The 144,179-nt window shown below is 37.0% G+C and overlaps 2 protein-coding genes and 1 non-coding gene across 4 annotated transcripts; 1 reads left to right on the forward strand and 2 right to left on the reverse strand.

Annotated features, from left to right (window-relative positions):
* Nucleotides 1-7,624: 7,624 nt before the first annotated feature.
* On the reverse strand, nt 7,625-58,287 carry Zbtb10 (zinc finger and BTB domain containing 10). Of its 2 annotated transcripts, none has more exons than XM_005336013.5 (6): nt 58,042-58,287; nt 44,726-45,614; nt 30,246-30,344; nt 25,922-26,098; nt 25,550-25,722; nt 7,625-25,285 (listed from the first exon to the last, which is right to left on the reverse strand). In XM_005336013.5, exons 1-6 carry the CDS (start codon nt 58,135-58,137, stop codon nt 24,980-24,982), a joined length of 1,740 nt encoding a protein of 579 aa, XP_005336070.1. In that variant the 5' UTR covers nt 58,138-58,287; the 3' UTR covers nt 7,625-24,979. The 2 variants fall into 2 exon arrangements, with proteins under 2 accessions (XP_005336070.1, XP_005336068.2); XM_005336011.4 differs by lacking the exon at nt 58,042-58,287 and adding an exon at nt 56,152-57,126.
* Nucleotides 57,125-58,391, forward strand: LOC144365464 (uncharacterized). Its single transcript, XM_078016981.1, has 2 exons — nt 57,125-57,728; nt 58,196-58,391. Exon 1 carries the CDS (start codon nt 57,125-57,127, stop codon nt 57,695-57,697), a length of 573 nt encoding a protein of 190 aa, XP_077873107.1. The 3' UTR covers nt 57,698-57,728; nt 58,196-58,391.
* Nucleotides 58,392-71,261: 12,870 nt separating this feature from the next.
* Nucleotides 71,262-71,368, reverse strand: LOC120883864 (U6 spliceosomal RNA). The gene has a single exon (XR_005726043.1). It is a non-coding gene; the product is annotated as a U6 spliceosomal RNA (small nuclear RNA).
* Nucleotides 71,369-144,179: the final 72,811 nt, after the last annotated feature.

Below are 144,179 nucleotides of genomic sequence, written 5' to 3' on the forward strand. Positions count from 1 at the left end.
AATGCACTTTGATTCATTATACACAATTACAGCACAACTTTACATTTCTATGGTTGTACACAATGGAGCGTCACACCATTATGTGCAGTCATACATGTACCTAGGATAATGATGTCCATCTCATTTCACCATCTTTCCTGCCCCCATGCACCATCCCTCCCCACCCTTCCCTTTGCCCAAATTTCCTCCATTTTCCCCATCACTCCGTCCTCCCCATTCCATAATCAGCATCCACTTATTAGAGAGAACATTCAGCCTTTGTTTTTTTTTTTGGAATTGGCTTACTTCGCTTAGCATGATAATCTCCAACTCCATCTATTTGCCTGCAAATGCCATAACTTTATTCTCTTTTAATGCTGAGTAATATTCCCAGATTGTTTAATTTTTTAAAAAATATTTTTATTAGGGCTGGGGATGTGGCTCAAGTGGTAGCCCGCTCAACTGGCATGTGCGAGGCACTGGGTTTGATCCTCAGCACTACATAAAAATAAAATATTGTGTCTACCTAAAACTAAAAAATATTAAAAAATATTTTTATTAGTTGTTGGCAGACCTTTCTTTTATTTATTTTTTATATGTGGTGCTGACAATGGAACCCAGTGCCTCACACATGTTAGGCAAGTGCTCTACCACTGAGCCACAACCCCAGCCCCCAGATTGTTTAATTTTTAAATAGCCAGATTTTTAAAAATTATATACTGTAATTAATACACTAACACCAATTCTACCACTTTTTTTTCTGGGGGTACCAGGGATTAAACTCAGGGACACTCAACCACTGAGCCACATTCCAGCCCTATTTTGTAGAAACAAGGTCTCATTGAGTTGCTTAGAGCCTCACTTTTACTGAGGCTGGTTTTGAACTTGGGATCCTCTTGCCTCAGACTGCTGAGCCACTGGGATTAAAGGCATGCCAATTCCACTACTTCTGACACCTGCTGTCACTCAGGCCCTCCTCCCCTCCACACACACTTGAAAGGGCCCAGGGAAGGATACATATTGTCTTTGTCTGAGGCATACACTCGCCAGTCACTGAATCCAGGAGAGGGACTATGATAGGCCAGACCTGGATTTTGGCCAGGGAAGAAATGTTCTGAAGAACCAAACACAGTAGTTGCCACTGTGCATTGCAGAAAGACAGAAAGAAAACCATGGTGAATTTTTCTTTTCTTTTTAAAACAAATTTCAAATACTGAGTTTGATGAATGTTTACAAAGTGAATTCACCCATATAACTGTCATAAAATTCATGAAATAAAACATGTTTGGGATTTTTGAAAGTACACTTGGTCTAGACTGGCTTCATTTGATCCCTTTTCAGAGCAGCTATCAATATGTGCCAACTCATTGCTACCAAATAGATAAAATCAATTAATAGTGATTATTATTAATCATTAACTCATGACTAATGAGTTAATACTGTTTTATAAATAATTAATATTTTGGTTTGGAATTGGTTTTCATGACTTCTCTCATTCTAAGACATCACATTCTTTTAAAGAAGAAAAAGGATGTGAATGGTCCTTAGACTCTGTGTCCCACCATTTTTAAATTACCAGTCAGCTTTCTATTACCTCCTTCTGGGGTCTTCTCCATCTCCTATTTATTTTATAGTGCTATGGAATAAGCCAATGCCTTGACATTATCTTTAATATTTTTCTGTCATTTCATTATTATATATTTGTACTCAGAAATAAAATTATTGTAAGTCTGCTAAATAATGTCCATTCAAGTTGGGGGTCTATCTCAGTGGTAGAGTGCTTGCCTACCATGAGGGAGGCCCTGGGTTCTATCCCCTTGAAAGAAAGATGGAAAGAAGGAAGGAAGGAAGGAAGGAAGGAAGGAAGGAAGGAAGGAAGGAAGGAAGGAAGGAAGGAAGGGAGGGAGGGAGGGAGGGAGGAAGGAATAAGTTCAATGCAATAAGTTTTAGTAAAAGGGAATAGGTGACTGTTTTCTCCAAAAAATTTTACTTTCTTTTTCCTCTTTATTGGTAGTGGGGATTGAACTTAGGGCCTCATGCATGTTAGGAAAGTGATCTATCATCGAGTTTTACCCCTAACCCGTTTTAAGATTTTTAAAATTTTGACACAGGGTCTTGCTAAATTGCCCAGACTGATATTGAATTTGTGATCCTTCTGCCTCAACCTCCTGAGTAGATGGAATTACAAACATGCATCACCATGCCTGGCTCCAAATGATTATTTTCTAGTATGAAAGTAATATATGCTTATTGTTTAAAATTTGAAAATAGCCAAGGAGAAGGAAATGGAAAATCATCCATAATCTCACCACTCATGAATAACCAGTTTCCCATTGCATGTATACTTTTCCAATAATTCATAACCTCTGTCAGTTGTGTACACTAATTTTTCCTTACTTTCCTTTAAAAATCTTATGTCTGCATTTCTAACAAAAATATAAGTGAAATTAAATTTATAAGCTGCACAGTAGTATTTTACCTTGAGAAAAAAAAAACAGGCCAAAGTATCTCTTTGGAATCAGAAAACAAAAAATTTTCAAAGCTATTCTGAAGTTCTAATGGCCAACTCCAACAGAGCCCATTTGGTGAACTATAAACCTCAATTACTTGAACAGATAAAGAATTTAGTGGATCTTTCAGAAAGATTGAAATTTGTGCCAATTGCTTTACAAGGCAGCATATGGATCATCCATTTCTGGGTCACAAGTGCATGGACAGGCTTTGCAACTGGAAATTTCTGAATTAGATTATTTCTCTCTTGAGGCATTAATAAGAGACCATTTAAGAAATCATTCATGATGTGAGCTAGTTATTTAGATAGTAATCTGAGCTTAATCTCTTTGAATAGGATCTCTCTCATACAGTTCATGGGTTTCTCTGCAATTAATAAACATGAAACAGTTTCCCAGGTAACTGAATCTGTTGAAAAGTAGAGTTAAATTTGAACATGATAAATTCAGATATCAAGACTTGTAATGGAGAAGAGAATGTCATAGCAAAATTGTTATCTAACTTTTAAGTACTGATATCAAGGCAAAAGCATATTGAATATGGATTCTCTGACATGGGTTACTCCTAAATATATTGCCAAACAATATTACAAGCTTGGTTTGCTTTAAGGAAAGTATTGAAAGGAAAAATCAAAGAATAATCTGATAATTTTGGATGGGAGAAGTCTTCTTTATACCAGACATCAAAAGCATAAAGCCATAACAAAGCAAAAAAGATTTGACTGTATAAAATATGTACAGAAAAAATAGATTATCAAAGACAATAGGATGAACAGGACATAACTTCCCTATGTTCATGCATGAATATACCACCAGTGAAATTCCACATCATGTAACAACCACAAGAATGTGATCATAATTAGAATAAGTTATACTCCATGTATGCATACTGTGTCAAAATACGCTCTACTGTCATGTATATCTAAAATGAACAAATAAAAGAAAGAAAAAAATTGATTATCAAATAGATCAATGCTAAAATGTTTTTGTGTATGTATTGTTTCACAGGAAAACATACCTCTGGCTAATACAAGGGATTTTTTTTCCTTAACATAGTTTGTTGGGCTTAATTCATTCTGAGCCTCTTCCGTGCTGGCCACACAACTTATAATTTGCTTTGGATGGGATATAAGCATTGTAGAGACAAGCCTTTGCAATTACATCAAAATAATCTCTAACAAGGTTTTTATTGCATACCAAAAAGTTAAATTAATCAGGAAGGCAAATAAATGACAAGGAGGGAAGTGCACTAAAGTCTTAGAAAGCTAACAAATTCAGGTTTAAATGTCCTGCATTTGCTAGCTGAATGACCTCGGGCAGGTTATTTACCTTTCTGACTCTAAACTTTTTAATCTGTGCAATGGATCCAAATACCTACCAAATATGAGATAATTAATGTATGTTTAGGTCTTTAAAGAGTTTTTGACACTTGATACTCAATATTGGTGGCAACTAAGAAAAAAAAAGCCAGCAATACTTAAACAGTACAAATTATTTAAAAAGTATATATAATGAAGTTTGGGAGTATGGGTTCCACAGGGAAAGTTGTCCTTTTTCAATATCAAGTTTTGTTGTGGTAAAAGTATAAAATAATGGAAAAATTTTTTAAGAAAATATTTATTTTTTAGGTGTAGATGGACACAACACAATACCTTTATTTATTTTTTTAATGTGGTGCTGAGGATCCAACCCGGTTCCCACCTGTGCTAGGTGAGCGTTCTACCGCTGAGCCCCAATCCCAGTCTGGAAAAATTTTTTAAGAAAGAAAAAAAACCACCAAATTTATAAAATATGCCAGAGAACACAGCTTTCCCAAAGAAGTGTAATGACTGGATTTCTAAAACAGAAAAGAAAGTTTTTCTCCCAACTTCTGAATTTTCTGGTTTTAGGGGTTGGACTGGAAACTTGTGACAACAGCAGGCCAAGTGAGAGGTGTGATTTTTTTTTTTTTTCTTCAAAACTCCAGCACTTTGCTGTACCATCACAAGAATGTTTTCCGAGGAGGTTGCATCTAACCAAAGGAAACTCAGGTGCTATACAGCTGCTCTATGCAGATGACAGCTTCCAAGAGCAGCACTGAGCTGAGTAGTCAGCAAACAGCAGCCCCAGGGCCAAGTGCCACCTGCCACCTGATCTGGTAAGACCAATGAGCTAAGAAAAGATAGAAAGGTTTTGTACTCTTTAAATGGTAGAAAAAATTTATTTTTCACATTTGGTGACATGTAAAAATTATATGAAATCCAAATTTCACTGTGCATAAAATTTTAGCAGACAATAGTCACACCCATTTGTTTTAAATATTGGCTGTCTATGGCTGCTTCCTACTATAATTCAGAGTTGGGTAGTTGCAACAGAAATTATGGTTCACACAAAGTCAAAAACATATACTACCTGGCTCTCTACAGAAAAAGTTTGCTGATTGCTGAGTTAGAGATAAGCTTGCCTGAAAATTAATAAAGATGACCAATAATTCTGGACAAGGCTTTCCTAAGCACACAAACTCAATGAAGTTTTAAAAATGAAGCAGACCCAAGTTTTCATTATCATAGAAAAGATATTACTATATCACTAAGTGAAAAAAAGGGGCAGATTTTAAACAGAACACCTACTGATCACATTGTAAACTACATAAAAACAGATCATTCTAATAATTAATAAAAAGGAAAAGGTGATAATTGGCATATTTTACCACCAGTAGGCAAGGACACTGAACAACCAGAACATTTGATGGTTGTAAATACGGTAATTTATTGATATATTCCCCTGAAAACCAGAGCTGGATATGGAAACAGGTGCATAAAAATTATTTGAGAAGAGATAAAACAAAATGTTAATGAATGTCTCAGTGGTAAGATTTTCTTTTCTTATGCTTATACTTTTCCATATTTTCATATTTTTAAACTAATAGCATTATTATTATTCTTACAATCAGAAAAAAAGACATATCTAATTGGAAAATGAAAGAAAGCAAAAGAGAAAGATCTGGTCAACTCACCAGCCAAATAACATCCATGAATTATGAAATGAAAATTATGTTTGCTTCTTCAAATAAGAAATGCTCTGATTCTTATTTTTCTGATTAAAATAAATGTTTATTGTACATAATTTGGAAAATATAGTAAAGAATAACAAAAACAAATCAACATTTAAAATAATATTTGATGTGTTCTTTTATTTTTTCATGCCAAATCGGAAGTATGTTATAGCTTTTGATTTTTTCTCAATTATTTAGACAACATAGTATACTAAATAATCATTCTTTGAAAATATTATTCTTAATATGTACCTAATATAAGGATCTACCATCATTTACTAATTCTCATATTATTGGAAATGTAGGTTTTTATTTTCTCTCTTGATAAATACTCCTTTGAAAAACATTCTTGTATAAAACATCACCTGCCTTGGGACAGCTTTTTAGGAGTGGCATTTTGGAGTCATGAACATGTTTTGACTCTTGAAATGTATTACCTAAGTACTTATCAGAAAGCCTCACCCAATTGTCTCAATAGCCTAAACTCATCTTACAATTGCCACTTTAGATTATTGTAACTTTAAAAAAAATTACATCATCCATTTCTAGTTTAATTTATATTTAAGAACTAGTCACTGAATTATTTTTTGTTTATTTGCATATAAATAGCATTTTAATGGTAGGTGCCATAGTATTGCTACGTTGATAACTGCTAACTAATACCTGATGGGCCAGAAATTGTAATGAAAGTTTAAATTTTTTTTTTTGTAAAAAATAGGTTTTTACAGAAGAATTTCATCTATGGTTTTTATTTTCAAGAAAAATATTTCTCTTCAAAAATAGAAGTTTTGAGGGAGGAGGAGAGAAAAGGGGAAAGTACTGAGAAATGAAATTTACCAAATTATACTATTATATTGTATACATGTACAAATATGAAACAAGTCTCACTGTTGTAATTAAAATACACAACAAAAAGGGACAATGATAATCTTTATCAATCTACAAGATGAGAGTATTCTGATCATATAGTATTTTAATTTCAGTTGCTGAAAGTGGTAGTTTTAGTATTCATATTAAGTTTATAATAGTTCCATTCTGCTGAATTGCTAAGAAAAAAGAGCCGTATTCAGAGGCTGGGGATGTGGCTCAAGCAGTAGCGCGCTTTCCTGGCATGCGTGGGGCGCTGGGTTCGATCCTCAGCACCTCATAAAAACAAAATGAAGACGTTGTGTCCACTGAAAGCTAAAAAATAAATATTAAAAAATTATCTCTTAAAAAAACCTGTATTCAATTTATAGCTCATGATATTTGCCATTGATATGGTAGTTTAGAAATTCATATCCAAAAGGACTTTTTATTTCTATGGATATTTTTCATGCAATTAATATGTGGTGGCATATGGTAACTGCAGTGTATGCTTATTTTCCTAAAAAAATGAAGTTTTAATGTTTAGCCTTAGATACTTTAAGAAACAGTGATTTAGAGGCTGTGGTTGTGGCTCAGTTGATAGAATGCTTGCCTAGCATGTTCGAGGCACTGTGTTAGATCTTGGTACTACATAAAAATGAATAATTAAAATAAAGGTATAAAAATGTTGATTTTATCTGTGATTTAGAAATATTAAGGGCAGTAAGTTTTTGAAAGAAACAGATGTAACCAGACCTTTCTTATCAGACCTTAATTGCCATCAATCACCATTTAATATAAGCTTGGTCTCATCTTCAGTGTTCTTTTCCTGGGTTTCTGTAAATCTTATCTTGGGATCTCTTGGTTGACCTTTTTTATCTTTGCTTCATGTGGGCTACTAATCCTGATTAAAACTCATGTGTAGTTTAATCAATGGCTTTGATTGTTTTCTTCAGCAAGACCAGATTGGCTAGGAATAAGACAGTTTACAACTGGTGACCTGTTTTTTCTTAGGCAACAAAAACAAAATCTAGGAGAAAAGAGGCATGTGGAGCTTATTTTACATTGCAACCACAAGACTTGCCAAAATACTCCTCAGCAGGAGAAGACGGTTCTTTAAACTCTCTTAAAAGAACTTTGGAGTTAGTAGCACTATCCAAATGTCACTGGCTCCAATCACTATGATTCATTCCCTCTAGGACTGTCCAGAAATTTCTAATTTTACAAAACAAATGAAAAGAGAATGCATCAGAAATAGCTTTTAGGAAGAACCTTTTTATTCATATAGAGAAAATTTTAAGACATAATCAAATGTTTGCATGAACAAGGAAGGATTTAAAGGATTCCATGACAATGGTCAATGTGGATTATTCCAATATGGTAATTCGTATCTGATGACATCATTTTACAGAAGGAGGAAGTCTAGGTTGCAATACCGGTTTACAACAACAAAATAACATTTTAAAAAATGTATTTAAAATTATAAATTACTTGTTAACAAGGGAAAATTTGGTTGGAACAGACAGGCAATTTCATCATAAGTTCCTAAATATAGCCTTGGGCTTCTTTGACATGTCTTGAGTTGGAACTACTGAGTCACGTGAAGAGCTTTACCTAACAGGGAAAACTTTCCTGGGTTAAGAATGGGCCCCACACAGGAACTGGTTACCTTCTGGCAAAGGCAGTTGAAAAATCAGCTGGGGGTTGGGTGTGTGTGTTCCTTTTTTAACCGTTTGGGCATTCACCCAGCCCTGTGGCTACGCCATTCCTGGACACAGCATGCTGGTAGTGGAAACAGTGAAGATTATTCAAACCACTAAGTTTTGACTATATGGAAACTGACTGACCCTAAGCAGAACTTCTCCACCCTCTCCCTCACTACCTCCACCCCAGGCCTAAAATATTAGATCTCAGCATATAAATTACTTTAGGCCTTTATTCCATTAGGCTCTCAAAGAGAAGCTTAAAAAATCCTAACCTAATTATGAAAATTGTATGATATTTATAATTATTGGTGCACACATTCATATAAATTATCAATATGTAAATTCAAAAATAAAACTCCTCTATTAAAAGTTGGCCAGAATGAGGAAGATACAATTTTTAGTTCATAGAATAATGATTAACTTCACCATGAAAAATTACATCTAGGATCAAAGATAGTTTGATGTTTTTCTACTACCAGTATCAAAACAACAAATTGGCAACAGTGGTAGAATTGAGGAATACTTTTTTGGTTATACTGGGGATGGAACCCAAGGAGCTTTACCACTGAGCCCTTGCCAGCCCTTTTTATTGTTTATTTTGAAATAAGTTCTAAGTTGCTGATGCCGGCCTCAAACTTGTGATCCTCCTGCCACAGCCCCTGTGTCAATGGGATTACAGTCATTTGTCACCATGTCTGATGAGGGCCACTTCCTAATGAGAAGTTTGGGATCACAAATATCTTAGAGTAAGGGAAGTAAATAGGTCTCCTCTTAATACAAACATAGTACCTGTTCTGAAGGAGTCTAATGCTGTTGGTAGTTAGTGTAAAATACTGTTTTCATCTATTAGCTATGTCTGCCTCCAGTGTGAAGTTACAGAAGGGGGACACACTTACCTTGCACTTGCCCTTCCTGGTTTAAACTAAGATGTTAATGTACATACACAGATTTCAATCCAAAAATCCATCACTTAATAGCTGTGACCTGGTAGGCAAATTACTTAATCTTAAATAGCAGTTTCCTGTGAAACAGTTGTGAAACAGGAATAATAAAACTACTTAATTTTATAGGGGTTTTAAGGATTAATGGATTAATGTTCAAAAGTAAAGCAGTCTTGGGCATGATAAGTGCTCTATAAATAAAAGTCACTATCATCATCATCATCCATGAATTTTTTAAAATTAAGTCAGAGATTAAAAAAGAATTTTTAAAGCACGGAACCCTGAAAAAAGCATAGGAAGTCAGATAAAAGTGAAGCTGTGGTGCTTGAGGTTTGGCTGAAGCCCAGGGCCCCACCTACTCTGCTCCCACTAACCCCACACCCCACAGGCCCGGAGGCATCTTCAAAGAACCCCTTGGACCCCAGAGCACACACAGTTTGAAAATCCCTGAAGAAGGTTATTTAGAAGTGAAAACAATGCTGCTCTTTTGAGGTTTGCTCTGCATTTGTTAGCTAGTTAGGCTTAAATAAGAAAGGTCATAGACAGGTTAAAATGGCCAAATTTTAAGGCAGAGAAAAATTCACCACAAAGAAACTGTCCTTGGCAGTGAAATATTCAAAATCAGGCAGTTACATGGTTAACATTAGGGTAAAAATATAAAGATCAAGATTTTTTTTTTTTTTTTTTTTTGGTACTGGAGATTGAACCCAGGGCTTTGTGCATGCAAGGCAAGCACTCTACCAACTGGGCTATATCCCCAGCCCCATAGATCAAGATTATTTTGGACAAATAAAATAGAATGAAAATTTATTTTAGGTTAGCATGAGGATTCAGTGAATCCTTACCTTTATCTCTATATCTAAAATATTGCAAGATATGTTTAAAATAATTTAGCCAGAAAAATCCCCCAGAGTTAACCAAAGGTCAAATGAAGGTAAGCAAGGGGCTTGAGTAGAAACTGGAGGTGAAGGCAGAGATGTATAGAGTAGTGTGGTTAAGTCCAAACACAAAGAAGGAAAATGTTTAAACAAAGCATTCACTTTTAATATTCGTTATAAATAATTTAACTACATTATTTACAAAACTAAATAGCATTACTAGAAATTATTCCATAAATATATATTTTTAAGAAAAGTTTATAAAATGGAAATGCCTTGGTGTGTTTGAATAGCTTATCCTCATTAGTCACTGCAGAATACAACTGCAGAGACATCAATTTAGATCAATATTTACTAAAGAAAAAAATACAGGGTTTCTAACAGAACTAAAGAAATATACTTGGTAACAACAGTGATCTCATAGTATACCAAATGATCTGCACACATTAAAGAAAAACACTCTTTATTCAGCAAATTTACCTACTCAGGGGCTGGGATTGTGGCTCAGTGGGAGAGCACTTGCCTAGCATGCATGAGGCACTGGGTTCTATCCTCAGCACCACATAAAAATAAACAAATAAAATAAAGGTATTGTGTCTATATACAACTAAAAAATATTAAAACAAAAATTTACCTGCTCAAACAAGTAAAGCCAGTTCATATGAAACTAGCTTATTCTGAAATTTTTCTAAATCACATCTAAAAATCACAGAAACTTGCTTGAATCCTTTTTATATTGTGCTTCAAGAGACTTTCAAAATTCCCTCTCCAACATCATGAATGAGGGCACATTCATGAGTTATAACTATTACTTCTTAAAAACCTTGAAAGCTTTAATCTCTAAAACTGAAAGATAAAGGTCTTAAATCATGCTATATTGTAATTACTAATCCTATAATGAAAATACTTTAAACATATTTAAATTATTATGAGACTCAGTAATATAGTATTAATCCTTAGTTTAAATTCCTTAAGATTTTTCTTTAATAGTATGATTAAACTTTGGTTTCTATTAAAGTATGTGACTAAAAAGTAAAACAGGGGGGTCTCTGGCCCAGTGCAGTGGAACATGCCCATAGTTCCAGCTAATCAGGAGGCTGAGGTAGGAGATCACTTGAGACCTGGAGTTCAAACCTGGCCTTGGTTAATGTAGTGAGACTCTGTTTTCAAAAAAACAAAACTCATGATCTATCTTTTAAGATATCCCAAAGGCTAGATTCTGTCTATGCTGTTGCCTCATTAATCATCTCAAAAAATGAGGTGTTAATAAAGGTGGTAATAAATATAAAAGGATATTATAAAAAAGCAGGACATTAATGATAGTACAATATACTGGAAACATTCTTAAATTTGATTTTTCAAGTTACTTCCATAACACAGGCAGAGAACACTTTCATAGTGATAATCCAGCTAATGAATATTTATTCATTTTTTTGCTTGCAAAAAATAAAATGTTTGTATAATTTGCACTTGTTTCCCAACAATGGCCATTTTGAAGTCTAGAGTCACAATGAGTTACAATGCTACTACAGGCTGGGGGTGTATGTAGCTCAGTATTAGAGAGCACTTGCCTACTATGAGTGAGGCCATGGGTTCGGTCCCAGCACTGAAAAATACAAATCAAACAAACAAACAAAAACAAGACGATGACACTAAAAGAAGCTTACATTAAACGTAAAAATGACAACAAATTGTTATGCCAGTGATTAATAAATACTTAAGAGTAAAAAATCTCGTTTTCCTCTCATATCCATAAATGGTTGACATTGACAATGAAATTCATTACAAAGGCAAAATGTCCTAGGTTTTGAAATACTCATATTCTTGGATTTTGTGCCAAAAGAACAATGAAGACTGTGGAGGTAACTTTAAAATAGCATACAATCACCCTTAAAAAATACATTTTGGGTGGCTTTTGTTACTGGATTTCTTGACTTACATTTTTAAAGCTCAAACACTGAGAACAAAATACACTAATGAGCATTCAATAATTTTTAGGACTTAAACTGGCTATCTATTGGGGACAAAATTTCCATTCTTCCACCTTAGTAACATTAATGTACAAGCCCTACACTCCTAATCTTTTTCAAAATAAGTATAAAAATAACAAAAGCAGCCACAATTAAAAATCTATACTGGTGCTTAAAAAGGGAAATGATTTGGGCCTTAGGGACTTGAAGTTTTACAAAAATTTAATAATAAAAATTAAAATAATTCTCATTACTTTTAGAATGTGCTCTGAAATGCATAAAAGCAAACCCTTTTATCTTTAATGTAATACATTTTCTAAGAGACACTGAATCATTAAATTTATAAATGTTAAAATTATGCAGCATTAAGTCAATTATGAAATTCTTGAAAGTCTAGAATCAAGCAATGTTAAATTTTAATATCAACCTGCAAACTTGATCTTAAGCTTAAACTTGCTTCTCCAAGTTAAGTGCTATACCAGTGCCAGCAAATTTACATTGCACTTTACAAGAAATATTTTTCTCTAAAATCTCTTTGAGGGCACCAACTTCCATATTAAATATTCAATTCATTGCCTTAAAATGACCAGAAAAAACATTAAACCGGACAAGAATATACAGCATGGGTTTCTCACATTATAATTTCAGGAATGAGAGTACAGAGAACTGTTTCCTAGGCATGGAAAATGTTAAGGTCCTAAGCACACCTCCAGTGTAGCATGTCTCCCTCCCTCCCTCCAACTGCCTCTGCGACATAAATAAGCATGTGAAAGTTTTGATCATATGTGTGTGGCTTAAGAGTTGGGAATAAGGATTACCAGTGGGAATGTAAGGAGGCAAGTTTCCACTTGACCCAGTCTATGGAGGAACTACTAAAAAGATCCTTGGCTAATGTCTTTTAGTGTAAAGTAATGAGTAAGAGGACACAATAACTAAACTCAAGCCAGTGAACAGTTTCGAATGTTCTTTCAGCTCTAAGATTGTTCTTGTCTGTTATAGCTAAGAAACACGTACATGTTGCAGTGACATGAAGTAAGCGAGATGCCACTTAATCAAATATAGTGTTAACATGACTTGTATGCATTAAATATATTTTGAAGTGTCAAAGTTATAGTTTTGCTAACGGTGACTCTATTAAGCAACATCAACCTATGGTGAAACTATACAGTGAAATGTAAATCGTAAGATCTTTGAGAACATGGAAGAGAAACTAAGGGACTGTGACCCAGAGGAGGGCTGTAATTGGAAATCCTTTGTGCATCAAATAACAATGCATTTTGTCATTTAAATATATGTGAGCTCTAAAGAGAGGTGAGGGACAAATGTCACCAGTTTAAGCCAATGTGATAACTGGAACCAAAGAGGACCACTAAGGGAAAGAACACTAGGGAAGGGTTCACAGTGAAGAACCAAGGGAAGACCTTTCCTCCCCCCCCCCCAAGTTTTATTGTTTTTGAGGACAGGGTCTCCTGGTGTTGCCCCACATTGGCCTCATATTCTTGAGCTCAAGTGACCCTCCTACCTCAGCCTCCCAGGTAGCAAGGATTATAGGTGTCCAGCCTGTTGGGAAAGTCAATCACGTGGGGTCAAATGAAGAGATGTATTATCTGAAAGATATCATTAATAATGCCAAATGCTGCATGCAAAGTGGGACAGTTTCAAATATTAGAGAACCCAGATTGCAGTGGGTCAAGCAAAGCCTGGGATGCCTTCATAGTAATCTGCTGTATTCCTCAGTGATTATGTTTATCTCAGGGTATGTCCCTTCTGATTATATTTGACAATCCTGGTGGAACACTATCTATCTCAAGACAGGAAGAGCAACAGAAATTGTGGAAATCAAAACCAAAACCAATCCTTTTAGGATCAAACTATCTGTTCTGATTAATTTTAGCCTTAAAATTAAGGGATAACTCTTGAAACAATTTTAGATCAATACTGAAACTGTTTTAGATAGAAGTTTCCTGTATATAAAGAATTTGGCAAGCACTTATACTGAGAGGCCAACACAATGACTGCAGGAATGTTTTTAGTGGGGTTTACAATGGGGAATCAGTGTCTGAAACAGATTTTGATGGGATTTACTTCTTCTGGGACTTGATGCAAAGTGTTTTTTGGGTCACATTTTGACTCACAAGTTTACATTTTCATGTTACACCCAAGATGACTGACAAATATTACTGACACTTTTAATGAATATATTTAATGAAAGCATCCCAAGTACTTTACATTCCAAAGGCTATGGAAAGTCAATGTTACAGAACTCAATTAGGATGAAACCACATCTAAAAAAGACCTTCTGACACAGGATAATGTGGAAATAAAAGGTCTAGAGTAGAAAGGTATTTATTTTTATCAGTCTCCCTTCATGAAGTTCTTTATTTATCTTTTAAGAATCAGGGTATCCCAGTATGCATGGCACATGCATGTAATCCCACCAACTCAAGAGGCTGAAGCAGGAGGATCATAAGTTTGAGGCCAGCCTCAGTAATTTACAGTCTCAAAACAAAATGAGGGCTGGGGATGTAGCTCAGTGGCAGAGCACTCCCAAGTTCAATTCCCAATACTCTCCCTCCCAAAGAATAAGGGTATCAGAGAATGTGAGTACTGGGATATACTATTACTGGATTCCTATTAAGATCTACTTGTCTGATCAGAGTTGAGATGGTAAAGTGCTTATGCTCCTGGGCTAAAATGGTGCCAACAGGGTTAAATCTCTTTGCTACTACATATTTGTTAACTCTGGAAATAATGCATTGATATAAAGAAGGCACATAAGTCTTCAATGTTTGTACTAAAATAACAAAAGTGGGGGATTGGGAGAACCTGCAGATCAGGTGTTAACTGTGGTCTGTTGCCTAACTTGGTAAACAAATATCAGAAAGTAGCCACACTCACACTGTTCACTTTCAAGTTACCTAAGGATGCTTTCGTGGTTCTACAGAGTTGTAATGGAGATCCCATGATCCACAAGGCCAAAAAGATGCATTATCTAGGTCATTTATGAAAGTTTGCCGATTCCTACAAAGATCAGAATCCTGACTAAAAGGCAACACACACCCCCCCACACAGAGATGAATGAGACAATTGGAAACTTGAACAACTGACTAAATTATCTGACATCAAGAGATTAACTGCGGGAGTTGCACAAAACACACATCATAATTAAATAGACACTTAGCTTTCCTTGGGAATAACCTTAAAAAAAAAAAAAACTTAGAGAAACTAGTGATTTCATCCTCAGAAAAGGTGATTTTTTTCCCCTACCAAAAAACAGAACAAAATAAAAACAATGCAGAATAAAAATTAACCCTAAGTCCTCAATTTTACCAAACTGCTTTAAGAGATGGGAAAACTCCTTTATGTCAAAGCCCCTTCATCCTAGAGGCTCCAAAAATAGAAGGCAAACTTTCAATAAAGTGTCATTTCCCTGAGTACATGCAGAGTCTTCTGAGAAAAAGAGCCTTTTCTAGGGCCTGGGGATATAGCTCATTGGTAGAATGCTTGCCCAGCACATGGTTAAGGCCCTGGGTTCAATTTCCGTTAATACACACACACACACACACACACACACACACACACACACACACACACACACACACACAAATAGCCCTTTTCAATTAAGCTGACAGAAATGAGAGAAAATTTCCTGCTATAGAAAGAGATAAACTGGCTAACATTAGCTTTATAGCTTTTTAGGCTTGCCAGTTTAGACATGACACAATGAGTAAACCTAAAAATCACTGGTATTTTCAAAATGAAAGCAATCTTTTCCTTTTATGTTGAAGGGAAACAAGTAAAGTGCTATATATACACATACTACCTTTTTTTTTTTAATATTTTATTTTTTAGTTTTCGGCAGACACAACATCTTTGTTTGTATGTGGTGCTGAGGATCGAACCCAGGCCGCACCCATGCCAGGCGAGCGCGCTACTGCTTGAGCCACATCCCCAGCCCTACTACCTTAACTTGATATGCATCATTTTTTTACTTATCCTACTATCCACCTTTCACACTCCTTTAAAAAAAAAATAGCTAAGGTTTTTTTTTTTTTTTTGGGGGGGGGTGCCAGGGATTGAACACAGAAGTGACTCAGCAGAGTCACATCCCCAGCCTATTATAGTTTTGAGACAGGGCCTTGCTAAGTTGCTACGGTTGGCTTTGAACTTGCAATTATCTTGCCTCAGCCTCCTGAGCTTCTGGGATTACAGGTGTATACCATTGCAGTTGGCAATGAAGGGCCTTTTTGATGTAACTCTGCTTGTCTAATTTTCTATCTTTTCCCACACCAACCAGCTCTCAATAATATGAACAATGTATACACACCAGAATGCACTATACACAAAAAAGGCCAAAACACTTTGTATAAATGGGCATTTTAAAATATGCATTTGTATATATATGTGCACATATAATATAGAATATACATGCATAATCAAAAGATGAGGCCATAGACTGAAGCAGGAGCCCACCTCTGAATGTAGTTTAAGTTACCAGCAAAATCGAACAAGGGCCAGCAAATATAGACTAGGGTGCTAAAGAGAAAACTACTTTTCACAGGGCAAGAAAAAGGCAAAAATTTAGGATGATTACTGGCTCCAAAATACTACCATCAGTCTCATTTAAGACTTAAAAAAAAAAACATCTTTAAGTCTATGAAACAATAAAATTCTAAAAAGGAAGCAAATTAAGACTACCAAGTCATAACTACATATGTAAATACTAGACTTCAGGTAAAATCTTAATTTAAAATCTTCTTTGCTATAAATGAGGACCTTATACTGAGCTAATACTCTCGGGGATTGATCTGATTTTTACATTTGCTCATCTTTGGAATGAGCAAACTCTTATTTAAAAATTTATAGATGCTGGGTATCATGGCACATGACTGTAATCCTAGGGGCTCAGGAGACTGGGGCAGGAGGATAGAAAGTTGGAAGCCAACCTCAGCAATTTTGAGACTCTGTCTCAAAATAAAAACATAAAAAGGGCTGAGGATGTGGCTCAGTGATTTAGCATCCCTGATTCAATTCCTGGTACCAAAAAAAGGGCGATGATGTCTCCACAAATTGGTTCCAAGACTCCTGATGGATGCCCAAACTGGAGGATGCATATTTGCATATAAGCTACATACATCTTCCTGTACAGTTTAAATCATTCCGAGATTTACTTACAATACCTAATACAATGCAAACACCGAGTAAATAGTTGTTACACTGCATTTTTAAAAGAATGACAAGAGTCTCTAATTACACATGCAATCCCCCCACCCAACAATTTTTAATCTGAAGTTGGTTCAATCTACAGACATGAAAACTGTGGATACACAGGAGCAAGTGTCCTTAAAAAATTAGTGTGGCAAATCCTGTTCTGGAGAATTACCCAGGTTTCTAAGTAAATGCCCATATCCCAATTTGGAGGATGAGAAAAATAATCCAAGTGGATGACTTAAGAATGGGGGACAAGTTGATGAAGTACTAAGCACCACACAATCTTTTATGTAAATACAGTTTCCTTTTATATGGCAAAATAGAAATGCCAACACCTAATATACCCCTTCATAAATAAATCATAATGAAAACTAAAACATTGTAAATCTTTATTGATGTACCATCAGAATTCAAATAGGGATTTTTTTTCTAGTTTTTCACATATATATCCATGCTCAGCATTTAGGTGCTCTGGTAGCTATGCCAGTCATCATTTTAAAACAGCTATTTTGCAGCATGACTAATACTTTAAAGTATTCTGTTATGGAGAGTTATAGGTAATAATCAATCACAATTTTTTTTTTTTGAGATCTCTAAGGCAATATTTGCTGTAAGTTGGGTTTGGTCATCACAGTGTAGAATAGTGTGATCTAGGTATGGGGGAAGAGTCCCAAAAGTGCAGTATGATTCCCATATAGGTTTGGCAACACTTGTTTCCTACATGTCACTTGATAAAAACTACCAAAATCTTTAAAAGTTGCTATATCTTTAGTCATTCACTAGTAAATACTTTGGGGCACAGACTATGTGCCAGGTACTTTGAGTATACTTGGCAAAGTTTTAATTTCAGTTTTCTTTGATTTCAAATTATTAACTGAGTTTGATACAGAGAAAAATACTGAAATGGAAGCGGATTCCCATGTCCTAAAATTGACTGCAAAGTCATTATAGTAACCTCTGTGGATAATCTTCATTAGATAGTATTTTAAAGTCCCTTTCAACCTAAGTAACTCTGCAATTATCTTGAAACCATTTTATTTATTGTACTCTCACCAATAAGTCAGACAGTAGCCAGGCACAGTGGCCCACACCTGTAATCCCAGCAGCTAGGGAGACGGAGTCAGGAAGACTGAGAGTTCAAAGCCAGCCTCACCAAAAGCATGGCACTAAGCAACTCAGCGAAACCCTGTCTCTAAATAAAATACAAAAAAGGCTGGGGATATGGCTCAGTGGTTGAGTGCAGAGGCACTCAATCGCCGGTAATACCACCTCCACCTCCCCAAAAAAGCCATTTTTGTACCTTTCACTAAGATTCTAGCCCATTTACTATTCCCAAATTTAAGAATGAGTCATGTTTTGAAAAACTAAATTGGTTGACAGTTAGAAGGCAGTATTAGTAGCTGGTAAGGCACCATGCAGTTATGGAGCCTACTTGTTATTAACAGGATATAATTTTCTATAGTTCATTTTTAAGATTTCCTCCTTTGGCTCAAACTTTGGAAAGATAATTATAACAAAGACTAAGTTCTAAAGTATTTTTAATTTTCATATCTAACCATAAATTCAGTAATTCAGTTTTCTAAGCCAGCTCCAAAATCTGGTCTGTGACAATCTAGTCTGTATTGAAAAAAGAGAAAAAAAGCTAATGTAGCATTTTTTCCCCATAAAGCTAAATTTGACTTCTACATTCTTTTTATACATTTACTTATTTTTATGTGGTGAGGAGGATTGAACCCAGAGCCTCACATGTGCTAAGCAAGTGCTCTAAGTTATAGCTCTAACCCAACTTCTAAATTATCAATTCTAAAATTTTCCAAATTTGTGTGAAAATATTCATGAAATATTTATATATACACACAATACACAAGCCAATTATTTTGTTTACTAATTTAAACAAAAAGCTAAGAATGATGATGGTCCCAACACTTTTAAAAAACCGACTCTGAAACAAAAATGTTTGGTCAATACTGCCTTAGCTAAAGTGATTGTCAGGTAATCTTTAACTTTACTTTGACCATCTGTAGTAGTAGATTGCCTTATTCCTCCTCCCAAACAACCCAAATTTTTCATCTTTCGATAATCTTAAAAAACTGCTTGGGGCTGGGTTGTGGCTAAAGTGGTGGAGCGTGTACCTAGCACACATGAGGCACTGAGTTCGACCTTAGCAAGACATAAAAATAAAGATTGTGTCCACCTAAAACTAAAAAAAAAAATATTTAAAAAAAAACTGCTTAATGCTGGGCATGGGGGTATATGACTAATTCTGACTGGGGAGGTTGAGTGAGGCAGGACCACCAAATTTGAGGCCATCCTAATCAAGCTAGTAAAGCCCTGTCTCAAAACAAAAAAGACTGATGATATACCTGAAATCAGCAACCTGGGTTCAATCTCCAGTACTACAACTAAGAATAAATAATAAAAACTACTTCTTAATCTTGAGCCATGCTATCCTAATCATTAATTTTTGGAACCACACAGAATGTGTTTTGACACACATCCCACCCCATACTTTTATCATTAACCTAAATCCCTACCATTTTCTATTTTAAGATAGGTTGGCCTTGAACTTGGAATCCTCCTGCCTCAGCCTCCTTAGTAACTGATTACAAGCTTGTGCTAGCATGTCTGGCTCACTACAATAAATCTTAATAATTCTGTTACACAACAGTTTTTTAGATGTTTAAAGATAACTTGCTATTATATGCTATGTACCACCCCAACCTCCTGTTTACTTTGCCCTTCTCCAAACTAAACTGAAGTTCACTTTAATAAAATCAGAGTATCTAACCATTCTATGATTTACTTTGCTCTGCTATTAAAAAAAACTAAGAAAATTATTTAAGTATATTCTCTCTACATTAACAATGTTTTAAAGGCTTGATATTTATATTATATATTTACTTGTAATCCATTGGTCCAATATTCAGTAAATATGGAATAAAGCAGCTCATTTTTGCTTTTTAACCCATTTCCCCCAAGTTTATGCACAAATTATAAGGTAATTATATTTTTTAGATATTTACTAAAACCTGTAGCTAGTCCTTAAATAAAGATGAGACATATACTTAATACACAAATAACTGCTATTAATTAATTAAAGCAACTCTCTGAGGACTAGGAGGTAGTTTGAGTCATTTATGTACTTTCATATAAAAACATACAAATAAATAAACCCCTCATAATATTCTACAATTCAAATTTGTAAAACTTAAAAACAAGAGATTTCCAAATTACACATAAGTCAAAGTTTCCAAAAGTGTTCCCCTTGTCCCAATTAGTCTAAATTTATACAAAGAAATTCGAATTAAATGCCAGAGTCAATAAAATTCACAAAGCCAGATGCAGTTTAGTGCTCACAAGTTTATATTTTTAGGTTTGATAAAGATTCTTGTGTATTTTCTAAATACACAAACAAAACAGTCTTGGAAGTTACATACATGTCTTAGGACACTTATATTAGGTAGGTAAATTACATTTTTAAAAAATTGGTCTTCGTAAAAGATCTTCCCAGAGAGCTTTTACAAACAGCAGGCAGAAGAAAGTGTTCTATGTTTACAGTGTTTAAAATGCTGATTCTCCCATTTGATAATGGCCTCAACCATCTCTCTCCTCAACCCAGAATCTTGTTCTCACTGGCTAGTGTACTCTAACTTTAAAGTACACAATGTCATAAAATTCAGGGCTAGAAAACATCTTTACGTGTGCTTATCCCTAACACATTTCATACTACTTAGGATTGTTCAACTTCACTTGAACGCAGGGATACAGCAGGAAAACAAAAAACTTTATCCTAAAGTGACTAAGAAAATGCCTGTTTGTAGTTCTAAGTGTGTATATTATGTACCATAGTTAAGTTTAAGGATCCGGGTGACTGAACGGCACAAAAACTGGGGCTCAAATCTAGTTTGTCAGATTAAAAAATCATTTTTTTTTAAAAATGAAAATGCCACAGCCCACTAATAATATATGCTACACTGAGGTTGTGTGTCTTATTTAAGTCATAGTGACTAAACAATTGCTTTATCAGGAGGAAAGAGTAGTAAGGATGCTTATTGGCGGGAGGAGGGATACTCACAAAATTCCTAACATAGCTATTTTGTAGGGAAAATATAAATCTCCATAGACTCCATTAAAGAGCTGGAATTCTACAAATAAGTTGTTTAATGAGGCAGCAATAGAGCCTCCCAGAAAGAGCTTGGGCTTCAGAATCAGACCTGATCAAATCCCAGCTCTTATTATAGCTGCGTTAAATTTCTGAATTTCTGAGCCTTTCCTTATCTATAAAATGGAGACAATAGCACCTACTTTATAGGGATTACACAAAATAATGTATACAGAACAATGGCAAGTGTGGGCACTCAAAAGAAACTGGTAGCTTTTGGAATCTTATTCAGAAAAATGAATTTAAACCTTTCATGCTATGTTCACAAAACCCTACAAACAAAAGCTTATTAAAGCTTTAAATTTTAAGATTTGTTTTTAAAATCTATTTTTCATCACACTATTCCCCATATTATACTACTCCAGTCATCTTCAGGCCTTTTATACTAAATCATACTAATGAATTTCCAAATCCTAATCCTTTATTTTCCTCCTTTCTACCATATTTTATTTCTATTTTTCCTCTTGGTTCACATCTATTGTTAAACTGAAATGTATTATGTACTAGTAAGTTCCAGTGTTCTAAAAACTTTAAATGAATTAACTCATTCAGCTCACTATTCTCCATTAGGATGACTCAACTTTGACCAGCTAGAGCTCCCTCTATCACAAATTTCAAAGATACTCCTTTACTGTCCAGTTTCCTCTTCCTACTATGTTTCTTTTTTAAACTCAATTGCTTACTAAAATTCAGAAAATTATCTAGTGAATTAAAAAAAAAAAAAAAACCAAGGGCCAAGAACCATGACAAAGAGGAGACCATATGGAAGTAACTGTCTCAGAATCCTAAGAAATATAAGATCTTGACTTGAGAGGGCCTGTTACTAAAGTAAATATGAAAGTTTAAACTCTTCCCCTTCATTAAAATTAAAAGCTCTAAAATATTTTTTATTTAAAATATAAATTACGAGAAAACTTCACCAAATGTTTAACATATAATTCTGCCAGAGTTCCAGACAAAATTATGAGTATTCATTTCATTGTTACCTCAAGACCAATCATAAGTTCTTAGTATCTATTAACTTCCTGAAATTGTTGTACTGTAAGTCAGAAAAAGAATATACTTAAAAAAATAGAAACGTCCAGTAGTATACCTTAGTACTAAAACTATTTTTTAAAAAAGATCTAGAAGGGAAAAAGGCAGTCCCTCGAGATCATGAAACATAATAAGTTAGGCAGACGGCAAGTAGAAAAATCTGTCAATTTTGTTTCTGGTAAAATGTTTACTTCAAAGAAATTTTTATATAGGCTGAGGCTAATATATTCAAGAGTATAAACATTTTTCCTTTGGATTACCTAAAAACAAACTTTTAAAGTATCATATTTCAGATGACTAAAAATATAGCCAAATCTGGCACAACACAACATTGAAGGAAATGGACAATTAGAATATTTTAAATTAACATTAACAAACCATCTACATCAAACCTTGTTTCCAACTAAAACCAAAACAAATGCACAACAATCCCGTAGTGTACCACATATGTATTTCAATTTACTGTATGCAATCTAACAAAAAATTTGGTCATAATTTACCAGATATACATAAATGATTTAAGTAATAAAAGAAAATTCAGTTTCAAGAGAATAAGTTCATATCTTGAGGAAAAGTAAAAGTACATTAAGAATGTAAAGCCAAGTCCAGTTTCTATGCAATAAGTGAACTATAGTCTAATAAAGCAGACTTAGGTGATTTTTTTTTAGATATATATCTTTGCTCTTTAATATATATTTATATATAGACAGATCTACCAATTGTAAACTATGGTTTATTTTAAAGGAAGGGGATAAATGGGATGAAAGAAATCTTTATACTATACTTACATTATTCACAAAGCAGAACATTTTACGCTTAAAATACTTTTTCATTCATAGTATCTTTGCCCAACTAATTTCTACTTTGGACCTCACTAGAATTACATTTTACTTATTTGTCTAGAACACTGAGAATAAGATGTACTCTTCAGTTTTAAACAAACAAACAAAAAATCAAACCAAAACTGTTCATTTGTCAGGCTTATAATTATGTAGAAACTATAATAAAGTTTAGATGACAAAAAGTTAGTTACCATGTAACTAACCTTTTATTTCTGATTTACCCAAGCAGAAACATCACTAACATTAAACCATTATTCTACTGAAATCAGAGACAATGAGAAAGCTTGTCTCTTAAAAAAAAAAAAAATCAATTTTTCAACTTTGATTAGATGGAGCACCAAAAGAATTTATCTGTCAAAGCATCTTTGCAAAAATTTTCATACAGCTAACATAATTTAGTTACCTGATATAAAATAGGAAAATATACTCAATTTTTATTTAAAAGAAAGCTGAAAATGATGTCACTCAATCTTATATATTATGCTCCTGATAAATGTCCACATTAATAATAGGTGAAATGTTTCTGAGACTTCCACATATAGCAATTCATTCATCACCAGGCTAAATAATCTAATAATTACAACTTAATATATCACCTCCTTTGTACCCTAAAGATCTTAATAAAGCCTCTCAACATTTTATTTATAAAATAAAGACATTTGTAGATTGTTGAATCATGGTGACTAGTAAGACTATATTCAAGGTGTATGGAAAAATAAATTAATCATAATTTCGAAACACTCAATATCCGGTAAGTATGAAACAAAAGAGAATGAACATTTTGCGTTAATTTTAATGATAAAGAGGGCACAGGAGTAAAAACCTGATATTTCACTTATATTGCATAACAAGCTAACCAAACTGGACATGGAGGATAAATTATAAAACAAATCATTTTACTTATTGTTTCTATGACTTTTTTTGATCAGATTTCTGTCTTTCAAATAAGGCTGAGGTATAGTACACTGGCAAAAATAATAAGAGGCAAACAAGAATAGTGCCAAAGTAACAGATACCCAAAACCAAATACCATGTCAGAAAACGTCATATAGTAACCATTTATCAGATTAGAGCAGCAGGAGAAAGTTACTTATAAATCATAATCATTTTAGTGGTATTTGTCAACTTCACCATGGTAACTCTGCAACATCATTCTTCATTTGTGAAGTAGTAAAATTCATGTCAAAAAAAGGAAAGAAGGGTTGGGGGAAGTCAGTTCATTCCAAATAAATTACCTCTCCAGTTCTTATAAACATGCCCATCAGCACAAAATTGAGAAATACCTAAGACTAGAAGAGACTTGGTTTAAGTTATGAAGCAAATTAAAATGGAAAAATACAAGAAAATAGAACCATTGGGGTTGAAAAAGCCCCTCACTGAAAATCTGTATTAAAAAAAATAAAATTAATAAAAATAAAAATAGAAACAAAACTCTACTAGTACAAACTAGCCTGAGTGGTTTGATGGACAAAGTGATTGGGTCAACTGTCACTGTATTTCCATAAATGGATTTTCTTCACTCATGTTAAAGTGGCACATGAATGTAAGCTCTATTAAGGATAGGTACTATATTTTCATAGTACCCAAATAGTTACTGTATATCCTATAAATAAAAAATATTTTACTTTGTTAACTGAATATGTGGGGACTCCATGTAATCCAACCACATGGTTGTTTGCTGTATAGTCCTGTGCAAATATAATTTTTTTTTTTTTTTGCTATAAGGCTTTGACCCTACAGTTTTCACAGCAACATAACTACCATCCAGCATGTACCATATTTTGCAAGCCTTCAAGTTCAACAATCCAAATTGTCGATTCATATGTCCAAATGCAGCATCCTTGAGGAGTATAGTAGCAGGTCAGTTAATTATCCAGAGACATACAGACATCTCCTGATTCATCCCATCTAGATGGATCATTCTGATCTTCTCCATCATCAACCAGCTCTTCATCAGCTTCTCCTACTTCATTCTCCTCATACTCTTCATCCCGAGGGAATTCTGTATCCTGCCCCTGATCTACACCTTCTTGCCCTCCTGGTTGTGATTTATCTGCACAGTCTACACAAACACCATAGCGTCGAGATCCATGTCTTATTCCAACACTGGCTGCTAACATGAAGATCTTCTTACACACCATACATTTGTATTTTTTATCCTTTTTATGCACCTAATTAAAGGGGGGGAAAAATCCAATATAAGGATAGTATAGAAATAGAAAGCATTTGAACCACTCAAATCATGCATTTAATAATGAGTGAATATACCAATGTTTTTCTGTATGAAGATGAGCATCAGTTCACATAAATTGCTTTAAAGAAAGAAATGATTTAAAAATCATCCTTAAATTTGTAAGTAACTGTTAAAATACTTTAAATATCACTGACATAACTATATTTTATCTCAAAGATCAGTTGTATTTAAAATTACTTACCAGGGAATGTCTTTTTACATGTTCTCTCCGTGTAAACAGCTTTCCACAAATGTCACAGCTAAATGATCTCACTCCCGTATGAATGAGCAAGTGCCTTTTTAGTGTTCGTCTGTATTTGGCTACATAGCTACAATGAGGGCATTTTAATTTGTTCATGATTAGAGATGATTCACCTTTAAGAATTAAGAAAAAAAATTTAAAGAGCACTCATTATATATTATTAAACAGAAGACTTGCTATCAAAATTTCTTCTATCTGTATCTCTAAAACAGTAAATGATATAGGGCTATTGCTAAAGCCTAGAATATGGAAGATTTTAATGTTTAAAAATTCTTTAGGAATTCTGAATTTGTTTGATTGACCAATACTTGCCATTTTCCCAAGTTTCTTGTTTTGGCCACGATTCTGGCAATAATCCATACTTGAAATCATTTGAAGCACCTGGTAGCAATCCATACTTGAAATCATTTGAAGTACCTGGTATTAATCCATACTTGAAATCACTTGATGGACCAGGCATCAAACCATACTTGAAATCATGTGAAGTACCTAATACAATAGAAAAGTGAGCTTGAAGTAATGATGGCAGTAAAGATCTCTTTCATCAGTCAGAAAATGAAATACAATCTATAGCCTATGAGCAGTGATAGAACATCTTAATATAAACTAGCTGACTAAAAATACCCAAGTCCCCAGAACTGTGAGCTAACTAAATCTTTTCTTTATAAAATACCCCAATCTCTGGTGCTTTGTTATAGGAACTGAAAATGGATTAACACGGGCAGGAATTACCTTCTTCTAGATTTAATTCCATCAGGAATTTGTATGTAACTCCTTGAATCCAAGAATCTTTGAACAACAGAAATATATCCAGAATCCTCCAGTTATTGCCACTCAGGTCCAATCAACCATCAATTCTAGCCTCTGGAGTTATTTTCTTTTTTTAATAAATTTTATTTGTCTGGGGTTATTTTCAATGACTGCCAACTTGTCTCCTGGCTTCCACTATTACCATTCCAGAGAGTTTACTCTGCCTGGTAATCACAGATTCTTTTAAAACCTGTCACCAGTCTACTCAAAAGCCTTCAAGGGCTATACACCTCAATTCATGTTAAAAAGTCAAAAAGGACCTCCACTATTCTTCAAAGTCTTATCCCTGCACCATGCCCTTTATCATAAATTTCAACCATACCAGCCTCAGTGTTCCTCCGTGGCAAACAGGCTCCTACTTAAGGCATTTACACTTTCATCTTCTAAGATATATATATGCATAGCTCATTCATGCAGCAACACAGGATGAGTATCCCTAATCTGAAAACCTGTCCTATCAGAAATGTTCCCAAACCCAAAATCTTGAGCACCAACATAATGCTCAAAAGTTTCAGATTTGGGAGCATTTTGGATTTTCAGATTAAAGTTGATAACCAGTAAAGTCTAAGCAAATACTCAAAAACTCCAACATCTTAAACATTGATTCCAATCATTCAGTTTAAGGGATATTCAGTATGCAATAAAATTTTCTATAATGAATGCCACATGGTTTTGACTAAAAAAAAAGAAGAAAGAAATGCTACCATATTATAACCAGACACGTCACCTCTCTTAAAATGTCTCTTTGGTGAAACAATCAATACCAAAAGAAGTAAAAAGGTCTCTAAAATATTGTTAAATATACTTCGTTACTACCAAATGTTTTTTTTTCCTTGGATATAGTTCACCCACTTTTTAAAAATATATTTTTTAGTTGTAGATGAACACAATACCTTTATTTTGTTTCTTTATTTTTATGTGGTGCTGAGGAGAGAACCTAGTGCCTCCCCCTATTTCACCCATTTTTTGATGTCAAGAAAGCCCTCCAGGGGGTCTGGGGCTGTGGTTCAGTGGTAGTGCACTTGCCTTGCATGTGTGAGGCACTGGGTTAGATTTCCAGCACTATGTATAAATAAATAAAATAAAGGTCTACTAACAACTAAAAAAAATTAAAAAGAAAGCCCTCCAAGGGGAACACTTACTTGCCTCACATTTTTAAGATACTGGGTTCAAACCTTAGCACCACATTAAAAAAATAAAATAAAAACAAAATAAAGGTATTTTGTCTAAAACTATTAAATATAAATAAAGGTATTGTGTCTACAACTAAAAATATAAAGAAAGAAAGAAAGATCTCTAAGAGATCGGAGGAAAAGAACAAGAGGGAGGGAAAGAGAAAATATTGGGAAACAATAGTGGTCAAATTACAGCATGTGCATATATGAATGTGCAACAATAAATCCCACCCTTAAATAATTATAACCAACCAATTAAAAAATATGGAAAAAGAAAGGCCCCACTTTTGAGCTGCATTGAGGCCACAGATGACACAAGCATATGCTCCCTTTTAAGCTACAAAGGCAAAGAGGTTATGAGGGGAAATTTTTTTTTTTAAAAAAAAGGCCTCTGAAACTATAATTATATATAATTTAACTTTAATGTACTACTATTAGGGAGAAAGTTTTCAGAATTTTGAAGTGAGGCAGCAGTGAGAGCACAATCAATTTTAAGTTCCATGTTTCTAAATAAAATTGGGGCTCCAGGAAGTTTTTCTCTCCTTTATATATCTAATGTGCAAAATATATGCTCTCCAATTATTTGTTGAAAAGTTAATATATTTAGCATTTTTGACTCCTCCAAAATACCTGGAAAACTACTGTCAGAAATCTTAGCTTTTTAGAATTCTGAATCAAGAAAGCAAGTGCAATAAAATACTCTTGATAAATATTAACTATTGTCTATACAAGTAAAGAAAATCTTTAAAAAAGTAATATCACTAACTCCCATATTACTAATTTCAAAACTTTTAAAATACTTTTCAACAATCAGGGGAAACCACCTTGAGAAAATGTCTTCAAAACCACTGACTTAATTTTGTACAGTGTATACTGTGTGTAGAGCCTCCTAACTACTTTGTTTATAGATTTCCCTTAGATGTCCTCTCATTCCCATCAACTTTGAAAAGGATTCCAAAAATACAGAAGTTGAATAATTAAAGTTGAATAATTAAACATCCATAACCCTTTATACCTTTAATAATTTTAACTTTGCCATGTTTTTTGTGTGTATACAGACATTTTTATACACTTTTAAAACTTGTACTTTGTTATGGTTTAGATAAGAGGTGTCCCCCCACCAAAAGGTCACATGTGAGACAATGCAAGAAAGTTTAGAGGTGAAATGACTGGGTTATATGAGACTTTTAACCTAACCAGTGCATTAATCCCCTGATACAGACTAAATGGGGGTAAATGCAGGCAGACAGGGTATGGATGGAGGAGGTAAGGCATTGGGGTATTCCTTTGGGGTATATATTTTGTCCTTGATGAAAGAAGTTTCTCTCTTGCTTCCTGGTGCCAGGCTCCCAGCTGCTTTCCTCCACCATACACCTCCACCACAATGTTCTGCCTCACCTTAGACCTCAAAGGGTAAAGTTGGCTATCTATCAACTGAGATCTCTGATCTGAGAGACCCAAATAAATGTTTCTTCCTCCAAAATTATTGTTTTCAGGATTTTTAGTCACAGTGGTCAAAAAGCTCATGAAAACATACTTTAAATATAGACTATTTACACTATTCCCCTGCAAAACCATAGCACATCCAAGAAATTTAAAACTGAATATTGTTAACACATACCACATAGCCCACATTTCCAACTGTTCCCCAAATGCCATCCCCTTTAAATCCTATTTGATCCTAATCTATCCAAGACACATACTGCATATTTAGCTGGTCTCCTTTAATCTAGTGATTCCTCAGCTTGTATTTCATGACATGATAGAGTTTGGGCCACCTGCTATGTGGCTGGATTTACTTAGATTTTTCTGACTATTTCCTTCACAATTATATTCAGGATAAATACATTTCAAGACTACTACACAGGTTATGTTGTGTGACAGCTAGTGCAATGCATCAGCTCAATTTGTTTGTTCCATTGTTAACAGTATTAATAATAGTTTTAATAGTTGCTTTTATTATTCTGTTCCCTGGATCTCTCTTCTCCTTTGAAATTAGAAGAAATATGTGGGATGAGTTTGAGATGATGTGAATATGTTGTTTCCTAACAATCTTTCACCCAATCATAGTGGGACAAGCCCATTAATAGTGGCTTAACATCCACTGATGATCTTAAATCATTTCTATTGGAATCAATAAACAGGTATTTCTCTAACTTGATCATTCTTCTACTAGCTTTACTAGTTAACAGAGAAACCCATTTATTTTAATTCTATTTTACTAGTAACATAATCATGGAATCTTTGTATGCATTAAGTATCCCAAGTATTCCCAATACAAATATTGCTACTTAGAATTAATCAACATTTTCTATAACCATCAACAATCATACTATTACATTTGCATCAAAAAGAATTAAAATACATTAGAGTACCAGTCTGGTAATTATTATTCCATTTATTCACTAGCAGGAAGCCATATTTTCTTTGATATTTGCGTTTTAAAAACTCTAAATGAGCCCCCCAAACAAAACCAGAAACATCAATTTGTATTACCAAATTTCCAAAGTCCTCATAAGCAATATTACCACAGACTGAAAGTAATTTTACACTTAGGGGAAAGAAACTGTAGTAGACCCCAGTAAACACAAACACAAACACTTCCCATACCCTCCTAAATGCACTCTTGCTAAAAATTTAACTGTACCTACCAGCATCACCTCCATCTTGACCAGAGCAGGCTTCAGCCAATAAATTTGCATTCATATTCCTATCACCATCAGGCCCTGAGAGTAGAGCACCATCCAAATCTGAAAATAACATGTAGGATATTACTGACAAGTCACACCATAGCCTCTATCCAAAATACCACTTTCTTAGAAATGATTTTTATGCAGACTAAATAAAAGGATCATCTGCAAGTATTGGTTATGTACTATGTACTGAACACAATAAGGCACAGAAGACAAATCGGAAGAAAACAAAGTTAAGTTCCAGGACAGCGAGAACTGTTCATTTCTTATTGCTGTCTTTCTAAATGCTCTCCAAATCACTTGTTCAACAAATGCTAACATGTTCCTGATATTTTTTACTTAAAGTACTTGGAAAACTATGTGAAAAATCATGTTAGATGTACTAAATTTAATTAAATATTACTCAATATGAATGAGGAAATAGAATAATATACCTGAATAATTTATGAACTGATAATTTTTAAGATTTAGATGTGGTTCTCAACCACAAGAACACGCAAATAGTAAGTACAGAATACTGATTAGGAATAGCTTTAGAGTCAAGGTCAATTAGGTGCCAATCCTAACTGTTATTGCCTACCTGACCACTTGCCTCAGTTTCCTCATTTAAATCCACAGTATCATAAATTTTATATAGGAATTTAACTGGATAATAATGCAAGCCAAATATTATTATAATAGTGCCTGACATCCAAAAAGATACCTGTTATTGCTTATACCAAGAAGTAAAAAATATGAAGACAGACTGGTGTTTCTCTAATGGTTCAAAAGTGGAAGAGGTAAATTAAAGCTAGAATGGTAGATAATGACTTCTTTTTTGAAGTATTCTTAAGAACTAATCTTAATATATGGAAAGGATTTGTTATAGGATTGTAAAGGAAAAAAAGGGATGTTAATGAAATGAATACTTCTGGTTGCAAATCTATGAAATTTCCTGCAAATCTGTTCAATTCCACTACCTTCAGTACTTTGCTGGTTTAGTCAACTAGTGAAATGAGTTTCTGGCTTCCTTTCTTCCAAATTATAAATGTTCACACTTCTTCTAATTTCCTAATATTTCTTGTTCTAAAACATTTTTGATGGCTCACCAGAGATTTTAGGATGAACTTCAGACTTTTTAGTGTGGATTAATATTTAGTTTTCTGATTCTGCTCTAGCATCATACCAACTATCCCAAACTCTCCTCTATTTTTAAAAATGCTTAGATGTGGGAAGACATTTTTAAAATGTCCCTGTGAACGATCTCCCCTATACTTCCCAATAAAGATTCATTTATCTTTGTTATCAACCATCCTTGATGGTCTGCATGCAAGTTTAAACAATGAAACGAATATTTGAAAAACCTCTTACCTAAGTAGGTACTTATTCAAAAATATTTACAGTGGGCAAATAAATTACTGCATATTCTTACAATGAAGCACTACACAGCAATGGTTCTAGTGTATAATTATGAAGTCCAAAATCACCAAATTTCATTCTGAAATACTGAGAGGTTAGTAGGATTGCATGATTGTAAAAAAAAAAAAAAAAAAAAAAAAGCATAAAATGATGGTCAAGCATGTGTAACTGATTGTATAGATCCTTACAGTCTACGGTAAGCATTTTAAAAAATTTTTAAATAGGAAGTTAACTCATTTGCCTTAAAAAAAATGAGTTAACAGCACAAGTCCATAGCTCCTATGCCTCAGAAGGCTGAGGCAGGAGAACATTAAGTTTAAAGACAGCATGGGCATCTTAGACTCTGTCTCAAAACAAAACAAAAGGGTTGGGAGTTAACTCAGTGGTAGAGTACAGCTTGGGTCAACCCAAGCATTGCAGGGGTGGGGAGTATAACTCAGTGGTACAGTGCTTGCCTAGCACATAGGAGATCATAGTTTGGATCCTCTGGCAACACGCAACACACACAGTGCATGTAATATGACTTGTTACAAATTAAAGGAGGGCAAATACATTAAAAGGAGATCAGTAAGGAAGCTATTTTAGCAACCCAGGTGAGAGATGAGAATGGTAAAGGAAAAAAGTGGATGAATTTGACACTTGTATAGGTAATACTGGGCTTGGCAGCAGACTGAATATTGGGGTGAGAGGTCAGTTCCAGGGAAATTTCGAGTATATACCAATGGTAGCCAAGGAACCCTAGGAGGGGGAGGGGAAGATAATCAATGTTAACCATGAACATATTAAAATCTGACATACCTACAAAGTGGAATTATGTTTGGGATAAGGGTGGTGAATTAAAGGGGTAAGCCTGGGATTGGATCCCAACTGTGAAAGAACTCATTTCTCTAACTCAGTGGTTCTCAAAGTCTCTAAATCAGCATCATCAGAAATCTGCTGGAAGTACAATTTATAATTTAGGCCTCATTCTAGACCTACTAAAATCACATACTTTAGAGGTGAGGCCCAGCAATCTTAAATACACAGTCTGATTCTAATAGTTACTAAAGGTTAAGAACAGTACATGTCAATAGTTCCTATGCCTCAGAAGGCCGAGGCAGGGGAATCCTAACTTTAAGGACAGGCTGGGCATCTTAGACCCCGACTCAAAACAAAACAAAAAGGCTGGGAGTTAACTCAGAGTACAGCCTGGGTCAACCCAAGTACTGCTAAATAAAATAAAACTGAAGATCTGGTACTTAAGCTGGAAATCAAAACGTCTGCCAGGCACCTGTAATCCCAGTGGCTAGGGAAGATGAGGCAGAAGGACCATCTCAGGTTCAAAGGCAGCCTCAGCAACTTAGTGAGTCCCTAAGCATCTTGGCAAGACCCTGTCTCAAAATAAAAAATAAGAAGGACTAGGCTAGAGAGATGGCTCTGGTTAAGCACCCCTGAGTTCAAGCCCCAGTACTAAAAAAAAATTAAAAAAAAAATCTTTTGAGTTGTCAGAATACAGATGGGAAGTAAAACTGAGAAACAAATAGATAAAACCATGAAAGAAACTCTGACCAAGTATATTGAAAAATCTTAGCATTTAATGAGTTAGAAAAAGAAAAAGCTTTCAGGAAAATGTAATCTACTTTGTCAGAATTTGTGCCTAAATTCAAGATGAGGTCTAAAAAGGCACATTACTTTCATTTTAAAGTCACTAGTAATCTTAAGAGTGATTCTGGTAGGTCAGTGGGGCAAATGGAAGGAGTAAGAAATGGCCAGGGTTATGAATAGAATACGACAAATTAATAGATAAAATAGACAGTCTTTTGGAAAATTTAGCTATAAAAGAAAAGAGGGAGAAACAGAATTGGTTTTTACAGCTGGATGTGGTGAAGCACATCTATAATAGCAATGACTTGGGAGGCTGAGGCAAAAAGATGGCAAGCTCCAGAAAGCCTCCAACACTTAGTGAGATGCTACCTCACAATAAAAAAAATAAGAAGGACTGGTGATATAGCTTGGTGGTAAAGTGCCCTGGGGTTCCACTCCCAGTACCAGAAGGGGAGAAAAAATAGAAAAAAAAATTTTTTTTAAGGTGGAAGCAAACATTTAAATGCTGACAGGAATCACTAAGAAAGGGAGAAGTTAAAGACACTGAAGTTATTAGAAGAAATTATTAATTGTGTAAGATTACTAAGAAGTCTGGGATCCAGAAGCACAAGCCTGGGTGGGTACTTGAAAGTAGAAAATATCAAGACTAAATATATATGTCTATATATATAGATAGACACAGGTATGAAGCTGTATAACTTAAGGATATTTTTTCAAGACTATTAGCATCTATTTTCTCTGTAAGGTATAATGCGAGATTATTACCTAGAATAAATGGGCTGGAAGTCAGAAGAATGAATAAGTAGTTCACGTGGAATGCAGAAATAATAAATACAGACTGCTTTCCATACTCCTTAAGAGCAGGGATACCGCTTAGGTTTATTTCCCCAGTATTTATCACAATGCATGGCAAATAAAAGACCTTCAAAAATACCAAATATTGACTTCAACATCCTGTCTTTTGCAAATTGCACTGCTAAAATAAGTTCGTTTAACAGTACCTTGAATAATTTCTCAACTTCTTGGTCTATAATTACATTGAAACATATCCATAAGCTCAAAATATTTAATGGAAATTTAGTGGCTTAGTTTTTCTACAAAGTTAAATGTATTTCACTAATTAAAAAAAAATTATCATTATCTTAAATATTACATTTCTCAATCTTTGGGGGAGAAACTCATTATTCTAAAGTTATGTTCAGAGGCCATTTCTTACAGTTCTGTCAGGGAGTTTAAATACAGAGTGCTTTTATTCATGTAACACTATAGTGATTTGCTGAGGCTTTTCTTCAACTACTTCTTAACAGAGGCATTTTTTAAATCTCCTACCCTAAAGTAGTAGTATTTGCGTTCTTTAATCCTACAAGGAAAGTAAGTATAAAACTCCTCAGCAAATGTAGTCTTCCTATGTACAAAATTCCCTTTCAAAAACAAAACACTACAAAATACTACAGATATTCAATTATATCTTTTGAAATAGTTTCAACTACTTGACATCAAAAACAAATCTCAAAATAGGTGAGCTCTTACAAGTTGAAAAGCTTTTGTCAACAGGGGTGCTTGACTTTAGGAATCAATATATCAGATGCCTGTTGTAACTTAAAACCAGCCAAAGCATCAAGCAAATTATTACTAGTAATGCCGACACAAGTGGGTTCAAAGTCAGGAAACCAATGACTCCTTTGACACAGGAATAAGAAGTTTCATTAGGAAGCATGACAGTAACTCTCAGTCATCACTTTTTTCTTCAAAATTACAGAATTACAAAATAAACTCATAAATATGTGAGGTTTTAGAATGTTAAAAACCCTGCTATAGAAATGCTTCACTTTATTTAACTTAGTTTTTTTTTTTAAAGGCCAATGTTTCTTTGGAAACAGATTTTCTGAAGATTTATTAAAACATTAATTTCAGGGCTGGAGTTGTGGCTCAGCGGTAGAGCACTATCTAGCACCTTCAAGGCCCTCAACATTACATTAAAAAAAAGGTATTGTGTCCAACTACAAAAAACAAAATATTAAACAAAAAAACATTACTTTCATCACATGTTGCCAGTTATTTTCAGATTGGGAACAGGTCTATGAATGGAATGTAATATCCAAATGACCAGAGTTAAATAAACTGAGTGTAATTTCTTCTGTTTTTGTCAGAGTAGAAGAAAGTCTTTCCCCAGTGGATAGATAACAGCAGCCCCCTCAAAACTAAATAAAAACATATTTTTTTTACATTCAGCAGTATGTAAGAAATGCAGTCTTTACATATAGTATCTCATTTAAATTTCATTATGTATATTTAATATTAAGGATATTTTATCTTCTACTGGCACACGTGGTGCACACCTGTAATCCTAGTGAATAGGGAGGTTGAGTCAAGATAAGTTTAAAGCCAGCCTCAGCAACTTAGCAAGGTTTTAAACAATTTAGTAAGACTCTGTTTCAAAATAAAACTGGGGATGTGGCTCAGTAGTTAAGCATCCCTGTATTCAATTCCTGGTATTAGAAAATAAAAATTCTATCTTCTACTTTACTAATGAGGACTCCAAAACCAAATAAGGTCAAGTAACAAGTTGGTAGCAGAGCTCTACCATTAATTAACTTCATTACACTGCTTCTGGTTTATTAGAAGTATCAAGTCTTAGGGCCTAGAACACAGCAGGGATTCAAAAAAAAAAAAAAAACCTGGGAGTGAGACTGAAAAGTATATTCAAATAGCTTTGTTAGTGGTTATGTTAACAGCATTCACTTTGAGTGCCTTCCCTCTAGTTAAGTAACAAAACCATCCCAAAATCTTAAGGGTGTCAAGCTATTGGTTATCATTGTTCTTTACAATCATCTTTTTACAATCATCTTCAGAATTTAAATATTTTATATTTCCAATTATGCAAGTATTATAATTATTAAATATTATGGGTTTAAAAATGTGACTAATAAGCAATGAAAATAGAACAAGAGGGAAATAGAAGACGTATAAATTTCAGCCTACCAAAACATGTTTATATAACTTTCCTTCACACAGAAAACAGTAGCAATATTTACCTACATCACAAAGTTGCAACAAAAAGTGATATTAGCAAATGCAAATACTAAGTAAATAATTATATGAAATGCAATAAAGCAAAGTACCATTATTAAGTGAGGTTAATCTTGGTGGCTGTGGTCACAGTAGGCATCCTTGCCTACTGTGGACCATTGGACCACTGGACCAATGGGCTAGCAACCCTTCTGACTATGGGAAGCAAATGGTGCAGCATCTGCTTATAGTGCTAAATTAAATAAGACTGGGATGGAAAGAAGGTCTGCCTGACCATTTGCTTCTGGTTCTCAGCATTCAATATTGCAAGCATGACACACATGCAAACTAATCCCGATTTTCTTAGAACACAAATACTATTGAAAAGAACGAGATATAAGAAGAAATCAGAAATGGAAGTTTTAGATAAAGCTGAACTCCATTGTATAAAAGCTCTTTTTTTTTTAAAGAGTCTCGTTGTGATCTAGTAAACTTTCATTTTCATATAAATATACATCAGAAACCAAGTTCTCTGCAGACAAGATTCAGAACTGTCTTTATTCATAAAAATATATAGATTTCTCTTCATTTTTTCTCCTTTCAAGAAATTCAGCTGCAAATGGATATGTATATATACCTCACCCTTGACACTTCCTATAGCACTGAGTTTCTCCTTTGTATTACCCAAAAAGACTTGTTTCTGCTACAAATCATCCCTAACAGGTCTTCTCACGTACTACCCAAATTTATGAACAATTCTCTTCAAAATTTCAGTCTTAAATGCAAATATAAACAGATCCTTTCATCATTGCTGGGGATACATGTCTAATGAAGAATGCTTTCCTAGTATGCAATAGGCCCTGGGTTTAATCCTAGCAACACAAACAAAATTCCTGTCTCAATCTGTAAAACAAAATTTATAATTTATTAATACTGCATACAAGATAGTTTCTCAGGTTGCTATAGTCCTCCTTCTGTTCTTTTGCCTGGCAAACTCCTATGCAATACAAGATCCATTAAAGTTTTCTCTGTGAGGCTTTCTCCAACTCTTAAGCAGCTAGGGGCCTCCGACTGACTCTTTGCCATAATTCTATTTTAACATTTTCACACTATACCAGAGTTGTTCTTTTTCCATGCCCCCTTTCCCTATAGAACTAGGAATTGAATAAACCTTTGGGCACTCTACCCCCAAAGCCACATTACCCAGCCCTTTTATTTATTTTTAATGACTTTATTTATTTTGTGATGCTGTGGATCAAAACCAGAGCCTCACACATGCTATGTGAACACTCCACCATTGCTACATCTCCAACACCTCTCCCTGCCTCTTTGTATTATTTTTATTTTGAGACAGGGTCAAGTTGCTCAGGCTTGCCTCAAATTGCAATCCTCCTGCCTCAGCCTCCTTAGAATCACAAACATGTAGCCCACCATGATCAGCTGCACCAGACATATATCTACCCCATAACCACACTGTTGTGAATTAGTTCCAGGTAAGAGACTCCTCAATCTTGACATTATCTGGCCCTAGTTTCTTAGAATTAAAAAAAAAAAAAAAAAGTTTGTTTTCAAATTTCTTATGACCTAAAAAGATATTTTGGAATTTCCTAGGAAACTAATATTTGGTTATAACATACATTTTTTTTTTTGAAGAGTAAAGCTGAGAATAAAATTTTTATCTAATTACCTTACTGTATTTAAAGCCAAAATTTATAAAAACCCTCAGGAATTGACATTTATAAAGGTTAGACAATTTAAGTCACAAAAATGCTCTTATAACTGGGCTGGGGATGTGGCTCAAGCTCGGTAGAGTGCTTGCCTGGCATGCGTGCGGCCTGGGTTCGATCCTCAGCACCACATACAAACAAAGATGCTGTGTCCACCGAAATATTAAAAACAATTCTCTCGCTCTCTCTCTCTCTTAAAAAAAAAAAAGCTCTTATAACTGATTCATATAAGTCTTCTTCAGCTCCCAGATTCAGTATTGGGATTTCAAATTTATGAGCAATGATTACCAATAAAGGCATCTCTTAGGCCAAAAGAGGCATTCAGGAAAGAAAAGCAATAGGAAACAGAATAAAAGTAGAGGAGAAAAAAGATGGCAAATTATTTCTACTATTACTACCACCATGACCCTTTTTAAAATTAAATATTGAAGATTCTTATTTAGAATATCTTATAGCCCAATAACTACTGGACATTTCTTTTTAAAAAGGAGCAATAGGTCTTCAAACTTTCAATAAGTTTCCAATGAAAAGTAATTTAACATTTGACTTGTAGCTCATCTTTTACAACTTAGACCATACAGAAAGGATACCTGAAAGGTTTAGCTGAACATCTGGATTATCCTGAGGAAAAAAATGGATTCAAGTCCATAAACCTACTATATATGTGAAAACCTCATGTAAAAATAGAGAATACAAAGCATTTCCACATTTTGTAAAAGTGATAACTACAAGAAGCCCAGTGGGGTCACATGGGTAGCATCCTGTAACCAAAACATTTATATTTATGCAATAAAACAAGAATATTAACATTTAAGAAAATACGTTTAAAAATACCTAAGTAACTAGGTTTTATTGCCAAAATGAATAAGAAAAAGCTTAGAAGCCTTTGATTTCAGAACTATGAAGTATTAGTTTTACTACTTCTTTCCCAATAAATATGTTGTTTGAGATACACTCAAGACTAGTTAGTGGCAGAACTCATCCTAAACCCACTTCACTGACCAAAGCCAAATTCCACATATATTTTGAACCATATTTAAAGTAGTTTGTACACTAAATTTATTTGGCAGTTAGGATAGTGGGAGGTGTCAAATCAGATAGTTTATGCTGGGAGTGGTCAAAAACATCTGTAATCCCAGAGACTCAGGGATGCTGACACGGGAGGACCACAAATTCAGCACCCACCCCAACAACTTAGCTATAAATGCTTGAAACTATGTCATTAGTGAATCTAATGATGTAAAAATTTCAAATATTTCTCATTAGAAGTCTAGGTGAGTGCGAGAGAGGAACTTTCAGACTTAAAATAACTCTGTTACCTTTTGATCAAGTAAAACTGCCTTATATTTGAATTCCTATATGGCATTGAGGGAGGAATCAACCATCTATGTGGAACTATATCAACTTCTGTCAAAAATAAAAGTCAATTACTGTATATAAATAAATCTACTGGTGGGGCTGGGGTTGAGTGCTTGCCTCACACATGTGAGGTCCTAGGTTTGAACCTCAGCACCACATAAAAATGAGTAGGTGAAATGAAAGTATTGTGTCCAACTACAACTAAGAAATATTTTTTAAAAAATAAAGCTATTGGTGCACTTACTAGAAAACACTTGACGAAACTGTCCTACTTGGTGTCAACTTTCTAAAACCCCAATAGAGAAATTCCTTTCAGAAGTCAGTTCTAAGAAAGTTTGTCATCCTGAAAAACTGTTATACCTCTTCCTTTTGAGAAAGAATGTTTAGTGTCTTAGAATCCATTAAAAAGTTAAGGGCTATCATACCTTTACCAGGACTAGCATTCATTTAACTTTTTTGCTAATATTTACTTATACTTTGCTAATTTGCTTCTGTCGTTTCAAAAATCTTTATTCAAAATGAGGTGAGTCAGCACCCTACAGAGTATAATTATTTACAATAGGTGGAAACTCATAGTATGACTGGTATAAATACAAAAATCTAGACCTAGAAAACCAAATTACATACTAGGAATCAAGATCAAAAATGGGATTAATACCTAATTTACTCTGATTATATACAACTACTTGCATGAATATACTAGGTAAAACAATTCAAGCATTCATTTCCACAAATTAATTTCTAATTGTATATTTTTATCTACTTTATTTGGCTAAAATATAATGTTTTCTGTTGCAAAAAGACAAATATTTGAAATTTTTACATTATTAGATTCACTAATAATATCTCTCCCGCCCTTTTTAAATTTTTTTAATTGTAGACAGACACAATGCCTTTATTTTATTTACTTATTTTTATTTGGTGCTGAGGATTGCCTCACATATGCTGGGCAAGTGCTCTACCACTGAGCTATAACTCCAGCCATCTTTCCCCCCATTTGATTACCCAGATTTTAGTTTTTGCTGACAATTATTCGACAACCTAATAAAAGAGAAGTTTCTAATCTTCCTGAGTTCACGTATAAGTGAATCTCAGTAGTGAATTACAAAACATATACTAGCTTCTTCTTCTTTAAAAAAAAAAAAAATCTGAATAAGATCCCTCCTGGTAGCTTCTGGTACACCTTATCTTAAACTCGATGAGGCATGCAAATAGCAGCTTCAAGATTATATATCAAGAAGATGACACTGTTATTAGAGCTATGGCTTACAAACTAACTAAAAGACTTAAGGCCCTAAGAAAGTCACAGTTCCTCCCCCAAGGTACCACAAAAACCCACTTGTGTCATGCTTTGTTTATACACTGAATAATTCACTATGATTTTTCAGATGTTTTCAGTAGAATTTTAAATTCATTTAAAAGCATTTTTTTAAACCATAACCAATGGTGTGTGTGGGGGTTCATAACAATGTTTTAAAGTTAAAAGGGACCAATTATTTAAAAAGGCAGGGATCTATCACTTCACTGGTTAATAACAAGGTTTTAATGTGAGATGGTCCTAAATATGACACCTGCCTCTATTTTTACTAATAGAAATGACCTTGGGAAAAGCCTTAACTATGGTAAATACAGATCCACTGTGCTCTACATTGGTCAGAACTTTCCTGGAAACCTAAGTCAATTTCCTGTATTCACAAGGTGGGAGGAATAGAACTTGGCCTAGGACTTCTGGGGGAATTTTTAAAATGTCTAACATTTGGGGGGTTATCGGGTAGATTAGAGGGATTAGAGGTTGGGTTCAAATTACACTACTGAAAAATGGCAGAATTAAGAAGTTAAGGAGAAGCAAACTTTGGCTACATTTTAGAGGACTTCCTAATCACAATCATCCTATACTCCAATAGGCTGATTAGGAAGGTAATCATAAGTATTCAAACACAACGACTAAAGCTATAAGACCACCTACCTAGCATTTGGTAGAAAGCACACAACATAGGAAAACATACAACTTCTTTCCCAACTTTAAGACATTGAGGTGACCATAATAGTTCTTGTGCTTTTATAGTTGCCATTTAATTATCATAATAATCCTATAAAATAAGCACCATTTTTAAAAGAGGACAACAGTGAGAACAACTAACTTAAGTTGATCATGGTAACATAATGTGTAAATGGCAAAGCTGACTTTCAAGCCCAATACATCTGACTCATTTTGGGCTCCTTTTCACTGTCTCAGCAGATCTCAACCTTGACTCACAGTAGAATCACCTCTTGAACTTAAAAGAGGAATAACGGTCAATTTAGAAGCACTAGTAAGTTCAAATGGTTGGAAGGTAGCACATTGCTAATACAAACAAATTTGTGAGTTTAAGTGCAGATACAAAGTTCTATCAATGACATAAGAATACAATTATCTTTTATAAGATGGTAAAAATTAAAATTGAAGACATGGTTGACTAACAGCAGCTAGTTTAAAACAGACCTGCTGGGCATAGTAGTGTATGTAATCTAAGCATCTCAGGAGGCTGAAGCAGGAGGATCGAGTTCAGAGCCAGCCTCAGCAATTTAGTGAGGCCCTAAGCTGTTTAGAAAGACCCTAAGCAGTTGAGGAAGTCCCTGTCTTTAAATTAAAATATAAAAAAGGGATGGGGATATGGCTTTATAGTTAACCATCCCTGGCTTCAATTTCTAGTAAAACAAAACAAAACAAAACAAAATAAGACATAATCCTAAATTTAATATAGAACTAATCTTAATCCTATACAAGGATGGTGAGAAGAAGCTAGGTAACAATTGCTAATAGTATTCCTATTTTTGAAAGTATGCATTGGGATTCAGTATTTGTGCTTTTCTTTAAGTCCAATCATATAGTTTTGCCATCAATCAACTATTGATATTACTCAAAAGAACAGCTTATTCTTTAAAGGAAATGCATTGCACATATTTGCAAGGGCTCAAGTATATATATATATATATACATGTGTGTATTTTAAAATATTATAAGGTCCCACCATACTGGAACAATCCATGTAGCAGTAAGTCAATGTGGCCCTAATGTGGCAACTCCATCTAGATCTTCTATATTAATAATTAAGTCCAAACAAAGTACCCTTAATATTTTATTTATCAAAAAAGCCTCAGAGATCTTATTTCTAAAAACTTGATATAAAGTAATAGAAAAAACAATAGCAAATACTATTCACTAACATATATACTAATTTTCACATAACTAAAATTTCTACTAAAAAAATAATCCACATCCAATAATTAAGAAAAACCCATTTCACAAGTTTACTATGGCATTTTGACCCCTGGGAGATAAAATAATAATAATTCTTTTTAATAGAAAGTATTTCATCATCAGCCAGGTGCAGGGGCTTAGGCCTGTACTCTCCAATGACTTGGGAGGCTGAAGCAGGAGGATTGCAAATTCAAGGTCAGTCTCAAAAATTAGCAAAGCCCTAGCAACTTAGTGAGACCCTGTCTCAAACTAAAAAAATAAAACAGGCTGGGGATGTGGCTCAGTGCACTTCTGGGTTCAAACCCTAGTACCAAATAAGAAAGTATTCCATCATCAGATGATGATCATCATCTAAAAATCAGTCAATGAATAGACACAATGTTCTGAGATACAAGCACTTGATAGTAGTGCACAAGCCTAAGAGGTATGTGTAGGAAGAAACCTCAAACTCACTGAGCTCCTTCTTCAAATAAAATTAGGCATAGCCAGATTAAACTAAAGATAAAAATCTCTACTCTTTCTATTCATACTCTTAACAGTGGTCTTCCATCTCATTCTATAAGAAATCCCCATCATCAAGGTGATATGCTAAGATTCTCGAATACATTCTTTTAGGAATATACTGAAGAAAAGGTTTTCAGTGGCCTCTCTTCTAACTAATGCAAAGGAGAAAGAAAATTAGATGGTGTAATTGGATAAGCTTAAAATATTTCAGTTTCTATAAAATCTGTAATGGAAACAGAACAGTAGCTCTAAACAAATTAGAATAATTTAGTTGGGCACAGTAGTGCATGCCTATAATCTCAGCAGCTCAGGAGACTGAGGCAGGAGGCTTTTGAGTTCAAAGACAGCTTCAGTAATTTATCAAGGCCCGAAGCAACTCAGCAAGACCCTGTCTCTCTAAATAAAATATAAAGAAGAGCTGGGGTTGTGGTACAGTGGTTAAGTGCCCCTGGTACCAAAAAACAAACAGAAGTTAGAATAATTTCATTAATTATTTAAATTGTATAAAATAAACATTTTTAAATACAGCTGGGCACAGGGGCACACACCTGTAATCCCAGCAACTTGGGAGGGTGAGGCAGGAGGATCCAAGTTTGAGGCCAGCCTCAGTATTTAGTGAGACTCTGTCTCAAAACAAATAAAAAGGGTTAGGGATGTGGCTCAGTTGTAAAGTGCTTCTGGGTCCAATCCCTAGTACAAAAAAAAAAAATTAAATGCAAAAAAGACAAAGTGTTAACTAGGTCTTACAAATGTTCCAGAATGAGCCAGGCATGGTGGCACGTGCCTTACCCCCAGCTACTCAGGAGGCTGAGGCAATTGATCACAAGTTGGAAACCTGTGTAGGCAAACACTTAGCTATATCTGCCTAAAAATAAAATAAAAGGAACTGGAATATGTACTGTGTACCGTGGTAGAACACTTGTAGAGTATGTACAAGGCCCTGGTACTGCCAAAAAAACAAAAGGTTCCAAAATGACACCATGATTGTATATAATGAAAAAGACTATCTTTTCTAGTACTAATAAAATAATTACTACAGAGGTTAAAGATGAGAAAAGTGAAAGAAGTGCACACAGAGTTCACATTCCTTAATAATACAGGCAGTCCCCAATTTTAGTTCAGCTTAAAAATTCCCAACTTATGGTGTACAAGTGCACCCACACAACCATTCTTTTTCACTCTTAGTACTTAGCACTTATTATAAAATAGGCTTTGTGTTAGATAAGTTTGCCCAACTGTAGCCTAAGTGTTCTCAGCATATTTAAAATAGGCTAAGCTAAGCTATGATGTTCAGGGTGCTAAGTATATAGCATGTTTATATGACCTGGTAGTTTTTCTTTTCTTAGTTCATGAAGCTATAACTTCATCTTAAATCAAGGAGCATCTGTGTATATGATGCCTGGTTATTAATACCAACTTGAGAAACTCACATATACATGTTTGAGAAAAGATAAAAATAAACCAAAAATTTTTACGTTTGAATGATTTCTCCCTTACTCTATTACAGACATTCAATTAGTACTATTATTTTTATAATAAAACTTCAATTAAAAATGCTTGAAGATTATAGCCCATTAGAATGAAAACTGACTTATCTTTGTATATATAATATTTACCTGGTTCCTCCTTAATGATTAGGGTCTTATTTTCTTCTGGATAGGCAACAGGTGGCTGCATCGCTGAGCAATCTTCTAAATTTGTTTCATTATTAGGTGGTATATTATAAATAAATCTCTTTGTAGTTTGGTTTTTCCTCCTTGTTTTGCCAGTGTCTTGAATTCCCTGGGAGACCATGTTATTCCAAATAAATACTTTTGTTTGACCTTGAGATTCATTTTCAGCCAATTCAGGAGAACCATCCTGGACCCAATTACTGTCATTCATTTGGTAGTTTTCTATTTGGCCCTCGTCGACATTACAACCATCATTTTCAATTTTTATATTACTTGCCAAATTGGTAAGATTCCGTGTTGCCCAAAAGCTGGCAATTTTTTGATCCCGTGAAGACAGACCATCTCTATTAACTGGTTTTCTGTTATTGTAGTCCACAACTACAGACTCCGGAGCTTCTGATTTAATGCTTATATTTAAGGCATCTTTAATGAAATTTCGGCAAGTTTGAACAACTTCACTCATTTGAAGGTAGCTGGCCACTGTCATCACTTCAATGGCATTTTGGCTTGTGAGCACCAGGTTACCAGAATACAAGAAGTCCAAGATGACTGAAAAACCTTGAACTGCAGCAATATCTAAATGGGTAGTATTGTTTTGGTTAGGGCTTTCTTTGTTTGAAACGCAATATAAAGTCTTAAAGAAACGGCTGCCTGCAACCAGGATGTTCTTATGAGCTTTAAAGATTTTCCCGCTCACCACAATGCTGACATCACAAAGAATGTCTTTCTTTCTCTGTTCATCTAGTTGTCGAAGAAGTTGATAACAGTAAGAGTTCTCATTTGGCCTACTATTAAAGTCACAGTACCCCTCCTCTGATGGAATTTCTGATTCCTGTAATTGAATAAAAAACATTAATATTACATTTTAAAGTCCTTAACACAAGGAAAACATTTTCATTACCAATGTAAGTTTTTAAAATGTACTAATCAAACAATCTTGTGAGTGATCATCATCCCAAATATTAAAAGGAATGGAGTGAATAGTATGGTGCAACCCATTGATATTAAAAGATAAATGGAACATATCTGAGAGGATCAGCAAGATTTCATTGATTTTTCTTTTCAAATATAAAATAGACATGATTTGAGAATTATTTAAAATTAGAATCAAAACAGCAATTATTTTCTTAAGAAACTTTCATTTATGGAAATCAAAATAGTTTGCTTAATCTCTTAATAGGAAAGCAGCAATCTCCTCTATGACAGAACATAAAACATCCAAGTTATAATACAATGGAAATATCACCTAAGGTCATAAAACTATAAACTGCAAGGTAAGTTAACATTTCTGAATTTAAAAATCTTATAATTTTGCTTATCGATCATATAGGTATTCACTACTGTTCAATTTTGCATTGCTCTAGGTAAATTCCTATACAATAATTAAAATTGTGTGGTTCATTATAAAATATGATCTAATTTCAGAATGCTATTTGTACTATAGTTATTAATCATGTGATCTTGGAAAAGTCACTATCCCTGAGTTGTCTTCTTAAATAACAAAGCAGAACTACAAATGTTAGTTTTAACAACCTTATGACTTTCTTCATTCAATGACTAGGCTGGTAAACTTTCTCCAAGCAGAGCTATAATATCCCTATAATCCTACATAGTGCTTTGCAGTTATTAAACTTTGCTAAATAACTAATCATTTTTTTCCCAAGAAAAAAACTGCTAAGACATTTCTAGTAGAAAGGATGACAGAAGCTGGGCATAATGGTGCATGCCTATAATCCCAACAGCTCAGGAGGCTGAGGCAAGAGGATACAAAGTTCCAAGCCAGCCTCAGCAACTTAGGGAGGCTCTAAGTAACCTATGGACCCAGTCTCAAAAAATAAAAAGGACATGCTGGATATGTGGCTCAGTGGTTAGGCACCCCTGGTTCAATCCCGGGGTGGAGAATAAGGATGACTGAAAAGGCTGACCTTGAGTGTTAAAAATTTTTAAGTGCTAAAATTAAGTGCACAATAAATGAAGCTACACACACAAAATCTATTTTATGAGAATAGAGTAGCCTTACCAATTTCAGGAGACCCTGCCTCAAAAATAAATAATAAAAAGGACTAGAAATGCAGCTAAATGATAAAGCACCCATGGGTTCAATTCCTCATACCACAAACAAAAACAAAAAACAAACTTCATTTAACCCAACTGCAGGTGTGGCAAATATATAGCTTTATGTCTGAAACCTGGTCAAAGGAAGCTATACACAAAATAATAGCAATTCTCTGAAACTAAAACATAGCCCATTTGAGAATTTCTATGCTATTTCCAGGCTTGGGTGGCCAACCAAAAGAAACAAAATATTAGAATTCCAGAACACTTCAATGTTCCATAGGGATAATGGAACTATAAGACTGCTACAAAATGAAGCAATCAGAGTAGAGAATTTCTTTTCATTTTCACTTGACTTTTAGCAGTCTCCCTAACCCCTCTTCATGTCTCAGGTGCATAATGCCATTCTATCACAGCAAATCTCCCCTCTCCCCATGTCCCCCAACATCATACCAAAATGTTCCATGCTCTCAATTAGTATTTCTCTCTCCTACCCTCTCAATCCTCTGTAAAAATAAATAATAAATCAAAAAAATCCATTCATGAGCAAACTTCCAAATTTTTCATTTTTGGGGGGCAGATGAGGGAAAAGAAATGAAGTTAAAGGGTTTTTTTTGTTTGTTTATTTTTGGTGGTGTTGAGGATCAAACCAACAGTCTCATACATACACACAGGCTCCAAGGGGTTGCTTTACTTAACTTAGATCATGTATATAAACTAGTATGGTGTAAAATAGCAAAACATTAAGCAAATAGTAATGAAAATATTTAGTGCTCATGAATATAAAGAACTAAGACAATACTAAAATGCCTATAATAATTACAATTACAGCATAATTTTCAATAAAGCCTCATACTGTTTACTTAATCTCCCCTTTGAGACTATTTGAATGAAATTTTATTAATTTGTCTATGCTCTTTACAGAAAATTCTGAACATGAATAGGAATCTTCTTTTAGTGTAAGCCTGACACTAAACTTTATTATACATGCTGTACCTAGTCAGCAAGCTCATTTGGTTCAAAGTTCTAATAGATATTTCAGTAAAAGCATCAATATTTGAAAGAAACAAAAATTTTAAACACTGAATAAAAATTTGGCAGCACATCCATAAAGTGTTTGTGGAAGCAGCAAATTAACATTTACAAATCAAGTACCACTTAATGTTTAAATAACAAGCAGTTGGAAGCCCTTTGGGAAGTGGTTACATCTAATTGTAACCATCTCCTAGGTTATAGTCAACATGTCCTGTATTTTCTGGATGGGTCCCATCAATTTGTATAAGAGTCTCTGCCTTCATCACACCACAATGTCCTAATTTTTAAAAAATAATTCAGTCAAAAGCTTATGTACCAAATATTTGTCCATTCTATTTTGACATATCAAACTCTATGCAACTGCTATTTTTCTCATTACTACTGTACAAGAATATTAACATTCCCTACTTTTACAAGCAATACCAGCAATTTCTTTTCACTAATTATTAAAGGACTATGCTGTGTTTCAAACAACTTTTAAATATGCCCTTCAAAATGAACTGTTTCCAAGAGTATGTGTACTCTTCAAGGAGATTATTATTTAAAGAATTTGAGCAATACAGCTAAATATGCACATAGTAAAATAAACTGCCAATATTATTTGCTGAACCAAATAAAAGTTAAAATATTCTTAGTACTAGTTAACACAATCTTACAGTAGATTCTTAAAAACTCCAGGTATTGCTCTCTTTGGTTTCTTCAAAGTCCACATGATATTTTGGTGGCAGTAGGTATCGCAGATAGTTTTTAAATATAAAGATGAAGTTTAAATATCTGCACAACTGGTATCTTCAAGCATAGGAATTATCTAAGAAGACTTTAAAGAAATGGACATCCAGACCTAAATATAAAGTCTTAAATTTAATCTGTGAAAAGGCTCAGTAAAATCATTAATTTTAAACTGGATAAGAGCTTAGGATCAGTTCTTCCAAAGTTTAGAGAAATGTCCACTTAAATTTTAACTTATCTTTATTTCCACAGGATGCTAACAAATAAAATTAACACTTTACTCAGAGGAAAAAGCTCTTAAAAGCTTAAAAAAATCCTACTTTACTCATTCATTTAATAATCATTAACAGATTACCTACTTTTAGTCAAAGCCTATGCTTAGAAACAAAATAATTTAGTTTCAAACTTTAAGTTAGTGTTAGTAGAGAGAACCTTTAGGTACTGAAGAAAATAAATAGATGTTATAAGAACAGAGCCAAGGTCTTCTATTCCGGTTTTTATAGGTATTGCAATGTGTTTTGAGAAGAAAGGAGATCTTAGCACACTCAAAGAAGAGTGAATAAGAGGGTGAAGTAGATTCTAAGCAAATAAGACAGCATGAGGGAAAAAAAAATCCTAAAATGGTCAACAGAATCCCCAGAATTCTAGATCCATCCAAAAACTTTAAGGTGCCCGGCTCATCCCCTTATGCAAATATGCACATTTTTTCCAGGGGTAAATGTTCATCATTTTCCTCAGATTTATAAAAGAATCAGATCCCTGAAAGATGAAGAAACTGCCCAGCACAGTGGTACACACCTGTATTCCGGCAATTTGGGAGGCTGAGGCACAAGGATCAAGTTTGAGGCCAGCCTGGGTAATTTAATGAGACTGTGTCTCAAAATTTAAAATTCTTAAAAGGACTGGGATGTAGCTCAGTGGTAGAGTATCTGAGTTCAATCCCCAGTACCACCACACCACCATCACCCCCCACGGACAAAAAAACCCCAAAAGCCTCAAAACTGATCAAGAACCACAGCTATGGAGGGGAGGGTTGTGGCTCAGTGGTAGAGTGCTTGCCTACCACGCATGAGGCACTGGGTTCAATGCTCAGCACCACATAAATGTAAAATTAAGATATTGTGTCCACCTACAACTAAAAAATATTTAAAAAAATAATCACTGCTATGGGAACCTTACAGAGTTTTTAGAATGTAAAGTGTATGTAAATAAAAGCATGGGATATATTTAGACACAGAAACAGAGATAGACACACATATATAAATTAAAGCTGGGGATTGAACCTAGGGCCAGAGTTTTTAGAAACAATATGACAAGACTGAACTGGTAGGCAGAAGATGTGACTGTAGCAGCAATGTGGAGAATTAACATCAAACCAAGTCTGCAGATCCTATGACCAATACTGAATCTACTGTTAATAGTACAATGTACGTACAAGCAACAAGAACCTTAAGTAGGGAAGACAGATATTAATGGAGGGTGGCAGCAATGTGGAGGATTAAATCAAACCTAGTCTGCAGATCCTGTGACCAATACTGAAGCTACTGTTAATAGTACAATGTATGTACAAGCAACAAGAACCTTAACTAGGGAAGACAGATATTAATGGAGAGGGACAGGGAGAACCTAATAAAAAACTGAAAGGTTAAATCAGCAGAAATTTTTAATTTTTTTAGTTGTAAATAGATACAATACTTTTAATTTTATTTTTATATGGTGCTGAGGATCAAAACCAGTGCCTTCCACATGCAAGGCGAGCACTCTACCACTGAGGACAACCTCAGCCCAAATCAGCAGAATTTAAACGATGAAATAAATACACAGGATAAAAAGGCAGGGAGGAAAACCTGTCCTGTCTTTTAGCATTCTAGTTTGAGAAGTTAGATGCCAACTTGTAGAGAAAACAAGACCACTACCTGGTCTCAGCCCTTGTAAGGAACAGAAGGAGAGAAGCTAACTTTTGCTGCAAGTAATACAAACTTCAAACAGCTTAAAATCAATCCATTAGTGAGAGGAAAAGGTTGTTTAGCTAAAAATCAACAAGTAATATTTACTTCTGTACTCAGAATTACAGACCTTTTTCAATAAATAATTAGCAGAGAGGACATTTCCAATATAATCAAAGTGTAATGTAAAAAGTATTAAAATGTCCAAAATCTGCATTTTGTTGCAACCCAACAGAACAGCATGTTAGAAGAAAACATTAGTTTCCACTTCTAAATTCAGATTTTAGGGAAAAAAATCAAATTTGATTTATAGAATATGACAATAAACGAGACTATGGCAAGTGGGATAATAAATAATACCTGCTAGTGATACTAATTATAATAGTTGGTAGAGAAAACAGGAAGCTCTACTCCTTTGCAGTATTCTATCACCTCTATGATGTCCTTCAGTAATGACATTCTCTTTTGTAGCTTAAGCAGCTCCCCAGAAATTCTAATTCTGTGGTGGTGGTGAGGAGATGAACTTCATGTAATTTTAACATCCAGCCAACTCTGATTATCAAAGATATGCTTCATTACTAGCTCCCTCCTCAAATTCTAAACAACCCACAGCACAAAACACAGGTGCCACTAACCAAAAACATACACATTTGATCATACTTTTCTCCTACTTAAAACTGCTATTGTTGCCCATTTGTTAACAGAAAATGCAATCTTTAAAACATAAAGAGATCCTCATGACCTATTCACACTTAATTTTTCATCCTGCTCACTAACCAAACTATCCCTTTTCTCAGATACATGAAGACACCATTATTCACTTTCCTCATGCTGCTTCAAACTGCAATGCCAGAATGCCCTTTCCTCCTTGTCAATGCCTATTTATTTAACATAGTTCGGTTCAAGAACCAATTCTGTGAGCTTTTTTTCCAACCCACTGCATGTAAAACTGATTGCCTGATTCCCTTTAGTGTCTTCACTGTACCCTGAACATGACAGTATCTTATTTTTATCATCATGTCAGTCTGTTGTTACTAGATTACAAGTTCCTTGAGGGCAGAGAAAATCTTATAAGTTTTTTTTATCTTCAGTGCTTTGCTTTTACCTAATATAGATAAATTTAAGAAGATGCCAATCCTAGATATACAATAAGGTATATTACCAAACATTTGAAAAACAAGGATTTTTACTTACATAATGAATAAATGAATTACAATCATTATACAATGGTAATTTATTAAACCACAGGCTCATCCTTAAATATATTATTTCTCCTTTTCAAAGGTCTTTCAGACTTTCTTCCTAAACAGTTACTACAACCTTGAAGGCCTAATTTTAGCCCAAAATAAAGAAGGCTGGTAGATATGACTTATCTTCTTTATTTATTCCACCTGGCATCAAAATCTCAATCAGATCACTGATCTTGAATTCACTATTTCTGGATGTTACAGTAATTATTTGGGTGCATGTTGTAGGCTTACTAAACCGGAAAGGGTTGACAGAAGAAATGATTTAGGAAATGAAAATTTCACAACTGGGCAGAAAGTGGTTTGAGCTGGTGAGAAAGTGGATGCCCCAGGAGGCTAAGGCAGGAGGATCATAAACTTGAGGCTAACCTATGTACCTTACCAAGACTGGGCCTCAAAATAAAAAGTAAAAAGGGCTGGGGATGTAGCTCAGTGGTAATGTGATCCTGGGTTAAATCCCCAGTATCAAAAAATAAAAATGGTTTGAACCAAGACACAGAAGTCAAAACTGTAATTAAAGCAATTTTAGAGTCCTCTAGGCCAAATGGTCAAATCATGAATGAGCTAATCATTGACTCTGACTATGAAAAGATAGTCCAGTTACTCAAAACTGTAGATCCCAGCTGGGCATAGAAGCAAAGGCCTATAATCCAACCTACTTGAGAGACTGAGGCAGGAGGATCACAAGGTTGAGACTGATCTGGGCAATTTAGCAAGATCCTATCTCAAATAAAACAAAGGCTGGGGATATAGAGCTTAGGGCATGCCTAGCATGGTAGTGGTTAAAATCCCCACTACAAGAAAAAGAATCTGTAAGTCCTTACCACTACCACCCCACAAAATCCAACAATACATTTTCCTCATATCCAAATACAGAACACCTCTAACATAGATCTAACATAGAAGGTTCAGAATACAAATTCAGAAAGCATGTTTAAAAAGACTCTCCAGCAGTAGTCTAATTTAAAGAGTAGTCTAATTTAAAGAATACAAATAAATAGTCATCATGCCTACAGTTCCAGCTATTTGGAAGACTGGAGAATGGTTTCAGATCAGGAGTTTGAGGCCAATCTGAATAATTACCAGGAGATCCCCATTTAAAAAAAAAAAGAAAAAAAAAAAAAGGTCAAAATTTTTCTCCCAGCCCTTCCCCCCCTGCACTGGAATTGAACTCAGGGCCTCTCATTAAGTGCCTCTCAAATGTAGGGAAGCAATGGACCACTGAGCCATGTTATCTCTAACCCTTTAAAAAAATTTTTATTTTGAGATGGGGCCTCACTAAATTGCTGAGCCTGGCCTTGGACTTGGATTTTTTTTTTTTTGCCTCAACGTCCCAAGTCACATATGCACATGCAATATCATATACAAAATACCAAACTTTTTAAAGGTTATGTTCAAATATTTTTGGTCACCACCAAAAAAATTAACAAGCGACTTTTCTTGTTTATAGAAAGCATGAGAAATAAAAATAACCCTTCGTGATAATTACTAAGATACTCAAACACCTCTCAAAAAACCAGACCTTTTTAAAAGAAAAGGGGTTGGGGGTATATCTCAGTGGTAGAGTGCTTGTCTAGTATGCACAAGGCCTTGAGTTCGATCTTCAGCACCCACCAAAACAACAATGATGGAAAAAATAAAGGGAGTGAACTACTTTAAGCCTCTAAATTCTTGCCCGAATTCCAAAATTCTCAATTTAATGTTAAAACAATATAAAGCAAATGCAAGATATTCTTTGGGAAGCCAAGAAAAATTACATGATGAGGAGCAGGCTCAAAATGGCTAAGTCTGGGGGTATAAAAATGGAAAATGGTTTGTTCTCTAGAATCAAGAGTGAATCCATAAAAAAGACTTCAAAGCTGAAAAAAACTGATGACACTAATTTATGATGTAACAGGCCACTAAAAAGTTCTTAGGGTTGGAGGTGTACCTTAATGGTAGGGCACTTGCTTAGCATGTGTAAGGTCCAGATTCAATCTCTAGCATTGCCCAAATTTAAAATTCTTAAACAAATCTTGTATTAGATGTTTGCCTGTATTAAATATAAGTAATCATGACAATAAATAATCATTCTTATTTACTAAGAAGTTATATGTTGCCAAATATACTTTGTATACATAAAGAAACAAGTTAATTAATTTTCCTGTTAAGAAAATGAGGATCAGGACCCAAGGTCTTGACCTTGGGCAAAAAAAAAAAAAAATCCTTTCACAGACTGTGTTATACTGCCTCCTATAGGTAATCAAAGCCTGGAGGGCAACAATACCACAGTACTTGGGATAGCAAGATATCCCCTAAACTAGGTTAGAATTTAGAGAAATGAGGGAGATCAAAGTGGAAACATCCAAAATCCAATCAAAGGAACCAATGTATATCTTTAAGACAAACAGGACTTTAAATTTAATAGAAAAAAAAACTTTCTAAAAGTAGATAGCCTATAGATTATATCAAAGGGCAATTTCCACAGGGGAACAGAAAAGGAATAGTTCAGAAGTCAAGTTTGGAAAATGTTTTAACTATAAATGAATTCTGTGATCCACCCATACTAAGAGATACACCCATACAAAGTCTACCATAAGGGTACCCAACTAATTCCTCCATCCTCTGACTTCAGGTTCACTAAGCAGCTAATTATAATTTGTATTCCCATTCAGATTTGCCTACAGGGAGAGACTGCTGATAAGAATAGAAAATTCATTCCAATTGTCTTTTAAATTTTTTCTAAATACCAAGCTACCATAATTGAGAAAATTAAGCTTTCATTTTCACAAGTTATGGGCCTCTATAATCTTGTAAATAACTTTAGAAATACATTAACCCTTGAATGCCTTAGAACACTCTTTTTGTGAAAAGGAACCAAAATACTTGGTGGACTAAAGTTAATGTGTTTTTGGTACAAAAGACAAGAAAATGTTCTAGCTCACTCAAATGCCCAAGTTCACAAAGCTAGAAACAGCACAAAGCTGGGATCTGAACTCAGATTTACTCCAAATTCATTATTTTCCCACTACAACATTCCTAATAGGCTCTAGTGTCAGTTGTCACCCAGAACTTTACTTAAACTTTCTGGGTTTTATTTCTCTAAAAACCCACCTTCCTTCTAGGGCTGAGGCAACTAAAATTTGTGCCCTACTCCACCAAAAAAATAAATTTAAAAAAATTTCATCCCTAATTTCCAAGAAATTTTGGGGCTATGTCTGTGGGGTTACTGGTGTAACTCTAATATAAGTGTACTGAATGGCAGGATTGCTCCCATAAACACCATAGCAAGGGATTAATACCTGAGTAGAACTACTATCTGAGCATTAACTTTCTAAAATCAATGACTGGCTATCAGTACAAAAAGAATGGATTTCATCCCCCAGCTACAAAGCTGTCTAAAATTAAAGTCATAAAAAGGAAGACTGATAAACAGTCTTGAAAAGGCCTACCAAAATGGTTAGGTTACTAACTTACTAACTTTTGACAAAAAAATGTTAAAATAAGGACTAAAAACCCACACAACTTTGTAACCAAGGACTTGTGATTTTTCAGTTTGGTAAATAAATTCCCTAACAGTCCCAATCTAATGCTCGATATCTTCACGTAAAACACTTCCAATGCTAAGTTTAAAATACTTCATGTAAACTGTGTTTACAAGACAAAGTTTTAAAAAATTAATATAGAAATATCGTGGAGCAGAAATATGAATGAAGTGAATAAAAACAATAATTTGACAAAAGCAAGCTTGGTAAAGAAGGTTCAACAAGTTCAATAGAGATGAATTTAGTAAAATGATTCACAGGAGAAAGGAGGGTTATTCAAATAACTTCCTCTATATTTACATACAACTCTCAGATTTCACATTATCTTGACCTGATATAAGAATTTTTTTCGGGTGGATGTTCTCCTCACAGACGTAGCGTCTAAAACTTAAGGGAACTTTTTAATCCACTCTTCGCAAAGAGTTGCCAGATTTGACTTCCTCTAAACACACCAAATATCTAGGAACCTAAGGCGGCTTCTAAAATCACAGCTAATAATTTTTTAGCCCAAAGTTAAGCTTGTAGGTTAAAACCTTCAATCACATTTTGTTAAACTTTCCTACTGATTCAATCTGATAAGCAGTCTGAGTCATTCAAAAAATACAACAAATTCATTGCTAAGATTAGAAAATTCTCATTTCATCCCCCTTCCCCCCTCCCCCCCCCACACACAGACAACTTTTCAAAACTTTGTTCCCAGGCTTTCTAAACCCCGACGCTTAAGCACCTCTGTCAATCGGAACGATGCCTTCGCCCAGGAAAATGGTTTCTTATTTAAGTTGATAAGCCTTTCCCCAAAAGACCTCAAAAAGCAGGAGCAGGATATACTGTACCTGGGCGTTGGCTTCGTGGAGTTTGTGCTCGGTGGAGACGTGGTGCCTCAGAAGCAGGGTTTTCTTGTAGTTACGGGTCCCTCGAGAAAGCTCATCGTGCCCCACTTGCGGAAGATCCACGCTTCCCCCATCATCAGGGGTCTTTTGGCACCAGCCGCAAAACATAAGGCCAGTATCCTTTGAATATCGCAGCCAGGGAAAATCCTTGAGCCAGGAGGTCTGGAAAGAGCACTGTAGCTTCTGCATTAGGGACTTGGGCCGCGCGAGCGGGAAGTGCTGGACAGTCTCTCCTTCGCCAGCTCCCACACCGCTGCCCTCCGCTTCATCCCCACCATCGCCGCCCGACCGCCTGCTGCTGCTGCAGCTGCCGCCTTCCGCCCCACTGCCGTCGCCCAGGCTCGCCCCCTCCTCCTCGTCCTCGGTGCTGTCGCTCAGGGACGCGCCGTCCTGCATCAACTCCTTCCCCTCCAGCGCGTCAAGCTCCAGATCCACAGCCGCCGGCCCTCGCCCATTGAAATGCCTCAGGGGCCACGCCGAGGTCTCCGGGCGGCCGCGGCTACTGCTATTGTTGCCGAGACCCCCGCCGCCACCTCCTCGGAAGGCCAGAGTCCGACGGTTCCTTTCCGCTAGCAAAGGGCCCCCCGAGCCACCGCCGCCCAGCGAGGTGGGGCCGACCGCGTCTTGGGGGAGCAGCAACTCCTTGGTTTCCTCGGCGGCGGCGGCGGCCGCCCCAGCGGAGGCCTCCAAGTGTTGGGGCTCCAGGCCCTCCAATTCCGTTTCCTCGTCGGCCCCCCGCCCATTGGGCTGCTGAAGCGCGGGCGGCGCTGGCGGCGGGGGCTGTCTTGGCTGGGGCTGCTGAGGCCAAGCCGAGGCCTCCCCGCCAGCGTTATTGTTCGTGGAACCGCCGCCACTGGCGGTGACCAACCCGCCTCCTCGGAACGCCAGCGTCCTGCGGTTCATTTCACTGAACGACATGGCGCGCGCCGCCGCCGCCGCCCGGTGCCCCGGCTCGCGCCCGGCTTCGGGCCGCGTCCCGCGCGCTCCCCGCGTCTCCCCCTCCGTTTCGCCCCCGCCCCCGCCCCCGGCGTTCCGGTCTCGCGGGGCTCAGCCTCACCCTCCCGCCCGGCTCGCGCTCGCTCCCGGGGCTGCCGCACGCGTCCGCTGCCGCCGGGCCGCCGCCTCCGGCCGCTCTCCTCGTCCTCCACCCCCGCCCCGCAGCGCTCCGGGCAGCGTCCCGCGCGGAGAAGGGGGCGGGCGGCGGAGCGGTGAGCGGCGAGTCGGGGCGCGTGGGGCCTTCGAAGTTGAGAGGCGGAGTGCGGGAGACCCTCCGCTGCCCCCTCTTTTAAAGCCGCGCGCACACACCGACCCTCCAACAGATATCCTTCCTCCGGCGCGCCGAGGAGTCCCGATGCCGCCGCCGGCTTCCGAGGCGCTGAGGGCGAAAGGCACGTTAAACTGCTGGGCTCCGACACATAACGAACCGACAATAAAGCCGGCGGAGCGTTTCCGTCCGACCAGGCCCTGGCGGAGGTCGAATGGCAAATGAACAACGGACCGTGCGCCCACAATGCACCGGGGTAGCAGTAACCGCTGGAGGGGGAAAGGGTGGGGGCCGGGCGGGGGGAGGGGGGCTGGGCTTGGGGTTGGGCTGGGGTGGGGTGGGGGCGCCAGGGGACCGGGAAAGGGGCCGGGCCGCGCCTCCGGCCTGGGGGCGGGGGTGCGGCCGCAGGGAAGGAAGTCGGCTAAGGGGCGGGGGACAAAAGGCCGGGCGTCAGGCTGGGGGTCCCGGGGAGGGGGCGGGCGTGTGCGTCCAGGGCTGGGCTAAGCGGAGGACAAACAGCTGGCGACTGTCAGGGTCTGGCCGCCTCCCCGCTGCCCACACGCACCTACTCGCGCCCGGGACGCGCATTTTCCTTCCCTCGCCACGAGTTCACCTGGGACTTTGGAAATAACTGTGCGGTGGAAGCTGCGCTCCTGCCTTGTCATTTGCTGGGGGCGGGTGGCGGTGGTCAAGGAAGTGAACTTATTTTGTTTCTTCACAAAGACTGGACCAGGCGGTGCCTTTTTCACGCGAAGAGGTTACAACCACGGACACCTCCTCCGATACACTGTGTGCGCGAGGCAGCACCTCGGGCCCAAGGCAATAATCATTTCACAGAAAACGCACCGCCCCGAGTGTCTTATTGCTGTGATGAAATGGAAATTTAAATAAAAGGTCGAACACGTGCGTTCACTGGGAAGTATTGACATGGGTGTTACATCACCAGCAGCCAATCAGATAACTCCAGTCATGTTTATACTTCTACAAACCACCTTGTGAGTATTACAGTATGTCATAACGTTATAAATATTAGGCAGGGTTTTCCCCGGGAGCGGGGAGGAGTCTGCTTATACGGGCGTTGTGTGCGGCTCCGAAGATTGTATGTGACTCCGAAGATCGTGTTTAATGACAAGCATCAATTTTTAAGACTTTTTTTTAGCAGTTTATATTTCATATGGAATTTTTACATAGAATGATTAGAGCAGATTGAGCTGGAAATGAACCTCCCATAATTATAATCTTAGTGAGATTTTTTAAGAAAAAGGTCTTACAATTCCAAGCCCTTAAACTTCTGACTAAAATATTTTAATACGCTAAATTTAGCAAATTCTGAATTGTTTAAATTCATTTACTAATTTGCAATGTAAGATAAATCTTATTTGGGGGCAAACATATTTCAGGTAAAAAAAAAAGTTCTCAAACTGGAAAGATTTTTTTTCCTCTTTCAAGAAATATGTTTATTAGAGATCGGAACACTAATATAAAATAAGTTCAAAATAATTGTTGAGCTAGGCGTGGTTGAGGCGCACGCAGCTCCAGAGGCAGAGGTAAGAGGATTAGGGAGTTCAAAGCCAGCCTCAGCCACTCTGCAAAACCAAGTCTCAAAATAAAATGTAACAAAAGGGTTGGGGGTGTGGCTCAGTGGTTAAGCACCCCTGGAGGTTCAATCCATAATACCAAAAAAAAAAAGCACGTTAATGTAGTCATGGGATTACTGTCTTAATTTTTTTTCTGTTTTTAAGAGAAGAACAATATTTAAATCTTCAAATATATAATGTGAAATAGGCTATTTTCAAGGTACCTTTTAAAAACAAATTTTCCTGAACATATTATAAAATACCATGAACTAAGCACATGCTTGCACTTCCAGACTCCTATATTGATTGTATACATTGATTCAAAGCCACTTTCACTTAATTCACTGTAATTTTAGCATCTGTATAGTGTTGTATATCAAACAATAACATTAGTTCTACTTTACAGATTAAATGTAATTTCAATATAAAGAATGACACTACTACCCTCCCACCAAAGGACTTGGACTTTGAGTTATTTTTCCAATGATAAGCTTATTGTCACCTATCCTTGTTGTCCAGCCTGGGCACCAGTAATCCACAAGCTTGAATTTGCAATACAGGTCTTCAGTTGGTGCAGTTTGTAGGTCTATGACCTGAACCTAATTTGTACCTTAGAAAATGAGAGAACTCTCCCTATTGTGATTTATGTAATTTGTGCCATGTATAAAAGAATTAACAATAATACCATTCTTTGTCCTTAGTGCATTTTTAAAATTCTAGGCATTTTAAAAATATATTATTATATTTTAACCCTTGTAGTCGCTTTCCCTATTTAAAAAAGGAGTTACTGAAGTTAATTGCTTAACTGAGATGAAGGTGATGGGAAGTAGAAATGGACTTTTCAACTATAAAATTTGTTTTCATTCCAAAACTGTTAAATTCAAATCTTTGCTTTCTCTCATCTTATATCCCTATTGCACAATAGGTACTCTATTAGTTTATGCTACTGTAATTATATTTGCTTTCTAATAGTGTTAGAATCAACCAAAAGTGTTCAAATTCTTAATGGTGCTATTTTGTTCAGACATATATCTTACCTTATGTTATACAAAATCTACATTGTTGTCTGCCTGGAATTGTTTTATCATGAACTGATTAGAAATGAATAATACTAGATTCAAGTGATAAAAATAAAATGCTTAAATTCTAGGACCTCTATACTAACAGCCAAACAAGTACCAGTCAGTCTCATGTGTGTTTTGTGTATGTGTGTGCACATGAGCACACGCACATACTTGTGTATATATTTATCACTCTGTGTATGTGTATAAATATACACTCACACATGTGTACATATACATATTCAGTTGTTTTCCTCTGAACCCTGAAGGAAGATTGGAAACCTTGAAGGAATCAGGAAAAAAGTTTAAAGGGATAATAATCACAAATATCTCAGAATACCCGGTAACAAGGGAACTTTGAGTAACAGAAGGGGATCTCCTGCTCTGTAAATGGAGTTTTTAGGAATTCCCCCACCCCTTCCAGTCTCTAACTAGCAAGCAGGGATCTGTTCTCCCCAATAACCCATATATGTACCGTTAGGGTTCTACCATATTTAAGGGAATTCCCCCTAATGCTTACCAGGGGAACCCCTCAAGAATGGGGCATCCCCAACCAATTTGTCCCCTAATTTTACTTCAGGCAATGTAAAACTGCTGGAGGTTATGCTTGATGTTGTCCTCCCATAACTCTGATGGTGATTAGCTCCTATAACTGGCTCAGTAGTTCATCTTTCATGATCAGACAGTCCTTGGTAGAGGTATGTTGCGTCTATCAGCATTTTTGCCTCTTCAGGGTCTAGAGACAATCACCTATGATGCTATCAGTGGAAATTGACATGATCATCCACCAGAAGGATGTATGTGAGGTTAGGGGACCACCTTATACTCCCCAACCTATAGGCCCAGGCTGGCACAAAATAGGCAAATAAATAGTAAATGTTTATTGGGTAATTTATTGCATCTTCCCTTGCAATCTATTTTGATAGACAAACTTTTCTTCTGTTTGATTTTTATTTTTCTTGGTTAAATAACGTTATTCTTCAAGTATTGAGTTAATGTTTCCATCGCATTTACATTAAATGTAATAAAATATTACTATAGTTAAGTAATATTACTAGTACCATTATCTATGTAGTTACAGTGAATTACCATCAGTTTACACAATGTCCTTGTGAATTAAATCAAGGTAGAAATTATTATTATCATTTAACACATGGAGAAACCCTGGTACAAAAAGGTTAACTATTTTGTTCTAGGTTTTTGAGGCAAAAGTTAAGTTTATAAGGTTACCCACAAGAGTAAAATACCCTTCCATCTAAGGCACCCTTTGCCACTAAAGTATGTATTAACAATGTTATATCTGCATAATTTTTAACTACACAAAATTTTTAAATTTCTTGTGCAAATATGCTTATTTCCATACTTAAGGACTAACATGTAATATAGTCTTCCTTTTCAGTACCTAGCTAAAATTGTATTTTGGTCTTTATAGGTTGGATCCTAGCATATCTGTTACATTTATTACTATGTTTAATATCATTAAATATTTTAATGATATATTTTAACGATATACCATAATTGATTAATCCTTCATTGTTGAACATTTCATTGTTTACATTTTTTGTTTGGTTTTTCCACATAACTCTTTAGTGACCATCCTCCTTGAAAGTAAAACTTGATATGATAATTGCTTAAGACAAATTCTAAAAGAATTCCTGACAAAAAGAATGAACATTTTTATAAGTAGAGATTTTTAAAGTGAACTAGGAAAAGAAATATGACAAAGGCTTTATATCACTGATATACCAAGGGCCATTATAAATAAAATTTTAAAAACACAATATACACAAAGGAATATATCGAAAAATTACAGAAAAAGAAATACAAATGCTATAGTTCAGACATTGGGGTCTTCTCAAATTTATTTATTTTTTTAAAATATTTTTTTAGTTGTTGATGACCTTTATTTTATTTATTTATATGTGGTGCTGAGAATTGAACCCCATGCCTCTCACATTGCCAGGCAAGTGCTCCACCACTGAGCCCCAGCCCCAGCCCCAGCCCCAGGGTCCTCTCACATTTCAAATATGTTAAAACTTTTCTAAACTTCAGCTGGGAGTGGTAGCTCACACCTGTAATCCCAGTGACTCAGAAGGCTGAGACAGAAGGATATCAAGTTTGAGGCCAGCCTCAGCAGCTTAGGGAGGCTTTGTCTCAAAAAAAGAAATAAACCAATCCCCCCAAAACCAGGACCAAATGTTTTCTCTGATAAGTGGATGCTAATCCATAAGGGGGGCGGGACATGGGATGAGTAGTGGAACTTTGGGTGGGGCAAAGGGGAGGGGGGAGAGGGTGAAGTACACCTTCAGTCTGATCATGAGGTATAGGAAAGATGGTGGAATGAGATGGACATCATTACCCTAGGTACGTGTATGATTGCACGAATGGTGTGATTCTACTTCATGTACAATCAGAGAAGTGAAGAATTCTCCATTTGTGTACAAAGAATTGAAGAGCTTTCTACTGTCATGTATAACTGATTAGAACTAATAAAAAAATAAAGTACAAACAAGGTTAAGGAAAAATTTTTTAAAATAGCACAACAGAGAAAAAAGGGGGGCTGGTGTGCAGCTTGACGTTAAAATATCTCTGGATTTGATCCCTAGTACCACCACCCCCAAAGCCAGCCCTGTCCCCCCTCCCAAAATCCCTTAAAACCTAAACCCCAAGGTTATGACAATAAAAGGTGGGACTTTTTGTTGTTTATTGCATCATGAGGACAGAGCCCTCACAAATGGGATTAGTACCCTAAAAAGAGGCACTTGGGAGATTGTTTGCCCTATGTACAGTGACAAAATAGAGCAGGTACAGAAATCCATATGCAAATATAGGCATGTTTAAAAAGACATTCACCAGAATGGAGTCAATGATTAATAGTATAATTTCACTTGATACTACACTTTTTGTGTGTGGGGGGGACAGGATATCAGCAATTGAACCCAGAGGGGTTTAACCACTGGGCCACCTTCCAGCCCTTTTTTATTTTGAAACAGTCTTGCTAAGTTGGTGAAGGTCTCACTAAATTGCTGAGGCTGGCTTTGAACTCCATGACCCTCCTGCCTCAGCTTCCCGAGTTGCTGGTATTACAGGCATGCACCACTGCACCCTGTTCAAAACTTTCTTAATACATTTTCATTAATCTTATATTGAAAAAATAAAAATTATATTGAGTATGTAATAAAAAATAAAACTTTTCATTTTGGAAGAAAAATTAATAAATGACATGTTTTTTTCCTCAAGATTGTTGGAGAAATGTACTGTTCCTTCCTTTTCTCCATGAATTATGAACTAGTTTTCCAACCCCTAAAAACAAAAGATCCAAAGGATTAAAAACCATGGTGCTTTCTTTTCCTAAGAAAATTCCAACGCTTTAAAAATGTAATTTATCTTACAAAAGGTCAACTTTACACGCAGATCTTCAGAGAAGTATTTATCACAGTATATACCATATGTGCTAGACCTGTCCTTCAATCCCTTCTCTACAGAAGCCAATCTTTTAAAAATGCAAATCTGATCCTCTCACTCCCCACACTCTTGATTGCTGATCCCATCATCCCTAAAACCCTACAAGGTTTCAATTATTCTTTGTTGGCCAGCATATCAAAACACTTTTTTTCTTTTTTTGTAGTACTGGAGATTAAACCCAGGGGCACTTTGCCACTGAGCCACATCCCCAGCCCATTTTGTTATTTTGAGACTTGCTAAATTGTCAAGACTGACCTGGAACTTGTGATCTTCTTGCATTGGCCTCCTGAGTTACTGGGATCACAGGTGTGTGCCACCATGCCCAGGCTATAAAGTGAATTTTGATGATGCAGTACAATAAATGGAAATAGTGGAGTAAAGGTTTGATGTTTATTTTTGGTGAAAACAATTATTAAAACTACATTTATATTACTGATATTTTTGTTAAGGAGGAGACCCATTCCAAATATTTACAGCTGCTATTTGGTTTACAAATTCATTCCCCTTGTGGATCAGTTAACTTGGCTCTGTTCAATAACAACAGATTCCACAATAACACTCCCCTTTCATAAATTTACAAATGCAAACCAATACCTTCATAAGGATCAAGTGATAATGGTACTATGTATGAAGAAATAACACAAAGCAGCTGGGCATGGTGGTACATGCCTGTAATCCCAGTGTCTGGGAAGGCTGAGGCAGGAGGATTAGGAATTCAAAGCTAGCCTCAGAAACTTAGGCACTAAGAAACTATGAGAACTTGTCTCTAAATAAAATATAAAAAGGGTTGGGGATGTGGCTCAGTGGTTATGCCCCTGGTACCAAAACAAATGCCACAAAGCAGGACTTGCTACTACACAATTTTATACATTAACTTCATGGGAACTTTAGGTTCCAAATGGCATAACTTCCATCCCCCAGAATGTGAAAATAATATTGAGATCAGAAGACAATGCTTTGAAGACAATCATAAATTAAGAGATAAGGGGCTGGAGTTGTGGCTCAATGGTAGAGTGCTTGCCTAGCATGCATGAGGCACTGGGTTCCATCCTCAGCACCTCATAAAAACAAAGTAATGTGTCCACCTAAAAACCAAAATAAATAAATAAATAAATATTTTAAAAATTTAGAAGAAATTAGAGATAAATCTTATAAAAGAAATCAGCATTGCCAAAGATTTGATTAGGATGGTTTTATCTCCTGTTTAAGATTGAGGGTACAAGCCAGGGGTGATGGCATGCACATATAATCCCAGCAAGTTTAGAGGCTGAGTCAGAAGCATCATGAATTTGAGGTGGAGCTTCATCAATTTAGTGAGACCCTGTCTCAAAAATATTTTTTTAAGTGGGAAGCTGGGGGACCTGGGTTCAATATCCCCAGTACCAACCTTTTTTTCTTAAAAAAAAAAAAAAGATTGATGGCACATCCTGGCATTAGAATGTTACCTCTTCAGAGAAAACTAGTATTTTCAAATCTAGTCCAGTGTGTGTGTGCTTGTTTTTAAAGGATAGGATCTCACTAAATTGCCCAGGTTGGCATCAAACTTTCTCTTCCTTAGTCTCCTAAATCATGGGGATTATTGGTAAATGCTGTTGTACCTGGCTTAATACAGTGTTCTTCAAACTGGGGTATGCTTAGCCCTAGAGGTACACAAAGAATTTCCAAGGACTTCTTGGACTATTTTTATGAGAATGGATCTCAGGCTTTCCCCTTCCAAGTGGACTTTTTTCCAAAAACTGAACTACTGAAGATTGCTTCTTTCAAACTGATTTTTCTTTTTCACTTCTACTTCGCAACCATCCCTCTCCCACTTCACCAAAATAAGCATACATTTCACCTCTTCCTAATCTTAGTGTGGTGCATCGTCCCAGAGTGGAAGAAGAGTATTAGAGACAAGTAAATCCCCTAATTACTTAGTAGCAAGACTTATGAAACTTCAGTTTTCAGCTTTTGCTTTCAACAAAACTGAAGGACCTAATTGAGATGTCAGTTAATCATTGTAAACACCTTTGGTAGATCACTAAGAATATTTATGCATAGTTTGGAAGGAGTTTAAAGAATTTTGTGATATAGCTAAAACAAAACTACTTTTATTCCCATGATATATAATTTTTGTGAACAAATGTTCTCAACACATATACAAAAGAAAAGGAAAAACAATGAAATGTATGACAAGCACTGTCTGACTCTGGCAAACACATCCTTGGCATGTTTTTTTGTAAAAAAAAATCAGCCAATTACATGCATTTCTAATAAATGCTAATGTCATGTTTAACAAAATACTTGTAATATATTTATGTTGCTTTGATCAAATGTACACTAATAATTATAACAGTAAGTCAATTCAGGACATTTTTAGACATTTCACAGAAATTCTTAAATTTAAAATAATTGAAAATAGACTTTTGAGTAAAAATATATTGCAAAATTCTGTGGGGAAGCAGAATGGAAATAAAAGGAAAGTGTAAATTTTCAAACTTTTCCTGTATTTTTCAGTTAATGGTCATATCATATCAGCATGTTTAGATTCCATTCCATGGATTTCTGAGATGGTGTAATTTAATTTTGCAGTGTTGATATTTACAACATTCTGGAAATGACATTCATCATCATAATTTGAACTTAAAATGAAATATCTCAGGTAATTAAGAATGTATGGTCAGGCTGGCATGGTGGTGTGTGCCTGTAACCCCAGCAACTTGGGAGGCTGAGGCAGGAGGATCACAAATTCAAAGGCAGCCTGAGTACCTTAGTGAGATCCTGTCTCAAAATAAATAATAAAAAGGGCTGATGATGTGACTCAGTGGTTAAGTGCCCCTGGGTTCTATCCTTGGTACCAAAAAAAGAAAAAGAAAAAATGCATAGATGAGTATTTTTTCAAAACATTTTTAAGAAGGACATTAATCTTGTTCAGTGTTTTCTAAATGCCATCTTTCACCAATTGGTGGTGAAATGAAAAATACATTTTACTACTGAGCATTTTACTAGTATCCCTAGAGCCCTAGAAAATTTTTTATGAAATTAAATATGTTCAATTTAAACAAAGTGCTCATATTCCAAAAGTTATATCCTCTTGGATGTTTTTAGACTTAAGCTGTTTTTTTTTTAATCGTGATGTGAATGGATGTTATCCTTAAAGTGCTCTTAGTTGCTCTCCAAAATGTTTAAGAATTCTTTTTGTTAACTCACAAATTCAGGCCCCTCAGAGAACCTAATGAAATGTAAAATGGAATATTTTATAAAACAGAATGTTTTGGAATTATTGAGGAATAGAGAGCCAATTTACCACCTCATTTAATGGATGAAGCAAGCAATTTAAAGTTTTTGTTTGTTTGTTTGTTTCTGCTTGCCAAATATTAGGATTTAATTTAATAAATTGTCCTAACTCTCAAGAAATTTACATTCCATTAAGGGAGGAAAATATTCAAATTAGTAACTATAGAAGTTAACTGTTGATAGAAATATGAAAATTTCTATGGAAATAGGACTGTGGCTGATTTGAAAAATCAAATTGAAAAATAGTCTTTAAGCAGGATTTTGAGATAAAAATGAAATTTATCCACAAAAGTAAAGAAATCTTCAATTTAGCGAGACCATCTCAAAATAAAAAATCAAAAAAGGCTGGGGATATAGCTCAGAGGTAAAATGCCTCTGGGTTCAATCACCAGAACAACAACAACAACAAAAAGTAAGGAATTCTTAAGGAGTTAAGTGTGTTTGGACTGTAAGAAAAATGCTTGAAGTGAGATTTGAGAAAGGAAGAGTGATCAATACAAAGTGATCAATAAAGGAGTTTGGATTTTTATCCTGGTTAACAACGGGGAAACGGAAAGATTTTTAAAGGAATGACTAAAGCAGATACTTCTTAACATCAGTTTCCTTCATTCTCATTATATGCTCATCAATCAACCAGTCTTTAATTTGTCCTCTATGTCTATTCAACCACTAGAGAGAAATTCCCTTTGAAAACAAGGTATGTTACCTTGCCAAATTTGATCTATTAAAAAGTAATTTAAATGCCAGGTATGGTGGCACACAGCTATAATCCCAGCAACTCAGGAATTTAGAAAGGAGGATAGCAAGTTCTAGGCCAACCTCACTCAGTTTAGTGAGGCACTCAGCAACTCAGTGAGGCCCTGTTTCAAAATAAAAAGGAATGGTGTTATAGCTCAGTGGTAAAGTGCCGCTGGATTCAATCCCTAGTACTGGGGGGGGGCAGCGGGGTGTAAGGTCCTTAATATAACAAGAAATAAAGTTGAAGCTTTTCCAAACATTTATGATCAATCAACATAAAATTTCCCTGAAATACTAAGACAATAATACTCTGGCTCAGCAAGACCTGTAAAGAACAAATGTGCAGTTACACCTCTGTTCACAAAAGGGCAAGCCAGATAGCATGGGTGGAAAAGGAAAAATTCCTAAGTACCTTTGGCTCAAAGTAGTTGTACTAGTTGGAGTGAATCAGTACTATAGTATTACTCCAATAAGGCCATTACTATAGTAAGTTTATGTCAGTGAGTCATTAGTCTTATCTGTTTCACAACGACAATCAACAAGTGAGGCAGGTGTGTTATTTTCCTGTAGGTGAAATGAGAAGTCATTATTTTGGCTTGGTATGTTTCTTGATGGAGCTATCTTTTCCTGGGCCAGTCAGAGTTGTACACTGCAAAGTTATTATGCCTCGTTGGTCAGTGGAATAATTAGGTTCATTAAACAAGTACAATTCAGGTATAACCTACTTTTTTCTTCTGTTTAAGTAACCCGACCTAACAACTGTGGGCTTCTGTGGTTGACTCAAATGTTTCAGGATTTTCAGGTTTGCTCCGCAGACTAAAATGCTCATATGCTCCATGTTACTTTAGTTAACACATTTACATCCCCAAATGATGAGCTCCAGTCACACTGTCACGTAGTTCTACTGTAAAGATAGTATTTGTATTGTGAAGCCATTGGCAAATTGCTTAAATTTCCTCATTTGTAAAATGGAACTAGTAAGAAAATAGTAGTAACCTCATAAACTTGTTGTGAAGATTTAATGAGCTAATGTAGTTAAAGCACTTAGCACAGTGTCTGGTAAATAAACCAACAGATTAATTTCTTCATATTCATTTTTGAATATTCATATTCAAATACTTTATATTTGTCAGGTACTGCAGATAAAATGGTAAGCAAGAATAAACAGTCCAGATGATAGATATGCTAATTGCAATCTGGTCATTACACATTGTACACAAATATTGAAAGATCATACTGTAATCCATGAATCTATATAATGATTATGTGTCAAACATTTTTTTAAAAATAAGAATGGACATAATCTTCATAAAGCTTATAATCTAATGGAGGAGGTTGACAATCACAACAACAACTGTAAAAGAAAGCAGAAGGGAAGGATGTAGAGGGAAAGGGGAAAGAATGTGACACTTTGGAAGCTTGTTATAGAAATATCTGAGGATATTCAGAGAATACTTCCCTGGAACAAAACTCTCAAGCTGAATGATGATGAGGAGTAAACCAGGTGAAGTTGAGAAGAAAGATGGCTTTCCAGCCTGTGCAATGCCTGCAGAGGAATGGGTCATCACAGGATTGAAGGATGAAAAGCAAGCCCAAATAGTTGGAACTATTGCGGGGGAAGCAGAATGTAAGATAGGATGTGTGTGAAAAGAAGTGGGTGGGATCCATGGTGCAGGACCCTGTGGCAGTTTAAAGTTTTTTTGTAAAAAACTTTTTAGAGTCCTTATTTGATAAGAACAATGGGAAATTTGTAACCTTACTAAAAAAAGAAAAAGAAAGAAAAGGAAAAAAAAAGAACAATGGGAAGCTTCTGAAAGTTTGAATGAAGTAGAGAGAAGAGACAGAATGAAGTACCACCATCATTTTGACATCATCATTGGGATTTTGACATCATCATTGTTGCAAAGAATGATTGAGAAGAGACACTGAGCATATAGAGGCTATTACAAGACATGATAAAAAGCTTTAATTGGCTGATAATGCTAAAGGTGAGAGACTGAACAAATTCAAGAGCTATTTAGGAGGGAAATATATAGAAGTCAGTGATGCATTTAAAAAGAACGGTGTTAAGGAATGGTGTGACAGAGTGTACAACCAGAGATATGAAAAATTGTGCTCTATATGTATAATATGAATTGTAATGCATTCTGCTGTCATATATAACAAATTACAATAATAAAAAAAGAACTGTGTTAATAACTCCCAGGTTTCTGGCACCATTCACAGAGACTACTGACATTAGAACAAGAAAGTTGGGGGGTAAAATTGTGAGTTCAGTTTTGGAAATCTGATTTTGAGGTTCTTTTAAGACATTCAAAAGAACATGTTATGGCTGGGAATGTGGCTCACTGGAAGAGCACTGATGAAAGCCTGATCCCTGGTTGCAATGGTGTGCACCTGTGATCCCAGCATCTCAGGAGGATCACAAGTTTAAAGCCAGCCTCAGCAATTTGGTGAGACCCTGCCTCAAAATAAAAAATAAAAAAGGCTGGAGATATAGCTCAGTGGTAAATCACCCCTGGGTTCAATTCCTAGTACATAAAAATAATAAAAAAGACTGATGCCTAGTAAGCATTTGGAGAATAGTCTGGATTTAAAATATTTAGAGCTAGATTTGAGGATTATGGGCTTTTAAAGGTAACTGAAATGAGAGTGAATGAAATAAACTAAAGAGAACATGTAAAGTGAGGATAGAGAACTTCAAAAAGAACCTGTGAGACAGCATTATTTAAAGAACAGGTGCAGAAAGAGGGTCATGGGATGATCCCACATTCAATAATCCTCATTTTCAAAGTTCTTTTTCATGTCTAACTTGAACCTTCCATTCTTTAATCAAAGTCTATTTCTTCTGTTCACTCTCCAGTTGAGATAGAAAGCAGCTGTTCATCATCTTGTATATAACAACCCTTCCTATGCTTGAATACTGTTATTAAGAAACCTAGTAGTCTACTCTAACTTGGGCTAAATAATTTCTAGCTCCTATTTTTCCAACCCTTTAATCATCTCTGTGACTCTCTGTTGAATCTCTTCCACTTTCTCCATCTCCCTCCTTTAGTTATAGAGTCTGTTGCTGGACATTGGACTTGCAAGATTTGCTTTGAGGATCACTGGAGAATTTTTTTAAAATTTCTTATAGAATAACTTTATGTATCCCAGTGCTTTCTTAAATTTGTTCCATGTTAAATAGAGGACTTTTAGCAAGTGACTTTATTTTGATTGTGTCTACCTGGATGAAATAAAAATTTATGCTTATTGTTAACCTTAAGTCCCTTTTGTGACACTTCAGAATGATAATTTTCAATCCCCTTATGTGATGAATGAAGCAAGTTGATCTGCTCCTGAGCTTATGGATGTCAGTTTGGGTAGCGGGTAACAACTTTGTGTGTATCCCATTTACTTGCATAGATAAAATAGATTAAGAGTATGTTCTTGCTCAGTACAGTGGTGTATGCCTGTAATCCCTGTGGCTTGGGAGGCTGAGGCAGTAGGATTGCAAGTTCAAGAACAGCCTCAGCAACTGAGTGAGACCCTGTCTTTTTGTTTGTTTGTTTTACTTAGTTACACATGACAATACAATGATCTTGACATATCATACATTTGAATCAGAGGGGATATAATTTCTCATTTTTCTGAGTATACAGGTTACAAAATCACATTGGTCATGCAGTCACAAAAAATATGGAACGCTTCACGAATTTGTGTGTCATCCTTGTGCAGGAGCCATGCTAATCTTCTCTGTATCGTTCCAATTTTAGTATATGTGCTGCCAAAGCGAGCACAGAGAACTTGTCTTAAAACAAACAAACAAAAAAATGGGCTGGGAAGGGCTGGGGTTGTGGCTCAGTGGTAGAGTGCTTGCCTAGCACATGCTGGGCACTGGGTTCAATCCTTAGCACCACATAAAAATAAAATAAAGGTATTGTGTCCAACTACAACTAAAAACCAAAATACTTAAAGCAAAACAAAAAAGGGCTGGGAATGTAGCTCAGTAGCGAAGTGCCCCTGGGTTTAATTCCTAGTACCTCTTCTCCCCAAAAAGAGAATGTTCTTTTTCTTCTCCCCTTTCTTGTTTAAACCGTAAAAGCATATTTAATCTGCATGTATGAAATAATCTCCCTTATTTCACTTGTCTCTTTGTATTGCTCATTGATGGCTGGGATGTCTCTTTTTTACTCCACTGTGAGCTTCTTGGAGACAGAACATGATTCTGCTTATCTTTGTATTCTTAGTTTCTTTCTTTTTTTTTTTTTTTTTTTTGAGATAGGATCTCATTATGTCACCTAGCCTGATTTCAAGCTCCTAGACTCAAATAATTCTCCCTAATAGCTGGGACTACAGGTGTGCACCATAAGCCCAGCTCTCAGTCCACATTTTATCTCAAAAATCATATTGGATGCCTGTCCTGAATCAGGACAAAGGAGCAGCAATGGCACTGGAGTTTCATTTTGTTTTGTCAGCTCCAGTTGATTAGTATGAACTTAATTAATGCTGAACAATATGATGTTAAGGATTCTGAATCAGAGTCCTGGCTTATGAAATACTGCCACAAATTGGAATTGTTAGAATGGTGGTACTAAACTGTTTACCCTGAAAATGGAACATAGAAAAGGAGGTACAGGTTACCCACGTTTGCCATTAAAAACAGTAATAGTATGCTGGGTGCAATGACATACACCTGTAATCCCAGCAACTGTGGAGGCTGAGGCTGGAGGATTGCAAGTTCAAGTCCAGTCTCAGCAACTTAGGCCCTAAACAATTTAGCTAGTCCTTGTCTCAAAATAAAAAATAAAAAGGGCTTAGGATGTGGCTCAGTGGTTCAATCTCTGGTACCCCACCCCATATATATATATATGTTTGTATGACAAAGCATATATATATATATATGACAAAAAGCAAAATAAAATTTAAAATTTGATCCCAGACTCATAATAGACTCTTCCTATGAAAAAGAACTAGCACTTTGTTCAGTTTATTGACCATAGGAAGGACAACAGAAAATCTTAGAGGTCATGGCCCTACTGAAAAATCTACTCACCCACTCTTTTTGCCCAGTTATACAAGGTCTATTTTTAGAAGCCCTTGGAGTGCTAATCTGCATGGTTGCCACACATGGTTCTGAAATGTCATTACAAGAGTTTTATTCATGGTTCTTTCCTTGAAGCTGCTCAGAAAGTACTCTTGATTTGACTTAGAAGTGAACAAAAAGTAATAGAGGTTGTTTGGTTAGAAACTAATCAAAGAATTCAGCTGTCATTTTAAAAGTTCCACAAGAGATCTTCTGGTGGCAATGCTAAATTGTTACCTTGACAGCATATTTTCAAATGACCTATTAAAAAAACAAAGAATTAGAATGTTTAAATATACAATAACATCTTTGCTAGACAGGTAGAGTCAATATAAAAACTGAACTAAGAAGTACAGCAAACTGAAGAATTAGTATGTTGGGAGTATTTTCAAACCCTGGAAGATAAGAAATTATCCTGAAGGACAGTCAAAATATTCAATTTTAGATACTTTTGTTTAGTTGCTTGTTTCATACTTCTTTCCCCTTCCTCCCTCCCTCCCTTCCTTCCTTTCTTCTTTTCTTTTTATTTGGGTACTAGAGATTGAAAACAGGGGCACTTTACCACTGAGCTACATCCCTAGCCCTTTTTGTAGTTTTTAATTTGAGCCAAAATAAAATTTTGCTAAATTACCAAGGCTGACCTTGAACTCAAGCTCTTCCTTCCTTAGCCTTTCCAGTAGCCACCTCGCCTGGCCAGTTGCTTGTTTCTTTTCTTGCGTGCTTCTGCACTTAACATGAGCCTCCATGTCTAAACTTTAAAGAGTAACCTTTAATGATAAATCAGGCAGGTGGATCCATTTATGACCAGTGCTGTATTCAAAATCCAGAGTTAATGGCAGAGATGAGCACGCTACTAAAAGTACAAGTTCACAACTTCACAGTGAATTGAAAGAAAAATTCTCTGGCTTTGCATTCTTTCTGAGTTACTTGACTCACTGATATGACTTTTAACTAACACTGATATTGTAATGAGACCAAGTTTACAGCTATAACCTGAAAACTTTCTCCAGAGCTTCCGTCTGCCATGTGTATGCTCTGGGTACATCATAAACCCAACAGGCTTAAAATTATGGAAGACATCACTTCCCTTCTCCTTATACTCCTTCCCTACTCCTTGTGTTCTCTATCACTTGATGTCAGTGCTGTGCTTCACAGTTGCCTTCCAATTTTCTGTATTTCTCAAATTCAACCAATCATCAAACTATGCTTAATTAGTTCTTTTTTAAAAAAAAATTAGATGTGTTTTATTTATTTTTATGATTTTTATCTTTTTAATTAGAGCTTTTTAGTTATACATAGTAGCTGGATTCATCCCGACAAACTCAATACATGCATGGAATTCAATGTCAGTTCATGATCCTCTCCTCTTTCTCTCCTGTCCTTTCTCCCTTCCCTCTCCCATTCTCCTTCCTCTACCAGACTTCCTTTTGCTCATCTATTTGTTTATATTTAACTGGTTCTTTTTACTTATGCATAAAGGTGAAGTTCCCTGTGGTATTTTTATATATGTGCATAATATGATTTTTAAAGAATTCATTCTACATTTCCTCCCTTTACCCATCTCTCTCCTAATTATTTCTTAACATCCTTTTCCTGCTCTCCGTCTCTGCTATTACTGTCCCAGTTCAGCCTCTTATCCTGAATTCTGCAGCTGATGTCTTAACTAGGTTTCTAATGTCTGGTCTTACCCTGTCCATAATCTTTCCATTTCTTTCTCTATCTTAAAAGTTCAGAGCTGGGTATGGTTCAGTGGTGGAACACTTATCTAACACATATAAGAGCTTGATTCCTAGCACTATGAAAAAATAATTAATCAATTAATTAATAGCCTGATGATTTTTTTTCATTGCATATAAAATAAAGTTCCAGCTGTTTGACATGAAATTAAACAATTTTATGATCTGGCCCCCATCTAATCTTCTATTTTGGTCTGTTGTCCTCCTCCTGTACTTTCACTTGCTCCCTAGCAATGGTGGTGTTTCTCCTGTGCTTGTCTGGAACATCCTGCTGTTTCTGTTGTCTTCTTTATCAGTTGGCTCATCAGTCTTTGTTTTATAGTCTTCCTAGAAAGTCTTTCCTGCCTACCTACAAACATCTTTGTGCTTCTAAAATACCCAGAACTCATGTCCATCAGTGTCATTACCACGTTATTTTAACATGTTGTGCATGGATTTTTCTGCAATACCATCCTGTCAGCTTTCTAAAGGGACATCATGTCATGATTACCTTTGTATCCATAACACATCGGCATAATTCCTTACACTGATTTCGCCAAAGATATTGACTAAATGAACAGCAGACTGCATCATCAGTGGATGCAGTAGAACACTGTTAAGAGCAAATTTACAACTGATTATTATGAAATGAATAATATAAAATGTAGTGACTGGACAAGGACAATAACTCTGATTTGTACTTTAAATCCTCTGGATTATCACTGAACAGTTAAAAATCAAATGAATATAACAGTTATGAATAATTATTTATCTCTAGTGACTAAGTGATACATTTAAAGGTTGCTAACCAAACTAGGGCTGTTATATGTAACACATTTCTAAATGAGAGTATTATAAACCAAAAAAATATTTTCCTGGAGAAGCACAAGCCCTCCTCAGAAAATCCACAAAAATGTATTACTATTATTCCAAGCAAGTGACTATTAAATTCAGTATATTGAAACTAGGAAGAATGGGTAGTCAAGCCTCATTATTTCCTTCATTAACAGTATTCAATAAGATAGATTACCTTAGTTTTACAAGTACATTTTTATTTTTTCTAAATTATATCCTAAGCCAAAAGAAAAAAAAATTGATAACTTAGACTCTAATAAAATGAATTAACAGGATAAAAATTTCTTATCTGTATATCTTGGAATCTAGGTTTCTTCCTTTGCCTAGGAACTTAACTGTTTATTTCTCCCAATTTAATCACCTATTTTCATATTTATCATGTTGTATGTTTAAATGCAATTGTGCAAGAACTTTATTGAAAAACCTTATACATTACAAGGCAACTACAATTTTAACCATCTGGTTTAAACATTTTCAGATATTCTTGTTTCCAAAAAGGAAATAGTAAGGATTGGAGATGTAGCTCAGTGCTAGAGCATTTGTCTAGCATGCACAAGGTCCTCAGCACCATGATTTTTAACAATTCATTCTTTGAGTATTTTGATTAGTGTGCATTCTATTCTTTTTTTAAAAACAAGGAAACAGGTTCTTCATATTTTGATCAATGAAAGTTGGAGTGATATGTTCTTTAATGCAAGCACATGACCATGACTAAAATACGTCACTTTCCAGATTTTAGCTGATACCTGGGGATTTTGTATCAACATCAGTGCCTTCAGAGATTTTAGTGGGATAACACCAGAAAGTCAGAGAGACCACATAACTCTTTTATGGTTCCATTTAATTTTTTATTGTAGATGAAGTTAAAATGAGATAGTGTAATGTTAAAATTTACTTTTTGTGGTAAAGAAATAAACTGAGTTAGAAAGTTCCTCTTCTCTCTCTCTATTTTTTTAATATTGGAGGTCAAACCAGGGGTGGTCTACCACTCAGCTACAGTAAGTAGGCTAAAATGCTTAGGCTAAGATGCTTAGGCTAGCCTCAAACTTGCAATCCTCTTGCCTTAGCCTCCCCAACTGGTTTCTACTAATTTTTAACCTAATGATTCTAAACAAGTTACTATGCCTCAATTTCCTTATCCATAAAATGGAAATGTTAATTGTGTCTATGGGTTGGGAAAATTAAATCTTAGAAAAGATGTGGATAGGAACAGAGATCAAAATTATGTGGACTGATGTGATTCAAGTCTTGGGTTCCTGAATTCAACTCCCAGACCTCTTATTACTCTCCTTATGTGCCACCAAACACTCCAGAATTCTCCTAATGAATTTCTGTATTTGCACAAGCTAGTTCCAATAACTTCTACTTGCAGCCTAGTATTCTATGAGATTCTATTGTATGTGGTAGGACCTACCAGTCTTTGAGTTTCTTCTCTGGAGCTGCTGCTTGCTTTCCTGTATGTTGTGTCTTAGATTGGGTAAGTTATTTGATAGTTATTACAATTTAGAAAGAAGCCAGACATTGTGGCACATACCTGCAATACCAGTGACTTGGGAGGCTGAGACAGGAGGATGGCAAGTTTTGTTTTGTTTTGTTTTTTGGAATGGCAAGTTTGAGGTCAGCTTCAGCAACTTAGTGAGGCCCTGTCTTAAAGTCTTAAAATAAAAAAAAAAATAAGGGACTAGGAATGTATCTCAGTGGTAAAATGCCCCTGAGTTCAATCTCTCAAACCAATAAAATAGAATAGAATAAAATAAAAAATTCAGAAACCTTCATTCATTTATTGACTTATTGTTATTTTTTCCATATGAACAAGAGGATGTATTTATATTTTTTTTATTGTTACTGTTAAGAATATTAACTTGAGGGCTGGGGACATAGCTGAGTTGGTAGAGTGCTTGCTTCACATGAATAAGGCCCTGAATTCAACCCCCAGCACCAAAAAAAAAAAAAAAAATTAATTGAATGCTGACTTTCTTTAAAAAAGCTAAAGAGGCTGGGTGTGGTGGTTCACACCTGTAATCCCAGCAACTTGGGAAGCTGAGGCAGGAAGATCACAAGTTTGAGGGCCAGCCTCAGCAATTTAACAAGACCTTAAGCAACTTAACAAGACCCTATCTCAAAAAAAGAAAAAGGTCTGGGAATGTAGCTCAGTGATAAAGTGCCTCTGGGTTCAATCTTCAGTACCAAATAAATAAATAAAAGCTTTAAAGAGGCTTTAATATTTCAGGAATTGTCTGCCTAAAATAATGGCAGGGGATGGCATGTTCAAAGCTAGCCTGGGCAACTTGGTGAGATACTGTTTAAAATAAAGAGAGCTGAAGATGTAACTCAGTGGTAGAGTACTTGCCTAACATGTATGAGGCCCTGGTTTCAATCGCCTTTACCTCAAAAAAGGAAGGAAAAAAAAAGGTTATAATGGTATTGAAAAATGTATAACCCACAGTGACATCATGGCAATGGCAATCATGGTAATATCATAACCATGCTCCCAGTTTATAAGGTACAGCATATACAATTATGTACAGTACATAACATTTGAAAATAATAAACAACTCTTGTTACAGATTTATGTATTTACTACATTATATTTTTAAAAGTTATTTTAGGGTACTCCATAGCCAGGGATGTAGCTCAGTAGAAAAGCAGTTGTCTAGTCTGTGATCCCCAACTCTGGGGGAAAAAGAAAAAAAAAGCATCCTTTTAGAATACTCTCTCTACTTATTAAAAAAAAAATGACTTACTGTAAAACAATATGCTGTGTTCTCAGCTTTGCTTCTATTAAGCAATTTTCTCAATAGAAGTATGTAGCAGGAAGGGGAGACAGCCAGATGGCCATGCAATGAATGGACTAAACCCTGGAAAGACTTCACTTTTATTTGGCTCACCACTTAAAAGTTGTGTGGTCATTAGTAAATAATGTTGGCCACCATGAAAAGCCTATGCATGTTATTGTTCATTTTTTAATTATTTCTCCAAGATAATATTTTATTGTATTTTCATTGCTCAAAAGGCTCTGTGCTAGATACTAGCTGTTCATCAGTAAAAAAGATGGATAGAGTATGCTCATAGGTCAAGATGGGAAATGAATTTTTAAAAACTAAGTAGACACTACACATGTATATTGTCTCTTGCCACATGATGCTATCTGCCTCCGGACTCTCCAATCAAGAAGGCCATTCTCAGATGTGGCCCCTCAAGATTGCACCTCCAGAACCCTGAGCCAAAATAAACTCCTTTTCTTTATAACTTTTTTTTGGGGGGGGGAATAAACTAAAAATGAATAAATAAATGTACAAATTGTGACAAATATTATTAAAAAACAAGACAAACTTTAGATGAGGATGAAGATGATACTATTTTAGCCTTGAGAAGAAACTAGCTTATAGCTTAGCTCATGGTGGGGAATGAGTTTTTGAAGTAGGACATCAGAGACACTGAGATGAGACAGACTTTATAATATTGGAGAGGAACTAGGATGTAGCTCAGTGATAGATACATGATTAGCATCCTGGGTTCAATCTCCAGTAATAATAATAATAATAATAATAATAATAATAATAATAATAATATTGAAAGAAGATTCTTTCCAGGAGTGAAGTAAAAGAGGAAGGAGAATGATAGGAGATGATGTCAGAGGGTAGGCACAGTCCAGATCCATAGAGCCTTATAGACCCCAATAAGATATATGTATTTTATTCTAAGGACTGTGGGATTCAAGAGGGTTTTAAGCCAGTGGGTGACGTATTCTAATTTTCACCTTGAGAAAATATTCTACCATTTATGTGGAGAATGAAATAGAGTAAAAACCATCTATTGTAATCTTAAATAGCAAATTTGGAAACAAAAGTCTGTATGAAGGAATAGCAGTATAGGTAGAGAGAAAAGACATACTTAACACATTTGGGGAATAGTAATTATGAAGATCTTATGAAATGATGGATTTAAACAAGCTTAGTAAACTACAAAATGCTATGAATAATTTGGGTTTTTTGTGGGAAGCAGGAGGATTGCATTAAGTTCCTCTGGTACCAATGAAACTTCATTTTATCTGCTCTTTCTATCTGTTCCATATCATCCAATTCAAACTGCTTTAATTTTTTTTACTTTGTCCTTAAGCATTTAACATGGGAATTCATTTACTCAACAAATATTCATTAAACAAAAAAAAAATGGTCTCAGTATAGAGTTATGAAGGTAGCAGATCTTAAGGTAAAATTGATCTAAAACATCATTTAGGGATGGGGTTGCAGCTCAGTGGAAGAAAGCTTGCCTAGCATGTGTGAGACCCTGGGTTTGAGTCTTAGCACTGCAAATAAATAAATAAAATAAAGATCTATTGAGAACTAAAAAAAAAAAATTTAAAACTCATCATTTATATATTATTTACATTCAAAGATATACTTGTTCTGTAAATGACTCTATAAATACTAAAGAAGCTGCTTTATTAAACTATGAGACTCATGTGCTGACATAATGCAAAGTGTTTTGGTGGAAAATACTGGAAAATATTTTGCACTAAAATTTAAGGTGAGAGAGGCTCAGATTTTTTTTTCTTTTAATGCTAGGACTAAAACCCAGGGCCTTGTGCATACAAGCACTCAACCACTGAGCTACGTCCCCAGTCCACAGATTATAAATAAATAATAATAAATAATATATCACCACAGTAAAGAATATTAAGAGTAACTGCTAGGCATCTGTAATCCCAGCTGCTCAGAAAGCCAAGACAGGGAGGATCACAAATTCCAGGTCAACCAAGTTCAAGGTCAGCTTTAGCACTTTAGTGTCTCGATAAAAATAAAAAGGGGGCTGGGGATGTGGTTAAATGGTAGAGTGCTTATTAGCTCTGAGTTCAATTCTCAGAACTCCAAAAATATTAAAATTAAAAAAACAAAAGCTGGAGGGAGCTCAGTTGTAGAGTACTCCTGGGTTCAATCCCCAGTAATGTGGTGGGGAGGGTGTCAGGAAGAAAATTAAGAATAACCAATATAAAGAAATATGTGAGATCCAGCTTTTAAAATATTTTATTAATAAAATATTGTACAGGGCTGGGGCTATAGCTCAGTGGTAGAGCGCTTGCCTAGCATGTGTGAGGTACTGGGTTCGATCCTTAGCATCACATAAAAATAAATAAAGGCATTCTATCCATCTACAACTACAAAAAAATAAAATAAAATATTGTACAGTAAACAAACATTACTATACCTTAGTAAACCCAAACATGATTCTTCCACACAAACCAGAATCACCCTAAGCATCAAAATAAAACTCAAAGTGAAAAAATGCTTCTTTTATTTCAGTTTAACATTTCTTTTTTTTTTTTATTGGTTGTTCAAAACATTTCTTTGAGGAGATCTGAATTTCAAATGGATCCAATCACTTTCAACTAGAAACAAACAAGATCCTATCTGCCCACATAGCCTTCTTTTAAAGTAAATGGATTTACATTTTCATTGTTGGGATTTTCTCTAGTCTAGGTTTGACAGATGATCAGAAACTTAAAGAAACCCCCCACAGCCCTCCAGCCCTCCTTTAAGCTTTCTCCCTGCTCCACCCTCCTCCCTGATCCTCTTAACAGGGTCCTGTGACTTTTTGTTTGTTTGATTGATTATTTTTGTTTTAGACAGGGTCTCCCTAAATTGCCCAGGCTGGTCTTGTACTCGTGATCCTCCTTCCTCAGTCTCCCCAGTCACTGGGATTACAGCCGTGTGCTACTTACCCTGCTCTGACTTATTTCTTTGAACGCAGGCAATGGGGTAGCACCTTCCTTTCAACACAGTCAGGATTTTTCCTCGTTGTATGGCTTTTGATAAATGTTTGCCTAGTACTATTTTTAAATGAAAAGAGTAAACTGTTTGGCTCTGTTCTTTCCCCATCACTTCTTCAGAGCACTTCTAATGGGAAACAGATCAAGACTTTCAGGAATTTGTGGGTTTAAGCACCCCAAGGAGTACCCCAGTGGACTCCCAGTACTTCATTCTAAAAAGCTATGCCTAGGACTTATGAGCACCAATATTTTCCTGTGTTAACTTATTGCACTGCTGAAGAGCTGAGCTGACCTCAAAAGAGAAAGACAAGGGCTGGGGTTGTGGCTCAGTGGTAGAGCACTTACCTAGCATGTGTAAGGCACTGGGTTCAATCCCCAGCACCACATAAAAATAAAATAAAGGTTATTGGTCCACCTACAACTAAAAAAGAACCACATATAAAAAAATAAAGATCCATTGACATATATATATATATATATATATATATATATATATATATATATAAATGAAAGGCAACATAAGTACAGGATTGGAGAATATAGATCAGAGGTACAGCATGTGCCTACATGTGTGGAGCCCTAGGTTTGATACCCCACCCCACCACCATACAAAAAAAGGTAAGAAAACCAAATTGAACATCCATGCATGACATTCAGGAACAGGAAGGTCTCTGCCAAGCTCAGAGATAATGGTAAATAAATACTCTTTCCCTCCAGTGATACTGATGCATGTTGGACTTCATTTTCATTTTGAGTACAACCATAGTATTATGTCCCCAAGAGTTATGTCTTTTTATTTTCTGAGACAGAGCCTGGTCATGTTGCCCAGGTTAGCCTCAAGCCAACCTGCCTCAACCTCCTGTGTAACTGGGACTATAGGTAGGTGCCACGGGTCCTGGCTGTTTCCTTTTATTCTCCACTCCCTTCCCCACTCCTTTCTGACTGAATCTCAAGTTTGCATCAACTATTAGCATAGCAACCATTTTTTTTCCTCCAAGAGAAGTAGGCACATTTGAATTTTGACAAAAACAGCTTTCGCTTGGGATGGCAATCCTGAGCCAAATCCTTGATTTTACATGCCTTTTCTTTCACCAATGCTGCCTAAACCTTACCTACAAACATGGAGATGTAGGGAACTTTGGAAGCTTGGAGGGGTGATCGAAGGCCCCGACCTGACAGAGAAGTGGAATATTAGGAACTAGGTTCTTTCTATCCCAAGCTTTAATGCCAATAGCTAGAAATCCCAGGAAAGGCATGCTCTTAGCTTCTCTGAGTCTGGTTTCCTCTTCTGTTAAACAGGAATAATCCCTACTGGATCAAACATATATGTGTAACAGGGGTTCAGTTGATGCTTTGACCATATCCCTTGTGGCTTTGAAACTTACATGTTTATTTTTTTCTTTTTCCCAATCTTCTTCTCCCTGATCTTCTCCTCCCTGATCTGCTTTTCCCTAACCTTCTCCTCCCTGATTTCTCCTCCTTAATCTCCTTCCTGATTTCTCTTCCTTAATCTCATATTCTCTGAATCTCCTTTTTTTAAAGCTCCCCTGTTCCTGCTGATGGGCAGAATTGCAGCCTTTGGGACAGGAATCCCCTCTGTTTCTCCATTGCTAGAATAGCAATACACATTTTTTTTCCTTTTTCTCAAAACCATGTCCTCCTTATTGGATTGGCATGGGGGACAAGAACCCGAGCTTTTGGCAACATATGGAAGCATTTTATAAAGTGATGTGCTTAAATCAGTTGTTGTTCTCATTTAAATATAAAGGCAGACACTGTGAACACACAAATAAAATAAAGAATCTAACTCTGGAGGACCTGGACCTGGAATACCTTATCCTAACCCAAATCTCCTCCCTTTCTATTATTAATATGCACTACATTCTTTTCTCCTAAATCATAAATGTTTGAAATAATATATATTCCTTGTCTCTAAATATGTGGAATCCATTAGTCATTCACAGATGGACGTTCAATCAGTGTTTTAATGGGAAGGTAAGATAAGGTTATTCTGCAGGCATTGGAGTTTTATTAGCTAAGAAAGAAGCAATGATTAGGGGAAATTACATTATTAGGAGTTGGAACAGGCCCAAATGGAGGAAAGCAGAGATGACTTGAGATAGCACTGGGACTGGAGAAGCACCAGCAGGAGAGAGAGAAGCATACAGAAAAGGGTGGAGATAAGACAGACTTCACATTTTCTAGAATTATCTTCTGTATATAGTTTTTTTTTCTTTCATCTACTCTGCCCAGTGATACTTCTAGGACTCAGAATTCAAGTGATTAATGTACATATGAGGTTGATTGGGGGGGGGGGTTTGTCCATGTTGGGAACTCACCCTTCAGTGTTTCTGAAAGAAAAATGAATTCTATCTTCCAAAGAATCAACCCCAAGATGCAGTTTTGGAATGCAGTCTGTTTGAAAATGAAATAACAGGGAAGCCTGTATAAGTTAGTTTTCAAAAGAAAGTTTGGAATTAAAAACTACTACGAAAAACTTTTCTTATGGGCTAAATCTTTTTGAGTTATCTTGGATACTTTTTGGAAGGAGATGGTCTATGAATATATAAGTGAACCTTATAGATTAAAAACACTTACATGATTTAAAAACTTTAAGATGAGCTACAGAATAGTTTCAGCTTTTCATAGCCCTGAAATGAACAATAATAGTCCCCCCCTTATCTGTGGTTTTTGAGGTTTCACTTATTCATAGTCAACCATCATTTGAAAATATTAAATGAACAATTCTAGAAATAAACAATTCATGAGTTTTAAAATGCATGCTATTCTGAATAGTGTGATGAAATCTTATGCTGTCCTGCTTTGTTCCACCTTGGAGTGAATCATTCCTTTGTTCAATGTCTCCACGTTGTATATACTATCCACCCATTCGTCCCTTAATAGCCCAGCTCTGGGTTATCAAATCAATAGTATCGCAGTGCTTGTGTTCAAGTAACTTTATTTTACTTAATAATGACTCCAGACCACAATAGTAGTAATGTAGAGGAGGCATGGGGCACAAAACATGGCGGGGCGGGGGTGGGGACAGATTAACTCCAGAACTATGTGGCAACACTGTAAGGCATGTAGGAGGAAACATAGTATATATGGGTTTAGGTACAATCCTTGGTTTCGTGTGTCCATTGGTGTCTGGGAACATTTCCTCCAGGAATAAAGGGAAGACTACCATATCCACATTAGAATATAATTGGGCTTTGCTCAGTTTGGTGGAAGGTCCAATCATATCCTAAGAACAACCTCATCTACACTAAATCACACTCATGTGAATAAAAAGCACTGCAAAAAAATAACACTGTAGTCATATTCATGGTTTATTTCACCTCTTTGTAGTATTTAGACTCATATATATTCACAATTTGAAAGTTAAAATGGTAGGTTGGTATGAAATAATTTCCAAATTCCAATATCTTTTTTTAATGATTTTATTTTTTTCCAATAACTTTTTAAATTGTCAGAATACATATAATTTAGAATTTCTACTATGATAATATTATAATATCAAAAAATAAGAATAATAGATTATTTGTTACTAATATTTTTCTACCCCATTTAACCCTTCTAAAAACTAATTTGTGGCTACTACCCCTGTAAAAAAAATAAGGGGTTTAAGAAAAGAATAAGGGGTGTAGCTCAGTGCTACAGCATTGCTTAACACTTGTGAGGCCCTGAGTTCAATCCCCAGCACCAAAACAAACAAGAATATTTTTCCTTTTAAGGGCAGTCTCCCATAGTAGGCGGCTATTATTCATAGTCCAAAGCAGTACATTCATCTCTAAAAAGATGATAAACCAGAAGATACATGGGTTGGCATACAGCAGTACTATCTTGGGAAATCATGACTATGGTACCAAATTCATGGCTCCCTTTTGGTTACCTAAATTTGACTCAATGCAGCAAGACCTGCAATAGAGGGGAGACATCATGGCCTTGTGTGAAGGACACTGATCTAACTCACCTGGATGCCATCCTAGAGAATAGTCACACCATTTACCAGCTCATTAAGCCAGAAACCTACAGGAAGACTGAACTCCTTCTTTCAAACACTTATCAAATCTTACTACACTTGTTAGTTCCATTTACTTCCACCCATTCCACTATCGCCACCTTAGTTCAGGTCATCGTTACCTATCACCTGCATATTGCAACTGCCTCCTACTGGGCCCCTGCTTTACTTTGCCTCTTGATCCCTCTGATCCACTCTTCACACAGATGCTAAACTGATCTTTCTCAATTGATCATTCTTTTCTTAAAGCCCTCACTGGGACCCCATTGTCCTCAGGTAAATCTTGCCTTCTCACAATTGGATGCACATTTAGGGCCTCCTCTCTTAATCCCCCTTCTCTCCCCACCTGTGTGTGGTGGATCAGCATATTGAGTTACTTTCAGTTCCTGGAAGGCACCTCCCATTGCCATTGAACTCTTATTTTGCATGAATGCTTCCTCTTCCACGATCCTCTTACCAGTGCACCCCACCCCATTCCCCATCCCATTCTGTGCCTGAAATCCGTCTTCATTATATTTAGATCTAGGATCTGAAAGGGCTTCCTCCAGAAAGCCTTTCTCCCCACAGCCCCCAGTCCTTCCCAGGGCTACCATTGAGGTAATGTCTGCTTCCCTCCTCAGAGCACTTCATCAGACTGCAAGTCTCTTTGTTTGAAATCCCGCTGGACTGATCTCAGTGAGTGCCTACACTTTAAACCAAACTGTCCTGGCCTTGATCTTCCAGCAACCTGTTTTGTACAACAAATCAAGACAATCTGCTTACTTTCTGGGAATGCTGGCCTGAATTTGTGCACATTTGTAATCCCCAGCATCCATTCTCAATTTTATAGTATTTTACAGATCATAGTAAATAGCTAATCATACCATCCTGTGTCATTCATTTTTTTTTTCCTTCTGTGCTGTAAGGCTTCTCCTTCAGTGGAAATGAATCCTGAGTACCTTTATAAGAGTGCCCCAGGGCAAACAACATATGGAAAGGAAAATTGGCTTATTGCCACAAAAAACACCAACTCAGCAGATTTTTCCTTTCCTCCTAACTTTAACCCAATGAAGAAAAGCGCTTACATCACCAAGGCTTCCAAGACCCCAGGGAAATTGCTGACAGCTGATTTCTCAATCTCTCCTCAGAGCACAGTAGAGAGAAAATGCCTCAAGTTATAGGAACTGCACAGTCACAAATCTGTGAAGGTGCTTTTAAAAATTATAAAATATTAGATTAATATTCATGAGTAGGTTTAGGATTGCTTCATTCTTATTTCAAGTTTGAAGCTATTCTTCAAACCCAAAAGGATAACCCCTGTCATTTAGGAGAATACCTTGGAGGCATAAAAATTTAGTTTATGCAAGAATAAGTAATGAAAAGAAAGTCAAAGCAAACAGTATAGTGATCTTCTGAAATTCAAGTATGAAGACAGCATCATTCATCTCTAGCCAAAGCCTCTGCCACCTCCCCCAGCTCTATGTCAGGTCATATTCTTTTGGAATTTTGTGACCAGGACAATAACCAACTGGAGGGAATGTTGTTGCTATTTGGAACCAGTTGCCCAGAATTAAAGAGAAAAAAATTTTGCCCTCTGGGTCCTAATTTCAATAGCCCTTTTTGCTCTGTGGATATCCATTTGAGCTTTGATGAAATGGGTGCTATGTAGGCCTAAGCTTCTATCAATATACAATTGACTTCTCTGCTAGAATAAATTGTTCATATTCTGGAAAAATATTCAGGATGATGATATCCTGTTATGTATTCTGAAAAATAAATATTTTCATAAATATGACGTGAGATCTGGGAAATGTGTTTATTGACATGCAACACAATTTAGCACTGTATGAAGTAATGTGATAGACAGTGGCCAGCCTGCTTGTCTCCACTGTTTTCATTCTGTGCTTAGAAGGCAGTCCCTTTACTGGCCCACATGCCTGGCATGCTCTAGTCTTTATTCTCCAATGCCACCTCCATTTTTCCTAGTGTCCTGTATCTACCTTGGCTTTATGTCAATTCTCATATACTTGGGATTTTTTCTTGACTGGGCCTTAGCACATGCCAGTCCCTCTGTGTAGAATGTTATCCCTCCATCTCTTTCTGTGCTGCCTTCTTCTTAGCATTAGATCTCAATCTAAAAGTCACTTTCTTAAAAAGTCTGTTGAATACCTATTTCCCTATCTCCTATTTTTTTCTCTAAAATAGCTTCCATATTTTTTTTTCTTGCATAGGATTCACCTATTTTATTATTACTTTTTCATTGTCTCACCTACTAAAACTTGATGGCAGGAACTACACTTAGTAGTTGACTACTGAATCCCCAATAGGACTCTCTCTCTCTCTCTCTCTCTCTCTCTCTATATATATATATATATATATTTAGACAGATAAATACAGACATATACATATATACATTTTTTGGAGTACTGGGATTAAACCCAGGAATGCTTTACTACTGAGTTACCTCTCCAACCTTTTTAAATTTTTTATTTTAAGACAGGGTCTCACTAAGTTGCTTACAACCTCACTAAGTTGTGAGGCTGTCCTCAACTTGGGAAGTTAAGGCAAGAGGATTGTAAGTTTGAGGACAGCTTTAGCAATTTGGTGAGGCCCTAAGCAATTTAGACAGGCCTTGTTGAAATAAATAAATAAATAAAAGCTCAGTGGTAAACTGCTACTGGGGGGCCATGTATGAGCTTTAGAAGATTACTCTACTAAATGTCATATATATGACATAGAAATTGTCTTTTCTTTTTCATTCTTTTGTGTTACTGGGGATTTAACCCAGGGACACTCTGCCACTGAGCTACATCCCCAGCTCTTTTTATTTTATTTTGAAACAGGGTCTTGCCAAATTGCTGAAGCTGGCCTCAAACTTGTGATCCTCCTGCCTCAGTCTTATGAGTAGCTGGGATTACAGATCCGTGCCATTACTCCCAGAATTTTCATTCGTTTTTCAAACATCCTTAGTTTAAAAACAAAAACAATTTTTCTTTCTGAGATTTGAAAAACATAAACAATGGAAATTCTCTTCCTTTAGAAAGTCCAGAAAATTCACTCACTCAGTTGGTTCTCAGGTTGCTTTCTCGTACCTAGAAATCACTAACATCCAATCTTTGCTTTTCCATGACTTAATTTCATTGTGCAAACACTTCTTTAATTTGTTTAATTTTTATTTAACTCCTTCTATATGTTGTGGAGACCAAGATGACCTCCTTTAGTCTATGGCCCAACAGGGAATGCCCTAATTAGTCACAATTCAGTGTGACACAGTGAAGGAGCTAAGTTCCAAGGGCTATCTCACCCAACCTGAGGGCATCAGAGGCAATTTCCAACAGGAAGTGACCCTTGAACTGAAACTTGTAAGTTGCATAGGCCTAAGCCTGGAAAAGTAGAATGAGCACAGCATGCACAGTGTCACTGAAGCAAGAAAAATTCCATTGTGTTCCAGGAATTATAAGAAACTCAGTGTTCCTAGAGCTTGAACTTTGGGGAGGGAGTGGTGGCGGTGGAAGCTGGAGAGGTAGGCAGGTCCCCACGCAGGAAAGGGAGCTTGTACCTCATTAAGGCCCCTTGGACTTTGTACTCCAGGCCATGGGCATCCACCATAGTGTTTTGTGGGAGTTGTTAATAGTTAATCTCCTAGAACATGTGAATTGAAAAATTTTATGCAAATTACTTTCCATTTTTACACTACTAGCAGTTGGAAGAGACATATCATAAACACAAACTTCAAAGGATTTACAATCTGGCACTCTTTTAATTGTGTTTATTCCAAACACTTTCCACATCAAAATGGATGTTTAAAACGAATAAATTTGATATAGTGAAGTAGTCCATCTTTGGTCCTGATGTTTATTAAATAGAAAGACTCAAAAATCATCCAATTATTCTTGGAAAATGTGCATGAATGTGTGGTATTTGGAACTCTATTTTAGAACCCAAATGTCATAGACATCTGGACACAAAAATTATGCAAGAGAGACCTTTAGAAATGTGTTACTAATTATTGACTCTTCCCTGCAACAGTACAACTGAGCCTTTGTTATAGGCACTGTGTGCAGTACTGCTGTAGACTGTGGCTTTTTTCCACATTATAGTTTATTTTCCTAAGATATTCTTCATTACTAGCATCACAAAGCACTTCATAGAGTTAATAAGAAAACTAGTAAGCCTCACAAATAAATGAATTATACTAGCTACGATGAATGGACAAAATACTAGCTTAGAAGAATTGTGTAAGAAAGGCATAGAAGAAATATGATCAAGCTAGCTGAAGAATTAGGAAGAGAATGCAAGCGTCTCATTGAGATGCAGCGGCCTTGAGAAGCTGTGGAGTTGGAAGAACTGGATTCCAGTACTGGCCTTTCCATTTTCCAAATATGCCATTTAACCTCTGCGTATGCTATTATTTTTAAATCTCTATCATGAAAAGGCCATACTCTATAGTCTTCCAGGCCTCCTTCCAATTCTAAAATGCAGGTTATAAGAGTTTAAAATATTGCGAGTTCAACTGAGTAACAACTGTATGTACTGGGAATGGTTCCAGGTATTAGTCTCTGAGAATAAGGCAAGATCCTTGTTCTCCTAGAGCTGGAATTCTAGCAGGAAGGGAAGACAAACAGAGATCTCTATAAATAGATAAAATTCTTGCGGTAGGTAACTTGTGGAAGGAACTGAAACAAGATTATATTCTAGAGAGGAATGGGTGGTCTGGGAGCAGCAGACTGAGGCTGGCTTTGAACTCATGATCCTCTTGCCTCAATCTCTTGAGCCACTGGGATTACAGGCATGAACCATCTCGCCTAATGGGAGTCAGGCTTTTTTTTGCAGTACTGGGAATAGAATCCAGGGATATTCTACCACTGAGCTACCTCCTGAGCCCCTTCTTATTTTTAATTTTGAGATGGTGCCTTGCTAAATTGCAGAAACTGACCTCAAACTGGAGATCCTCTTGCCTCAGCCTCTGGAGTGCCTGAGATTACAAATTTGCGCTGCCACGCCCAGCTTCGTGGAGATTTTAAATGGCAAAGACCTGAGTAGGGAAAAAGCCAGGCTTCCTTGACAAATGCAGAAAGCCAGTGAGGTTGACACTCAGAAATGAGTAGAAGAATGACAAGAAGACACCAAGAGAAGTTTAAATTTTAGCCTAAGGGCAATTGTCAGCACTTGGAGGAATTTAAGCTGGAAAGTGACACAATCTAATGTATTTTAAAATATTTCTCTGGCTATTGTGTTGAGACTTGACTATAGATGGCAGAATGAAAGCAACAAGACCAATTCAGAGGCTATTATAAAATGTGATAAGAGTTCGTGGTATTTTGAACTAAAATGGTACAAATTGAGAGGAAGAAGTCCAAAACCAAGGAGCAGTTTATTGGTCTAAATCCTTGTATTTAAATGTCTTCAATTTAAATGTGTTATTTTAAAAAGCTGACTTATTCATAAATTTGGTAACCTTGATTTAAACTGAATGAAAAAGGAAAAAGGTTATTTAGGAAAAGAGCAATGCCATAAATGTTATTTGCTCTGAAAATTTTTGTACTGAATTGGGTACCATGAATATCTGGAGATTTTTACTGGAGTTACAAATAAGTTAAGGAGAAATAGTATATTTAGAAAGAGAAATTCAGTATCTGGATGATTAGCAAGGATTCCCGGTAGATATTGTTGTCTAGTTCTAATTTGAAAATATGTGAATTTGATCAATAATTTATTTCATGAAGCATTAAAATAGATATTTTCAAAGGATGGATTCTATACTTTGAACAAGTCCTCTCAAACTATTGTATACAACTGGAATTATCCTTGAAAATACAAAATATATTTCTACTGTTTTTTTCATTAAATATTAAAGTAATACAGAAAAATAAACTGGCCAGTTACAATAGAAAATTAAAACATGTACCCAATCTGAAGAGAGTTAAGTAAGAAAAAGTAGAATAACACCTGTCTCTAATGTAAAGATAACAACATGTTATCATTTTTAATTTCTGTGTTGTTTATTTAAAACTTAGGAGTGATTTTCACATAGAACAAGATAACTTTTTAAGACAGCTGCAAATATCTTTTTTTTTTTTTTTTTTTGAGGTGCTGGGGATTGAAGGATTGAACCCAGGGCCTTGTGCATGGAAAACAAGCAGTCTATCAACTGAGCTATATCCCCAGCCAGGCAAATATTTTTTTAACCATTATACAGTTAAATAATGATGAGATAGCTTGCTTATATGACAGCATAAACCTATGAGAAGACTAAAGGATCCCGTATTAAGAGGAAAGTGAAGAAGAAAATTATTTCCATACTTTTTCTGGGTATAGGCATAAAATGTGATAAGAGTTTTTTGCCAAATAATAATTTTGGAACTCTACCATCTCCTGTTTTGCTACTTACTCCTGCAAAAGTTCTCAGAATACTTGAACATCCACTATTTGATTGAATCCCCCCTTTTTTGAGGTCTGGGTGTTAATCTCAGGATGCTGTACTATTGAGCTACATCCCTAAGCCTTTTTTAAAATTATATTTTATTGTGAGGCAAGTTTGCCTAAGTTGCTTAGGCTGGGCTTGAGTTTGCAATCCTCCTGTCTCAGCTTCCCAAGTCACTTGAATTACAGGCATGCGCCACCACACCCTGCTGATCAAACCCAATTTGGTTTATTCCCCAAGTTGTTCTTTACCTCCCAATTACTTTTCCCCTCCTCTAGCCAAAATTATTATAATTATGATTTTATTTATTTATTTTTTGTTGCTGGGGATTGAATCCAGAGATGCCTTACCACTGAACCGCATCCCTAGTCTTTTTAGTTTTTTTTTTTTTTTAATATTGAGTCAGGATCTCATTAAGTTGCTTAGGTTGGCCTCTAACTTGCAATCTTCCTGTCCCAGCCTCCCCAATTACTGGGATTACAGGTGTGTGCCATGGCACTGAGATCCTGGCCAAAATGATTGTTTCCTTTAAAAGTTAGAAAGCAATCAGGTTAAGTAAACATTAATATATAAATGGCTGATATCTAAGTAAACTTCAGAAATATGTGTATCGTAAAGTTGCTTATCAACCCTAATGAAGTTCTAATGAGTGTAAACTCAGGCAAAGTAATGAAGTAAAGATAGGTTTTTTTTTGGGGGGGGTTAGGCTATATTGAAGAGTAAGAGAATGGGGGTTCATTCTTTTTTCCAATTTTCTTTACTTCCAGATCCTCAGATTCTGTAGTAACTGCATGGACAAACTCCTTTATGCATTTTACCCCAGTTACTCTTCATTATAATTCTGTGAGTGGGAAGTGTCCTCTGTGTACAGAAGGAACTGAAAGAGCTCTACTCTTTTCAAGAGGTTTCTTATTAAAGTCCCTTCAGTCCACCCCTCAGACTCCATTTCACATGAGCTTAAGTACAGTTTCAATCCCTCACCTCATCTAAAACCCACCTTTTCCCCACTAGACAAATAGCCTGTGAAATCTCTCATGTTTTCTATGAAGTTCTCCGAGGCGGTTCAGAAAACTGTAACTGTTTATAATGATGTCACTCTGTCTGGACCTGGGAAAGCCCTTGGCTGTGTTTCCTATTCCATGAGACAGAATGGAAAAACAGTAGAGTTTGGGGGCTGGGGTTGTGGCTCAGTGGTAGAGCACTTGCCTAGTACAGGTGAAGCCCTGGATTCAATCCTCAGCACTGCATAAAATCTAACAAATAAATAAATAAATGTTAAATTCTTCAAAAAGAGAGTAGAGTTTTGTACCAACTCTATCACACCTTAAAAAAGCCATTTCCATTTGCTGTGTCTCTGTTTGGAATCTGGAAGGGGTGTGTGTGTGTGTGTGTGTGTGTGTGTGTGTGTGTGTGTGTGTGTGTGTAGGGAGATGCAAGAGGTATATAATACCCGCCTCATTTTTTCCCCAGAACTGATGCCCAAATCAAATAAGATGATGTATCTGAAAGTACTGAAGAAACACAAAGCTTTTACTATGCTCAGGGCTTTACATGATTTATATCATTCAATCACCTCAAGAAACAATAAGGTAAAGTGTTATTAACCCAGTTTTACAGATGAGGAAATGTAGGCTTAGATTATAGATGCTGAGGTCCAAAGGACATGGCCATGTATATGGCTGGTGAATGGGAATAATGGTGGAGCTGGGACGTGAGCCAGCTCTTGTTGACTTCATTGCCTTTCTTCCCACCCCTGTATTACGTTGCCATCCTTCTGCACAGGTAAGTGAGCATTATCTGCCTCACCTGCACTTAGTCCTAATACACACATTCCACATCTATTTACTAGTTGTATAGAGACTTATTTTGCTGCCTTTACGTTATACATCAGTTGGTATTCTGTAAAATCGAGAACTTCTTAAAGATAAGGCCCACTTTTTGGCAATGTTCTTTGCATGATCCCTAGCATAGAAATACAGTCTTCCTAAATATTTTATGATGAGAAGGAGAAAAAATTAAGAATCCAGGTGGAAATTTGAGTAAATCAATTGAAAAATAATTGATCCTCACAGGAATTACTGGGAGTTTTATTTAGTATTTCTTAATGGCCAAATACAATTTAGTTGAGCACCAGAATAGGTCAGTATTGTGTAAAACTTTTTTTTTTTTTAAACCGGGTCTTAATAAGTTGCCCAGGCTGGCCTCGAAATTGTAAACCTCTGCCTCAGCCTTCCAAGTAGCTGGTATTATAGGTACTTACTACTGTAAAGGTGATTTTAATTTATTTTTATTTTCTGGTACAGGGGATTGAATCCAGGGCATTTTACCCGTGAGTCACATTCTCAGCACCTTTTACTTTTTTTTTTTTTTTTAAGAATGAAAGGAATTTATTAAAGAATTGAAACAAGAATAGAATACTCATAGTGTGAGAGGGGACCCAATAGCAGGTTTTTCCCCTTTTTTAACTTTTTATTTTGAGTCAGGGTCTCACTAAGTTGCTTAGAACTTCACTAAATTGCTGATGCTGGACTTGAACTTGTAATTCTCTTGCCTCAGCCTTCTGAGTCTGTGAGATTATAGGCATGCTCCACCACACCTGGCATAAAGATGATCTAAAAAGTTGTATATGGGTATAAACAAGTCATATCAGGCTTAGCTTTTTTATTATGTGATAATCAGAATCATATTTCAGAAATATGCCTAAACTGAGCAGCTAGATTTAAAAACTTTAAAAAAAGACATTGAATAAATTTTTTTAGGTACTGAAATTGGATTATATCTGTGTAGTAGATCAAGACCAAGTAATCCTTATTATACAGGTGCAAAAGATAATGCATACAATGAACAACTTATGCCCTTCAAGGCATTGAATAACTGTGGTAACCTTGGGCAAGAAGTCAGGTATCCCACGAGTAGAACTTTTTAAAAAATGAAGTCAATTCCTGAGCCACACAGAGAGTACCTGCAACATAAACTCTTTTCTGAGCCTCTGCTTTTTCACTATGGCAAACATCGGCAGAGATAACATGAACAGAGCCACTTTTCCTAGTTTCTGTCAAAGAGTAATTCTACTTAATATAACCTTATGAAGGTCATCTCCCATCTTCAGCTTTTGAGTGTCAATAGAAAGAAAAGTGTTTTGAAGAATTTGTATGATAAAGATCCAGGTTATCACATCTAATTTTCTTTCTTCCTAAAAAAAAAAAAAAAAATCATGGGACAGTAGTTGTCAAGACCATCATGTTCAATTACAGTAAGTAACTAGGGAGTTACCATTAGGTGCTCTCAGAATGTTATCCTCTAAGAAGAAAATCAAAAAGGCAAAACAAAAACAAAAACAAAAAAACATGGAAGATGGGACTTGTCTCCTAAACATGAGACAGAATCATAATTGGGTGAGTGAAGAAACTGCCGCCACCCAAATTTTGTTGTAGTGACTATCTTGTTGCCAGGTCCTCCTCTGAGGTGAGCAAAAGGAAATGAAGATCAAAACTAGGATTACAAGGCCAGACCAAGCCAAAAGTCCAGGTAATGCAAGTGGTTAGAAAAGGCAAGGGTGAAAGGGGTGAGTTCTGAGCTCACTGTTTATTATGCCCTATCTGCAAAACAAAACAAAACAAAATAAAAATTAAGAGAATTGACAAAGCAACAGGAGTGAGCAAAGGTATCTCCCCTAAACCAAAATCTGATCATACTCCTCTGAACTGTCCAGGAGGAAGAGGCATCTGCCCCACCAGGTGCAATGTGTCCAAAACCTGGAACCTAAGTGTACTTGGTGGCAGTAAGGACAGGAATAGTCCATCTGACTGTTTTCTAGTTTGGAAGACTCAGTCTTCCAGTGCTCCAAGTTCACATTCAACAAGCAGCCCTCTGACTTCCAACTACCTCCTGCTTAGGCAGGAGTGGCTAGAAAGAGCCAAATATCGGAAACTGTCTATACCTCATATATAGACAGCTTTTTTTTATTTTTTAGTTTTTAGTTTTCAGCGGACACAACATCTTTGTTTGTATGTGGTGCTGAGGATCGAACCCGGGCCGCACACATGCCAGGCGAGCGTGATACCGCTTGAGCCACATCCCTAGCCCCTGGTATTTCATTTTATACCTCAAGTTTTACTTTAACTATTGAGATTAATAATTATACCTAATTGTCTGGTTAGTTCAGGCGTACATTCAAAATCAAATTTCTTGGACACACCTAGACATATCAGGACTAGACACCCTAAAATGTGTACCTGGCAAAATAAGGCAAAATAAGATGGTCAGCTGGATTTTCTCTGAATCCTTTGTTGCTTTGATATCATTTTAGCAATAGGAAGGAGATGTTTGTGGTAGTTGAAACACTTTTTCCTCTTCTTCTGTAAATAAATACAAAAAGAGAGAGAAAACATGCCTCAGGTGACAGGTGGCAAAGCTGTATCATTCAACTTCAAACATCTGGCTTTTGAGAATATTTATACAAAAGAGAAAATTTTTCAAGTTGTATCCATGCTTAATATCATTTCACACAGCTCACAACTCTTATGCTGTGGCAATGAGTACAAACATCCTTTAAATTGTGTATGCCTGTATCAGGTATTGTGTGGAAATGCCTGGAAACCCCAAATTAGGAAGACCTATACATAAATAACTATAATAATCATATGATGGATTATGGCAAGAGAGAGAGAAATTCCTGCTCACAGGGCTGGGAAGGCTCCCTGGAGGAGGTGGCCTTCAAGTTAGGTTTGGAAGGAAACACAGTATGTTTCCCTCTTAGCCTTGGAGGAGGGAGAGAATTCCAGGCTCAATATTGACCTATTCTGGAGAGCAAAGCCTGTAAGACCTGAAACAGACTGGCTTGTATAGCAGATTGCTAGAATATTGATTGAGCAATAAGAAGAGGTAGGAGTACCCCTGCTCAGGTGGGTGTTAAAGGCATTTAAAATAGGAAAGCAATGTGATATTAAGAAAAGTCTTTACAGTTGTCATGACAATGAGACAAGAGGGAGCGAGGGAAAGGAAGTCCAATTAAAAGTCTGGGTCCTAAATTAAGACAGTTGTAATGAGAATGGAAAAGACAGGTTTGAGAATGGCTTGGCAGCTAGAATCAGTAGGGCTTGGTGACAGATTGTGTTTGGGGGTGAGAGCCAGAGGAACTAGCATAACTCCCAAATTACTGGCTTTGGAGCATAAGGATCTTTTATTAAATCTTCCTCTAAACCATTACACATTATTCACCATGAGATTAAAGATGTGCCTGCACTGTGAAACATCATTAGCTTCCAACTGAGGGAATCCCTAGATTAGAAATAGACCCCCATCCGTCTCCAGTCCTGCCTTTCCTACCCATTTTGTGCCTTTCACCAGAAGTTGTGAGATCCCACTCCAGCACTCCCCCAACCCTGCAAAAAATCACACACACACACACACACACACACAAAAAAAAAATCCCAACAACACAGAAATATTGTCCTAGAGAATAAAAAATGAAGGCTAGAAGATACAAAGAAACATATTTGGAATGCTTAGAACAAGGTGTCCATGGCTTTATCACACTGTAGCTGCCCTCTCAGTGTAGCTTTGCCTGCTTTTCATTAAGCAAAGAAATGAGCAAAAAAAAATGTGAAAGCTTATTTAGTCACAGGGTAATCAGAAACTTGTGCTTGAAAATTTAGATGTGTGTTAGCAACACTACATCTTGGTCCTTTTCTGCTAGATACAGACAATAAAGCAAATGTGTATTCTTGTAAATACATATTTTGTTCCCAGTTCAGGATATCTGAGGATTAAAAAGTTCAAGTAAGACTCCTTAAACTTTGCTCAGGTCCTCATCCTGCTTTCACACCTTGCTTCTGAGTGGTCTTTGGGGGTGCATTCTTGCACAGTGGTTAGGAATCAGTGTTGGGGTTAGACTGCTCTATCATGTCTTTGGGTACACCATGAGTCACCTTGTTATCTTGTCCCTCACACACACAAAGAATTAATAGTATCAGCATGAGCTTTGAGTGGAGCCCAACCCCAACATAGATATACTAGATAGAATTTGGCTTTAAAAACATGTGATCTCATTCCATGACTCTAAACTATTATGCATCATAATCACCTGCAGGGCTTTTTCATACAGATTTCTGGAACATACCCGCAGAATTTCTAGTTTAGTCAATCTGAGAGCAACCTAACCATTTGCATTTCTGAATTTCAGGTGAAGGTCTGGGGCCTACAATTGGAGAAACATTGATCTAATTTACAAAAGAGAAAGAAAAAAATAGCACTTAGGGAACTGCCATATATAGTTTGTTATTGATTTTTGTTTTCTGTTTTAGTTCTGGGGATTGAACCCAGGGATGCTTTACCACTGAGCTACACCCACTCCCATCCTTTTTTTATTTTTTATTTTGAGACAGAGTTTCGCTAACTTGCTTAGGGCTTTCCTAAATTGCTGAGGCTAGCCTTGAATTTGTGATCCTCCAGCTTCAGTCTCCTGAGTTGCAGGGATTACAAGTGTGCTCCACCTTGTCTGGCTGTCACTGATTTTGTTTAGGAAGCTAAACTGTAAACAATGGGAAATCCAGTGTCTGATGACCCATTCACCAAAGTGAGAAGAATTTTGTCTTATTACCAAGATGACTTTGAGTTTCTACTATTCTAACAACATATCCCCATAATTAGAGTGTGTCCCAGTCTGAGAAATAATTTACTACAACTTAAATTTTCCAGTATTTCAGAGTTTTATGGTTGACTCAGAACCAAAACAAACATGACCATTTAATTGGGATATACCAAGCTAATTTGGTGAGCTCCAGAACTAAATCAAATCCCGGTATCTTTTCCCTGAAGTGCGAACCAAATGAAAGAGATTTTTGTTTGTTAATTAAAAAAAAATATAGTGAACTAGTTCAAATTAGAATTAAAACCTTTTGGTTTTCTAAGACTATTAAAATGCAAGATCACATTTCCTATCATACCGATTTCTTTTCTGTTTTGGAAAACAAAACTGTTTAAAACGACCGCATGCTACTATACCAAGTAACGAATAGTTGACTAAGTGCTAAAATAAGAAATCCTTCTAAGGATCTGAGGCCCAGCAAGAAAGTGTATTTCATTCTAGGGTTCAAATCAAGAAATGTTACTGAATAGGGCTGGGAGGTAGCTCAGTGGGAGAGTGCTTGCTTAGCAAGTGCAGCGCCCTGGGTTCAATCCCTGGTCCTGAAAGGAAAAACAAAACAAAACAAACCAGCCAGGAAGAAAAGTTCCTAGAATAGTCAGACCTCTACTTACAGAGATGTGGTGAGAGAGCTGAGGGAACTAGAGAGAGATGTTTAGGTACCAAGAAACTGGAACAGCAGGAAGTCATTACCATTCTGGGCATGAAGAGACAAAAGGAGGACCTAATGTTTATGGAGCCCAGTGAGAAAAAGAGCTATGGAAAAGAGGCTGTCTGGCAGGAGCTTTAGTCTGGTAATCCCCCTCACCCCAACACATTCAAATTAGAATAGGGTTGCCAAGTCAAGGAGGAAGTGCTGCAGGGACGACCTCAACCTCTCCGTCAGCCTCCCTTCTAATCTCTTGTTGATGCTTTCCTCCAGGCGGAGCACAACTGAAAGTCAGGTGTTCAGGGAACCCAAGTGGTGGATCTGCAGGGGTGAGCTTCCTGGCTGCGAAGGGAAAGGAGAAAAGGGCAAAACAGAGACTGACTTACCCAATCCTGCTTTACTAAAGGAATAGCAGACATTCTGTAAAGTACGAGTAACCGAGTTAACATAGACAAACTCCTTAGAAAATTCCCTGGCACATAGGAAGCCTCATGCTCTACACATTAGCTATCAGTACTGTTACTATGATTAACCCTATTTTAGAGACTAAGGCTTTATTTTAGGAAACTAAGTTCCCTGGTTAACAGTAACAGAGAGCCCACCTTCAAATCTATGTTTTTATTTTTTATTTTTAGATAAAATCTTATTTATTTTATTTTTTAAATTTTTTTGACCTTTGGCTACATAAATTAATTTATTTTAATTATGTATATATGACAGCAGAATGCATTTTGATTCATTGTTCACAATTGCAGCACAACTTTTCATTTCTTTGGTTGTACACCAAATCTAGATTTGGCTTTAAAAACATGTAATCTAATTCCATGACTCTAAACTATCATGCATCATAATCACCTGCAGGGCTTTTTCATACAGATTTCTGGGATACACCCACAGAATTTCTAGTTTAGTCAATCTGAGAGGAACCTAACTAACCATTTGCATTTCTGAATTTCAGGTGATGCCAGTTTTGCCACAAATTCTATGTGATTTTACTGCAGCACCACATAACCATCAGGTAAGGCACTACGTGCATACTTAATTTTATAATTTAATGCAAAATAAAGTGTCTTTATTGTCTGGTTCTGACTAAAGAAAACTAACCAAATTGATACTTTTTGAGCATATATAAAAATAAAATAAATGAAACTATTATTTCAAAGGTAATTCTATGTAGTCAATATTATTAACATTAATAGTAATAGTGGTTAGTAGAGTAGAAATATTAGTAGTTGCTAAAATTTTGAATGGTTACTACATGTCTAGGATTGTTGTTTTTCAGGCATTCTATAACATAATCAGTAATCCACAGCTTATTTCCTGCTTATTCTTTGCATTTTTTTTAAGCTTGGAAATAATCTACTTGGATTAGCTCTTCTCTGACCTTTTCAGGATTTGTAAAATCATCTACAGTTTGATGTATAATTATCTCCTAATAAACTCCCAGATAACAATTATTTTTCCTCTACACAATTGTTGGGGAATTTATTCATCCCATTATTCTGCTATGATACAAAATTAGCCCTCAGGCAAGAGGCATGACTTGGCCTTGGTTCAAAATGTGATTACATGAAATAAGATGTTTTGAACATAAACATAGTTTGCTTCTTATTTGTTCAGGTTAGCTTTTTATTTTTGGCAACGAATTTTAAACAATGAGATAGCCATTTCCCTTTGGGTCTTTGCATTTTAGGTATTTAGAATTTCAGTTCAAAAAAGGTATAATCAGTAAGCAGAGACATCACATGTGCATCTCAAGTCAGTTAAAAAAATAAACAAGAAAGGTTTTTGCCGTGGAATTGATTTCCACCCTGTCACACTATCTGTCAATTATCAGACAAGGGCACCCCAACCAATGGCTCATCACAGAATTTAAGTTTCTTCTTGGCAGTCGAGTTACAGAGTTGTCATTAAGTTAGTCTGTAAAGCAACAGCATGAGAGAGATGGTTCTGATTTGCAAACCAACTGCTGAGGGCCATTACCAAGTAGGAATGACGCATCGAAATTTCCTTGCCAAGCGTACCCCATGCTGCTTAGAGGACATTTATGGGACATTGCATGCATGCTTTAATGAGGTGACCTTGCTCAAGGACCTAGGCAGATCCGGGTTTAGAGCTGATCAGGTTTGAGGAAGTAACCGGCTCCTTGAGTTTAAGGCGTTGCCAGTTTAAGATAATGGGTTTTAGGGAAGTTGGAAGTTGAAGATTATTGCTGGGATTAGGGTGTTCCTGCTGCTTGTTCCCGTTGAGTTCTCGTGAGATTGAAATGGGATTTGGAGAGAGCCTCGTGGAGTAGGTGGTTTGTGCGGGAGACAGCAGAACGTGTTTGCCCCTGGACCTGTGTGGAGGCGGTGTGAGAGCTGGAATAAAGAATTGCTGTTTGAACCTACAAAGCTGTGAGTGCCTCGTGATTCTGGTGCCAAGCCGAGACATTGGCCTTGGCATTTTGGTGGCCCGTACGCGGAACGTCTGAATTTGGAGGTGAGTAAAATAGCTCGCCCCTGAGGGAAGGCGAGAGAATGGGTGACCATTTCAAAAAACAATGTGTTCTTGTTTTGATTTATTTCGTTTTTGTTTCAAGCTGCCTATCCCTAGAAATTTCTCAGGCAAACTGGGAAAAATGGTTGGCTCAAGGTTTGAAGTTTGTTAGCCCCGAGAAAGAGAAAATTGATACAGTGAATTTTTATTCAGTTTTTGTTTCATTCAGTTGTGGTTTTGTTTTGTGTTATCTTATTGGGTTGCGTTATCTTTATAGAAGATTAGAAATTATTAAAAAAGAAGCCGAAAAAGTGTTAAGTAAATTGTTAGAGATTCAGACCATGGAGGAAGACATTTTAGGTCAAGCAAAAGAGAAGGTCTCTCGAGCTAGTCAGAGAAAGGGAGAAAATTTAAAGGAAAAGGGGTTATTAGGAAAAAGGCCACAACCAGAGGCTGTCACTAACTCCGTTTTACCAGAGGGTGTAATTCAACCAACAGCCCCACCGATGGAGACAGCTGAGTGGCCCTCAAACCCCGTAGTTGATAGATGGGATCCTGAGACAGGACCTCAAAGATTAGCATGCCCTGTATTTGAACAGGCAGGAGGGCGGCGAATTCACCGTATTTTAGAATTTAACACAGTGAAGCAGTTAAAGGAGGCTGTAACAACCTATGGTCCTCAAGCCCCCTTCACGGTAAGCATGGTGGAGTCCATTACTAACTTGGACATGACGCCAGCAGATTGGGCTAGCATGTGTAAATCTGTGCTAAATGGAGGACAATATTTGTTATGGAAGGTTGCCAATGAGGAATTTTGCATGGAGACAGCTAGGCGAAATGCAGCAGCCGGTTACCCTCAAAGAAATCTTGAAATGTTATTAGGAAGGGGACCTTATGAGGGTCAGCGGCAACAAATGGAATATGATCCTGCTGTATATGTACAGATTGCTGCAGACGCAGTTAGGGCATGGAAGACTTTACAAGGACATGGAGATTTACAAGGTCAGCTATCTAAGGTAATACAGAGACCTAATGAACCTTACGCTGACTTTGTAGATAGGCTTATTCAAACGGCTGCCAAAATTTTTGGTGACACAGAACAAGCAATGCCATTAATAAAACAACTGGCTTATGACCAAGCAAATCGTTGCTGCAGAGAGGTTATTAGACCATGGAGACATGAAGATTTAAACACATATATTAAATTATGTAGAGATGTTAATGAACAAGGGCAAGTCTTGGCAGCTGCAGTACAACAGGCTTTAGATGCCAGGCTAGAAACATGCTATAATTGTGAACAAACAGGACATTTTAAAAGGAGTTGCCCCATAAGAGGAGGGTTTAACAAAACTAGAAATCAAAGGAATAGAATACCGGGTATTTGCCCACGATGCCGTAGAGGGAGACACTGGGCTAATGAATGCCGTTCTCAAACCACCATAGAAGGTACTCCCTTATCAAAAAACGGACAAGGATCAGGTATTTACCCACGATATCGTGGAGAAAGGCACCAGGCTTCATTGCCAAAAAACGGACTGGGGGGCCCAATGCTCCGGGGCCCACAACCACAAATATACGGGGCAGTGGAGGAACCCAGAAACCCCATCAGGGTGGTGCCCAGGACACATTGTCCATTAAATCCCTCATCAGACAAACCCGAGGGAGCGCAGGGTTGGACATCTGCGCCTCTGCCAGAGCAGTATTAACTCCAGAGATGGGAGTTCAAATCATTCCCACAGGAGTAAAAGGACCTCTTCCCCAAGGAACAGTAGGCTTATTGTTGGGACGTAGTTCATCTACATTAAAAGGACTTATGATAAGTCCTGGGGTAATTGATCCCGATTATGTAGGTGAAATAAAAATTATAGCTAGTTCTCCAGGAGGTATATCAGTAATTTCACCTGGAGATAGAATAGCACAGTTGTTAATACTACCCAGCCTACATAATAAGTTCTCTAGTCTTAATGTAGAAAGAGGTTCCAAGGGATTAGGCTCCACAGGTGTAGATTGGGCTATGTTGTCTTTAAATTTAGATTCTCGCCCAATGTTAAAACTAAATATTCAGGGTCGTGACTTTAATGGACTGCTGGACACAGGTGCTGACCTTAGCATCATATCTCTTCAAGAATGGCCAAAACATTGGCCATTACAACAAGCCACTCAAACGCTTCGAGGCCTAGGAGTGGCGACTAATCCCCATAGAAGTGCTATGGTATTAGATTGGAAGGATCCTGAAGGATGTGAAGGAACTATACAGCCATATGTTTTGGATCACCTTCCTATTAATTTATGGGGACGAGATGTCCTAGATCAACTAGGTTTGATGTTAACAAATAACATCAATCCTAATGTGCCCACTACTAGGGCTAGACAAGGTATCAGGAAAGAAAAAAGATTAGGAAAACAAGAACAAGGTATAGCAGCGCCAATTCAAATAGATCAAGGAACAGACAGACATGGGTTGGATTTTCAGAAAGGGCCACTGAGACAATCAAAATTACTTGGAAATCAGAAAGACCAGTGTGGGTTCCTCAGTGGCCCCTGACTAAAGAAAAGATACAAGTAGCCCATGATCTGGTCAAACAACAATTAGCGGAAGGACATTTACAACCTTCCGTATCTCCCCATAATACTCCCATTTTTGTTATCAAAAAGAAATCGGGTAAATGGAGATTATTACAAGATTTAAGAGCAATTAATAATGAAATGGTCATTATGGGACCTGCTCAATCAGGGATTCCTCAATTGTCTGCTTTACCAAAAACGTGGCATGTTTTAGCTATAGACATTAAAGATTGCTTTTTTTCGATTCCAATTCATGCCGAGGATAGTCCACGTTTTGCATTTACTATCCCTGCATTAAATCATGAAGGTCCTGATGAGAGATATGAATGGAAAGTACTCCCTCAAGGAATGGCTAACAGTCCAACTATGTGTCAAATATATGTTAATAAAGCAATCCAGCCACTTAGAAATCAAAATCCTGAACTAAAAATATTTCACTATATGGATGATGTATTATTGGCACATAAAGATAAAAACATATTGCTGGAATGTTATGCCACACTTACAAACTTATTAAAAAATTATAATCTAGAGATAGGAATAGACAAAGTACAATTAAATTTTCCAATTAATTATTTAGGAGTTCTATTATCCTCAACCATGGTCCGTCCACCTAAAATTCAAATACGAGTAGATCAACTCAAATCACTTAATGACTTTCAAAAGTTGTTGGGAGATATAAATTGGATAAGGCCTTATCTAGGCATACCAACAGGAGAGTTGGGACCTTTATTTGATATTCTAAAAGGTCCATCAGATCCAAATTCACCCCGAATGTTAACTCCTAAAGCTAGAAAGGCATTAAAAATTATTGAGACATATATGGAAAATATGCATTTAGATAGAATTGATATAAGTTTGCCTTTATTATTTATTGTACTACCAACAAGAAATATTCCTACAGGAGTATTTTGGCAGGAAGGTCCATTATTGTGGATACATTTATCTTATTCTCCTAACACTATTCTTACTAGGTATCCTGAGGCTGTAGGACAATTAATACTCAAAGGTATAAGAGCAGCAAAGACAGTGTTTGGAATTTCTCCCAATAAAATTATTACTCCATATACTATGGAGCAAATTGATGAGTTAGCTAATGAATTAAATACTTGGGCAATAATCATGTGTAAATCGAATGTTTCATTTGATAATCATTTACCATCTAATCCTTTGTTGTCTTTTTGGTCTAAGCATCCTGTAGTTTTTCCTAAAATGACAAGAAAAACACCTATCATGAATGCTCCAAATATATTCACTGATGGGTCTAATAATGGTACAGCTGCAGTAGTTACCCCTGATCAAACTTTTACATTTTTAGTTCCCAAACAGTCAGCTCAAAAGGTAGAGCTTAATGCAGTTCTACAAGCTTTTGTGATGTTCAAAGATTCTGTATTTAATTTATTCTCTGATAGCCAGTATGTAGTTAATGCTATAACATCCCTTGAAGATGCTGGTAGGATTTCCCCTTCCTCTACTGTTTTCTCTTTGTTTTCCACTATACAAAGTCTAATCTGGGATAGAAAAGATCCATTCTTCATAGGACATATCAGGGCACATACAGGATTGCCTGGAGCCCTTAGTTTGGGCAATGATTTAGCAGATAAAACTACACATGATATACATATTTTTTCTACTGTAGAAGAAGCTACAAATTTTCATAAAAGGTTTCATGTTAACGCTAATACTTTACAAAAGCGTTTTAAAATAACTAAGGAACAAGCCAGGCATATAATAAAACAATGTCAAAATTGTGTGACCTTTTTACCACAAGTTAATCTTGGAGTCAATCCTAGAGGACTGATACCTAACCATATTTGGCAGATGGACGTCACACACTTGCCAGAATTTGGAAAATTAAAATATTTACATGTTACAGTTGATACTTCTTCCGGATTTTTGATGGGCTCCCTTCATGCCGGAGAAAAAACTAAAGATGTTATAGCTCATTGCTTACAAAATTTTGCCACTGTGGGTGTTCCTAAACAGTTAAAAACTGATAACGGTCCTGGTTATACGTCTAAATCTTTTAAACAATTTTGCTCATCATTTGGTATTACTCATATAACAGGAATCCCATACAATCCACAGGGACAAGGCATAGTTGAAAGAGCTCATCAAACTATTAAAACGTACCTATTAAAGCAAAAAGAGGGAATTGGAAAGGGGTATATATCCCCCAAAGATAAACTTAAAATAACTCTTTTTACTCTAAACTTTCTAAATTTGGATTCATCAGGACTTAGTGCTGCAGAAAGACATATGTATCCGAAAAATGTACATAAGCCTAAGGTACTTTGGAAAGATATTCTAACAGGACAATGGAAAGGTCCCGACCCAGTTATTGTCTGGAGTCGGGGTTCCGTTTGTGTGTTCCCACAGGGAGAACAGCAGCCGATTTGGATTCCAGAGAGGTTAACCAAAACAATTTCTACAGAAAAAGAAGATGATTTGACTGAAATCCATAACAGCTGAAATCCAGAGCTCCAGCTTGGCTATTCTTACATCTGCGACAGTGATTAACCATGGTGCTTTTTTTCAATATCTATTTTATTATTGTATTTTTCCCACATCGTAAAGTTCTATTTTATTTTTTGAGCTCATACAAACCTAGGTTAATGTTTTTCTGATCAGTTTTGTTTTTTGACTGTGTTTTATTTTTTGACTGTGGAGTTTTTAAACATTGCAATGGAGATTTTACCTAGGTAAAGCTACAAGGCCGTTATTATTGTCTTGTATGTTGTATGTTATGTGTGCCCTGTTTTGTGTTGCATGTCAGTATGTGTGTATGTCCATATTTTTATATGAGGAGCGCTCATGAAAAAATGGATCCGAATTTTTTTTTTTTATTCACGTGATTTAAGTGGTTTAATTTAAATTAGTTAAACAGCTGTTAATGATTGCTTTCAAAGGTGATTAACAGATCTGTTTGCTTACTATTGTTTTTAAAGGTGATTAACAGATCTGTTTGTTTACTTTCACTTTTCCTTTTCATCATATTTAATAATTCTGTTCAGGATAATGTCTCTTTAACATCATTGCCAGAATTCCCATCTCCATCCCAGTGCCGGTGAAGACAAAGAAAACCAAACTACAGCTTCTATGATAGCTACCACAGTAAACTGTATAAACTGATGCATCAATGAATATAACTCAACAAGTAATGCTCAATCAAGGACTTGATTTACTTTGGGAGGAAATGGACATATTGATAGACTCCTCCGATTTGAACTGCCTGCAGAACTTGCCTGAACTATATATCAGTTGCATGCATTGTGAACTATCGTCTGGTGCAGCGAATTGTGGTACTGCTGGCATATTTTTGCTGATGGTGTCACCAGTGATGCAATTTCCTTGCCAGCGCACCCCATGTTAATTGTGGTAATGCTGACATCTTTGCTGATGGTGTCACCAGTGATGCAATTTTTCCAAAGGAGCCGTCAATTGGCTTGGTGTCGTGGCATTTCTGTATCTTCCTCCCTTCTACTAGTGATGGTCTAAAATTTGGGGGCCAACAGAGGTGAGGCAAGAACCTCACCCCCCCACTAGCACCAAGGTTAAATTTGGGGGCCAACAGAGGTGAGGCAAGAACCTCACCCCCCCACTGGTGTTTAGGCCTATCCACAAGCATGGCTGAATGCTGGACCGGTAGTCAGCGACGGGTTGATCTGATTGCAGTGGATTCAACCTAAGACAGGGGACTGACGCCTAGAGGTCAGTTCATCCGATGACGGGTAAGAACCATATGTTGAATTGGACAACCTACCAGGCACGGTCCTAAGCCGCATTGCTTGTTGTTTAATTAATCAGAAGGGGGGAGATGCTGAGGGCCATTACCAAGTAGGAATGACGCATCGAAATTTCCTTGCCAAGCGTACCCCATGCTGCTTAGAGGACATTTATGGGACATTGCATGCATGCTTTAATGAGGTGACCTTGCTCAAGGACCTAGGCAGATCCGGGTTTAGAGCTGATCAGGTTTGAGGAAGTAACCGGCTCCTTGAGTTTAAGGCGTTGCCAGTTTAAGATAATGGGTTTTAGGGAAGTTGGAAGTTGAAGATTATTGCTGGGATTAGGGTGTTCCTGCTGCTTGTTCCCGTTGAGTTCTCGTGAGATTGAAATGGGATTTGGAGAGAGCCTCGTGGAGTAGGTGGTTTGTGCGGGAGACAGCAGAACGTGTTTGCCCCTGGACCTGTGTGGAGGCGGTGTGAGAGCTGGAATAAAGAATTGCTGTTTGAACCTACAAAGCTGTGAGTGCCTCGTGATTCTGGTGCCAAGCCGAGACATTGGCCTTGGCAACCAACCACATGGGGAAAAGAAAAAAAAACCTTTCATGTACTCCCTTGCTCTTCTTTCTATCTCATGGTCCAGTTACAGCATTACAGCGTAGATCCACCCATGAGAAATTACCTAATTATAGTAAGGCTGAATCATATGAAACAGCCAATATTTCATCCATATTGGCAATGTCACATAGTTCATCCTAGTAATTCTGATACTGACTTAAGCAATCCACGAAGCATCATTTCATTTACAGACTCTTAAAACCCACTCCATTGGTAAAGGTTGCTTTTGAGCATTCTACCCAAGAAAGTGATTTCTGCCCTTTTCTCTCCTGGGGATTTCAGGTAAATTTGAACATGCAAGAAACTAAGATTTTAAGGTGTTAATAAAGAGTTCATATAGATACAGTATCTAACTAAATTTCTGGCACACAGTTGGTACTCAGAAATGAGTAGTAAGATATTAACATCATAGTCAACAATGGGGCTTCCATGATCATCATGATAGCAAACATTGTGATACTGTATTTTCTGATTATATGTTCTGCAACACACATTATTTCACTTTGGATCACATTTCCTAAAAATCAATTCCCAGCACATTCAACTGACATGTAAAATCATATTTCAAATATTTAAAAGACAGTATTGCAGCCAGGCATGCTGGCACACACCTGTAATCCCAGCAACTCAGGAGGTTGAAGTAGGAGGATCTCAAGTTCAAGGCCAGCCTCATCAATTTAGTGAGACACTGTCTTAAATGAAAATTAAAAATAAAGGGGCTGGGGACATAGCTCAGTAATAGAGATCAATAGGGTTCAATCCCCAGTATTTCCCCCCAATACATTATTTTGATACAAATATATATATTTTGGTACCAAGGATTGAACCAGGGGTACTTAACCACTGAACCACATCCCCAGCCCTTCTTTATATTTTATTTTGAGACAGAGTCTTGCTGAGTTGCTTAGGGCCTTGCTAAATTGTTGAAGCTGGCTTTGAACTTGAGGTTGTCCTGCCTCAATTTCCCCAGCTAATGGGATTACAGGTGTGCACCATTGTGCCTGGCCACAAACGTTCTCTGAACACCAGAGAAGTTGATAAATAAAGAAAAGTGATTTTCCATGCATTTGTATAAACTGCATATTAGAACTTTTATTATTGTGGCTTTTTTTTCATAGTGAGATTGGGAAATGATTTCTTCCATACAGATGTCTCTCTTGTGGTGACTTTGAGGAACTGACATTCGATTAGTAGGAAACCTCAGTATTTATAAACAGAGCAAGTTTCAAAGAATGTGACACTCATAATGATGAGGTTAGACCCAAATTCTCACTTATTATAAATACACATATTTCTACAATTTGATGAGTTCATTAAGACCTCTATAAATAATTTTCTCTTTGATGTTATTATCTCTGCTCTTAAATACAGAGAAAAATGTGTGCTGCAACTGACTGGTGGGCAGATGGGTTGCCAGCCTCTGTTGTGACACAGCTGTACACATGGTCCACAGGTGGCTCTGACTTGAGGAGGCTTTATAAGCTTATAAGCAGAATTCTATTTTTTCTTTTTGGTACTGGAGATTGAATCCAGGGGCACTGAGCCACATCGCCAGCCCCTTTTATATTTTATTTTGAGTCAGGGTCTTGCTATGGTCTTGCTAAATTCCTAGACTGTCCTCAAACTTGTGATCCTCCTGTCTCAGTATCCCAAGTCACTGGGATTACATGTGTGTGCCACTGTGCCCAGCCCATTTTTATTTCCCATTCTTATCTCCTAACATTCTCTTATGTAACCCATGGACTACTTTCAACGAACAGAATACCTTTGCCACTTTCCGTTCTCCTGAAAAGACCCAAATTCCTTGTCACTTTAAATGTCATATGAATGATACAGAGGGTCATAAGCATCCAAAAGAGACTCAGGTGAAGAGCTTCATGATGTGAATGGCATCTCTCAGGTCTTGGAGGGTAAGAAGGATTTCTGTAGAGACTATTAACTGTTTCTATAATTCTACCATTTAATAGACATCCATAGTTTAGTAAAGGATATCCAATAAATTAAACATTTAAATAAACAGATTAACAAATGCAACAACGGAAGTGTGTCTGTAGGGCCTCTGTTTCCTCCGCATGATCCACCACCATGAAGTTTTCCTTTGGTATTGTTTTTTCTTATGTCCTTTTGTACTAAGTTCTTTCCCCCGAAGAAGTACATATTGTTCCCATGTTCATATATGAATATACCACCAGTGAAACTCCACATTATGTTCAACGACAAGAATAGATTCCTAATTAGAAAAAGTTAGACTCCATGTATGTATAATATTGTCAAAATACACTCTACTGGGCTGGGGATGTGGCTCAACCAGTAGAGCGCTCGCCTATCGTGCGTGCGGCCCAGGTTCGATCCTCAGCACCACATACAAACGAAGATGTTGTGTCTGCCGAGAACTAAGAAAAAATAAATAAATGTTAAAATTCTCTTTCTCTCTGTCTCTCTCTCACACTCTCTCTTTAAAAAAAAATACACTCTACTGTCATGTATATCCAAAGAGAACAAATATAAGAAGTAGGTATTGTTGGTTCATCTTTGTGTCTCCACTACTTAAGGCAATGTATGGTACCAGGAAGGCATTTGGGCATTTAAGAACTAAATGGTTCTGAGTCTGAAATTTATTCAGGGTGAGGGAGGGGGAGAGACTGTTTGTTTGTTGTTGGGGCCAGGGATCCAATCCAGGGCTTCCTCCCACATGCCAAGCATATGACTTATATTTTGAAGAGGAGGAGGATGGATGAGAAGGAGAATGGAGGAGGGGAGGAGGGGAGGAGGAGGAGGAAGTCTCAGCAATGGCAGTCCTAAGCAAAATGCACAGTGAAAAGCTTCCTGTCTCTTCACCCACATATATGCTTCACAGTAAATCTTTTTAAAAGTAAAAATTTCAAGAGGTAGAAAAGCAGTCAAAATGGTGAGATACCACGAAACAAACAGATACCTTTTTTTTCCCTCTGAGATTTATCTTGTGTTTTCAGGTGCCCCATATGATTTTGTGTTTTATTTTTATTTCTTTAGCACTACCTGTTCTCCTGTGGGATTCTCATTCCTGGTAGCTCCATCACCTCCCACTCCATCTGGAATGTGATGCTCCATTCCCCTCTGAAGAATGTGGGGACTTGACTCATCTCTGAACTTTCTTTTCAGTTGCAAATCTCCCCCAAACTATGATTTTACCCTAAGTACTATGATTTAGGCAGTTTGGGTATGGTTGCTGAGCTGGATGTGGGTTGTCGGAATTGACTTTGGGACCCTGTGAAACTTTTCTCCTGAACCTAAAGGTCTTGGTTTTCTTGTAGCTGAAGCCTTCTGTGCCGGATCACCTTGGAATGCGGGGAGAGAGGTCACTGGAGAAGGGGCCACTTGGACCCTCCAGGAGTTGAACTCTTTTTCATCTCACCAGGATCTCATCACCTCCCTCCCTGCTGGCCTGATACCTAAAAGCTAAAATCTCAGTTACAAAGGGCCAGATGTCTAGGGCTGAAAATTCAAGTCCCTGAGAACAAACAGGACAAAAACAATCACAATCCACATTTCTCAGCTGCTCGGCTTGGTGTGCTTCACTCTTAGTGCTTTTAATCTAATAAATGTGGTACCTTCCTATGTTGTTCATCACCATTTATCTATTTCTCACATTCTCTTCAGAATTGTACTTTATTTTCTTTGGATTTCTTTCTATTTTGGGGGGAGGAGGAGGGGGGAGCAGGACCTTGTTTAGTTCTTAAATTATTGTTTGCAGCTTTGAAGACCTTTCTGGAGAAAAGGCATTTGACCTCATTCAGAGAAAAACACCACACTGACCCATCTACCTGGAGTCATTGGCCTCTGAGGATTGACCATTTCTACCCAGAGCAGCCCTGAACTCTGTGTAGAAAGTGCAGGATTTTGAAGGAATGGGATTTAACCTTGGGCACAGGGTAGGAAGAAAAGATGTGAGATAAGAAATGGGGGGTGGTATGTGTTGATGGTGAACTTTCAGGTGCCTGGAAAATGGGAAGCACACCTGACCTGCTAACTTCTTTGTCTTTTTTATCATTCATGGCATGTGCAGATAAATGGATGGAGTTGGATAGGGAAAAGGGAAGGGAGGGGAAGGAAGAGGGCAAGGGGGTCAAAAAGATGGTGGAATGAGATGGGCATCATCACCCTAAGTACATGGATGAAGACAGGAATGGTGTGAATATACTTTGTATACAACCAGAGATATGAAAAAAATGTGCTCTACATGTGTCATATGAATTGTAATGCATTCTGCTGTCATATATAACAAATGAGAATTTTTTAAAAATGTAGAGATAAAGAAGATGGGGTCCTGGGACCCAGCCTGGATTGTAGATACTGGTTGCTGAGGGTGAGCGCAACAGTGAGTCCCAACGCCAGATTCCATTTACAACAAGATGAGGGTGGGAGGCCAGAGAAGGCAAGACCCACAGGTCTCTAGGGCTCAGTATCCACTCCCACTTTGACTTTGTTCTCATTTTTGTATCTTGGTGATTAAAGAAAAAAAGGACTATCAATAATTTGTAATCATGCATTATAAATATAGGTATTATAAATTATCATTATCATGGTGTATATTATCATGGTTCTTGCAAATTTGGGGATTTGGAAAGCTCTCTGGGAAAATTCCCTTTAAATGGCAAAGGTCTTGATTCTAGAGGACAGATCAAACGCAGTTATTTTTCTCTTCATGGCCACTCCCTCCATCGATTGCAGGGTCTGAGCCACCAGTTGATAATTTCCATTGCAGTCACCTCTTCTCCGGGCCCGTTGCTTCCAATCTAACTTTCCCTACCTTTAGTTCCCATCATTCTTTTTAGATATCCTTTTTTTTAGCTGAATTTTTTTTTAGATAATTGTAGATTTACATATAGTAATAAAAAATAATACAGAAAGACCCTATGTATCTTTTTTCCTTGGTACCTAGTTTCTCCCAGTGGTAGCATTTTGCAAAGTCATATATTACCATAATCAGGATATTGATATTGATATAATCTACTGACTTTATTCAGATTTCTCTAGTTCTATTTGTACTCATTTGCTTTTGTTTTTGGTTTGATTTGGTATGGTACTGAGGATTAAACCAGGAGCACTTTACCTCTGAGCTACATCCACAGTCATTTCTATTTTTATTTGGAGACAGGGTGTCACCTAGTTGCTGAGTGCATTGCTAAGTTGCTAAGGCTGGCCTTGAAACTTGCAATCATCCTGCCTCAGCCTCCTGAGTTCTTGGGATTACAGCTGTGGCCACCATGCCTAGCTTATTTGTACTCATGTGCATATATAAATATTTATTCTATACAATTTTATTTTTTGTATATTCTTCACCACAGTCAAGAGACATATGAAGAGTTCTATTACTATAACAATCCCTCTTGTTGCCCTTGTGTAACCAACTAATCTCCCTCACTAATTATGTGCAGCCACTCACTAATTAAGTGCAACCACTCAGCTCCTTTCTAAAATTTTTCATTTCAATAATATGTATAAATAGGATCATACAGTATGAAACCTTTGGGGATTGGCTGGTTTTGCTCAGCAAACTTCTCTGGAGATCCATGCAACTTTCTTGGCATAGCAGAATTTTATTCCTCTTCATTGTTGAGTAGTATTCCATGGTATGCATACACAACATTTTGAGTAACCATTCAGCCATTGAAAGACTGCTGAACTAATTCCCGGTTTTGGCTATTACAGAGAAAGCTGCTATGAACATTCATGTACAGGTTCTAGTGTGAACATAAGTTTTCATTTCTCCGGGATAAATGCCAAAGAGTAAAATTGCTGAGCTCTATGGTAGTTACATGTTTCATTTTTTAACAAACTGCCACAATGTTTTACAGAGTGACTATCCCATCTTATATACCCATCAGTGCATGAGTGATCCAGTTTCTCTACATCCTTCTTGCCAACATTTGGTGGTGTCGCTATTTTTTACTTTAGACATTCTGATAGATGTGTGGTGATATCTCACTGCGGTTTTAATTTGCATTTCCCTGATGGTTAATGATTTTGAACATCTTTTCATATGCTTGTCTGTGTATCATCTTCAGCAAAATGTCTTTTCATGTCTTTTGCTCATTTTCTAATTGGATTGTTTGAATCTTTTTTTCTCTTCCACTGTTGCATTTTGAGAGTTCTTTATGTATTGTAGTTAGGAGTTACTTGTCAGATATTGATTTGCAAACATGTTTCTCCCTGTCTGTATCTTAAATCTTCATCCCCTTCAATAGGAACTTTTGTCAATGAAAAGGTTTTCATTTTGATATAGTCAAATTTCTCGATTTTCCCTTTTAGGAATTTGGTTTCAAGTCTAAGAAGAACTCTTCCACTTAACCCCAGAGTCCATCGATTTTTCTCCTATTCTATACACATCTTTAAAAATATAAATTGAAGCCTGTTGGCCCTTGAAGGAATCTTTCCCTGGCTTCCTCTTGCTTTTGGGGGGGCTTGGGGGAGTGTTGATGCTGGGGATTGAACCCAAGACTTCATACATGCTAAGCACAGCCTCTACCACTGAGCCACACTCCCATCCCCTTCCCTGGCATTTCGGATCAAATCCTAACTTCCTAGACAATGTGTCAGCCTCTGCTCACTATTCTAACCTTCCTCCCATGCTCCTCCCTCATTTTCAAAGTGGCACTCACAAGGGTATTTTGTATTCCTCCAAGACCCTGTCCACCTTGGGACTTCACACAGACCCTTTCCTTTGCCTGGAATAGTTTCTTCCCATACTTTAGAACTTGGCTTATATGTCACTGTGTCCGTCCACACAGTTCCATTTTTGTTTTCTATACCCACATCCAGCCTTTACTAATTCATTGCTGTTTCATATCTTAGACTTTTTTTTTCCATTTGTTTTTTTTTTTTACTTGTTTAAGCTTCTAGTCCCTCATCAGACTCCAAGTCCTGCAAGAATGAGAACTTGGTCTCATGGCCTCCTGCCATCTCCCTGTGCTTATTTCAGGGCTCGGCAAACAGTTTGCCCTCAGCAAATATTTGTTGAGGAAACTAATTAATGAGGACATTTTAAGACAACTCCCCCCCCCCCAGCGTCCAGTATTTTCTGAAGAATTTCAAGAAAATGAAATCTTTATTTGGGATTATAACTGCTTTGGACCGAATTCATTTTAGATGAACTTTTACCATTCAGACTACCTTTACCTATTTTGTCTCAAAAATTTAAAGTGAACAAGAGATTTTTTTAGTAAAATTGTGCTATAGAAAAAAAATCTAGGCAGCAAAATGTGTTTTGTATCCAGCTCTCACCAAATTCTTACTGTACTAGCATCAAAGAGACCATTCTGGTGACTGGGGATGTCACTCAGTGGTAGAGTTCTTGCCTAGCATGCGTGTACCCCTGGGTTTGATCCACAGCACCACAAAACAAAACATGTTACTTTACAGTCCAGTGAAGGGGGCATGTGGGCAGACTGACAATTAAATCAACAATCATAATAAGGACCCAAGATGTTCCTGAGCACCAAGGAGGTATGTCTTGCTTGGAATAAAAATTGGAAAGAGAGGGTTACAGAAGACTCTTAAAGAAGGTAACCATCATGGTAAGTCCCAAAGATACAGTTGGGGAAGGGGAGATGGAGAGGGGGTGGTTAACAGGTACAGAGGTTCAGTTGGATAGGAGGAATTGCTTTTAGTCTTCTTTAGCATAGTGGGATAACTATAGTTGACAATAATAAAGTGAATATCTCAAAATAACTAGCAAAGAGGATTTTGAATGTCCCCAACACAAAGAAAGGGTGTCTGAGATAATCAAAATGCTGATTGTCCACATTTCATCATTACACATTGAAATGTCACACTGTACCCTATAAATATGTGCAATTATTATGAGTCAATAGAAAATTTAAGAATATATACTTTAAAAAGGGAGATACAGTGAAGTCAGCCAGGTAGAAACACGAAGGAAAGGGGAGAACACAGGGTACCCTGTAGATCTGTCTCAGTGGGTTCTGGATTTTATGGGTCTTATGTGTCAATCCCTGGAGGGAAATTTGAAGGGTCAAGGGAGCCTGATGGCCAGATCTGTATTCTGCAATAATTGTGCTGCCATCACTGCAGAGAATAGATGAGAGGACTGGGAACCCTGAGTAAGCAAGGCTATTATGGAGAAAAGCCTGCACTCAGGCAGCAGTAGGAAGGCAGAAAGAGGGGGCAGTTTTGACTGATGTGGGGCAACCTGCATCAGCAGTACTTGTTGATTAAATGGTGGAGGAACAAGCTGGGCACCATGGTGCCTGCCTGCAATCACAGATCCTCAAGAAGCTAAGGCAGGAAGATGGAATCTGAGGCCAGCATGGGTAACCTAGTGAGACCTTGCCTCAATAAGTATATCAATTAAATAAAATAATATAAATGGTGGTGGAACAGAGAGGTTCAATCCCCAGTTCAATACTGGATTCCATCCCCAGAAATGCAAAACAACAATGACAAAACCCCTGGAATCACACATTGTTAAAATGGGCGGGAGACTGGAGTTCAGGAAAGGGGAGAGAAGACATCTGGGGTTGACTCTGAATTGTTTGATGGTGCTGCTACCAAGGTAGGAAATTCAGGGACAAGGGTCACTTGGTGTAAAAGTTGTTAAGTGTTAGGTGTCCCTCGGTCAGCCAATAAGAAGGTCAAAGAATTCAGATTGCATATCTTCTGTGCAAATAACTTTTAAAAGTGGTTGACAATATCAAGGTACCCAGGATAAGTTTTGCTATTGGTTTATGTTGAAAATCATGGTCCTCATAGGGCACTTTACAACCTTAATCCAGTGCAGTATATGAGTATACAGAAAATAACTAGACTATGAGCCAATACCATCTAAAGACAACCTCTCACAAGACTTGTGTCTCAATGGAAGCAGAGAACTGAAACGAACTATAGAATTCTACTTATTGAGTAACTGGTGGTGATCTCAATCCAACTTTCTCATTTTATCATTGCCAGAATAGTTCATTAATTTGTCCAAGATAGCCAAATTAGAAAAAAATATAAGAAATCAGCATTTTGTCCTCCCAGAATGGAGAAGACAAACATATATTTTAAAAATCCAAATGTAACTAGTGTAATGTTGGCATCTGGGCAAGGGAATAAACCACCTATATATCCTCTTGCACAATTCCACCATCTTTGCCCAATAGCCTGATGCACAAGGACCTGGTAGCCAATACTGTGACCAGGAGCATGAGAACTCACTGGAATTGACATGACCCACTGGGCAAACCACGTGTGAGAAGGAGACTACCACAGAACACAGGATACAGGTCAGTTGCTGTTTAACCTTCATAACAACTCACAGATTCAATGGAGCTGGGAAGCCCTGTGGCAAGCCTGCAGCTCACTAGGAACTTGGAGCTGCTCCAGGAGAGCTGGGTGAGGAGTCGTGAGTAAGGAGGCTGCTCTTTTTGGCAAAGAATATGCTGGATCTTTCAAAGTCTAAGGGGCAGGGATGTAAAGAGCAACTGGACTTTCTAATACTTCCAAATAGCTGGAAGGACAGCAAATATACAGAATTCAAAATTATCTTCGTAGGGTAGGAAATTAGGCTGCACTTAATATGTCAGAATCAAATAAGGATAAATAATCCCCCAAATAATCATGTAACAAATACCAGCAAAACAGACACACAAACCACCCAAATACAGATAAGAAAGATGTGGTCAACTAGGAGTATCAAAAAGATGAATGTGCAGTGGTGCGTGCCTATAATTCCAGCAACTTGGGAGGCTAAGGCAGGAGGATTGCAAGTTCTAGGTCAGCTTTAGCCTCTTAGTGAGACCTTAAGAAACTTAGTGAGACCCTGTCTCAAAATAAAAAAATAAAAAGGGGTGGGGATGTGGCTCAGTGGTAGAGCACCCAGGTTCAATCCACAATATCTAAAAAAGAAAGAAAGAAAATATTCTGTAATTTGCACTTTGATAATGAGAAATATCTCAGGTCAGGTCTTAAATAGCTGGAAACACTAAGAGTAGTTGAGTATAAAGAAAAACTGTGATAGCGGAAAAAAATGTGGGGCCAGAGCTGAGCATGGTGGAGTTCCTGTAGTCCCAGCTACTTGGGAGGCTGAGGCAGGAAGATCACTTGGGCCCAGGAATTTGAGTAGGAGTTTGAGGCTAGCATGGGCAACACTGAAGGATTCTGGAAGAAGAAGAAGGAGGAAGGAGAAGAAGAAAATCATTGTAATTTCTAAAGTTAACAGCATCTAGGATTTCCAGGATCCAAATAAAGATCCTTTATCTCCATTGTTACCTTGATTTTTAAAATATAATAAGTGTATTTCATGACATTGTAAAATAACTTCTTAAAAGCAAAGTTAAACAAGGGATTTGTATCATCTTTTCAAAAAATTAGCAGACCCTTCAGTTAATAACCTATTGGGGTGATATAGAATATTGCACAGATTCTACAACTGGCCTTTGGTTCTCTTTACCTTACTAATCCCAGAGCAAACAAAAACCTCATGACTAGTAGCAAAGCTTCCTGAAGGAAGAGATATTGATAAGAGTAGCAATTAACCATTTTACTGCCTGTTGTAAATTAATGTGAGTAAATTAACAATTTACATCCAGGATTAGCTGGGCCCAGTGACACATGCCTGTAATCCCAGTTATGTGGAAGGCTGAGGCAGGAGGATGACAAATTGGAGGCCAGCCTGGACAACTTAGCGAGACCCTGTCTCAAAATAAAAAATAAAATGGGCTGGAGATGTAGCTCAGTGGTAGAACACCCCTGGGTTCAATCTCTAGTACTGCCCCACCCCACCTCCCTGACTACATGCACAAGAAAAAATGACAACAAAACACTTAGAATTATACATTGTCAGATTGGTAGGCATTCTTATTTGGTAGTTTCTTTCCCCCCTTTCTCCTACAAGTCTGGTGGCAGGAGGGTTGTGTATTCTGTCAGTTTACAGTGACGGGTAAATTGAGTGCTCCTTTGTGGATGTTTAAGTAAGAACAATTCTTTAGTCAAGAAGTTTTGCTGGGGCTGGGGTTGTGGCTCAGTGGTAGAGCACTCTCCTTGCACATGTGAGACCCTGGGTTCGATCCTCAGCACCACATAAAAATAAATAAGTGAAATAAAGTTATTGTGTGAAACTACAAGTAAAAAATATTAAAAAAAAAAAAAGAAGTTTTGCTAACTCCAAACTCAGTCTCAAAGCAAGGATAATACTGTAATTGAATTTGAAAAACGTGAGGATTTTGTTTGTAACCAATTATCTTTAAAAAAAAAACTTTAATAGGCATGTCATTTCATATTTTACTGCATGCAGAGATTTCTTTTATTACTCCCAACATGTAAGAATATTTAGCCGATCAGCTCACCGTGGTTCTTTTAAAGACATGTCCACAAATTCTTTGAAACTCTTCCCCTATATAGGCAGAGCTAACTCCTCTCCCCTTGGGCATAGGCTGGAGTTACTGAGGTGCTTCTAGGAGAATAGTATTTGATATATGCATCGTTGTCTCTTCTGCAATTAAAGTGTATAGATCTGCCGCACGCCTCTTTGTTCTCTGATCTCATCCCCATCCTTGCAAGTGAAGCTCCCAGCCCCAGACTAGTTTTGCAGTTCCCACAGCTCCAGCCCATAGCTTGGCATGTACTGAGCCAGAGAAACCAGGTTAAGCTCCTCCTGGATTCCTGAATCTTAGAAACTGTGTGAGACAATTCATGTTTATTGGATGTTTGTTTGTTTGTTTGGTACTTGGGATTGAACCCAGGGGCACTCAACCATTAAGCCACATCCCCAGCCCTTTTTTTGTATTGTTTTATTTAGAGACAGGGTCTCACTGAGTTGCTTGGTATCTTAATAAGTTGCTGAGGCTGGCTTTGAATTCACAATCCTCCTGCCTTGGCCTCCGGAGCTGCTTGGATCACAGGTGTGCACCACTGTGCCTGGCATGTTTATTGTTTTAAATTGCAAGTTTTCAGGGCAACTTGTTAAGCAGCAATAAACCACCAATACATGATGTAAGAAAGACAGTCCCACATGACCTGGGGTGGGGGTGGGAAAAGTGCATGGGAAAACTTGATCAAGCAAACCAAAAAACAAACAAACAAACAACCACAACAACAAAAACCCCAGCTAATTTGCACTGTTCTACATTGTTGTGGTAATTCTAGGAATCCTATAACAAATCAATTTCTAGAATGACAGAATTTTAGAACTAGAAGAAACCTGAGTTCGTGAGTTTTGTTTTACAAAAGGGGAACCCAGGGGTTTATCTGACCTGCCAATAACCATCCAGCTCGCCTTGACAGAACCACCACTAGAACTTTACAGTCTAGATTCTAAAGCCAGTGTCATCACCACTAGTAAAAATATCATAGAAAACCATAGTGCTAGCCAAACCAATTGAGAACAACAACTGGGTAAAAGATTAACAGCTAGGAAAATCCCCACCACAAAGATAACTCATCACTCTTCTCCAAGGATGGAGGACATCAGCAAAGTTTTGGAGGCACATAAGAATTTCCAGGAACCATTCCCAATTTCTCATTTTTTAAAGTAGAATGAAGTTTGATTTTCTTAAATAAGACATCTGTTTGCCATTTGGGCCTGGAGGCTGGCCTCCTTAAGAGTCAGGGCTCTTGCCTGCCCTTCCTTTTGTGCTCTGCCAGCATGCAGCCCTTACCAGCTCTTGGTCACACTCAATCAGCTGGAACTTCAGGAGGAAGGTGCCTTGTGCCTTGTCTACACAGACACGGCATATAAAAAACCTACTCTGGGTACATGCTGTACCAAATTCATGTCCTTCTTGGATTCGTGTGCCCCAATACCATACCCTGAACACAACTGTCCATTAGGTGAAGTTTGCCTTTGGGTGCCTGTTTTTTCTTTTTGAATGGATGGCATTCAGAATCAGATTCAGGGTGCAATAGTGAATTCAAGACCAGTGCTAGTCTCTTGGAACTGGCTCCCTCTTGGGTGGAGGACACAGACTAGCCGTGGACAGTCTCAAGTACAGAGATGGAGGAATCATTTAGGTAGTGACAGCGGCAATGCAGAATGCAAAGGTAGACATGGGGGATTCTAGACCAGACTGGACTCAGGGCAAGCTTCCTGGAGGAGTTCCATGTGCTACCCATGTATGAACAAATTCCTGCTATTTATATTTAGTACTGAGGATAACTGAATATAACTCAGGGGCTCTTTACTACTGAGCTACATCCCTAAGCCCTTTTATTTATTTATTTATTTTTAAATTTGAGACAGGGTCTCATTAAGTTGCTTAGGGCCTTGCTAAATTCTGAGACTGGCCACAAACTTGCAATCCTCCTGTCTCCACCTCTCGAGAAATTGGGATGACAGGCATGTGTCACCTCTCCTGGCCTAAATTCCCACTCTTAATTTCTGACCCAGATGTATCCTCTAATTCTAAACTCCAAACCAACGGGCTCTTTGACAATTTCACTTGCTAAGAGATGCTCGCAAGCATTTACAAATTAACATGTCAGAAAAAGGTCTTTGGGTTTCACGTCTGCTCTTCTCCCAGGTTGCCTTTCTCAGACGCTGGGTCAATTGAGACTGTTGGCCAGGAACCTGGAGTCAGTCTCTGTTCCTCCTTTTGCTGAATACCCACAATCCAAATCCTCAGCATGTCAAGCCAGATCTGTCTCTACAAGGCACCCAGATGTGTTTGGCAACTTCCCCTCCTCTGCCACCACTGCCGTCTGGGTCCACCCCTTCTTGCTAGACCTCTGCAAGCCCTTCCTAACCATCTTTCTGCTTCCCTTCTCAATGCCCTGCCCTCTGATGAGCAGCCAGAGATCCCCCTTGAAATGAAGCAAATTCTCTTGGATTCTTTTGGAGGCAATTCAAATGCCCTCCCAGGGTCCAGAGCTGAGAACCTCAGCTCATGCTACTTTTCCTCTTGCCCCAAGCACACAGATTTTGTTTTCCAAGTCTTTGATTGTGCTCCACTCAGGGCCTTTAAAGTGCTTTTCACACTGTTTCTCTTTACCTAAAGGAACCCTAAAGTCCACAGGCCCCAATGGATGCCTCTGTCTTAGTTTCCTGTTCATTTCCTTCATACCACTTAGAGCAAATTGTAAACATCTGTATTTGTGTGTTGATGTGTTTGTCCATCTGTCTCCCTTGATAGAGAGGTAAATAGGACCTAGACTGTGGAAAGGCCCTGTGGAGAAGAGATTGGACTCCAAGAGAACTGCAGAGCCAGGGAAAACTTTTCAGGGAGGAGGAAGACAATGACACTTGAAATATCTCTGGGCCAGGCCAGTTTGAAGCATGTTTGGCGAGTGGACAGAGGGAGCCCAGTGAGAAGGCTATTAACAGTGGTGTAAGCTGGGGGTGTTGATGGCAGGATCCAGGGAAGGCCTTGGGGGTGGACAGAGCTGGGTACACTGGAGAGATGTTGAGAGTTTAACTGGTTTAATTATTTTATGTAGGGAGAGAAGAAAAAGGGAAAATATGGATGACATACAGTTTTCTGGCTTGGGTGACTGAGTGGCTGATAATATCATCTTTGTCACCACCGGGGCATAGGATGACCAGGAACATCTTTGAGGAGCACACTTTCATAAAACCTGCCCATATCTTCCCATAAGATTTAAGTCATCTCTAGATTATTAAAAATATGAATACAATGTAAATGCTAAGCCAATAGTAGTTATACCGTATCGTCTATGGAACAAAGACAAAGAAAATGTCTGCACATGTTCAGTACAAGTGCAATATTTTTCAAATAGTTTTTGATCCACAGTTGATTGAATCCATAGATGCAGAACCTGTGGATGGGGAGACCTGGCTATATGGAGCTTGAGGGTCATGTGAGTGGAGAGGGCCAGTTAAGTAAGAGTTTGAATCCCCCAAGACTGACCTGGTGTGGAGAAAAAGATACTTATTCTTTATAGATCTGAAAAAGAATGTAAACTAATAATATTTTTCATAATTTTAGTGTCAACAAACGGTAGTCTAAAGTGTCATTACATATGTCAAGAATATTAATACTTGACTTTCTAGGCTGACTGGAGAGGCAGAAGGGCTCTGTGTTACAGAATGTGCTTTGAAATTCACAAGAGCCAAACTAGGAACCAGCCTCAGTGTCCATCAATAGATAAATCAACAAAGAAAATGTGCTGTACTGGGTGTAGTGGCACATGCCTGTAATCCCAGCAACTCAGGAGGCTGAGGCAGGAGGATCTTGAGTTCAAATCCAGCCACAGCTGCTTAGCAAGGCCCTAAGTAACTCAGTGAGATCTTGTCTCGTCTCTACTGGTTAAGCACCCCTGGGTTCAATCCCCAGTACCAAAAAAAAAAAAAAAAGAAAGAAAAAGAAAAGAAAGAAAATGTGACATGTATACTCAATAGAGTTTTTTTTTCAGCCATAAAGAAGAATGAAATTATGTCATTTACAGGAAAAATGGATGGAACTTGAGAACATTATTTTAATCAAAATAAGCTAAATTCAGAAGGTTAAGGGTTGTATGTTTTCTCTTATATGTGGAAGCTAGAGAGAAAAAAAGGAAAGACAGGTGTGTGTGGGAAGAATCTCGTGAAAATTTGGAAGGGAGATCAGTAGAGAAAAGGGACCAGGGAAAGGAAGGAAGGGAAAGAAAAGGGAAATAGGAGGGAATGATATTGGTCAAATCATATTGTTATATTGTATGCATGTACGAATATGTGACAAGTCCTACTGTAAGTAATTATAATGCACCAATAAATAATGTGGGAAAAAAAAAGATGTGCTCTGTTAGTCACTAGATTCCTAGCTCTACCCTGCTTAGTTGTGCATGCTGTGACAAATAGCTTTGCCTTTTGGAATAGCAAATTTTTTAAGTCTAAAAAATAGAATCCCTCTATTGGAAGCAGTGGCACACACCTGTAATCCCAGTGACTTGGGAAGCTGAGGCAGGAGGATTGCAGGTTTGAGGCCAGCCTCAGCAACTCAGTGAGTCCCTAATCAACTTCGTAAGACCCTGTCTCAAAATGAAATACAAAAAGGACTGGGAATGTAAGTCAGTGGTTAAGCCACTCTGGGTTTTGGTACCCCCAGTACCAAAAAAAAAAAAAAAGATCCTTTTGCCTACTTAGGTGTGGTACAGAGTAAACTTAACAGTATATGCTTGCTTAATCCATGCAAAGTACCCTATAATGTTAGTTGAACAAATGGGCATCTTTCTGGAAGAAAGAACCTGCTAGCCTACCTAATTATCTAATGATTATTAATTGCCTTTAAAGCTGATCCCAGTTCAGAGATGTAAGATTATATCAGATGAGGCTGATTTAATTCATTTATATATTTTTTCTGATAATTTTTGATAAAATTTCATTTGGGGTTAGAACAATGGGCATTCTAACTAAATTTACAGACTTTCACAAAGGCTACAATCATTTCACAAGCCAAACAAGTAAAGGGGATGTTTGATGTTTGGATGAGCTGCCATTGCTATCTTCAGGTGTGCAAATTTCAGAAACAACTGAGACACCATCAAGGGCAAAAAAATGTAATGTTATAAAGATTAGACACCTGTTTGACCACGACAGTGTTCAAGGCTTTTTTCTGTTAGGCTTGTGGTCCTAAAATGAATAGGAGAAGATGACATGTATTAGTGGGTCCTGTAGCCTACCCAAAGGGAATATTTTGCATCAAAGCAAATAAACCACACAAATATTTGTGGAGACAAATATACCACTTATTCTGAGAAAAGTTTCCAATTTTGTAGCTTTATGCTATTGGAACATTGTGTGAGTTATAATTAACTACTGTCTTCCTGGTTTCTTACTCAATATTGTTGATGAGATATTGTACTCCTCCTCCTCTTTTCCCCAGAAATTCAGTTTTAGGTGTTTTGCTTCTGCTTTCCTTTCCCTGGGCATAAAATAATAACAATATTAATATCAGGAGGAAGTACATATTTTATTAAGAAGACATGCAACATATTTAGAAAGTAATATTCCTATTAATATTTTTTTTATTTTTCAATATTTATTTTTTTTAGTTTTCAGCGGATACAACATCTTTGCTTGTATGTGATGCTGAGGATCGAACCCGGGCCGCATGTCAGGTGAGTGCGCTACCGCTTGAGCCACATCCCCAGCCCCATATTCCTATTAATATTGCCTCTTATATTTTTCTGGCATTTGTGTAGGTGACTGCCAGGAAGCAGTTAACAAATTTTTCTCCATTTGTTCAGGCAAGAAGAGTGATTATCCAGTAAGTGGCAGCAGACAGCTTATAGATGCATCTTTTCTGATTTCCTAACTCAGATTCTTATGAATGAAGCATGATCATGATTGAGCAACTGGAAATGAATATGAAAGTAGAAGATACACCTTGTGACTCTCCTAAGGAGCAAATATGAATCCATCGCTTCCTCTTCTCCAAGAAGTTTCTCAGAGCAATAGAATCCACTGACACATAAGCCCTCAGAAGTTACCATAAAGCAGTCCCTGCATGAATTAAATCTTTTTTAAACACAAAGAGAAGATTCTGATGACTTATGGTTATTTTCCATTTGTAACACTGCATTGCCAGCATTTAGGAATTGTATGCTACTTATTTTAAGGAAAATGGGAAGTGAAAAGTGTTAAATGATTTGTCAGGGTCACTGTATGTCAAAGATTTTCTGGGATGGCCCCAATGTCAAAAAGTCCTCCTTGTTATTCTGCATTAAAGTTTTTATTTTTTAAATATCCACTGGTGTTCTTAAGAAAACATTCATCAATAGTTTCCTGAATCAAAGAAAGTATCATAAAAATGTTACATGAAATGTTACATCAGTTGTAGACATACTATGCTTAGTATGTACAAGGTCCTGAGTTCTATGTCAGGATCTCAACAAACAAACAAACAAACAAATAAAAGGTTACATGAATGTTTTCTTAAATTCTTAGAAAAAGTTCATTTCTTTCTTAAAAGTAATGAGAAAACACATTGAACAACAGTCCAGCTCTTGGAATAGATTGAGGATTAACATTTTTTGTGTTTCTGTGATAAGCTGGGATTTTATGATAACTGATTATGCAAACACAAAATGTAGACACACAAAGATATTTGAAGGACATCTAAGAAGTTACAATTTACCTTAACTCCATTCCTGTTGCCTTTTCCTACTATCTGAAAGAAACCGTTAAGGAAATTCTAGAATGTACATGTTACAAAGTTACTATCCAGGAACAATATGGTGTTTGGAATACACTTGATTCTAATGGCCCGGAGATGACCTGGAAAAAAATTGCCATTAAATTAAAAAGGAGTAATTTTTTTTTTTTGTACTGGGCATGGAACTCAGGGGTACTTAACCACGGAGCCACATCCCCATTTTTTTTCATGTTTTATTTTGAGACAGTATCTTGCTAAATTGCTTAGGGCCTTACTAAATTGCTGAAGCTGACCTTGAACTTCCCACCTTGCTGCCTCCGCCTCCTGAGTCACTTGGGATTATAGGTGTACACCACCATGCCTGGCAAAAGTTAAATGGGTTAAAAAAATTTTTGTGACAATGTTAATATGAAGTTCTTACATCCCTGAAAATTAATTTGGGTAAAAATTGAACCTCCAGACAACCTCTCTAGAATTGGACATTATTGAAAAATTTGAAAAATTCCATCAACTCCAAAATGCTTTTAAACTAATTTGGAAAGAGGCATTTAACACACGAAACACTACTTTCTTCTTTCTATCAATCTTGCTGAAGAATTCAGAGTTTGTTTGGTACATTCTGAACTGTCAGGCAGTATTTCATTGCTATATACATTTTGCAAATGTGTTTTGCTAATAGCCCGTTCTGAGGATCATTCTTGTTTTCCGCTTACTATCCAACACTAATATTTACCAGTTGTAAGTACTTTGCATAATCATTTGTCTAGTATCTGGCAACTTAACTCCCTTTCCTAATTATCCTATGTAAACGGACTTGCACAGATCTCCATCCCATTCACCCTTTTCCTGCCCTCAGGGCTAAGGCTCACCACTGTGGTATGGCTTGTACTTTGAAAAGGTCAAAGGTATCAGCGCATGATAGACTGAGAGTCTTCCCACTGCTAAAACCCTTCCTGTTCTTCCAAGGCAGGGGCAAGTTCTGCAGACACTGTGGGTGAATTATCTGAAGTCTCAGCCTCATTTAGACAGAACAAAATAAACTGAGTGCGGCGATGCAGTCTGGCAGTCTGTAGTCCTCAGTTACTCAGGAGGCTGAGGCAAGGAGGATTGAGAGTTCAAAGCCAGGCTCAGCAATTTAGCTAAGGCACTTAGTAATCCTGTGAGACCCTGTCTCTAAATAAAATACAAAAAAAGGGATGGGGATGTGGCTCCGTGGTTAAGTGCTATGGAATTCAGTCCCTGGTAATCGCCCCACCACACACACACACACACACACACACACACACACAATTTTTTAAATCTTATTACATTATTAATATAATCAAAACCAAAATCTGTGCTCTTCAGACATGTTAAGTACTCTTGGTATGGCAGAGTGCTGAGTTTATTCTCCAAAAAGTGTTCCCCCCACACCAGGATCACATCTGGACTAGATTTCATAGCCTTCCTCTCTATCAAATTGGCCATGGGACCAAGTTCCAGCAAAGAGAATGTTCACAGTGGTGATATGTTCTACTTCAGGACCTGGTCCACAGTATCCTCACAGTGATCCTCTTGTCTGTCTGGATGGTGATTAAAAAGAACATCAAAAACTTCAGAGAAGAAATATAAGACGGAGGAAGTCCAGGTCCTTCAAGGATTTCTTGGAAAGTCACCCTACCATATACACTCTACTGGATTTTACATGGTGAGAAATCAATTTCTATTTCATAACTAGAGAAGAATCCATAATTCCATGCCAGGAGCAAAATATCTGTTAATGTTTATGCAAGTTTATACAGCTGTGACCTTGAGGGCATGCACTTGGTTAGGACTTCCTTCCCTCCCTTTCCTTTTTTCTCTTCCCCTTTCTTCCTTCCTCCCTTTCTCTCACTCTTCTTGCTTCCTTCTTTCCTTGGCCTTTCCTCCCTCTCTCCTTCTCTGCCTCCTTTACTCTCTGCTTTCCTCCTTCTTTCTTCCTTCTTCAAACACTTCTTGATTGTCTAGTGGGCGCTATACCACTCCTTGGTTTATACCCAAAGGACTTAAAATCAGCATATTACAGTGACAAAACCTCATCAATGTTTATTGCAGCTCAACTCACAATTGCTAAACTATGGAACCAACCTAGATGTCCTGCAACAGATGAATGGATAAAGAATATATATTCAATGGAATATTATTCAGCTTTAAAGAAGAATGAAATTATGGTATCTGCCCATAAATGAATGGAGTTGGAGAACATCATGCTAACCAAAATAAGCCAATCCCCCAAACCCAAAAGCCAAACTTTTTTTTCTGATATGCTAATTTTTTCTTATGCTAATTCGCAATAAGGGGACAGGGGTGCTATGGAAGAATACAGTTACTTCAGATTAGGTAGAGGGGAGTGAAGGGAGGGGAGGGGATATGGGGAGGAAGGATAGTAGAATGAAACAGACATTATTACCTTATGTACAGATATGACCACATGATCATTGTGATTCTACAACATGTACAATTAGAAAAATGAGAAATTATACTACATTTATGTATGATATATCAAAGTTCATAAATGCATTCTACTGTCATTATAACTAATTAGAACAAATTAAAATTTTAAAAAAAGAGCAAAGTAAGGGAGTCACTCAAAGTTGCAAGATGAGGCGATTGATATCACCCAAACCAGGATTTGAATTCCCATTCTGTCCTTTATGAATTATATTTAAGTCTCACTAAGAAGCAGTTTCTGCATCTATAATATGAGGATAATACTGAGTTCATACAATTTTTTGAGGCTTAATATATCTACTTTTTCAGAGTAGACTCTGAAAAAATGCTTAAATAATAAATTTGTTTTGGTGTAAGAAGAGCAACACAAAGAATTTAGAAGTATATTCACAGGGAATCTTTGGAATCTTTTGAACACATTTTAAACACCCAGTACAGTGTGTGGGCCCTTTAAAATCTCAGGTATGACATTATTTACAAAATCACCGTGCATGGGCTGGGGTTGTGGCTCAGTGGTACAGTGCTTGCCTGGCATATGCAAGGCCCTGGGTTCGATCCTCAGCACCACATAAAAATAAATAAAATGAAGATATTGTGTCCAACTACAACTAGATAATAATAATAATAATAATAATAATAATAATAATATCACCATGCACACATCTCACAAGTGAGCATTTGTTGTATCACCTAGGAGGAAGTAGTATTCAATTGTCACCGTGTCAAGTGTAGCGATGCGCTTGGAGTTCAACAAGACCGATAAGTTTGCAAATTTAATAAGGTTAAACCCCTCCAGAGGGGCATCACAAATAAACTTTTAAAGGCCCAAGTTTTTAGATATGGGGGAGAAAAAAAACAGACATAACTTAAAGTTTTTTGCAGTACTGAGTATTGAATCCAGGACCTTGTGCATGTTAGACAAGTGCTCTATCACTGAGCTACATCTCCATCTCTTTTTAAATTTTTATTTTGAGATAGGATGTTGTTAGTTGCTGAGGCTGGCCTCGATTTTGTGATCTTCCTACCTCAGCCTCCCAAGTATCTGGGATTACTGGTATGCACCATCACATCCAGCTACTATGTCTGTTTTGAAGATATCATCTAACCCAGTTAATGGCTCTTCCGATAATTAATTATATTCCTGTGAGAGACTGAAAATTTCAAGGAGTGTGCATGGCTACTACCAGTCTAGAGAAGTCGGTTCACGAGTGAGATTTATTGTATTTTAAAATGTTTTCCTTTTTGGGATTTTTCTGACCCAGAAATATGCTTTTTATTTCGACAGCTCTCTCAAAACAGCTGAGCAAATGACAGTTCCCAAACAATCACCGTTAACTATAAATCAAAATGTTATGTTTCCTCAGTTATGTTATGGCTCTTCAGTTTATTTTCCTTCTTTCACCAGTGAAGTATAATCCACCACCAGAATGATGATTAAAGGCATTCTACCAAAAATATTTACTGCATTCTGTGGCAAACACTTGTCATTTCTAACTTAAGTTGAACAGCCCTTGCTTAACCCGATGTCACTGTGCCGCTACATGAAATAGAAGCATCTGGAATTTATTCCCTTAGCCTCTTTCTAATTATAGCTAAATTTATCAACCACACATTTTAAAATGGGTTCTTCTAGTATGTTTCTCCCTCACAAAACATTCGAGAATTATTAATTTCAAAGTGCCATTGTTTTTGCTCTTTTGAGGGGTGAATATTACAGTATAATTTTTCTGTGTATATTTAATTATATAATTTCCAAAGTTCTCTGTTTTCCAAAATCACTTCCCTGTCATCAACATCCTTTGATCTCAATTAAAAAAAATCCATCTTCTGAATGACACTCTCTCTTCTATATGGCACACCTTGGTCATGACCTTTAGAACCAGAAGGGACCATGGATATCATGTAGTTAAATGACTGTCAACTTTACAGCACACAAGACTCTCTTTGGGTACCTGCATTGAGAACAGAATCAGGGATTTTATTTTGAGAGAGTCTGATTCAAAACTCTGAGGCAGATTCCAGAAATAAACAATTTTGAAAAATACCCCAAGTAACTCTGAGCCCACAGACCACATATTGGAAAACCCTAAATTACTCTAAACTCTTTTATAAGAACTCTGGGGTTGTGGCTCAGCAGTAGAGCGCTCTCGCCTGGCATGCATGAGGCCCTGGGTTCGATTCTCAGCACTAGATAAAAATAAATAAAATAAAGGTATTAAAAAAAAAGGTGTGTCTTATTATTGATCATTAGTGATCTAATTAATGTAACTATCATATAATAACAGTGTTTCCACAGCTCTTCCTGACATCATTCCTCTACCTACATTCTGAAAGAATAGAGATCGGAACATGGTTTCTTTTCAAGAAAAGTTGCTACCTCAGTGCTTTGAAGTGGAATAATCCTATAGGGATTGTGTCTTAATACTCTGAATTTTTGTAGTATGAAGGTTGAAATGCTGTCTAACCACTATTTTTGAAAGGATTTGATTTATTTATTCAGATCATCATATAAAAATAAATATGTGATATTTGAAAAAAAAAAAAAAAAGAAAGAAAAGTTGCTACCTTTGCCCTTCGGGGAGGGGGTTGAACCTTTGTCAAAGAATGCCCAGGTCACTGCTTTAGAAAGTAAATTAATCAAGGGGCTGGAGCTGTAGCTCAGCGGCAAAGCGCTTGCCTAGCATGAGTGAGGCACTGGATTTGATCCTTAACACCACATAAAAATAAACTAAAAATAAATAAGTTGTAGCATGTTATCCAGTTACAACTACAAAAAGAAAAAAAAAAGGTAAATTAATTAAGTGTTGGCATCATTGAAAAGCAACAACTCTAGAAGTACATTTAAAAAACAAAGTATTTTCCTGTGGTCCTCTAGCAACATTGGGGGACAGAGAGTAGACACACAACCAATAAGTGGAGTACATGCCAGATAAGTGAATGAGTGGGAGGCAGATGATGACTCTCAGGTACCAGCAAAGCCCCCACAATACTGGTCTCTGATAGTCAAGGTCTTCTGTCAGAGAGCAGAAGGAATTCACCTTGAGGAGAAGAAAACCTTCCAGGGTAGATGAGTGCATGTCCATTATTTCAGTAGTTCCTTTTTTACTCCTTGTACATAGGCAAAATGTACTTGCAGGTTTCAGTAGTTTACATAAAATATTTGGTTATGATCTGATGGCTCAGCAAAGAATTTCTCTTCCTTCCCTTTTTTTTTTTTTTTTTTCTCTTACCTTCATTTGAAGTCGACAGGGTGTCAGCGTGGTGGGTGGTTTTCACTTTCCTTTAACTAATTGACTTCTGCTGATGAAGAGGTTACTTCAGTTTGCTTGGCTTCTTGATCTATTATGTTATTCATCTGTAGTTTTGCTTCTAGTCAAAATGGAAAGCAACTGTAGTTTGTCATCCTTTCATGCCGGGAGATGACAGGAAGCTGGGTTTTATTTGTTTTCCTCTTTGAAGTGATACATTTGAGTGAGCAGACGTCAGAGTTTCATTTCAACCAGAAATTTTACTGAACCTCACAGAAACAGTCATTTCATGAAGGACCCCTGGCCTGCTGGGCACGGCTTCAACAGATTTATTAAGAGAAAAAGAGGGGAAAGACAATGGAACATTCCAGAAAATTCTGGAAGAAGCACTCCAGGGATTCCAGAAATCCAGCTTGGTCCCGCATTTATAAAACACAGAGCAGACCTAACCAAAACATGCCCGGTAAACCATACAGGCCCATGGCTTCCCTCATATCTTGAATCTTAATTTATAGTTTCTACAACTATAAACGAAAGTGTTCGCACTCAGAAAAATAAAGTACCCTTTGGAGACTTTGTGACAATTGCTGTAGGTGACATCAAGTCCATTAAAGGCCAGAAACTCAATACCAGTGAGACTCAAGTGGAGGAGAGTGTTGGAACAGGGTAGATGGACAGGTCACAGCTTACCATAAATCTGTATTTTATGTAAAAACTTCATAATTTTTCTCACATTTTAAAATTTGATTCATTTATTTTCTAAGCCTTTTTGGATTGAGGCTAAAATGGCATGTGTGAAGCCAGAGGCTTTGCATTCTGAAGTGTAAAGTCTGATCCACTCCATAATAAATGAAATTTGGGTCTCTTGGCTGATTTCCATATCACCTGATAGAAGACATTCATGAAAATAATTCTGATGAGAGATCCTAATCTCTTATTTACATTTCCAAAAATAAAGTCACAAGAAATAAAAGGGATCTCTTGGGATAAGGTGAGGATAGAGGAAAACACAGGTTCTCATTTGTGTGCTATGCTAACCCTGACAACAGAGACTATCAAATTTCCACTGATGGTGATATAAAACAAAACAGACAAACAAACAAAAAAGATAAAGGCTTTCTTCATATAAAGGATCTCAATAATCTTTCCAAAATGCACATGTTATGGTACTATCCTACTTGTTTCCCTTCAAGAGCTGCCTATTGCTCAAGACTGTGACACACATCTGTAATTCCAGTAACTGGAAGGCTGAGGCAGAAGGATTGAAAGTTTGCAGCCAGCTGGGCAATTTAGTGAGATCTTGCCTCAAAATAAAAAATAGAAAGGGATGGGAGGAGGGTGCAATAGTACATGCCTATAATTCCAGTAGCTTGGGAGGCTGAGGCAAGAGGATCACATGTTAAAAGTCAGCATATTAGGGGGCTGGAGATGTGGCTCAAGGGGTAGCTCGCTCACCTGGCATGCGTGCAGCCCGGGTTCAATCCTCAGCACCACATACAAACAAAGATGTTGTGTCCCCCGAAAAATTAAAAAAAAAAAGTCAGCATATTAGTGAGGCCCTTAAACAACTTAGCAAGACCCTGTCTCAAAAAATAAAAAGGGCTGGGGATAAGCACCCCTGCATGCGCGCGCACACACACACACACACACACACACACACACACACACACGATGGGATTGTGAAACAGTACCTCTGAGTTTGATTCCCAGTTTTTGCAGGGATGAGCTATGTGAAAAAAAAGAACTTCCTGTTATTTTGGGGGCCACGTTGAACATCCTCATTGTGGCTCATCAGGCCCTTCATGTACAAACTCTGCTGGCCCTACCCACCTTTCCAGCCTCATCGCTGCTGCTCTTATTGAATTGCCTCATTTAATTGAGCTAATATTTATATATAATGAAATGCACAAATCTCAAGGGTAAAATTTGATAAGTTTTGAAAAATGTACATACCCATAACCAACTTCCCAATGGAAATACATAAAACATTGCATCACCCCCAAAATTTCTGTGTACCCTTCTAGTGGGTGCCAACTTCACATGCTTTAGTTTCCATCTTCCTAGATTACTCTATTTGTAGTCTTGAACTTGATATAATATCAGTGGAATCACAGATATGCCTGGCTTTGTGCCTGGCTTCTATGTTCTCCTAGGTATCAATAGTTATTTTAAGTTACTGAATATTACTATGTGGTATAAATAGGTCACAATTCAAGTTGTTTCCATCTTTTTTTCACTATTGTGAATAAATCTGCTAGTAATGTTCTGGTACAAGATTTTTAGTCAGCATTTGCTTTTCTTTCCCTTGGGTAAACACATAGAAGTGAAAATTCTGGTGTGAGGAACTGCCAAATCATTTTTCAAAATGTTTGTTCCATTTTACACACCCATGAGCAATGTCTAAGAGTTCTGGTTATCCTACACCTCACCAACACTTGATGGTGTTTAAATTTTAGTTATTCTAATAAATGTGAAATTAAATCTCATCGTGGTTTTACTTTATATTTCTCTCATAACTAATAATGTTGACCATTCTTATCTTCTCTTGGATAAGAATTGAAGCCTTGTTCATTTATATTGGGTTGCTGGTCTTATCTATTTGGAGTTCTTTTATGTGTTCTGGATGTAAGACTTTGTTGTTGGTAGGCTGTCTTTTGATTCACTAGTTGTTTTTGTTGTTGTTGGATTCTGTTTGTTTGTTTAGCACTGGGGATTGAACCCAGGGGTGCTTTATCACTGAGGTACATCTCCAGCCCTTTTTGTTTCTGAGACAAGGTCTCATTAAGTTCTTAGGGCCTTCCTAAGGTGCTGAGACTGGCCTCAAACTTGAGATCCTCCTGCCTCAGTCTCTCAAGTCTCTCTCTCTCTGACCATTGAACTCAGGGCCTCACACGTGCGAGACAAGCACTCTACCACTGAGCTACAAGCCCAGCTTAGAGTCTCCCAAGTCTCTTTAATTTATAAATTTAAAGTTTCGGTAACGTTACTCAATTTTGCTTTTATATTTAGCGCTTTTGTTTTGTACTTTTCTATGAAATTTGCCTGCACAAATTTACAAAAAAATATTTTCCTCTAAAAACTTTATAGTTTGAGTTTTTTACATTTATATCTAGGACCCACCTTGAATTAATTTTTGTGCCTGATATGACAAGGGACCATGGCCAATTTTTCTACACATGTGTTCGGTTATTCTAGTATCGTTTGTTGAAAATATTTCCTTTTTCCATAGAAAAGAGTTGGCACATTTATAAAAACCAATTGACCACATATGCGTGGATCTATTTCTGGACTTTATTCTGTTCGAATTGATCATCATATTTATCATGTCTATGCCAATATGATGCTGTCTTAATAACTGTAGCCGTACATTAAACCTTGAGATAAAGTTGTATAAGTCCTCTATGTACTTTATTTTCAAAATCATTTTGGTAATTTTAGATCTTTTGCAATTTCTTTTTCATTTTACAACAAATTTATCAATTTCTCCAATAAAGCCTGTTGGGATTATATAGATTTTCTAGATTCTGTAGATAGTTAGGGGAGGATTGACATTTTTAATCATATTGGGTCATTCAGTTCAAAACCAAAATTTATCTTTTCTATTTGTTTAGATATTTAAAATCTCTCAGAATTGTTTTGCAGTTTGTAGTTTACTGGGCTTGCTCATAGTTTAATAAATTTGTTCTTCAATATTTAATTTACTTTCATGCTGTTATGAAAAATATTCAAAATCTTTTGTGTGTGTGTGCTGGGAATCAAAGGGCCCAGGACCTCTAGCATGCTAGGCAAGTGCTCTACCACTGAGTCTTAGGCTCTGCCTTTTCTCCCCCGACCCATCCTTCTACCCCTTCTACCCAGAGCCCTGGGGAATGAACGGGGGTATACCCTTGCATTGAACCTTTTCTGAGACAGGGTTTTTTCACTAAATTGCCCACGTTGGCCTCTAATGAACTTTCTTTTTTGTGGGGAGGAGGGTATGGGGGATTTAACCCATAACCCATGAGCACTTCACCACTGAGCTACTTCCTGAGCCCATTTTATTGACCTTGAACTCTCAATCCCCTTGCCTCAGCCGCCTGAAGTGCTGGTATTATAGCATGTACCCCCACACAGTTTCTCGGTTTTCATTAATCAGCTTTTGTAAGTATTTACCAATTTTACTGATCTTTTCGAAGAAGCAAGTTTTGTTTTTTTGAATTTTTTTATTTCATTGATTTCTGCCTTTACAATATTTCTCTTTTTTTCTACCTAAATTTATTTATTTATTTATTTATTTATTTATTTATTTATTGAGACAGGGCCTCCCCATGTTGCCTCTGAGCAACCAGGACTAATATAGGTAGGTATAGGCCACCTTACCCAGCTTTTTTTTCTTTTTTAAAACTATAATTATTCAAACATAACCCTCTTGCTGAATACAAAAACATGGATCACTAATTTAAAATTTATCTCCAGTACAAGCATTTCAAGCCACAAGTTTTGGCTTAAATACCACTTTACTTATGTAACATAAACTTTGTTATCTTGTGTTTTCATTATCACTCAGTTCAGAAGAGGTGCGTGTGTGTGTGTGTGTGTGTGTGTGTATGTGTGTGTGTGTGTGTTGCTAGGGATTGAATCAGGGCCTCACACATGCTAGGCAAGCACTCTACCACTGAGCCACAATCCCAGCCCACTTGTGTGTTTTAACAAGCCCCTGTCAATGATTCTGTGTTCATCAAAATCCGTAAACCACTTCTTCATAAGATAATCTCTTTATCTCTTTATCTCACCCAGAAAGCCTCATTAAGCCTCAAAGAGCCAGTATTCACACCTTTGTGGTCTTTATATTTTCCTGTAAGAAAAATCGTGCTGCTGCTGCATTAGGAACAGCCCTTTTCTTGTGATTTTTATGGGCAATGTCACTTAGACAAGGGGTGTTACTTTTCCCAGGAATTGGATTGAGATCATAAAACCAGATGCAACTGAAGCACATTTTCATTACTCGTGTTCTGCAAAGGGCGCCAGTTCCTCGTCTGTGAGATAGCATACAACCGCACCATCTCAGGACGATAGTAAAGATTGAATTAAACATCACGCTATAAAGTGCATAGGAGAGCACCGGGCATGGTGAGCCGACCATAAATGGCAGTTGGTGTGAGCAAGGTAGGCCAGCAGCTATGAAGCTGTCTTCTGTCCCACTCTGTTCCAGGGGAGGAGATAAACGCAGTTGGAAATAACAGGTGGTAAGGGAGGAAAGGAAACATGCTGGTCTATCCCTGGGGCTCAGAGAAGAAAGGAAAGAGGGCCTTCTGGAGCTGGCTGGAGACCCGGAATGTCCTTAGGGTTCTGTGTTGGCAAGAGGCCCTGGCCTCCCACAGCTGCGCACCTACCAACTTTATGAAAGTTTAGAGTTCAGGCCACAAGATGATTTATATGGTTGCTTGAGAGAGGTGAATAATGAAGGGAAAAAGTGCCCATAAAAGGACCAATTTAGTGCAACTTCTGGTTTTTCTTTCTCCGCTGGTGGTGCCCTGCCAAGACCTCCATCCAGACTTGGCTCACGGTTCCTCTGCTCTGTGAACCAGAGCTCACTGGCAGGTCACAGGCCCTTATTATCCCCTGGCCACACTGCTTATCAAGCTTGGCTCTTTTCTTCCTTAGCATGAATGCTTGGGGCTCTTCGCTATGTAATGAAAATAAACAGCAATGTAAATGGTCTCCTGGCTACTGGATCCAAACCAATAAGGAAAACCTGCTTTACAAGCTCCCACTGAAACTTCTAGTAGAATAAGCAACTGATAATTCTACACCAAATGTCTGGCTTTTAGCCAGGACTAACAACTGTTCCTTTTTTTTTTTTTTTTTTTTTTTTGCAAGCCACATTCTGGTGACCATGGAGAGCCAAAATAGATATTTTGATTCTAGAGCATTTTCTAAAGGAAGGTGAAACACAGTGCCATTATGCAAACTAAGCATAGGTTTACGGGATAAAGGGGAGAATTAGCTTAAAACACTTAAAAGAAATTGGTCTGCTGACAATAAAATATTCTTAAAAAATAAAAAGAGCTCACCAAATTATTTTCGTTTTTCAAATGGCTGGTAGTCACTGCTGTTTGATTAAGATTGCCAAATTTAGCAACGAAAAATACAGGGTGTCGAGTTAGATTTCAAATCAACAATGAATGATTTTTTTTTTTTTGGTATAAGTATATCCCAAATCTTTCATGTCCCAAATATCGAATGGAGGCATACTTATAATAGAAAATTATTCACTATTTATCTGAAATTCGAATTTAACTAGATGTTGTGTAATTTTGTCTGGCAACCTTGATTTAGATGCATTTTCGGATTATGTCTAGAAATATGAGAAGGGCAGGGTAACATTTAAAATTCTGATGAGATTTAAACTCATCAGATAGTTGAACTGGTTAGCTCAAAAAATAATACTTTTTTTGGTCATTTGTCTTGTACTAAAATTAGTTTTATATTTTCCATCAAGTTTTTTGTCTGTTTTATTTTGTTTCAATTACTAAGATCTAGGGGGATAGTAGAGGATAGGAAAGGCAGCAGAATACAACATACACTAGTATGGCAGTATGTAAAAAAGTGGATGTATAACCGATGTGAAGCTGCAATAGGTATAAGGGGTAAAAATGGGAGTTCATAATCTGTGTGAATCAAATGTATGAAATATGATATGTCAAGAGCTTTGTAATGTTTTGAACAACTAATAATAATTTTTTTTTTAAAAGTACTAAGACCTAACCCAGGCGCACTCTACCATAGCATCTCCAGCCCGTTTTATTTTTATTTTTGAGATAGGGTCCCATGAATTTGGTGAGGCTGACCTTGAACCTCTCACCCTCCTGTGACAGGCTTTCGAGTACCTGCAATTACTGGCGTGGGCCAGTGTACCAGCTCCACTACGTTTTAGAGTTAGGGTTGCCATTATTCTTTTAAAATAGACATAAGAGAAAGAATTAGTAAATATTGAACATCTACTAAGTGCCATACATTTTTCTAGACACTTCAGATATTACATTATTTAATAATTATTTTCCTGTATAATTTCAGTTTGAAAGTGCTCAGCAGGATAAAATTATTATCAACCCAATAGATCTTTGAAATATATAGAGTGGTTAAGTTAATTTAAGTCAATAAAAATGTACTGAACCCAAGATAAGGCAGGTACTATGCTAAACCACAATCCTAAGTAAGGATAATATTTATTCATTTGGCTTTAGGAAAAAATAACCTTCATCTCAAACAACAATGCCCTTGTTAGTAGCAGAATATATTAAGTAAAACTCAAGAGGGAAATAATCTTCAGAAATTTGCTAATTATTATTGCTTTGGGATATAATTTATTCAGCATACTTTTAAAAAATAATATTTAGTTTTTTAGTTGTAGTTGGACCCAATACCTTTATTCCATTCATTTATTTTTATGTGGTGCTGATGGCCCCGCGCATGCTAGGCGAGCGGTCTACTGCTGAGCCACAATCCCAGCCCCAATTTATTCTACATACATTTTTAATTGATCAATTTAGATTATATTGACAAAAAGTTGTATGTAGTTATGTGTAAAATGATGTTTTGAAATATATATACATTGTAGAATGGCTATATTGTGTTAAATAACGGATGAGTTACCTCACATACTTGTCATTTTTTTTTTCTAGTAAGAACACTACAAATCTGCTCTTACATTTCACTCAAACAAACGTTTATTGAATGGATAAGGGCTAGGCAAAGAAGCTGAGGCTATAGCCCTGAACTCCTGCTGATTAAGGTCCACTGGGGAGACAGACCAGGATGACTTTGTTTGCAAAGATTTCCTAGTTGGGAGCCAAATATGCAGTCCAAAAGGCTCCCACAGTCAACAGTGTGGAAGTGCCTCAAAGGCTCAGATTTGCTGAGTCCATGTGCTGGACTCATTCGGCACAATCCAAAAGAACACATTAGAATGGGAAGCAAGTAAATAGGATGCTGTAGGAGTTAGAGTAAGCATAACTTAGAATTATCACAGTGGCCGATGCCAGACTGCAATGCAGGTACAAGTTGTACCATTTGGACTGGAAATATTATATTGGTAGGTGAGGTCACTTGAGGATAGTTTCATTTCTTTTTTTTTTTTTCTTCTAGTCTGTCATAGACAGACAGAATACTCTGTGTGATAGGTATAATGGAATTGGTCTTTTCCATCAGGGAATCTCATGGCTTTTCTCAAGATGACCGTCCTAAGTTGCTATGGCACACCTGGCAACAAAGGCTAGAAAGCACACCTCCTAAAGATGCAAATCTCATATTCATAGTGAACATATCCATATATCCATACTGTACCTATGAATAACCACCGATCTTTTCAAAGACTAAATGTATCTGGGACTACCTAACAGCTGAAATTGCTTGAAAAGCTGCAGTGTATCTTAAAATCAGCACAGATCTAACACCAGTGTTTGACCTTTTTTTTTTTTTTAAACAGTATTAGAGCTTGAACCCGGGGCTCCATGCTGGCAAGCACTGTACCTCTGAACTACCTCCTCAGCCCCCTTGTTGATTTTCTTTTCTTTTGGTAATAGGAATTGAGCCAAGGGGTACTTTACCACTGAACTATATCCTCAGCACTTTTTATTTTTTTGTTTTGAGACAGGGTCTTGCTAAGTTGCCTAGGGCCTCACAAAATTGCTGAGACTAGCCTTGAACTTGCAATCCTCCTGCCTCACCTTCCAGAGTTCCTAGGACTCCAGGTGTGGTGACACCTCGTTGGTTTTCTTAAGGTCCTACATCTTGTAGGTGTTTGAAATATTAAGTTAGACTGAAACTGTGCATGCAGTGGAAAGTAAATCATTGACACAATCCTCCATTTCCTTTACATTTTTTAAAAAATTTAACTTTTGGTAATTGAGTTAAAAGTATTCAGAGGCATCAATTATTCAGTATTATTACTTGATATTTATTCTTGATACACTTTCTCTTTGAAGACAAAATCTAAGAGTATGAAAATTTGGTACCATTGAGGACACTTGGATTTTAACCAGCTGGGGTATCCAGGAGGGCGATCTTCCAAAGAGTTCCCCCAAGATACAGGACCAGTGCCTTTGGTTCTCTTCCAATTCAACTGGAAATGGGGCAACCTGAAACAAATTCCTTTGTGTGTCTGGATACCCCATCAGGGATGAGTGTGTGGGAGGAGAATTCCTGCTAGTTCTGCTTTGATGATGAAGGAGGTGAGTTATAAACATGGGGTCACTCTTTATCTACTAGTAACCTTCCATCTTTCTTGAACATCTGCAATGGATTCTACCCTCATTGACCATACTTTAACCCAGTGTCCAGTTAGAGTGAGCTTCCAACTTTAATATTTATTTCCTCAATCTCTATTACCATTCAACATTTTGATAATCATCAACTTAAGGCTAATTAAGAGCAAAATAATTACCAGACATCCTGCCACAGAGGAATTTGCTTTTTTCAATCATCTATACAGAGATTCAATTTAATTTTTTTTTTTTTACAAATTAATTAATCTACTTAGCAGCAATCTTTTCTGTCCCTTTTTAATTTAACTTGGCAAATGTGTGTGGCAGGCCTGCTTTGTCCTGGGCCCTGTGTGGTGGTAGTGTTCAAATTGATTCAAATAGAGTCCAAGAATTTAGTGGCTGGGAAGAACTTTATAAAAACACCTGGCGCATGTCCTTCATTTTTCAGATGATGAAACATCTTGATAAACTAGAAATTTCATACACAGAAAGGAAGTTAAGACCAGGCTACCTATTCCAAATGACGATTTATGGTTTATTCTCTCTTCACCCTCTTTCAAAGTGCTGAGTGTACTTAAAATGACTTCCATTCCAATCTCCCAAGCTCATTCCAGTCTTTCCAAGGGAGTGAAGGATGTGGGATTTGGAATTCCAAGTCATGATATTGCCTTTCCCTTTTGCCTAGAACAGAAACCCCCACCGCCCAGAGGAAGGGGAAAGACAGTGAAATGACTTCTTTCCAAAGGTATTTGCACATGTGCTCCTCCTACTTCTCAGGCATCTCTTGGCTGCTCTATGCTTCTCCCCAACCTCTTCTCACCAACGCCTCGTGGCTCAGCCTCTAGCATTGCAGGTGTTTTCATTATTGAAAAATAGCTGAACTCCAAGAGTTTTTAAGGAACAGATAAAACAACATTCAGTTCCTGGTTTATATTACACATCAAAACTCCCCCCTTCCCCATGAGAGCTCATTACAGGGGATATACAAGCAAGGGAATTTAAAAAAATTATTTATTTTACAGTAGAATGCATTTTGACATATAGTGTACAAATGGAGCACAGCTTCTCATTCCTCAGGCTGTATATGGTGCCGAGCCACTCAAGTAGTGTAATCATACATGTGTATAGGATAATAATGTGTGTCTCATTCTTCTGTCCTTCCTATCCCCACAGCCCCACTTCTCCCCTCCCCTCACTCCCCTCTATATAATACAGAGGACCTTCATTCTTCCTTATCCCCCAGCCCCACTATGGGTCAGCACCCACTTATCAGAGAAAACATTTGGCTTTTGGTTTTAGGGGACTGGCTTATTTCACTTAGCATGATATTCTCTAGTTCCATCCATTTACCTGCAAATGCCATAATTTTGTTCTTCTTTAAGGCTGAGTAATATTCCATTGTGTATATGTATTACATTTTCTTTATCCATTTGTCTGTTGAAGGGCAACTAGGTTGATTGCATAGTTTAGCTATTGTGAATTGAGCTGCTATAAACGTTGATGTGGCTGCGTCACTGTAGTTTGCTGATTTTAAATCCTTTGGCTAAAAATTGAGGAGTGGATTAGCTGGGTGAAATGGTGGATTCATTCCAAGATTTCTGAGGTATCTCCATACTGATTTCCATAGTGGTTGCACCAATTTTCAGTCCCACTAACAATGGTCCTTGTCAACACTTGTTATTGCCTGTATTCTTGATAATTGCCATTCTGACTGGAGTGAGATGAAATCTTAGTTTTGATTTGCATTTCTCTAATTGCTAGAGATGATGAACATTTTTTCATATGTTTGTTGATTGACTGATTTCTTCTTCTGTAAAGTGTCTGTTCATTTGAGCAAGGGGGTTTTGGACATTTTGGTGCCACTGAGAAACAGACATGGTTATCTTTTTAAATCACATGGAGACTGTGGACGGATAGAGATCCTCACATTATGAGTGATTGCCTCTGATTGTTGAGCTTATGGGGTTTATAAAATTAATTTTAATTCATTAATTCATTCATTTTAGCTTTTGCTTGTTCTGTTATTCTTTTCTTTTTTTGGTGATACCAGAGATCAAACCCAGGGCCATGCATGCTAGGAAAGTGCTGTACCACTGAGTTATAGCCCCAACTCTATTTTCAATGAAATAATAACCAGAAGAAAAACATATAAACCGTGTTTCTTAATCTGTTGAATTTACACAGATGTATGTACAAAAGTAAATACATCCTCATACAGTGTTAATAGTAACAAAAAGACAAAAAGCCACCTAAATGGCTATCCTAAAGGTTACGTACAATGAACTTAATGATGATGAGCATTTTTTCATCATCATGAAAATACAAAGTACAATGAAATGCCGTGAATGAAGCTAAAAAGTCTGTCTGCAAGAACTGGTGGGATTGAGGAGGAACCGTTGACAAAAATAAAAGTGACAAAATCAAGGCAGTAAATAAATAATGGTAAACTGTGACTAATATGGTACTCTAAAAAAATAAATCCATGTGGCTTGGAAGAACACAGGGACATACTGGAGGGGAGGTGTGACTATGTCCAGGCCTGGAAGGAGGCAATAAATAGAGGGAAGAAGACAGATCATTCCAGATAAGACAATAGTGTGGGGGCCAAGGTAGGACCAAGGTAATGAGAATAATGCATTTTAGAACAATTAATAAATCTGCCTGATTGAATGGGGACAGTGCAAGAGTAAGAGCTAGAATATCAAATGGCCTAAATGCTTGTGTTAGATTACAGAGAAATCGGAAGAGCCAGGGAGAGAAGTTTGGAACTGGCCTGATTAGTCAATCGGGGCCAGCCTGGGCAGCAAAAAGACCCTGTCTCTTTAAAAAACAATAATAAATTAAAGCAGTTTAAGGAGACTCGTCTAGGATCATCTCCTCATTCCCCAAGAGAGCTCCAGTCATGAAGGGCCCCTCACAGCTACATCAGTACATCTCAACCCTACTTACACTTTGGAATCATGACGAGCGTGGGAAATCACCTCCTAGGCTCCACCTCATTCTAATTTTAAATCAGAATCTCTGAGAGTATAGCCCAATCCTTAGTG

The sequence above is a fragment of the Ictidomys tridecemlineatus genome, chromosome 7 (genome assembly GCF_052094955.1).
Source record: "Ictidomys tridecemlineatus isolate mIctTri1 chromosome 7, mIctTri1.hap1, whole genome shotgun sequence".
Classification (NCBI taxonomy): Eukaryota; Metazoa; Chordata; class Mammalia; order Rodentia; family Sciuridae; genus Ictidomys; species Ictidomys tridecemlineatus.

Coding starts and splice junctions, on each gene's coding strand:
- Zbtb10 (XM_005336011.4), bottom strand. CDS start 57,126: ATGTCGTTCAGTGAAATGAACCGCAGGACGCTGGCGTTCCGAGGAGGC. Junction 45,615..56,151: donor TCCACGAAGCCAACGCCCAG/GTACAGTATATC, acceptor ATTCAATTACAG/GAATCAGAAATTCCATCAGA. Junction 25,723..25,921: donor ACAAGAAACTTGGGAAAATG/GCAAGTATTGGT, acceptor TAATTCTTAAAG/GTGAATCATCTCTAATCATG.
- LOC144365464 (XM_078016981.1), top strand. CDS start 57,125: ATGGCGCGCGCCGCCGCCGCCGCCCGGTGCCCCGGCTCGCGCCCGGCT.